This window comes from Pseudochaenichthys georgianus, chromosome 16, assembly GCF_902827115.2.
Source record: "Pseudochaenichthys georgianus chromosome 16, fPseGeo1.2, whole genome shotgun sequence".
Classification (NCBI taxonomy): domain Eukaryota; kingdom Metazoa; phylum Chordata; class Actinopteri; order Perciformes; family Channichthyidae; genus Pseudochaenichthys; species Pseudochaenichthys georgianus.
In genome coordinates, this window is record NC_047518.2 from 27,121,028 (window position 1) to 27,265,206 (window position 144,179).

A 144,179-nucleotide genomic window follows, 5' to 3' on the forward strand; every position below is an offset into this window, starting at 1 on the left:
CCCTGTCCCGCTTCGGCTCCGCCTCAGCACCGCCTCTTTGCCCTTATTTGGAGCAGGCGGGAGAAGGCGGGAGTTAGACTCTGACGTCACTGTCGAGCCGTTAGTGGCCGACTCCGCCTACGAAGGGCTTCACGGCAACTCTGCAGAATCCTATGGGTGACGTCACGGACCCTACGTCCATTTATATATACAGTCTATGGATAAATATCAATAATTTCGAACATCGCGGGGAAATTCCTTCGACTCATTTTGAAGTTTTGGGGGAACCCGGAAGTGACGTCAATGCGGGAACGCTTCACTGTGCGACGAGAGAGCCAAACACGGACAAAGTGTGTTGTCATGCGTATAAATGGTGAATTACTGAGTTTAGGCACGTTAATAACGTTGTAATGAAGTTGACTACAGTATATTCATATTGGAAAGGCAGGGTGGGGCTTCAACAACACTCTCGTTTGCCCTGGGGCGAACTGAGTGCATGAGGGATGTACAGACAGTGCATGAATATCGCTGACCCGCTTGGCGGATGCCAGGGCCAGTAACAGCACTGTCTTGAGTGACAGATGTTTCATGTCAGCTCCTTCCAGGGGTTCAAATGAGGTCATTCTGAGCCCATTTAAAACCACTGCCAGGTCCCATAAGGGCACCAGCGACCTGGAGACAGGGAGGAGCCTGCGAGCTCCCTTCATAAAACGGCAAACCAAAGGATGTTGGCTAGCCGTCTTACCCTCAAAGCCCACGTGGCATGCAGCAATAGCAGCCAGGTACACCTTGATCGTGGAGAAAGCTCTGTGTTTTTCGATCAAGTCCTGTAGGAATGATAAAATCACCCCGACAGGACATTGAAAAGAGATGTGCCCTTCTTGAAGGCACCACTCCTCAAACACCCTCCACTTACAGTCGTAAAGAGACCTGGTGGAGGAAGCTCTCGCACTCTGAATAGTATTTATCACCTTCTGAGGGAGTCCCACTGTATTCAGATTGTACCACTCACGGGTCAGGCCCATAGTGCCCCGTGCTCTGGGCGTGGGTGAAGGATCGCCCCCCCGGCCTGAGACAATCTGTCCCTGCGTGGTGGGGGCTGCCATGGCTGCCCGCACAACAGCTGATATATCTCCGCCAGCCCGTACGTTGAGGGCTAGGGTGGAAACATCAGAGTAAGTGTGTGGCGTTGCTCCTTCACTCTGGCCAGAGTTGGGGGTAACAGAGCTAGGGGTGGGAACGCGTACAGAGGACCCGGAGGTCAATCGTGTACGAGTGCGTCCCCGCCTAACAGTGTGTTTAAATCGTGCATTAAAGAGAACAGCTGTCATTGAGCATGTTTTCTTTATGCGAACAGATTTAACGCGGCTCCGCCGTAAAGCACCCACAGCGGACTCACGATCTTTGGATGTGGAGTCCAGTCTGCATAGAGTGGTGCACCTCTGGACAGTAGTTCTGTCCCGAGGTGCATCACTCCCGGTACCTGTGTCGCTCTCAGAGAGAGGAGACGTCTGCCGCTCCAAGGGATCAGTTTGTGTGCCAGTGTGTGTGACTGGAGACAACGCAACCTCCCTTGGCGGTTCATACACGATATCGTGTTGTCTGTCCTCAGGAGGACATGGTGTCCTCTGAGAGAAGGCAGGAAGCGTTTTAGGGTGGGGAACACCGCTAAAAGCTCCGGGTAATTTACGTGCGCCCGCTGGAGGTCTCTGCTCGAGAGACCTCTCACCGGGCGACCTTCGTAAATACCCTATCAGCCTGTCTGACATGCGTCCGTGGTGACCACCTTCCGTGAAAGGACAGCACCCGTAGGCGCGTCCCGCACTAGAAAAGTCGGGTGTAGTGCCACTACGCATTACATAATAACCAATACTCACGGCGTGCAGGGTTTAGTTTCATTATGAGACCCATGTTGAGCGGGTGCTTTACGAGGACATTTGTCTGCGTAATCTGACTCCGCTCGGCGGGCATTATAGATAAAAACCCTCAGATAAAGTGTAACTGTTTTGAGAAGCCCAGGCAGATGTCGTGAGTATCTCCTGCTGTATGCTCCTTAGAGCCAGCTGAGATGTCACACCGGCACAGCGCATGCGCGTGACGGTGGTGCCTTCACGACCCCAGCCGGCACTGCGCATGCGCGTGACGGTGGTGCCTTTAAAGCCCCAGCCGGCACTGCGCGTGGCGGTGGTGCCTTCACAGACCCGCCAATAATCCGCCTTTTGAGAGATGCCGTAGCTGCTCTCAGAAGGGGAACAATTGACAGGCTGTTTATTGGCTTCATTGATTTTCTTTTCATTTTTTTGAGCTGCGCCCTCGGCCTGAAGCCTGGATGCGTCAGCGGCAAATGTTTTATGACAGAGGAATCAATCAATGTGTGACATGTGTTTGTGCGGACTTGAGGATGGTGTTTAGGCATCTCTCGAGGTGGCGGGAACATATTCACGGAGGGGAGAAGGAGGGGCTGTCACGCCGCTCGCTTCTTCTTCCTCGACCGCTGGCCGAAATTCTGTGTTGGCTAAGCCTGAGCTGCAGCCGGAACCGGAGATTTTCTCGGCCAACTTGCCCTTGTCTCCAGCCTGGGCTGGGGACTCGGGGTGGGCTGCGACCTCTGCTTGTCCGGTGCTTTAAACCGAGCAGAGTTCGAGACAGCTTGGGTGAAGGACTGCTGCTGCGAAGGCAGCGGCTGGACCCTTCCAAATGTCCGTGACCGCTGCCATCTCGTCCAGAGTGGCTGCTCCCGGGCTACCCGATAGGTCCTCGCAGAGCTCCGCTTGGTAGGCGGTTAGCAGCAAGGACACGTTCAGGGCCCTGGCGGACAGCGCTGCCGCTTTGTAGGACTTTTCAGTCATTGTAGACTGAAAGCGGTCCGCCTTTGCTGGCAGCGTGGGGTTCCTGCTCGGTGAGGGGCTCGGCTTCAGTTGCTTGCTACTTTCTAACGGCGGTGAGAGTGGTGCAGTGACGCTATCTAGCTGTTTATTGGCTTCATTGATTTTCTTTTCATTTTTTTGAGCTGCGCCCTCGGCCTGAAGCCTGGATGCGTCAGCGGCAAATGTTTTATGACAGAGGAATCAATCAATGTGTGACATGTGTTTGTGCGGACTTGAGGATGGTGTTTAGGCATCTCTCGAGGTGGCGGGAACATATTCACGGAGGGGAGAAGGAGGGGCTGTCACGCCGCTCGCTTCTTCTTCCTCGACCGCTGGCCGAAATTCTGTGTTGGCTAAGCCTGAGCTGCAGCCGGAACCGGAGATTTTCTCGGCCAACTTGCCCTTGTCTCCAGCCTGGGCTGGGGACTCGGGGTGGGCTGCGACCTCTGCTTGTCCGGTGCTTTAAACCGAGCAGAGTTCGAGACAGCTTGGGTGAAGGACTGCTGCTGCGAAGGCAGCGGCTGGACCCTTCCAAATGTCCGTGACCGCTGCCATCTCGTCCAGAGTGGCTGCTCCCGGGCTACCCGATAGGTCCTCGCAGAGCTCCGCTTGGTAGGCGGTTAGCAGCAAGGACACGTTCAGGGCCCTGGCGGACAGCGCTGCCGCTTTGTAGGACTTTTCAGTCATTGTAGACTGAAAGCGGTCCGCCTTTGCTGGCAGCGTGGGGTTCCTGCTCGGTGAGGGGCAGGGACCGAAGGTGGGCCGCCACCAGCGGTTCCATGGGCGGTATGCGGAGCAGGCCGAGCTTCTCCATTCCATCGCAGTCCAGGGAGGAAGCACCCTGGATTGGGACCGTGTTGCTGAAGGGCCGGTCTCTCCACGAGACCGACACTTCATCCAACATTTCTGGAAAAACCGGGAGGAGTTGCCTGCTGTTTTGGGGAAGATGCTTCCCCTCGTAGCGGGACCTTGAGGTCTCCTTGGCCATTTCGGGCCACGGAACATTGAGTCTGACCGCAGCGCGTTTGCACACGGCCTGCAGGTCCATGCTCAGACCGGGCGAAGCTGGTGTGCTGTCGCCCGGGAGAGCAGCCCTCGCTCCAGGCTTTGCAGCCTGGGCCGATGACATGAAGGTGTCCTCTTCTTGTTCATCTGACTCGGACAGGAGGAACGCCAGGGCGTCCTCCTCATCGTCCTCCTCATAATCCAACTCGAGGACATCCTCCATGTGAGACCATGGTGAGGTCTAACCGGGAGCCCCAGCTTGGTAAAGCGTGTCTTGTCGTCACCGGGTCCCGGCCTGCCAGGGCGCGGGATTCCGGTTCTGAGGCCATCGCTGATAATGAGCCCCAGACCGACACGGAGAGGGGTTCGCTCTCTGTGGCGGGCGCCCCCGTGTCTTGATTGCCGGCCGGCGGGTCCATGGACATGGGGGGGGTCCTGTTCCGACAGGCTAGCTTGTCTCGCTAGCCGTCGGCGGAGGCTCTTGACTGTGAAGCGGACACAATGTCCGCATGAGCCGGGGTTGTCGATAGCGCCTCGGGCGTGTTCCAGCCCGAGGCAGGACGAACAGACCTGGTGTGTGTCTGTGCCTGAGATCTTCAACCCGCAGCCGCAGAGTCGAGCCACCGAGTCCCTGACTCCTCTGGTGCGAGGGAGAGGGGCGTCCATCTTTGTGCCTCGTGGCGTGGAGAGGGCCCGCTCTCGACAGGTGGGACGGGAAAAAAGGTATTACCACCTTGTCCTTAATCCGGAGAAAAAGGACGGTGTGGGTCTTTTATTCCCGGAGAATACTGACTGGTGTGGCAGTATGCTCCTTTTTTAATCCTTTTCCCCTCCGTGGGGAAGAGAAAAGAAAAACGTCCTCGCTACCGTGGTGTCGGTAGAGAGGGAGCGAGCTAGCAACAGGTGTGCTGCTAGCTTGAAAAAATCGGACCTACCTTACTTTCTCGTAGAGAAGGGCGAGGTCGATTTTTTTAAGTACTAACGGCTGACGTCAAGATCACCAGCCAATCAGGATTGGCGTAATGAGATTGATGCTTCTGTTTGCTCCGCGATGAGGCGCATCCCATAGTGAGACATCGAACGGAGTGTTATGAATGAGAACTGTAAGCAGCAATATATCTGAGTGCAAGCGTACAGTTTGAGCAGAAGCAGAGCAAATCTAAGTGCAAGCAGGCACTATTTGAGTGCGAGGACAGGGTTTGAGGGAAAGAAATCAATAAAGTATGCTCTCAAATTTAAAGACCACGCTCTTGAATAAAGATAGGGAATGACCCCCATACTCCGTCACGGTGGCGAATCTGCCCCACACTTCAACACACAAGTTACTTTAATGTTTGTGAATATATGCTTGAATGAAAATAGAACGGCCAAGTGTGCTGGTCGCGCTACTGAAACGGGTGGGACAAGAGTGATAATAGTGATGTTTGATTACAACTTAGCGAGAACACAGGGAGCAGGGAATGTGTTGTTGTTGTTGTTGTGTGTGTGTGTGCGCGTGCGTGCGTGTGCTGCCCGCAGTCAGTGATAGAGCCGCTCTGTCACAGTCTAGTACTGGACAAAGCCTATACAACTCAGGGGGAAACACTATATTGTATTTGTACTGACTTTTGTAGTCATGGTAGGCTCAGTAGCGTGGCATGGGAAAAAAATTAGGGGAAGCCAATAATACGTCCTTTCTTTTGGGTCGGGGGGGGGGGGTGGTCAATGTAATAACGTAACCAGATGAGTGATTACAGCACCCGGTATCATTTTACACACATTTGTATCATACAGATGCAGGACTTACACACGCCTGTTATCTAACAGACAGGTCCGCACGCACTCTCCAACCCAAACTCTAATAAGCATTCATTCACAAACTAAATCAGGAGACCTTTAACGTTTTATGTCCGATTCGCTCCTTTTTTCCTCGCTGTACACAGCTCCAGTTTGGGCATTGGCCTGTCATCAGATTGTATTTGTTGTTGCTGCTGTAGCGGAAGTTTAGTACAATTCTTTTTTGATTAAATACTCCAAATTTCCACCCTCCATAATTGCACTTGCTTCAGTTGCTTGCTACTTTCTAACGGCGGTGAGAGTGGTGCAGTGACGCTATCTATCTTCTATCGATTAGATTTAAGTAGACATGTGGATATTATCCGACTGAACCAAACGTGAATTTATCTAACAGGTTCGTTTTCCACTGACCTTATTTCGAGCTATTTTCCAAAATCCTATTGAGAAATCCCATTGCTTTTTTGTCGAGGGAAACCGAGCGCAGCTTACTTCCGGGTTTTACGACGCGTCACTGCAACACTAAGTTGATGCGATTTGATTGGATTGTGAGGCAAGGGAAGCCAGCCGCCTCTGGCTTCCCTTGGCATGGCCCTGACTAATCACAGGTTGGCAGGGGCATGACGTGAGCCTTGTCTGATTGGTCAATCCCTCCATTTTTTTTCACCAAGGGAAGCCAATTTCGGCTGGCCTCTTCTTGCAACAGAGAGTGCCATCTACTGTTTCACCATAACATGTAGAGGGGCGCTGTTTCACTCTTTGTAAAATACTCAATGAGAATGGGGGAGAGACGCGCCGGCAGCAACACACAACAAAGAATTTCCGAAACTAAACGAAGTGTTTTTATTTATTTATTAATATTATACAGGGGAAGCCTGGCTTCCCTTGGCCTCCAGGAGAAAACGCCACTGGGTAGGCTACTTACTGAAACATTTCAAACATTCTATGTATTACAGATTGATTAATGTCACAACCAGCCCATCTCCGAGTGATACTGTCAGACCATGCTGTCCAGAAACTGACATTACCATCTGGGATCCCTGGAACAGTTGAAGAACTTAATTCAGTTGTTCGAGATACATTTCAGATTTCTAGGGATTTCTGTTTGTATTACAAGGATGCTGATTTTGGTAATGAGTTTTTCTTGTTGCTTTCGACAAATGACATCTCAGATAAGGACACTATCAAGGTTGTGTATATCCAGGAACCCTCTACAGTAACTTTGACCTTAACAGACATAGACTCCATCTCGAGCATCGTTGATGGTTCTATTCAGCCTTCTGATGATGCTTGCTCATCTGTGTCCTCCCATCACACATTGCTTGTTTCTCCAGGACCTATGACGGAAAGCCTAGACCAGCGGTCAAAGGGTTGGCCCTCGGAGTTTGCAATCCCCCGTTTCTCTTCCAGTACAGAGATTCTGCTTCAGTCAGGCAACGAAAATGTCAGTTGTCCTGAGACTCCTTTTGGAACCAAAGATGTCATCTCAATACTTCCAGATATTCTTGGACAATTAGCTGAGGTAATTTATGAGTACACTGCTTATCCTTCAAGTGCACAGCTAAGTCAAGTAGCAGAGGGCCTGATAAAACAACATCCCTGCCTTAAAGAACCAGGATCTTACAATGGATTTTATGGATGGATCCAGCGGTTAAAATATAAAATGAACAACTTCATATCAAAACTTCGAGCTCTTGGCTGTCCAGAAGTTCTGGTGAACTCACTCAAGATGAAACCAGCAGAGGACCAGGCAGACTCCTGCTAAACATGTCAATAAGGCTAAAAAGGCTGAAGTTAATTACCTACTACCTCATCCTCAAGGTGAAACCAGTGGAAGTTTGGAGAAAAAGAGAGTGGACCGCAAAAAGGGATAATTGCCAGGTGGTTGCTGAGAAAAGGGCCAAGACATTCTCTCTTCGTAGGCAACACATAATTTTTGAAGCCCCTGCAATCAAGGACTTCATGGAGCGCTGGCCTGCATTATTTGATGCAACACAGGTAATAAATGTGTCTTACATTTTGTATTTAAAGCCATGATATTGATTGTTTGGTAGCCAATTGACTACAGATTTGATTTATTGATTTCTCTCTCTTCAGGCAGCTATTGGTTACACTTGCAGAACTTTATTAAAATAAGCTTGAAGTTAGTTAAACATGCTACAGATAGTTAATCCATTACAGTAAACATGTAGTCCCCTGTATCATGAAAGCCTGAAATCTGCTTGTAACAACTGTTAGTTTGCTTTAGCAGGGTTTTTAATTTCTAAGTGACCAATATGGAGAGTGACTTGGAATGGAAAACGAGTCAAAAAGAATGCGTAATTTCAGTGACATGCTTTTTTACCACTGTATGTCAGTTCATACTGATGTAGGAGTTGTTTCTCTTTAACTAATGTGTTGTAGTATAAATGAAGGCAGTATAGATAATTGTTTGCAATATTTAATTATTTTGTTTGTTTGGTCCACAGATAAATGAGGAATTCAAGAGAATTACCACCGTAAGCCTTGAATCCACTTTCATGGGCAAACTTGACCATTGCACCCCAAAACTGATGGACGTAGTTTCATCAAGGGGAGGAGCTATAGGAGTGAGAATCAGGTAGGATCATTATTTAGAGTTGTCATTGAAATACAAGTTGTTGGCATGTCACCCATTCAGAATATATTCATTTAAGTCATTTCTCTTTTTTCCCTTTTTCATAAATAGCACAATACAATTGAAGTGCGCAGAGAAGTAGCCATCCGCTGCCTTGTCGTGTACCTTGGAGAAAAGGAAAATGACCTTTTCAAGGAGTTTAGTGTAAGTAACGTGTTTTTTTCTATTTTAAGAGGGATCCATAAGGTAAGGCTACCGTGACAGTTTGATTCAGAAGGAGTTTAATGTATAAGATCCCTGATGTTGAGGTAACCAGAATGTTTATTTCCACAACATGTTGTAAGGGACCCACAATCTATCTTTATGCAAGGGATAATGTGCAGCCAGGCTATGGGGAAGAGAACACCTGCATCTAGATCCCTCTGCAGGTTGTACTTTAAGTATATTTTGATGCTAATACTTTTGTACTTTTACTTGTAACATTTTGAATGCAGGACTTTTTATTGTACAGGGTTCCTGCAGGTTTCGCCAACTCAAATTTAAGACTTTTTAACACCTTTTTAAGACCACTTTGAATAGAATTTAAGACCTCTTTCACGGCAATAAAGTATGAATAAAAATTGATATGAAAGAAGAAATACGTCCCATAATCAACATAAGAACAATGACTGAACATAACAGCATAACAGTACAGAACTGTGTTAGCGTGTTAGACAAAAAGTGTGTGTGTGTGTGTGTGTGTGTGTGTGTGTGTGTGTGTGTGTGTGTGTGTGTGTGTGTGTGTGTGTGTGTGTGTGTGTGTGTGTGTGTGTGTGTGTGTGTGTGTGTGTGTGTGTGTGTGTGTGTGTGTGTGTGTGTGTGTGTGTGTGTGTGTGTGTGTGTGTCCTAATCAGAATAATTTCAAGTCCAGATTCAATGTTGTTTGCATAAGTAGGCTACATTTTTCGTTTTGTTTATTTAATAAGTTAATTTCAGGACAACTTTGGGAATTTTGTTTGTTTGTTATGAGTTTTAAATAGATTTTGAAAGTAGAGATAGAGAGAGAGAAGCAGCGCTGTCTGCTTAGTTGCAATACTGTAGCTTATGCAATTTAGGCCTATCAATTGTTTATGTATGTGTTGAGCGCAGCGCCGTCTGCTTTTTGCAGTACAGTAACTAAAGTAGGACTAAGCATACCGGTAGTTTCTGTGGACCTGTCTGCCCGTTTTGTGAGTCCACTGCGCGCGGCATTGTTTGGGATGACCTAATTAAAATAGCGTCCCCCCAGTAAAAAAATCCCCACTACACTAGTGGAAAATTAAAAGAGCAGAGACAGATACTTTAATGTTAAGTAAATTGTAGGGGTCAAAATCACTGGATCAAACATTTCTTATAATGGAACTCAGTACACATCATTTCTTTAGAGATTCTTTAATGTTTCCTTAGTAGTGCTCAGACCATTGACAAACAGAACTTTTTTTTGTGAAGCTATCTTTTAACCTTGAGGCAACGATTGTGTGTTTATGTGTTTTGGTCCCTCTATCTGTGCCCGTCTCTCACACTTTTATTACTGCATCTTCCCCTTTACACTCTCCATCCTCACCTCCCCCCCAGTAATGTGTAATTAGAGCTGATAAGATCTGGTTGATAACATTGCTTTGGTTACACAGCCACTGTCACTCTACGGTTTACAGGCTACATAAAGATATTGACTCACTTAAACACAACTTATCGTACCTGGCTCTTGTTTACCCAGCATGCAACATGTTCTGGGCAGGAAAAGTCAAGGGACAGGGTGACCTTATCTTAATTTTGACTTTTCTTTTTCAATAAAGAATAGCATAATGAAACAGGATTTAAAACAATGCATTTCTTACTTGGAGTCCCCACAGGAAGGATTTGCCTTGCTTATAGTATCAACAGATGGCTGTAAGTGTATGTTTGGGTGGATATTTCTAGTAGGTAATATTAATGATTATATGTTATGAAGTATCTGCTACTGGAGCCGCAACAGTGTGCCTTTTTTAACCTCTACAAGTGTAATGGTCCTTTGTCAGAGGTTATTGATATATAGACAGCATGCTAGCTGACGCATATCTGATATAATGACCCTCAGCCTAGAACAGCTTGGTGTTGATCTTGAATGTCAGAATGTCACTGTGTTCTTGATTTTTTAAAAACATAAACCATTTAGGTCTTTGTGTTTTGTGGTTTTGTTGCGATTCAAAACAAAAGTAACACTAATCCAAAAGTCCCCATAAGAAAAACTCAGAAACTGACAAAGGGTACAAATGTGGGGACAGGAGTGCTTATTAAACAGTGACAGTCACTGTGTCACTCACAGGAGGCAAAAACAACAGTAGGAGACATGCTTGCTGACACCATTAGCTTGCCTCTGTGGTTGATGCTACCTGTTGTTTTTTCATTTCATTTCAAACCTTTATTTATTCAGATTGGTCCCATTGAGATCATAGATCTCTTTTTCAAGGGAGACCTGCAGCATATAGATTCCACATGAAACATAAAACAATAAAGGACATCATACATTATATTTACAGGATACATAGTTATAGAAAAGAGTTGTAGCTCTGCTGATGTGCAGGGATTGTGACTACTGGAGGCTATTTTCTCTGTGATGTCTTTTCCCTTTGAATGTAGCTATTTAGTGCAGCAGGACATGGGCAACTGTCTGGCCTGTGCAACAGGTTTCAGGCTGTGAATTGTGCATCCTGTTATAGTTTCACTTGTCTTTTTCTTTGGGTACAATCGACCACCAGGTCTTAGCTTTATGGCAGAAGAAAAGATGGCTAAGTTTCCCTGGACACGCAAAGCCAGCTATTTTCAGTTAATGCTTACCGTGTCCAGGCAATCAATCAAATGTCGACCCCCAGAATGACTCGTTGGCCAGTAGTGTGTGGTGCAGCATTTAGTTCTGGATGCAGTTTAATGTCACGGAGACTGGTAGGAACGACATTGGTCTGGTTTAACCTTCACTTTTCTTCTACTCCAATCAGTTTATCATGAAAAGAAACGTGCAGAAGATAAGAGATACCTGCGTAGCTTATGATATGAGTGTATTTGTGTGTATGTGTGTGTGACCTGCCTAGGGGTGACATTGTTGCTACCTGAAGTAGCATATTACGCAGGTAGTCGTATTAAAATGCGTGTTTAAACATACGTGTGTGTGTGTGTGTGTGTGTGTGTGTGTGTGTGTGTGTGTGTGTGTGTGTGTGTGTGTGTGTGTGTGTGTGTGTGTGTGTGTGTGTGTCCACAAGTGTTGTGCGCATGTGCTTATAAAAAAGGGAGTTGTTTTGTATAAAAGGCTTTTCCAGAAAAAACCTTTCCTGGTTATGACCATAGTGTATGCGTGTGTATGTGTGAGAGAGAGTGAGAGAAACGGGTGTGTGTTTGAGACTGGACCCTGACTGACAGTCAACATTTCGGGGGGCAAGAAAAAGGATCGAGTGCTCTGGACCTCCATTGATTTAGGAGAGCATTCCCATAACACACGTGCAACCATGAGTAAAAAGGTAGACAACCCTGTACATGAGTGTTCACTTTTTTTTCATTATTTGTTGGGATTTTGGGTAGACTTTAGTATTACTTTTTATTTTATATATCTCTGTTTTTATACACTACTTAATTCATGTTTAATATATAACATTTGAATTGTATAAGGTGTTTGTTTTTATACAGGTATACTTTCAATCATTTACTATAATAATGAAAGAGAATCACTCTTGCACTCCAGTCTGTCAATTGTGTAATTATGTAAACACTTTGCAAATCATTTTCTGCCATCAGGACACTTACGACATGTTCGAGATGGATGGAGATATGGAGAAGAAGAAGAAGAAAAAAAAAGTGAATAAGAAGGAGAAAATGGAGGGCATGAAGAAAGAAATTGATATAGTAAGTAAAGAGAGAAGCCTCAGGGCTGCGCACAGTCATGAGAATATGCAGGGTCGGCTGCATGGCTCAGGGGGAGAGATGCTTAACCCCTCATTCCTCTCGCTGGTATAAGATAAGAGACGATAAGATGGACCTTTATTTATCCCCGTGGGGAAATTCAGGAATTAAAACAGCAACAGAGTGAGAATGAAAAACAGGACAGTAGAGATTAGTAAAAAAAATTGATTTAAAAAAAAAAAAATGATATAACTGTTAAAACAAGATATCACAGCAAGGTCAACGTTGATCAGTTGAATGAACATAGATACATATTTGGGTTCTTCTGGTTAAATATATTTACATGTAAGTGTGCAGAAGCGAGTGCAGGTTACAGTCATTTGTACAAACAGTGCAGATTGTGTAAAGTATGGGTTACTTTTGGCCCTTGATTGTGCTGCACAAGGCCTGGCCAATGGTGCGTGAATGTGTGGTCTCCCTGAGCAGATGGCAGCCTCGATGTATGAATGTTTGTGAATTAGTGAATGTTGAGTTGTATATGTAAAATCACTTAAAGTAGTTGCAAAGACTGGAAAAGCGCTTTATAACTGCAGTCCATTTACCATTTACCTTAACATTTCTGCAATTATAACCTCCACATAACAACCAGCCAGCTATTAAACATCACATTGTTGCTCTGAATTAATGCAGCAATATGTCTCCTCCTGCAGGACGACCATGAGATTACAATTGATGAACTGGAAATTAGGTACAACACTAGCGTTACCAAGGTAAGACATTTCTTCTGAAATACTTTTTCTCTAATGTATGTCAGTTGCTATTTCATAAACTTTATCCTCCCTTATACACTTATTTTGTTTTATCTTTATATCCTACTCCATTATTTCCCCCTGTGTGGGTCCTTAGGTTCAAAGAGAATGATGTGTCCAAGCTCATTTGTTTTGTGTATTCCTAAACTAAGCATACTTGTTTTTTCTGTTTTCCATCCCCAGGGTCTGACCTCCACCTTCGCCGCTCAAGTCTTTGAGAGAGATGGTCCTAATGAATTGAAGCCTCCCAAAGGAACTCCAGAGTATGTGAAGTTTGCCAGGCAGCTGGCTGGAGGGCTGCAGTGTCTGATGTGGGTCGCAGCCTGCATCTGCTCTATCGCCTTTGGGATCGAATTTGCAAAAGGGAACGTCAACTGCTTTGACAATGTGAGTTATGTTTTTATTTTAGAGTTATTTTAGAAAAGTAATATATCTGTGGATTGCGTTGAACAGGAGGGGGACATAGAGAAAGAGACACAAAAAAGAGTACATTGATTTGAAACAGTACTAGGCACCTGTTTTTATGGTTACATCTTCTTTCTCACCCTAGCTGTACTTGGCCGTCGTCCTCATTGCTGTCGTTGTGGTGACTGGTTGCTTTGGTTACTACCAAGAATTCAAGAGTACTAACATCATTGCCAGCTTCAAGAATCTGGTGCCACAGGTTAGTTGCACTGTAATCAACGGAAAATAATATATATGTGTTTTTATCTTTATCCTTTACTTGTTTCCATCTCTCTCACCCTGTGTCTTTTCTTCATGTGTTCATGTGCCTTCATCTTTGCTGATTTTCTCCCAATCTGAAAAATAGCAAGCCGTTGTGATCCGTGATGGTCAGAAAAACGTGATCAACGCATACCAGTTGGTGGTGGGGGATATGGTGGAGATCAAAGGAGGAGACGGAATCCCTGCTGACATTCGCATCATCACTAGTCAGGCCTGCAAGGTAGATCTCACACACATATTCTGTATAACATACATATGGACTACTGTAATATGACATGAGGCAAGCTTAGGCCCAGACGTTGTTAAGTTTTTCATTATTGGATCCACTTAAAATCAGTTTTGTAAATTGTCTTGCTGTAATGACTATAGTATTTAACAGCATATGAGGCCAGCTGGAGTAACAATTTGAATACCCAGAATACAGACCAAATTACTTATTTTGAATTGTGCCATATTTGAGAAGTAGGTGTGGCCGAATCCATAATCAGACATCCTCCCTTACTACCCATTGTTTTCATGGACATGTAATGAGACTTTAATGAATTAACTCTCTGTGCCAGGTGGACAACTCATCCTTGACAGGAGAGTCTGAACCGCAAAGCAGGACTCCAGAGTGCACTCATGAGAATCCACTGGAGACCAAAAACATTGCTTTCTTCTCTACAACCTGTATGGAAGGTACAATACAAAGTGCATACTTAACATATGAAACCTTTGACTGGCATAATCTATTCAGTCATTTGTTTGTTTTTGTTTGTGATCATGAGCCACTTCTTTCTCCTCTGCTCTCTAGGTATAGCCACAGGTATGATCATTAGCACAGGTGACCGTACCATCATTGGTCGGATTGCCACCTTGGCGAGCGGCGTGGGTAACGAGAAGACACCCATTGCCATAGAAATTGAACATTTTGTTGACATCATCGCCGGACTCGCAATCTTTTTTGGGTTTACCTTCTTTGTGGTTGCCATGTTCATTGGATACGCCTTCCTGGAAGCTATGATCTTCTTCATGGCTATCGTGGTGGCTTATGTGCCAGAGGGGCTACTTGCTACAGTTACTGTGAGTCGCTGCAACTAATGTCCATTTCTATAGATCTATTGTGTTTAGCGTCCATTATTTCTCTATAATATCAGATCTCGACTGAATGAATGATCCTATTGGATGTTGATGGCAGCAAGAAAAACCTAGCTTTGTTTATTAGTCAATAGTATGCAAAAGTATGAATATTTGTTTCTTAGTGTCTGCTGTAGGCTTTTTCTCTAACAGCCTGAGTCTTTGTCAACAGGTATGTCTGTCTCTGACTGCGAAACGACTTGCCAGGAAGAACTGCGTTGTGAAGAACTTGGAGGCTGTGGAGACATTAGGTTAGTATGTTGTTCTGTTCAGGGTCATATATAAATGAAGGGAATGTGCTCTATATTAAGACAATCCAGCATGAATGTAGGTACATACTGTATGTAACCTTTTTTAAACTGTTTGTGTGTTTAGGCTCCACTTCAGTGATCTGTTCTGATAAGACGGGGACCCTGACTCAGAACAGGATGACTGTAGCTCACCTTTGGTTCGACAACCACGTCCACGCCGCTGACACCACTGAAGATCAGTCAGGTACACACATTCAATAAAACTTGTTATTGTTAAAAGCATTTCATTTCAAATCAACCAATGCTGTTTATTTGAGCAATTTATAATGTAGATGTCACATAGGCTATGGTTTGTTATTTCAACTACAACATGCATTTCAAATGTGGATAACCTCAGTGTGCCAAAAGGTTGTGTCAGTGAGGCTTAAAAGTTCATATTAATTAACACAATAGTCATATTTTAATAATGATGTGATTGTGTGGTTTCCAGGTAAGAGTTTTGACCAGTCTTCAGAAACATGGCGTTCACTGGCGAGAGTGGCCACCCTGTGTAACAGAGCCACATTCAGACCCGATCAGGAAGGCTTGCCTATTCCTAAGGTAAAAGTGTGAAGTTTATAATGTTGCTGTCCACATCGATGTGAGCTAAATAAACGTCAGTTAAGCTTTAGTACTCTATATTGCTGTTTGGCTTCTATTGTTTGTTTTTTGTTGAAACTTGTATGATCTCTCACAGAGGCTGGTGGTAGGAGATGCTTCGGAGACCGCTCTGCTGAAGTTTACCGAGCTCTCTGTAGGAAACGTTATGGACTACCGTGATCGCTTCAAGAAGGCAGTGGAAGTGCCCTTCAACTCCACCAACAAGTTCCAGGTGGGAGCAGGGCTTGGTGTCATATTTAATCAATTACTACATTGGGCAACAAGAAGATTAGCCAGGAGATCATTTATTCATTTTTTAATACTACCATCTAGGTTTGTCCTACTTTGATAATGTGATGATTTGTGGTGGATCTATATTTGTATTCAGCTTCTATCAACCCCCTTTCTATCCAGCTATCTATCCATGAACTGGATGATCCTCTGGACCTTCGCTACCTGTTGGTGATGAAGGGAGCACCTGAACGTATCTTAGAGCGCTGCTCCACCATTTTGATAAAAGGACAGGAGCTGCCACTGGATGAGCAGTGGAGCGAAGCCTTTCAGACCGCTTACATGGACCTGGGAGGACTGGGAGAGCGAGTCCTGGGTAAGAGAGTCCTTCATTTAACCCTAATGTAGCCTAATCATGTGGCTGGTGTTAGCAGAGTAAACGTATACATTTTGTCTCTCTGCAGCGGAAAGGTGACCATTCTCATAGTTCAACTTTAGCCATTCATCTCGGCGTTGTTTATTTGATGCACACAGGTCAAGAGACATGAGAACTGACAAAGAAGGGGCGTGACTCTAACTCTCTTATACTCCTGGTAGTCACAATCATGCGCACAGCGCTACCCAATGAACACAGTAGTAGTCGCAGCTACTTACATAAACAATATGATACACAGCAATACATGGAGTCATACAATTCACATATCTCTATATGTTATACCTTAACAGCTGGCCTGTGGAAAATGGTATGCCAAAACTGTCATCTACCTTTTGTTAAACATTGTATCGGGAAAAAGTAATCTCTATTTGAGGTTACACAATACACACGTAGGTTATATTTGTACCATTTATTTGAGTAGCAATACCAAATTCATTAGACTTCTTCTCCTTTGTGGAAACTGATATTAGTTAAACTCGTTTTTTGTTCTGCCGTTTCTTCTTTCCACTCCTGCTGTAGGTTTTTGTCATCTCTATCTGAGTGAGAAGGAAGTTCCTCGTGGCTATCAATTTGACGCAGATGAGATGAATTTCCCCACGTCAGGATTGTGCTTCGCTGGTCTCATCTCAATGATTGACCCGCCTCGAGCCACTGTGCCTGGTGCAGTGATGAAATGTCGTACCGCTGGCATCAGGGTATGTCCAAATCGCCCCGCATACTGTACACGTAAAAAACAGCTTGTTGGTTTAGATATTTCTTTTAAGTGAGACTGCTTTGTGACTTCAGGTTGTGATGGTGACTGGAGACCATCCAATCACAGCAAGGGCCATAGCAGCTAACGTTGGTATCATCACAGAAGGAAGTGAAACTGTGGAAGACATTGCCCAGAGGAAGTGCATACCTGTGGAACAAGTCAACAAGAGGTATTTGCAAACTACCTACTGCCTTTCTGTCTAATGCAGTGTAATGTTTATTTTTTATTGTGTGATAACTACACATGACTACAGTGTCTGGCATCATTGCCCTACAAAGAGTCACAAGAGATGCACTGGATTGTTTGAATGCATGCCTTTGTCTATATCATATGTAACTGTGCGTCACTGTGTTGTGTGTGTGCAGGGACGCCCGTGCCTGTGTGATCAGTGGGGGTCAGCTGAAGGACATGAGCAGTGAGGAACTGGATGAAGCTCTGCGAAACCATCCTGAGATGGTGTTTGCAAGAACATCCCCTCAGCAGAAACTGATTATTGTGGAGAGCTGTCAACGACTGGTAAATACACAGAAAAAGCACACACACACCTCACCGTACTACATATACCTCAATGCAATGTATTTCATAATTAAAAAAAGATCACCAAAGCCAGTTTCCTACATACTGTATGTATAGACACTATAAAGCCAACATCTGGTTTCAATATGGTCTCCTGGGAGGATTGTGTATGAGAAAGCTGCAGGGGAAGACATTGGTTTGCATGTATTCATATCCAGCGTGTATGATCAGATCACATTCTCAGATGTTTGTATCTTTTATCCCCCCAGGGCTCTATCGTCGCTGTGACAGGTGATGGTGTGAACGACTCTCCGGCTCTTAAGAAGGCTGATATTGGTGTCGCCATGGGGATCGCAGGGTCCGACGCTGCCAAGAACGCCGCAGACATGATCCTGTTGGACGACAACTTTGCCTCCATTGTCACTGGAGTGGAGCAGGGTGAGACTAAGAGGAGAAGAATCTGTGATTTCACCAAAATGGTGGTCAAACATGGGGGATATTATCACACCTGTCTCTGTTGACAGATGTCTCTTTTATTTCCAATGTATCTGACCTGAAAAATAGATTAAAAGTTAAAGTACTCGAAGAGATTGCCTTATAGGGCCAGCACCTAAAACTGTTGTGTACACATTTGAGTACCTTGTTGGTTACTATATACAGTAAGAGTACAAGTAAAAGTATGCTATATGCTGAATAATGAGCATTTCGTAAATTCAAAGATATTGAGGTGTGTTTGTGTGTGCAGGCCGTCTTATCTTTGACAACCTGAAGAAGTCCATTGCCTACACACTCACTAAGAACATTCCTGAGCTGACCCCATATCTGATCTACATCACCTGCAGCGTGCCTCTTCCTCTCGGCTGTATCACTATTCTCTTCATCGAACTCGCCACCGACATTGTGAGTAATTATGTAATTAGGACCAGTTCAGCAAGAACGCTCATTTCTTATTCATGGTTATTACTCTGGTTGTCATCTCACTGGCAATTGATTTGTATTCAAGATGATGTCTTTAGCTTGATTGCAAAGATGACCATGATTAAGTGACCTTTAAAGTAAATTAAAGCATCATAAGCTTCCTTACTCTTGTATCTGCTGTAGTGTGATATATTGATTATTTATGAACGTCCCTCCTGTAGTACCCCTCTGTCTCTCTGGCGTATGAGAAAGCAGAGAGCGACATCATGAACTTAAAGCCCAGGAACCCTCGTCGTGATCGTCTAGTAAACGAATCCCTGGCTGTGTACTCATACTTCCAGATTGGTGAGTGTGTGTGTGTGTGTGTGTGTGTGTGTGTGTGTGTGTGTGTGTGTGTTGCTCTTAATTTAGTCACTTTGAATTTAATATTTGACTTCAAACTGTCGAGGAACAGATTCCTTTTAAGTAGACATGCTATTTTGTACCCTTGAACAATAAAGAATATAATACGTTACCTGTTACAGAGTGCACTCACAATCCTTCCGGAGGAGGCTAAGTCACTACCCCTGCCAAGTGAGCATTATTGACCCATTCTTCCATGTATTCTTTGTCTTTTGATTTATAGGAGCCATACAGTCTTTTGCAGGTTTTACAGATTATTTCGCAGCCATGGCGCAGGAGGGCTGGTATCCACTTTTGTGTATCGGCCTGCGTGCAAACTGGGAGAACATTCACTTTCAAGACATGCAGGACAGCTACGGACAGGAATGGGTTAGTAAATACACGTATTAGTTATTCTACCTACGGTTGGGCACATTTAGTCCCATATGTTAATCCAACAGAAAGTGATTGGTTTAAGGGAATATCTGAGTAACCAAATAACTCCCTCCTTTATGACCTGTGCTTCCAGACCTTCAATCAGAGGTTGTACCAGCAGTTTACGTGCTACACTGTGTTTTTCGTGAGCATAGAGATCTGTCAGATCTCTGATGTGCTGATCAGAAAAACTCGACGTCTCTCTGTGTTCACGCAAGGTTTCTTCAGGTCAGTAAAGCCCCATTCCCATAATGTCAAACATTTGGCAAACATATAGCTTTAAATGTAGAGGGTTAATTCTCTGGCTGGATGGTGTTGACATAAACATCACCAAAGGTTATGCTGCATTCACACAGTTATCCTCAGAATGGAGAATAGAAGAACAACCTGACATTATTTCAACCACACAGCCTTCAGGAAATATTCAAAGATGTTCACACCTGTCACTAGTCTTGCAGTCATTTCATTAAAACAACTAGTCAGCAACCACGTACAAACAAACGGCGCAAATCTTAGATATTGATTTATAAGCAGTTTATAAATGTCAGTGTAATACATTTCAGTTCTTTTAAAATGGTATAATACGCTTTGTTTGGTGTTTGATGTGTATCGTCTTTATTTGTGCAGGAACAAAGTCCTTGTCTCTGCCATAGTCTTCCAGCTCCTTCTGGGTAATCTGCTATGTTACTGCCCTGGGATGCCCAACATCTTCAATTTCATGCCAATCAGGTAAAGGCAAACACCTCGATTCAAAGCTCAGACTGGATTTAAAGGAAACGTCTGTATGTTGGGAATTCTGAGCACATACATTTTAATTTAGACATCATTAATTCAGCTTCAGTCGGTTGTGAAGCTCACCCGTTATTAATCGTTTCTATATTTAATATAGAGCTCTAGCCTGTGGTCTAATGTTACATGTTGTGTTTTCTTACCCAGAGTCCAGTGGTGGTTTATTCCCGTTCCATATGGTATTTTAATCTTTGTCTATGATGAGATCAGGAAGTTAGGAGTCAGAAGACATCCAGGAAGTAAGCCAAGAATATCCTTCTTACTAAAAATCACCCATTTGTTATCAATCAATAACAACTTTGCCTTTATTGTATGTAATAATGTATTGTGTTGAATCCTTCAGGTTGGTGGGATCAGGAATTATACTACTGAAACCAGAGAGGCCCTTTAATTCATCCTGTGATCCATCCATTCACATGCATCAAATATCTATCCATCTATATTACTTTGTGGCATATGTATTTTTAAAAAGTCTTTATATAGACATCAAGTGAATATTTGTCTGCCTTAATTCCTTTACCAAAGTAAAAATGTAATAACTACCGATAATTTGTAAATGAATAACTCACAGGTGTGTTATGTTCCAGCTCTTTGACTGTGGCTGCATTGTGTTTTTACTAATAAAAGAATATTAATGATGTCCTCAAAAAAAGTCCCGTTTGTTTTAGTTAATGTTTTGTCAAAAGATTGCATCGTTAGTCAGACTTTTAGTTTGCATTTGATATTTGACTGAATTTAAACTGTAAATTAAAGCATGTGTCGATAGTTTAGCGGCAGCCAGAGAGATCACTTTCTAACTGGAACAAGAGGCTGCATCTGTATGGAGGAAAGTGAGCCACCTACAGAACTGAAGGCTCATACACAAACAGTACATGATAATACCTGGAATGTTATTTATTATATTATTGGTTAAGAAACATGAATAATAATCATTAAAGCATTTAAATATTCCTGCTTTTGACATGCAGACAAAATTAAGCTTTTAAAACATACTTATTCATAAAATTGACCTTTTTCACATTTCATTGAAGGTTTGTTTCAAAGAAGATGAAGATTTGCTCTTCATAGTCCAGTGTAAGAAACAACATCTTAATGACAACCACAAAATATATGTTTAACAGCTCTCTTCTGAATTCACACATTTTTGTATTTTAATTACCAGCGTGTAATGTAATTACCATTTAAATATGGCTATAAAATGATATTCCAGCTAAACTAAGAGAATCACTTTTCTCTGCACCTCTATTCATTTGTAATGATCTCTCTTCACCATTGTCTATACACTTGCTCTACGACACCCACAGGATGCTCTGGTCTGTAAGAGTCAACACTTTCTGGAATTCTAATATCTGGGTGGGCTGTAGGTACACACATTAACCTAATGTTGTGCAAGTGCTCACTCCTTACATGTGTTCCTCTTTCCTCTCCCACTCTCTCTGCTTTTACTCGACTTTCCAGATGGCTATCTTGCCGTCGCGTCGTGCGGAGCCGCTCAGGACGTAGCGGTCCTCAGCAGAGCAGAGCGTCTGGATGCTGTCTGAGTGGGCCTGCAGCTCCTTCGCCACAGTATGGCTCTCAGCGTCCATCACCAACACCTGACTTCTCAGTTGATCCTCACACTGACCCCCGATACCGCTCCAGGCACGACAGCCCACCCAGATCTGAGGGGAGGAGTGGACATAAAGAAGAGGGAGCAGGGAATAAATGATGGCAGAAAAAAGATTAAAAGAGAAGAATCCACACCTCAGATCCAGACAAAAAAGTGTCAGTTAACATTTACCCTAAAAAATGACGAGCACCACCTTTCCTGATAGAAGAATACTTTCCAATACGCATGTCTGTTATTCATTGACAGATATTTCACTTTAACGTATTTGCACCAAACAAATGAATCACATTTAAGGTGATTCAATTAAACTTCCTCTAAAAGTGGGTCTGCGTTCTGTTTCCATGAACCACAAAATAACAGGAAGTGTTCAACACACATTTTATATACAAACAAGTTAGGACTCTGTGAGGAAGCGCACACACTCCCTCACTAACATGTTGGTCTTAACTATTTGTTTGTTAAGAAAGGTAGTACATGTTTTTTTCTGAGTTGCCATTATTTCAGTTAAAGTTATAAAAACAGTTTACATAGACAAACTAATAAAATGCGTCTAAATTCGTTTGTCAGTCTGTAAAACACACAAGCACCAAGTAATCACCATTTCCTTTGTTCAGACCTGGAGGCCATCTTGTCCCAGTGCTCAAAGGGGAGCACGCCTCCAAAGTACTCCTTATGTGCCGTATGAGTAGGCGGAGTCTTGGACGCGATTGGTCAGGAAATGTGTGATTTTATGAGTTTCAATTATGTTAAAAACTATCCGTTTTAAGCAGACCTTGTTGTTCTTGAAGTATAATATTTATGGCGATGCAATAATGAATTTACTTAAGCCTTTAGGGTTTTATTAAAGGTAGACAACAGTGTTTAATTTTGTATTTAAGCCTTCACTCCGCTTTTAGAACCATGACCTGATTGGCCAGGTTGGAGTGGGAAGGCGGGCCGTCTCCTATAAATGTGGTTGGGAAGAGAGGGGAAGGGCATTCGTTTTTGTGTTTGTTCCTTGCTGGTGAATGCAGCACCAGGCATGCAGTTTGTGTTTCTGTGGAAGGCTAAGAATAAAACGCCTGTTTATTTTTTGCAAGAAAACCCTCTCTCCACGTATCGTTCTTTCACCTGCACCTCACATCGTAACAATTGGTGGCAGTGGTGGGATATTTAAACGCCTGTGAGGAGTCTTAGAGGACAGAGTGACTAAATGAGAGGTGGACGTGGAAGAGGTCGTCAGGCAAGGGCCACAGCCTTGCCAGACATGGAGGAAGAAAAAAGACGAGGGACAATGGAAGAAGAATCTCCACTTGAGGGAGCCGTGGCAGCTGAAAGTGAAGAAGATGAAGAAGAGCTGGTGGTTCGCCCCAAAGTGTTTACAGCCCATACTGGGGGTGAGGAACTCGCTACAGTAAGCTTCATGGAAGAAATTAGAGAGTTTGTGCACAGGTCTAAGCAGACTGAGGCAATACTTTTTGAACAGATGAAACCATTAAGAAGTGACATGGTTTCAAAGGCAGGACTCAGAAGTATACTATGACCCTGTTCAACAGCATCCCTATGCAATGCGTGCTGATAATCCAAGGCTACAAGCTGAAACCTCGACACACCTGCTAAAAGGTGAGCCACATGGAAAATTCAAGCCACTTCAAACTAGCAGGCCTGCCTCCTTATCCGATTGGCCTGTCCAGCCTCTGCAGAATATTGATCCACCAATCCGGACAGCAAGGCCCTATGTAAGTGAGCCAAGGATACCTGACTTCAAAGAAGGTGAAGACCCAGAACGTTTTTTTGAACGGATGGCCAGAACATGGGGGTGGCAGCCATTTGAATGGGCCGCCAGAGTAGTAACCTTGTTGACAGGAAGAGCTCTTGAGGCCTATGCTGGAATGGATGAGGAACAGTCAGAGTCATATGAAGCAGTTAAAGCAGCAGGGTTAATTAAGTTTAATGTGACTGAAGAGACTTACAGACAGCGGTTCCGGAGCACCATTTTGCCAGTGGGAGAGAGAAGAGAAACCTACAACCGTATTAAGGGGCTTTACAAAAGATGGTTGAGACTAGGGCTGTGCAATTAATCGTATTTTAATCGCGATTACGATTATGTCTTGCGACGATTATGAAAACAGCATAATTGACAAAATACGATTATTTTGCTGGGTGCGCTTTCGCCCCTCCCTAAAAGCCCACTCGGCCACGTGGGAGTGACATGTGTTGTGAGTGTTCAGCGCGAGCGAAGATGTCAGAACAAGAGCAGCAACTCGTTAAAAAGAAAGGTAAAACTATTTCCACTAAGTACTTTGTCATTACATTTCACATCGCTAAAGACATGTGCCCAGTTAGCACTTTTAGCAACCAGGGCTTCAAGCAACGTGTCAACACGTTGGACAAGCGTTAGCGATGCCGTCTCGGTATTATTTCAGCAGGTCTGCGCTGCCTGCACTATATGACAAATGCCGTGGGGATGTTGAGAGAGATGTGGCTTCAGCTGACTACTTTGCGACCACAACGGACCTATGGTCTAGCCCTGGGGTGCTCAACCAGTCGATCGCGAGATGTGTCTAAAAATAGAACAACAATATTCTGTTTTATCGTTAATGTCCTGTAACATAATCTTCCTGTGCCAGAATAATGCACTTGAACGCATCAAAGCTTTGTGATTGGCCGGCGTCACCCCATGTGTCGGGGCGTGGCTGAGGGTCTTCAGTACAGGTGGCTTGTCACCTGCCTGCGCTCATCTCTGAAACCAGACCATGTCAACAGGCTGGTGTTTCTTGAATCTTTAAGAGATGACATGAGCAGCCCTACCAGCATTTGCCATGGTGGCCGAAACATTTTTATTTGGTCTTAAATTGTAGTTCAACATTTATTTCCTGTTACTTCTGGACCGTGACGGTTGGCCAGCCTTCAACGTTTAACTGAGTGGAATATGTTGAATATGTTTTACCAACATGTTGGCTATATGTTAAGGAGTTTTCAGTAGGTTGTGACAGTGCACTGCATCATATTTGATTTAATTTATTTTAGTCTAATTTATTTTTATTTATCATATTAATAATATATGTTTTGGAAGTGCGCTCCAATATATTTGTTGTTCTTGTTTATTGGTAAAATAGTATTTGTTTTAAAATTCAATAAATGGTCAATGAATAATCGTCAAAATAATCGTGATATCAATTATTGACCCAAATAATCGTGATTATGATTTTTGCCATAATCGCACAGCCCTAGTTGAGACCGAACAGCAGTACTAAGGAGGAGATTGGAGAGACTATCGTTTTGGAGCAGTACCTCCGTGTGTTTCAACCAGACGTCCGCACCTGGGTCAAGGAGCACAATCCCCAGACTGGGGAAGAAGCGGCAGATCTGGCAGAACGGTATGCAGCGGCCCACAGGGAACCTTCAAAGAAAAGAGTGACTGTTGGGAAGCCAAGGTATGGGGAGAGCAAACCTCACACTTGGCCAACTGTAGAGAGCGTGGACACTGGGGTTGGTAAGAAACCTGCATATCCAAACTTAAAAACGAACTTTATATGTTACTACTGTCAGCAACCTGGTCACAAGGCTTCATTGTGTCCATTAAGAAAGTCTAAGTCGGTTGAGATGTGTTCGGTACCTCGTGCAGAAAGTGTTGACCATGCTAATGTTACTGATAGTGGAATTGTTCCACATAGACATGAAGTAGATGTCACTGTAAATGGTCAAGCAGTGAAAGCCCTAGCTGACACTGGTAGTTCACAAACCTTGGTGAAGTCCAGCTTACTTGGCAATGCAATACCTGATTTTGATAGCAGGGTAAATATCACATGTGTTCATGTGCCTGCAACCTTTCAAAGATTAATGGACATTGTTCTTAATGATTGTACCAGGTTTGCAGCAGCCTACCTAGATGATGTGGTAATCTACAGTGAATCCTGGGCAGAACATCTGCAGCATCTTAAAGCTGTGTTGGGCAAGATACAGGAAGCCGGGCTGACCCTGAATGCCAACAAATGTTCCTGGGCTCAAGAGGAGGTGAAATACCTTGGATACCTGGTTGGACGTGGGCAAGTACGACCACAAGTGGAGAAGGTAAAGGCCATACAGGTAATACCCAGACCCCAGACAAAGAAGCAAGTGAGGTCCTTTTTAGGCCTGGTGGGGTGGTACAGAAGGTTTGTTCCCCACTTTGCTACATTAGCTGCCCCACTTACTGATCTAACAAAAAAATCTCCCACTAAAGTGGTGTGGAATGATGAGTGTGAAAATGCCTTCCAGGCATTAAAGAGGCAGATCTGTCAAGCTCCTGTGTTGCAGAGCCCGGACTTCACAAAACAATTTCTTGTGCAAGTTGATGCCTCTGGTGTTGGACTAGGAGCAGTGCTAGCCCAAGGAGAGCCTGGCGAAGAGACACCTATACTGTTCCTGAGTAAGAAACTGTTTGACCGGGGGAAAAAAGTACTCTACGGTGGAAAAAGAGGGACTGGCTATAAAGTGGGCTATAGATTCATTGAAGTATTACCTTCTTGGAAGAGAGTTTGTGTTGCAGACAGACCACAGACCTTTGAAGTGGATGCAATCTAAGCAGCATCAGAATGCAAGGATTCTACGTTGGTGCCTAGCCCTCCAGCCATACCAGTTCACCATACAGTATTGTCCCGGTAAGAACAATCTTATAGCTGACTATCTTTCTCGTTTGCCTGACCTGTGCAAGCCAGAGGGGGAGGAGGTGTGAAATGTGAGGAAGCGCACACACTCCCTCACTAACATGTTGGTCTTAACTATTTGTTTGTTAAGAAAGGTAGTACATGTTTTTTCTGAGTTGCCTTTATTTCAGTTAAAGTTATAAAAACAGTTTACATAGACAAACTAATAAAATGCGTCTAAATTCGTTTGTCAGTCTGTAAAACACACAAGCACCAAGTAATCACCATTTCCTTTGTTCAGACCTGGAGGCCATCTTGTCCCAGTGCTCAAAGGGGGAGCACGCCTCATGTGCCGTATGAGTAGGCGGAGTCTTGGACGCGATTGGTCAGGAAATGTGTGATTTTATGAGTGTCAATTAGGTTAAAAACTATCCGTTTTAAGCAGACCTTGTTGTTCTTGAAGATATAATATTTATGGCGATGCAATAATGAATTTACTTAAGCCTTTAGGGTTTTATTAAAGGTAGACAACAGTGTTTAATTTTGTATTTAAGCCTTCACTCCGCTTTTAGAACCATGACCTGATTGGCCAGGTTGGAGTGGGAAGGCGGGCCGTCTCCTATAAATGTGGTTGGGAAGAGAGGGGAAGGAGCATTCATTTTTGTGTTTGTTCCTTGCTGGTGAATGCAGCACCAGGCATGCAGTTTGTGTTTCTGTGGAATAGTGTGGAAGGCTAAGAATAAAACGCCTGTTTATTTTTTGCAAGAAAACCCTCTCTCCACGTATCGTTCTTTCACGTGCACCTCACATCGTAACAGACTCATATGTAACAGATCTTTTTGCCACATGAAGTGTTGTAGCCCACCTGGTCCTTGACTTGAATCATACAGGTGACTCCTGAACAGCCTGGCAGGGAGATTCTCTTGAATGGACGTCTGTGGTTGTTAGTGTGCCAGAGAATCAGCTCGCCTGAGTCTGAACAGCCCGTCCACAACTGACCTCGCTGGAACACACACAGAGAAACTAGGGAGGTCACACTTTGACTTTTAGAAATGTCAAACGGGGACAAAAAACCTTTTATCTGTGGCCAGCAATATTCTATGCATACTAACATCAAGCAGCAAGATACATTATTATATGGTTTTATTTTCATATTCAAGTGGTAAAAGGTTGTGGGTAAAAACCTTAATATCTTAGTTTCAGCTGACCCAGCTACATTACAACACAATAGGGTCCAGTGCTTTATAAACTATGAACTGTTAAGTGCTGGCATGCATCATTGATTTGTTGTTGGCTGCTAATTTGCTTAACTGATGAACATTATTTCTGAGGACTGCCAAGTCACCTCTGGGACGAGGATGAAGCTGCTGAAGATACTGGGCATGCTCAGTAAGTCGTCAGGAAGTGCCATTCTTCTTTGTGGTGTCCCACTCTTTTTCAGTTCCACAATGCTGTCGTCACAACCTGTGAATACACGGACACACTTTCCACTTTTTTGCTTGAATGTCGCATTTCGAAAGCACAGGTATGCTCAGAGAGGGATGCAGGTGTTATAGTTGTCATGTAGTTTACCCAATAGAATGAGTGTCACGGTTATATTAAAGAGGAACATTAAAAGCCACAGAGCGCTAACAGGAATCATTCAGCCAATGTGGCTTTCAGTGGAGGCCGGGCAGTTAGTGTTCCTTGAGTTTGAGTTGAAAAAAGCAATAACAACTAATCAGAAAGAAAAAAGGGAAATGTGTGCACTCACAGCACCACAATGTGCCATCATAGATCTGTATGGAGGACAGACGGTCGCAGCTGACGTGTATCTGTCGCTTCACTTTGAGACTGGCTGAGTCCCACTGCAGGACCGTCCCATCACTGCTGCAGGAGTACATCTGAACATCTCTGTGGTCCACCGTCAGTCCAGTCACTTCATGTCTGTGCTCAGTCAGCTGTTTGTTGCAGGACATGCTGTGAGTGTCAATGATGTAGATCACAGAGTCCTGAGAGCCAATCCACACCTGCTCCTGGACCAAGCCCAACATGCAGTTCTACATAGGAGAGGAAAACCGGAATCATTTCCCTTAACACACTAACAGACAGTATATTTAATGGATTATGTACAACTGTTTTAAAGCCACTTTTAGCAGAAAGAAGAACTAACTTGGCAGCCCCTAGTAAAACAAAGAAAAGATTTGTGTTTACAGAACAATCCAATCGCATCCATGCGGGAAAGTTGTATACATTGGTCGAGTAATCTTTTGAACTTAATTTTTGTGACATTAAGTTCAAAAGATTACTCCACCAATGTATACAACTTTCCTACAAGTTGATATTCTACATAAAGTTGATGGAGTTTCTTTTAAAGAAATGTTGCTGCAATAGAGTACAGCTTGTGTGCTCTCACCAGCTGCGTCTCTCCGACCTGGATGCAGTCCTGCAGCATGGACCAGCTAGCTGCATCAAACACCACCACTCTGCCCCCACTGAGAGCCACCCACAGTTTGGGGTTCATCTCAGCCGCCGAGTCATTGCAAGTCAACTGACCTGGAGTAAGTGCCAAAGTGTGAAAGAGCATGGGACAAGTGAATAGTGGAAGCCGAGTGCATGCAGTAAAAACATTGCAAAGCAGGGTGGATAAATGAGAACCCCTGTTTGTTTTTTCTTCCGTTCATTTTTTCAGTTGCAATCGCAATACATAGATAGAAAGGATAACAAATAGTGTGTTGACACTAACTAATTAAATGTTCTTATTGACAGGGACTTTGAAAGAAACAAAAACAGATCAATACACACTCTATATCCCAGTGTGAGTCACACACGTCTAAGACTTCTTAACATCTTGTTTGTTATCCTCTATAATGATTTGAACTCAGTTGGGGCCCGTAGCCTCCAGTTGTTTTTGTTCTCTGTCACAGTGAGACAAATGAGCGACTACAAGGTCGCTATTATCCTGCCTACTAATACTCTCCACAACAAGACTAATCCGGTTATGCGGAGAGTTTTCACTGGAGCATCTGCTGCCTCACAAACATTTACACACATGTACAAGCACTGAACTCATTACCATTACACAGACACTTCTTTGTTGCTCTCAACTTTAAAGGACATTTAAGATCATCGACAAGATGAAAGGGGAGACAAACAACTTTGAAAGTAAGACGCATACAATTAAGTCCCAATCATACAATCTGTAAATAGCTCCACATAGTACCTGGTGTATAAAGCAGCACATGAACAGTCTGTGGTTCGGCCAGGTCCAGTGAGGGGTTGATCTTGTGTTTGAGGGTCTCTGAGGTCGTTTTAGGGACCATCATGGGCACTGGTCAGAGATAAACACAATTCATGAATGACAATGAAGGGTCGGTGGAAAGGATTATCGAAACATAATGTGAGAAAGAAACAAGATTTATAGCTAAAACTATTTGATGATTAATCAATCAAGTATAGCACCACAAATTATCTGGCAACTCTTTTAATATTCAATTATGTTTTAATAAGCAAAACTGCTAAACATGTTCTAGTACCAGATTCTAAATGGTGAGGACTTAATGCTCTACTTTGTATAAGATAGTAAGCAGAATATCTTTGAGCTTTGGTATGTGGCTTATAGGCAACGTTTTCCGCATTATCGTCTGCCATTTTAAAGACCATGTGTTTAATCAAATACATTATTTAGAGTTTAAACCCAAATCTCTATACAAATACAAGTTATATACTATTTATTTGTGTGTATAGAATCAAAATAAAACAGAAGCAGCAGCACAAGAGTGAGCCCAGACCTTCATATTTGATCTTATCAAAGTAGGCCAGCTTTGAGGCAGCAATAATGGACCTCGGTGTCTGCAGGCAGCCCATGACAGCGTCTATTAACAGGACATTGGTCAGAGCCTGAGTCATGTACTGAGGGTCCTGAAGAGAAAATAAAGAAATCATATGTTAAAATAATCTAGTAACAAGTAACTAAATCACTGCTGTAGTCGTCATATAATATATGTGACATGTATGGTTTTGCATTATTTGTCAACCACATTTCTTTCGTGCAGAGTATTTGACCTGTGAAACTGCACTGTTGGCTGATGCATACTTTTCTTGTTGGTTTTTAGAAGAATTCATTATGAAAGTGGTGTGCATCAACCTTTTTTGTACCTTGTGCTGGTCGGCCATCCTGCGTCCGGCCCACATCTCTTTCACCATGAGGTTCCAGTGTTCGGTCTCCGTCTTTAGATTGGCCTCAAACACCTCTAGCTTACCAGAGGTCTTAATACGGAGGGAAGGAATGCGAACAAGTAGAATACGGAGCTGAGGAAATCTTCACATCCTGCAAAAAGATAGTGGGAGTCATTTAATTAAATACAATTGCAGGAAATTGAAATGAAAGTTCAACAGACAACATGATTTCAGAAAAGGCGGTTTAAAGACCCTTGACCTCTATGTCTCTGAACTTTGCTATTTCCAGGAATCCTAGTCGTCCCACAGACAGCAAGAAGAGACGTTTCTGAGTCATGGCAATTTTACCGACGCCATGGGAGGTCTTGATACACGACGACAACTTGTAGACACACTCGCTATTGTCAAGATGGTCTATGACCTCAGAGGGCAAGTCAACGTCTTGTGCCTGGCCCTCCATCTCCTTCCAGAAGTTGTAAAAGACTTTGAACAGATCCGGCTCCACCCGCTTTGGCTCGCCTGGGACACAAACACATACAAGACAAAGACATGTTGACACATTGAGGGGGGGAAATGTGTGAAAATGCAAGCTGGAAATATGTACATTAAACAACATGCACAAACAAATGAATTTAGTTCCAGATTTACAGTCAGAAATCTAAGAATAGTGCGTATTATTGTTCTTCATGTGTTACTACTGATTATCTGAATTGAAAAGTGTTTGTTCTTCAGCCGTGTAACAGAAAGGTCTGCTTTTGTTGTCTATCTACTGTAGCCATGCATGATGAGTTCAAAGACTTTGTGTGAAGGAGCTAATTGGTCCGTGGAGTATAGTGGAGTATAGTATAAGGTTATAGGAGTGGTGAACTAAAGTAGTGGATTGTTTAACCAAAGCAATGGCCTCTTAAAAGCCTCTTAAAAGCCTCTTAAATGTCTCTAACGCTGAGGGCACCTACAGAGTCCGGTGGTAATTGTCCGTCACATTTTTTCAATTAATTTTAAGACATTTTTCATTTTCCTGACACTGATTACAACAAGAGTTTAAAGTCTGATTAATAGGTAAACATACATTGACTTTATTTTTCTACAAAACATATATAAAAATATTAATCTCCTTCACTTCAGTTGGACACTTGTTTTTGCGTTTATATGTGTGTGTGTGTGTGTGTGTGTGTGTGTGTGTGTGTGTGTGTGTGTGTGTGTGTGTGTGTGTGTCAGACACTGTGCAGCACACATTGTACTTCACGCTTACAAAGCATTACATGAGTGCAAAAGATCATCTAACATCTGCTTGATTGAAGAGCTGTAATCGATTTATCGTCATGTGATGCTGGTGTAGAAAATAAGAATTACTATATAATAACTTATGTGTCCACCATCAAAACAAACAAAATGCCTTCAAGGTTTACTGATTTTCCACTATGTATTTCGAATGACTTTGTTGCACTTCGCCTTAACTCACACTGCTTTGGGCGAAAGTCTGAGGTTTGATATTTGAAATAGCTATACAGTTTATGTCAATTATCAAAGGGGATGTCTTAACGCACATCATGCTGCCTGTCCTCACTTACCATCACTGAGTGCATCAAATAATCGGTGTATAGTTGCTACATCTTTAACAATCCCACACTCTTGAATGCAACGCACAAACTCCTCCAGATGCAGAGTTTGTAGGGGAAGCTTAAACTTCGTGACGTGTTCATCAGGCTGCACCAACAGCTTCTCGCTGTCTGTCTTCACCTGATAGATGAGAGACAAACGCATGTGCATCTTCAATACTTTATGACCACCAAAGGAAAAGTAGCAAACATATTGCCAAGCGATTTCACAAGATGGGAATAATGTGATCTAATGTAATGTGTTTGAAATTGACCTTAAGGATTAGTCTCTTGAGTTCAGGCCGCCTGTCAGCTTGCTGCCTCTCGTCTCGGTGCAGCGAGTCCACAAGCCATGTGACCAGCTGTGTGGGGAAGATGGCGGTGTCTGTCCTGTAGAGGTTCTGGAAATCACCCAGAGCCTCCAGCCGCCGCCCGTACAGCGTGTTAATGAAACCACGCAGGTAGTAGAATCTGCAGAGGGAGAAGTGATGGAATAAATCCTCAATTCTTTGGAGAAATACCAAACATTTTGTGGAAGAAGAACAAGAACTGAGAGTAAAATCAACAAGAAATGCAGATAGACAAACAGTGTAATATGGTAACACTTGATTGTACGAATTAAAATGGTGATGACAGTGTTGGAGCCTAAGGAATAATAAAATACCTTGCCAGCAGGGAAGAGTTCTCATTTTGTACAGAGAAGATGGCTTTGCCAAGCTGCTGGATCAGCTCACTGTAATAACCTTGGACAGAGTGGAAGGACAGAGAGGATGGGAAATCTGGGAGCTTAAACACCTTTGTTGGTTTAGGAGGAGTTCTCAGCACTATGACAAAGAGGGTGGGAAACAGAGAAGCGTTTAGTCTCAGGGTTTAGTGTTTTCCAGCCGCTCTGCTTTAATTGGAAAAGTTTGTGCGTCTGCTGCAGTCTCACCTGTGTCAGGGATGCTGATCCTGCTCAGTAGTGAGTTTCTTTGAAAGCTGAACGTTTGGTCGTCTCCCAGGTTAGGGAGGCTCATCCCCAGTCTCTTACTCAGCTGACTCCCTGCAATAGAACTTCTTCTACGGGCTTGAACCTCCTGCATGGTGGGTCTGCGTGGCGCCTCCACCATAGCTTTCACCCTAGAGCAGGATTAATAATGTTTAAGATTGTTGAAACGGTTTATAAGATGCGTTGATTTCTCATTTTTCCAAGGCTGTAGGTCATGGAGCACTGCACACAGATGAAGTGGGTTCAATGACTTACCGCTGCATCTCAGAACGAGTGATGAGTTCCATTCGAGCAAAGTTGTCAATTTTCCTGTTGAGACGATCCTTAAGGAAGAAATGGAAGATGTGTGTATCCAACACCTGCAACACAGACACATTGATTTAAAGCACCTGGCCCAACACAGCATTTTGCTAAGAGATGTCAGATGATTTGTCAACCATAAAGAATGTCACTTGTTTTACCAAGTTTGTGTTTACCGTTTTGTAAAACAGCTGTTCAGCTGGCTCTCTAGTTTTCAGGAACTCTTGACTGTTAAACACTCGATGTTCATAGTTCAGATGACCGCTAACATCCCTGTTATTTAGAAACATGTATTTATCAACAAAAAAGATATGTTTGGGTTAACCATCCTGTTAGATCTGAGTACACAAACACACAAAGAACCTGAATATGTTGACCATCAGTTCCAGTGCGATCCTCTGGATGTCGTGGTTGAGGTTGTGTTGCCACGCTCTCCTCCGAGCGCGCTGCTCACTGATGTCAGAACAGCTTGCATGGTTGCACTGATGCAGGTCAAAATGTATCTGCAGGGCCTGACACCTGCAAAAACAAACTCATACTATAAACCAATAGAAACACTTTCATATCACCTGTAGCATCATAATTCACTTTTTGTTTGTACTTGTGTATACTAAATGAGCAGTAGTTGAGCTACAAGTTTATCACTGGCCTTACAGTAGTACCTCTGTGTGAAGCAGTCTGCAGCGGCCGGGGGAATCTCCGGGAGGTCCAGAGTCTCAGAACAAGAAGTGGAGACACTGCCGTTGTCAATGTTGATTAGGATCAGATGATCCGTTTCCTTGATGGGGGAAGGAGAAGAATTAAGTCAATATTTTCCTCATTTTGTTTGTCCATCAATTAATAAACTTATAAGCAATATTTAAACATACGGTTTTTCTGCCATCTAGGAATATTTTGTCAACAACAGATAATAGTCAAACATAATGCAAAGCATTTACCTAAGCAGTGACTTGAACTGTATTAAACCTGCTGTAGATTAACTTCCTAATTGTACAACTATTTATATAAATAAGCTGTTTTGAGGCCAGAGGCAGAACCATTCCTATTATAATCTAATCTGAAGCAGAGATATATTTGCTCTTGGATATGTGCAGGCTATCAGCAGGTTTAATGTACATTCAGCACACGGCATTCCCCTTATTCTATTCATTTTCTACTGCCTTTGATGACACACATTGTCCTGTTTTGAAAGCTGTAGGTAATTTTGGGGTGTTGTGTACTCACAGCAGCAACCTCTTCGAAGTGGCTGAGGTGGCAGCCCATAAGGAAGGCAGTAGGAGCCATGAGGAAGTCCAGCATGCCTCTGGCCAGGACAGGAACATATGGCTGCTGCCACAACAGAGGCTGGAAGCAAGGCATCATAGATGGACACATTAATGAATCACAGGAATAAATGATGGAGTTCTAATTTCATTTCAAAGTGTTATTGTCATATGCACATAAACTACTGTTTAGAAATGGCAATGAAAATCTTATTGTACATTAAGATGAAATTAAATACGGTTAAGGATGACCTGCTTAATCAAATATTGACAGGAAGTCAATAATGTAAGGTTTCTAACTGCAGCCCTGACCTAGTACTCATTTAATCCACCAGCCACATATAACTGTGATGTTAAGACATGAGCCTTTAAGACATTTTGAATACATTATATATGATTCATGAGTTAAACTCAATAACAATCTAGATCATAAGTAATTTCACTGCGCCCTAGCAGATATGTAAACACAGATTTCCATCTGACCTGTAGGAAAAGCAAGAAGCTCTCTGCCACCAGCGTGAGTCTTGCCCAATCGGCAGAAAATAACACCACCCGCTGCTCCTGCAGGAGACAAGAGAGCACCTGCAGAGACAGGGCAGACACACCACACACAGAGCTAATGTGAGCTTCCTCTTGTTTCAGTAACATTAACACAACAGGTGTGTGTAGTTCTGTACCTGGAGCAGTTGCTGTGGCCTGAAGCAGAAGAAAGGCAGATGGAGGTCTAAATCTATAGCTGGGTGGTCTTTGTTTTCTCTGGATGGTAATACAATGGTCAAAGGACGCAAGGTAAACATCTGCAAAACATACACAGTGTTTTAGTTTGTGTTTTTCTGTCTGGCTGAATCAGCCATTCGCTGAAAACAAATAATGAACGTATGCTACAACGGACACTATAGTAATCGATTATATCAGAAATATGAACCTGTAAACTCCTGGATCATTATATTATGAAAGTAAACGTTTACAGGACCACAGTACTTAACTCAATATAACACACATACATATACACACCAAATGTAGTTGTCCAGGAGGGGGAATGGGCACCAGGGAAAGTTTGGCTGCAAACTCCTTCACTCTCTCCTCCATGTCAGATAAACGACAAGTTCTCAGCTGGATTAACAGACTAACATAAAGCAAAGGACAAACAGATATTAGCATACGTTTTGTATTGTAAAGCTAAACCCATTTAATTCACGCAACATCTGTGAATACTTTTTTTGTTTCTGTTTATTACGATCTTTATGTTCAATGTTACTTGCTAGGAAGTGCTTTACCTCATTGACAAATAAGCTAACTACATTGTTTTACTGACAGTTTACTAAGTAAAGAGTGCTTTAAATAAACCAAAGTTAATATTGAGGTAGAATTTGCCAAGCCGTATCTCACCATGACAGACAGTCTTTGATTGCAGTAAAGTAAGGATATTTGGATATGATACAGATGCCGTAGGCAGAGAAAAGTTTAGAAAACTTAGAGGACCCAGCTCCGTTCTGGAAGATAGACATCCCTTCCTGGAAAAACACGAGAAAGAGAAGGAACAGTCAATTGCTTTCAGTTCAGTTGAATATACCTGGGGGGTATACTGCGAAGCAGGATTTTCGCTTAGCCGGCTAAATTCAGGGGAAACTCCGGCTTTCCGGTCATCCGAAGCTGGTTCTCTTTTTAGCAGGCTAGATCTCCATGGTAATATATGCTAAGCAGCTAACCTGGTCGGGACCAGGGGGTATACTACGAAGCAGGATTTTCGCTTAGCCGGCTAAATTCAGGGAAAACTCCGGCTTTCCGGTCCTATGAAGCTGGTTCTCTTTTTAGCAGGCTAGATCTCCATGGTAACTTATGCTTAGCGGCTAACCTGGTCGGGACCAGGTTAGGTTGCAGGCTAAGAGCTCAACTCAGTGAAAGCACTGCCTGCTGACCAATCCGAGCTCAGTGTGCGGAGTTTAAAGCGATCAAGTCATATTACAGGAGAAAGGAAATACCGAAAAGCTGCCGTTGCAGGAAAGACGGCCGGCAAAAATCACCGACTGTGTGAACGTGAACATTAATAGAATATCACCTCCATCTTCAGAGCAATCTGACTATTATAACATTAGCGTTAAGAAAGCTTACTTAAATATCTGCCACGACATAAGTAACCGGATCAGAGTAACATTAAGTACAGTCCGCGGCATATCACTTCATAATGTATCATATATTTCCTTATCTGAGTCAGCTGAGCCGTATCTGGCCGTGCAACACTCACAGTGTCACATAGTGTATGCAGAAGTATTATTTTAAGCAACACATTAAGTTGACGAAACACTCTCGAGTCAAATGTAATTAAAGGGAAATGGAAACACTTTTCAAACTGCTTTCCATGCGACAATATTACCATTAGGAAATGTATTTATCTAGTCTATTTCCAATATAAACGATCGAGATACGCGAATTTACTTTTTGAAATATGTGCCTAATGACCATGGGCGCTTCCATTGCTCCGGGACTTTCCCAGTGACGTCACTGATTGGGTACGGCTTCCTGGGCCAAAGCTCAATAACAAACAACATGGCGTGCAATGCACCAGTAGTTTACATTACAAGAAAACGGTCGCCGTCAGGAGTTTATTGTATTGCCCCAGGCTGCACAAATGGATTTTATACAAAGAAGGAAGAAGTACATTTCCATAGGCTGCCACTAAAGGATGAGAAGCTGCTCAAAGTCCAGTCTGGATGCCTGGTTCAATACAAAACATTGGATTTGAAGCCAGGATCTGTTCCCACAATATTCGATTTCTCAACGTATGCAGTCGGGAACACCGACCGTCCCAGCACGTCGGCCGCGCAAGACAATGACAGTGTCAACAAACGTGAAGTTCGAGCCACCAAACGAGTTGCTTCAGCTGCCGAGAGAGAGGTACATATTGCAGCACTACCAGATTACTAGCTCACACATGTATTTACTGACACAGTGTGACCTTATTAATTAACGCAATCGCGTCCAAACTAAATGGTAGCTATTATGACGTACAATAGAGAATTGGGGGTGTTCTATAGCTCAACTAATTAAACTGGCATACACACGCTCATCTGTCGAAAACAGCCCTAAAAAGGCTAGTATTGCTATTGATGGATGGTATTGCAGGACCCAGAGCGCACGGAGCACAGAGCGGACAGCAGATAACGGAATTGCAGTTGTATTGCTTATAGATTATCAGAACATTTCAAAGGGGACACAGCCCCATTGGATATTAACCTATGGATTAACTACATCATCGTTTTTATCGTTGTAATGCCATTGAAGACCAGTTTAGACCAGACAATGAGGAAGGTAAGCCGTTAGCCTGGCGTATGTTAGTACCTAGTGCCACTTGTTTTGATGTACGTTTTTGTGGATAACCTCGCGAGTTTGTATTTTTCAATGTTGAGGTGGGCACCGTTAGATTCTGTGTCTCCTTGCGATCATAAACGATGTGTTGGATGTGCGGCTAGGATAAGTAATAAGGGAGCTAGGAGTGATTTTCGGTGCAGTAATAGGTTAGCATTTTCGCCCGGGGCTAATTCAGAGGCTCACTGTTAGCATTGTGTTTTTTTAATTTTTTTATTCCGGATCGTATGCCACTCTATTCGACCGAATCGGTTCATAAGCATAGGCCATGGGATGCCTGGTAACTGTAGATGCTTCCACATCAATGTCATCTCCCGACGAATAGTCAAATTCATCGTTCAAAACGTCGATCTCATTGCAAAATTCCTCCATCGCTGCCATATCTGCTACGTTGTGTTGACTTCAGGTGGAGCGAAAACACAGCCAGTGACGTCACCATTTGGGACTCCCCTAATGGCGGCGGCCTGGTCCCGGAATTCCCCACCCGGCCGGCGGATAATTAATTTTCTTTTGGCGAGTAATATCATAAACAATAAATATTACGATCAATATCCATTGTAAAATGAATAAACTACCGGAATATTATAACTGTAATTGGTGTTTCCTTTCCCCTTTAAAGTCAGATCGTGTCTTAGAGACGGGGCAGTGATATCATAAACCTGTTAATGTACGCATTCAAACACTTTTACCAGATGTATTCAGCTTGCAGGTGCAGCTATGTGGCTTTGATCCTGGATAAAGTGTTTAAGTCATGGATATTTAATTTAACTTCTTCATATGTCTAATATTAAAGTTCACTTTTCATTCAGGAAGTATGACGCTGCGCTGTCAGTGCGCTTCCCCATGTTTGTGATTGGCCGAATGCTCCAAATACCACCCCTTTCATGTGAACGCGCACCTAACTAGATAGGACACGGCTGGCTTGAGCGATCCACTTGATAACCAGCGTCGTAGAACAGTTTAGCGAGAGCGCGTATGTTTTGGATTAGGCCAACCGGCTAACTCAAACATATCCAGGTTAGGTTGAACCAGGTTCGTAGTATAGGCCCCTGCTCTATGTTGGCAAGCTGTTATGTGACACATGCTCATTGTTTACATTGCCAACGTTTACTGTAGGTTAACTGCTATGTGTGAAGTATTTCGGGGAGTATTCCATGTTGTACAGCGTACCAGTATTGGTCGGTAACAGTGCATTACTACTCCATGGGTCTTGTTGCCAAAGACATCAGTGAAAACCAGGAAGTGGAATTGTTCGTCTTTCTGCTCATTAGTTACTTGGAGCCCACCTGGAAACAGGAACAAAGTATATACTTGTTAATACACAGGCATGATATACTACACTTACAAATGATCCCTTTTGTGCTACTATCAACATGCATGCAAATTCAAATATCTCTTTTTTTAAACAAATGTGTGCGAGCGTGCGAATATGATATATTAAGACAATACCCGGGAAGCAGAGTTGGGGTAAAGCCATGAGGTCGATGTCTTTCGGGACACTGACATCCTCACTCTCTCCTATGCAACTTGCTAAAATAAAACAAAACAAAATTACACAAATCACCAATTATTACATGGATAAAGTGAAGCCAGGCAGACATCATCCAACCTAGTTCAAACACTAAGACCTGTTGAACAGTATGGCTAAGTGTGGATAGAAGTACCAGACCTTGGCTGGGGGTCGCTGCAGCTGAAGGATGTTCCCTCTTCTTCCTGAGAAAGGACCGCCGCCTCGTCCCTTGTGACCTCAACGCATCACTCTCATCTTGCGGTCTGCAAACAAAGGGAGGCGCCAGGACATGCAGAACCTCGGGCTCCAACAGGAGGAGGTCTGGGGCTTCATTATTGTCAACGGCCTGAGTGGGAGACAGAAAGGAAAGTATTTGGAGTATTTATAGCTTACTCCGACATATGTTACATTACCCATATTCTATGTATGTAGATATTTTAATAGAAGAAAGAAGGAAAACATTTAAAATGCTGATATCCTAAAGCTGATAAAGCTGATTTTTATTCTCCATATATATCAACAGTTTAGGTGAAAATGTAAATGAAGCTACTTTACATTTGTATGCGGATGATACCGTGCTGTACTGTGCAGGTCCCTCCATTCAGGAGGCTGGTGTTAAATTACAGGCTGTTTTTAACATTATTCAGACTCAGCTCTCTGAACTAAAGCTTCTTTTAAATGTTGAGAAAACCAAGGTAATGCTCTTTTCAAAAGCTAAAAAGACACCAGAGCCTGCTTTGGATATTGTAACTGCGCAAGGAATAATACTTGAAGTGGTTGCCTGTTACAAATACCTAGGTATCTGGCTTGATGATTGTCTCTCTTTTAAACTTCATGTCAATAACCTGCTTAAAAAGCTGAGGGTTAGACTAGATTTCTTTTTCAGGAACAAGTCCTGTTTCCCGCTTGAGGCCAGGAAAAGGCTAGTCACTGTGACCTTTTCACCTGTGCTGGACTATGGTGATTTGTTGTATATGAATGCACCTGCCTATTGCCTGAACAAGTTAGATGCCGCCTATCACAGCGCACTGAGATTTGTCACAAATTGTAAAGCACTTACTCATCACTGTACCCTGTATACCAAGGCAGGTTTGCCATCACTTACTGTAAAGAGGCTCAGTCATTGGTACACGTTTATTTATAAAGCTATGTTGGGTAAACTCCCGTATTACATCTGCTCTCTGATAACACAGAGAGTTGCAAGAAGCTATTGTCTGAGATCGCATGATGTAGTATTGTTAGATATGCCAAGAGCAAGGACTGTCTTAGGTAAGACAGCTTTTATGTGCGCAGCTCCACTTGCTTGGAACAATCTTCAGCAAGAATTGAAACTGAACAATTTTATAATCCTCTGAATGTTTTTAAAGCAAGGCTAAATGAAATGCTCATTGAAACTATGGGTATTTGTAAATGTTGATAAGTATGTAATTGTATGTAAATATGTTGTGTGATATCCTCTATTGTTTTATGTTGTTTTATGTTTCATGTGGAACCTAATTGCTGCAGGTCTCCCTTGAAAAAGAGATCTATGATCTCAAGGGACAATCTGGTTAAATAAAGGTTTGAAATGAAATGAATTGATAACATAATTGGAAAAGGTGGTATGGCTTTATAGCATTATTAGCATTAGGGCATTATTCATGCTCTTTTTTGTTCTCTGGACCAATGAGTAATGTTGCCTTGACAATTGTCTTTCTTGGTGAGCCTAAAATAACAAAGACAATTGTTATTCTGTATCCTCTAATAATAATTAGCTTATTACTTTTTTTCTTAGGCACATTTTGTCTTTATAGATGTGGACAGTCAAGATACAGACAGCACACTTGGAAACACCAGTTAAACATTCCTGTTGTTGTTGTTGTTGTTGATGTTGTTGTTGATGTTAATGTTGATGTTGCAGTCATTTTGTTTCATAAGAGTAAGGGTTATTAACCATTCTCAAAACAAAACAAAACCTTTTCATGTAAAAACTTCAAAAGAACAAATTAGAGTTCTCGTGACCAATTTCTTAGTTAACAGTCCATCGGTCCCACTTATGGCCGGTGTGTTTTAGAGGCAGATACCTGATAGAGCTCACTGAGTTTGTCACTAGAGGCTCCCAACACCACACAGGCCTCCAGCAGAGCAGGAGGAAGATGGTCGGCCATCACTGACACCAACCAAAACCAGATCAAGGTGCCAAATCAGACCTGAGGGATCACAACCACTGAACGTCTAAAGAAAGAAACAGAGGATCAGTCAAAGAAGCAGACAAAGAAAATACATTCAAGATGGCAGAAAAGATTGTGTGTTAAAAAGGCAGAGAGTTCTCGCAGCTCTCTCATCTTCATCGTTCTGCATGAAAACATTTACCAGATACATACAGTCACAACACATGACACATTAGTGCTTGTTCCAGCTCATTTTCACCGCAGATGTACTCAACAACAACAACAACAACACAGTGTGACATTTCAGGCAGGGCCACTTCAGTCAGAGAAAACTTTTATTTCCATAGTCAAGATATTTAACGGTTTGGCTCAGCAGCAAATAACCCGCAACGGGTACAGAACAGAGCGGGCGTCAATGACGACAGAAATGGTATTGACTAGTCAGACAGAGCATGGAGACAAGGATGTAGGGGAAAGAGGGGAACAAGTCGGTTGAAGAGGCAGAAATCAAGGTGGGATATAGGCAAGATAATATCTTTAAATGTCTGTTATTTTCAAGACAAAAATCTAAATATATTCACTTTAATGTGATATAACACACTTTAGTCTTGAAATACAAGATGATACTTTTCAGGAAGCTCTCAAACACCAGAACATGCTCCAGGGTGGCATTACACTTTTAGTACTCTTGCCATATTCTAAAAACCTGTGACAACCTGCAATTTGAATGTACTGTTTAAACTCTACAAATCAGGTCTTTAGAGCGGATCGCCTAACTCCTCCTTTGCCTTTCTTTCCGTCCATTTCTACCACACTCATGCTCACTTCTCATCAATCAATTGGTTTTGAAATGTGCAATATATAACAAAGAGAATAGCAGGAAACTCCATATTTAAAGAAAACAGAATGAAAAAGTGACCTTTATACAATTGTTGCCAGGATACTTTCAGCGGGACCCTTTTAGTTTGTGGCCCCAGCGGCCCTCATGAAGTTCCTCTTTATCCATATGACAAATCAGGAACATAAATAGAATGAGTTAGGCTGATGAAAGCTCTTTGGGGAAAACAGGAAACAGGATGTCACTCACAATTGAATTAGCTTTTTCACTGCAGATTCACATCATGTGATAAAGACGCATCATCCTATATCCCATGTATGGAGTATTTTTTTTCCAATTTTGGTATACTACTTTTTAGGGTTATTTTAAATCAATGTTCCCCGTTTGATAGTCTCGTCTGGAAATCTTGGAAAATGTGGCTCATCTGTGCAATGTGCACGTGATAACATGCACAAAAGAAGAAACATATAGGAAAAACCCATGCAAATTTGATGGAGGCAGACTTGTAGTGAGGTTAAAAAAAATAAAAAGGCACTTTTTGGGCTAAAACTGAACTGCGCAAAATAACCTCAAGTGCTCTCTTTAGGAAATACATTATTCCTAACTATGATTTGTTTACATGTATTGTTTTTATACTTATTTTACTTTTAAATCATCCTGAAAAATGGTTCACTGTTGAAACAGAAGTGTTTACTCATTCAAAATGAAAACTTCAGCAGCATGAATGTTCAGCATTACTGAACTAATAATCCATTAAATAAACCCGCAGATGCCTCAGTCCAAGGATCTGATGTGATCACCGATTATCATTATATGCAGCACATTATAATCATATGAGCCTTGACCGGCTGGACACATTCCACATCAAACCATAAAAACATTAGAAAAGTGTTACATATTCTGACATAATGACACACGTCTATATCCTCCATCCTTGAGGTGGTAAAGCTTGCAATGGGACTGATTTACTGCATAATCCAAATCACAAGTGCCCTTAAACACAGGAAACTAGTGTGAAGTATTTACACAAAGCAGATGAGATGAACAAGCTGGCAAACAGAGACATGAACTAAAAATATATATCCGACCTTCACAGTAAATTAGATGAAAATAACTGCAAAACAATTGCCTCTTACACATCACTATGATTTGCTTAAAATAAAGTTAATGGGACAGGGTACGTATCCAGTTGTAAAGTATAAAAAAGTCTACTTTTTAGCCAAATAATCTCGAATAAAGCAGCATGACATCCTTTCACTTTCTGTACTTCTTTCAAAAATCATTATGTACGTAAACACAGTCTATGGCCATACTACAGTCTGCAGCTAATGTGAGGAACACCTGTAGAGGAAACACCAACTGCCTGATACAATTGTTACAATAGGGCAGAGTTAAAAATAGATCACTGGCACACATCAAAACAAAAACATTATATTATACATGATTAACATGACAAAATGTACACTTTCAATCACATTTCTGCACATGCCTCCATACTAACATGTCTATACAGAATAACAGTGAAGCAAATTATGTTGAATCAAGCTAAGTTTTACTCATAAAGTTTAGCTATCGCTTTTTTTTTATTGCAGCTGTGACACGTGACCCTGAGTTACAAGCTGCACAGGTGAGAGGATGCTTTACGTTTTTCTCTGAGCTTTAAACACGGCTAAAGTAACGTGTTATAAATGTCAAGTTAGACTTTCTAGACACTCACCTCCTCAAAAGGAACCGTGCGCTTCCTCATTCATCTCTCTTCCCTTTCAGGACAGCAGTGCGGAGATAAACTCACTCCAGCTGCGCAGCCAACTCCTCGCGACTGAATGGCACGAGCTCATCCCGGCTCCCATGTTTTACCCTTTACCGCCTGTCACTCCGCTTCCTGTTTCTCTGTGACTACAAACATGCGCATTGATATGAGGAAGCAAAATGCAGTATCATATGAAGTATAAGTTACAAAACAGAAACATCCAGCCTCCAAGATATTCTGCATTTCAGATATAGTGTACCATAACTAGGTTCTAATTTGAAACCCTTTGGAAACTGAATTGACTTGAACATGATCATGATAATAGACATTAGCAGCTGTAATTCCATCATTTAAACACAACATGGCCTCGGACAAATAATACAATTGTATTTCTTTATGGATTGATCCTATTGTAATAACACACACTGCCCTGAAGATGGTGGTGGTTGCAGCTTGCGATACAGTCAGCCGGGAAGTACTGCATCTGCAAAGTATACAGTAGGCGACCTTGTTTAGTGACATTTAAAAAAAGAAGCCACAACAGGTAAAATACCATCCCCAATCATTTTACAAATATGTGAAACATATATGATTTTCACATTATGGATCAAATATTATTCATCAAATCACATTCAGAATCAGTTTGCAGAAAGGAATTATTTGTATTGTATTGAGGAATGGTTTTTATTAGATTAACCTCACTGATGAACTCTGTTGAAACACACTTTGTGAATTGTATCTTGAATTTGTGACAAATTAAGTTTTATTTTTAGCGGTTTTGAAGATTATACATTTTTGTGTCTGGTGAGCTGTAAGAACATTTAGCTGACTTAAGATAAGAGATCAAATATAAGAGTATTTTGTTTTCTGTCCAAAGGATACATTTTGTCCCTGGTCAAAATATTATCCTGAGACATTACCAAACCCTTCTAATACTAAGTCTCTCTGTCTGTTAAGGGTAAGAGAGGCACCATAACAGATGTTTAACTATTCCTTTAACTTGTAAATTGTATTATTGCGCCCTTATATCAATAATTATTTTTATTTGGTAATTGCATTGAAGGGAAGTTATTTTATCTCCATTATGACTTTTGCAAACATTAGTGAAACAATGAAAAGAAGAAATGAAGACTACATGCAGAAAAAGAGACACAAGTGAAGGTGTATTCATTCTTTTTTTTTACCAATACCAAAACAATTGGTACAAAAATGTCTTGTTTACAAAGTACAAAAGTTTGTGTAGCAGCAAAATTATTAAAAGATCCCTTTAAAATCACACAAGGGATTGACTTTCAAACCAAAACATAAAATAGTATTAGCATCCTAAACATCTTAACATTTGTATAAAACCAAAATGATTTCAATAAGTCAGGGGCCTGTTTCTAGAAACACTTAAAATTAAGTATTTTCCTAAAAAGCGTCTTGCTGAGATAGAAAGATCTTTGAAACATTTAGACCAGCTAAAGCAAAATGACATTGAATTAAGTAAGTGTTAAAGGAATAAAAGCTGAAGTGCACTTGTCTTTCTGGTTGTCCTCTAAAACGTTTCATTTGGTCACCACATCCCAGTCAGGGAAATTTCAAGTTTGCATAGATCAGTCGGTGGCCTTGCATAGAAGTCGTCAATATGCAGCGCATGTTTTAGAGTAGATGATATAGCTTAAAACCTCCCTAAATAAATAAATAAATATTGTTCTTATAAGTAGACTTAAGGCTGAGCAAGACATGTATACTAACTGGCAAAGTTTACTGAAGATGCTGAAACACTGTGTACATCAGGTCAGGTCAAATGATAGGTTTGGCACTCTAATGGATGTTACATACTGTATGTACCCTGATGATGGTGTTTCTCCTTTCAACTGTATATTACACGTTTTTTTTTTGATATAATTCAAGAAAAAGCAAAACAAATGCCACCTCTAAAACAAATCCCAGTGAAACCCAAAAGAAAGTTAGAATCCATGTTACACTATTGGTCAAAAATGCAATTCAAAATGTATTGTGATAGACTTTGCATTGCTTTTGTTGTTCATTGCACTCAACAGTAGAGCAAAACATACATTGACAGCTGCTGGCTTAATTCTTACTGCAAATTATGAAAAACAAAGTGTTGTGTTTCATGGCATAGTCGTATCGCATTAAGAAAGAAACGTCATAAAAGGTCACATAAATGAATACAAAAAGTCAATAGAAAAAAGGGTTTTGGGTCTTGAACAAATGTAAAAGGCTTTGAATGTTGTTTTGAAACTTTCTGGCAATTTCCTAAATAACAAAATAATAACCCTATCTTCCATCAAAGGTATTCCCTTAACAGACTGGAACATATATGAACATCTGTATTCAGTCTACATGTAATGCACACACACTTTCACAGCACTATGATTGTCCATTAAGGCTCTGTGAAATAAAATATCACAAATCCCGTCATTCTGCAGCATCAGTTTGACAATAGTGTTCTGAAGTGAGATAGAAAGTGCTTTGCGTGCTTCCCATTTGTGTTTTCGCAATAAAAGGCTTACATTTGTTTCACTAGTCTGAGCTAAGTTAGTTTGAACAGTCTCACCAATTCACTAATGGCTCACTTCTATCCATCTAGCCATCCAAACTTGTATTTGTTTTAAGGAGAAGGTAGCAATAAGAGAGGCATAGCAGCCCAACACTGAGATTGTTTCTTTTGGTCAGTCCTCTACTCAAAAAAAGATTCTCCATTCAAATCCACCCAGCCTACATTTCTGTAGATGGGAATACACGGTCTGCCATGTTTTCTCTCTTTTCAATATACTCCCTCCATCAGAAAGGCACAGACATTTGGTATAATCCTCACATAGTGGGGCCTGACATGTTAATGCTCAGGCAACTGTGTCCTTCTCAGTGTTTTTTCAAACTTGCTCCATCTGTGAGGCTCAGCAGAGCCAACCTCTGGTCACTGTTCCTTTTTCCATTTTCTTCTGGCTCTCCAGGTAAACCCACCAAGGCCTGGTTGGTCTCTGAGCTGCTCGGCTCTAAATCAGGATAAATGACCAGGAAACAGGCAGTGAGGAAGCCGAGGAAGGCGCCCCCGGAGGCAACTGCAGGAATGACACGCACACTCCCAACTGCATCTACCACAGCGCCGAGGGCCGATGCAACCAAGATCTGGCTGACATAGACCTAGAAAAGAAACAAGATAGAATGACACAACAGAAAAGTACACACTGTGAGGACATTCATACTTTCCATTGCTTCTTATCAACAGCAGAAAGACCTGAATATGAGGCAAAGTTAGAAAAGAAACATCCAGTTATTTAAGCTCACAGCCCTAAACATGACGTATCCGAATCAAAGTCCATTTATCACTAGGTCGTTGTTAGTTGATGCTTATTTCAATATCACAATCTAATTTGGCTGGACACGACTGGATCAGTTTAAGTTCAGAGCTGAAGGGGGAAAGAGTATAAATGCTCACCTGACAGGACAAGATAGCGCAGTCAATCCCAAAACCTCTTCTTGTGTTCGCTGGGCTGTGGTGAATGTACTAAGGAGAGGGACAAAGAAGAGAGTACCATAAACCATACTGTAGATTGTCAGCGTCTAGGTTTAAAAAGTACTATAATCAGGGTTCTTACACCTTTTCCAAAGTCAAATTCAAGCACTTTTCAAGCATTTTCAAGGTGCATTTTCAAGCTTTTCAAGCATCTTACAGCTGTTGTAAATTACATATTTATATACACATACTCAAATGATTATTTCCCTACCTCACATTAAATCAGATGTTCTTTATGCTATAAAAAACCAAATGTGCCTTCTACACGAGGATGAAAAATTAAAGAAAAGAAAACTAAGTTTAATATTTCAAAATTAGTGATCTGTACGTAGACTAGGCCTCCCATATAACCTGGCTGAGCCAATATAAAACAATCAGCCAAATAACTTTTTAATACATTATTGATTACTATTTTTGAGGTACTTTTAGGTTGGCAGAAAACATATGTCAGAGGTAAATGGTGTACTTTTGCTCCACTACATGTATTTAATACCTTCAGTTACTTTACAGATGTGGATGAATGATGTGAAATATAATCAAGTGTTAAATCAGACTTTAGTTCCACCTGGAGTAAATTCACAAGCTACCCTGCAAAGTCATTCAAACTAGCTGCACCTTTACCAGCTTTGAGAACACTTTCATGATCAATCATTATAAAACATATCATATATATTATTCTGAAATGGACCAATCTGCACAACGACTACTTTTACTGTCGCTACTTTCACTATATTTTGATGAGAATACTTTTCTACTTTTACTTGAGGAACATTTTGAATGCAGGACTTTTACTGTAACAGAGTATTCCTACACTCTGGTACTTCTACTTTTACTCAAGTATAAGATCTGAGTACTTGTACTTATGATTTCACTACAAGATCTGAGTACTTGTACTTTTACTCAAGTACAATATCTGAGTACTTATTCCACCTCTGGTAGTGTATTAGTCTGAATTGTAGCCACAAAATCACGCAGAGCTGCATAACAATAGACTCACAATGGTAACACTGGTTACTCTAGTTGCCAGGAAGCTATCCAAGCTTCGTTACAAAAATCACAATATAACAAAGGGTAAAAAATATATCTCGTACATCCCAAAGCGGGACATGGGAATTCTGGAGAATGAAATAACGCAAACTGACTGGTTTGATTTGACATATGGTGAAAATTGTGAGGGGGCCTGTGATCATTTGAAACATAAACATAACCGTAGCTAAATATACAAAAAAAATGCCTCAAAAGCGTATTGGCAAACAACTGTTACCATGGTTTAACACTGCTCTATGGGAATTAATGAAAAAAAGGGATGTAGCTCTAAAGAAATCTTTAAAATCAGGACTAGAAACAGATCGCTTAATATACAAAAGTCTTAGAAATAAAGTTACAGTTCAATTAAGAAAGGCAAGGGCAAATTACTTTTTAGATACTATTCGACAGGCAAAGGGGAATTCTCAAAAACCATTGACAAACTTATTGGAAAAGATCACTCAAAAAATTATAATACTGAGCTTATGATAAACGGAACCCTACAACAGGATAGCCTAGCCATGGCCAACCATTTTAATACTTTCTTTATTGAGTCCGTTTCAGAATTGGCCCACAGTTTCAATGTAACAGAACCGCTTCTTGCATTAGCTGACGATACAAAAGGGCTCAAACTCAACTGTACAAATGAGACTAAAGTGAATAAAATAATTTCCACCTTATCAAATTCTAAGGCTAAAGATCACTGGGGACTAGACACAGTATTTATAAAAAAACATAAAAAGGACTTAGCTAGCTCCATCACCTATATTACAAATCAATCAATAAAAGATAATACATTTCCATCAGCTCTTAAAACTGCTATTGTAACACCAATTTTTAAATGTGGCGACAAGAAAGAAGTAGGCAACTATAGACCCATCAGTATTCTACCTGTTGTGTCCAAAGTAGTTGAAAAAGTAGTCGCGGAGCAGCTGGTGTCACACCTAAGCTACAACAACCTACTCCATCCTATGCAGTTTGGTTTTAGGACCAATTATTCTACTGAGACTGCATGCTGCTATTTAGTGGAAGGAATCAAGGCTAAGTTAGACAAAGGAGGGATAGTTGGAGCAGTGTTCCTTGACCTGCGAAAAGCATTTGACACAGTAAACCATACCAAACTTTTATCAAAACTCAACAATTTCAACCTGTCAGTTAGCACAATACAATGGGTCAGGTCTTATTTAGCTGGTCGTTCTCAATGTGTGTCCGTATAAATGATAAACTGTCAGAAACTAAGCCATGCTCAATCGGAGTGCCACAAGGCTCAATTCTTGGACCGCTGTTGTTCAGCATATATATTAATGATCTCCCATCCGTTTGTGAGGATGTGGATATCCAGATGTATGCTGACACGGTGGTTTACACTCATGGGAAAGATGCTGAACAGGTTGCCTTGCCTCTAAGCTCTCGTCGACGCTGCACAAAGTTGCTCAATGGTTAAATGACTCGTGTCTTACTTTAAACACTAACAAAACAGTGACAATGTATTTCACGAATAAGAAAAAAACAACCACGCATCCACAGCTTCGTGTGAATGGTAAAATAATTGAAAACGTCAATGAGGTCAAATACTTGGGAGTGATCTTGGATGCCAATTTGACTTTTGAAAGCCATATTAGAAGCATGACTAGAAAGCTGAAATATAACATTTTCAAATTTAAACATATTAGGAACTCATTAACCATAGAAGCATCGAAAACCTTTTTGCATGCCATGATACTATCACATTTCACTACTGTATAACCTGCTGGTCCCAAGCAACTAAGACTGCTATGAGACCACTTGAGGTTCTTTATAAACAAGCCTTAAAAGTTATGGATAGAAAGTCATTAAAACACCATCATTGCAATATACTGTCCAAATACAAACTTTTCAGTTTTGATAGTCTTGTTCTACTTTCCCGAGTTCGATTGGTATTCAGAATCATTCACAATTCTACAACACCACCGTTGAGGGGCTTTTTTCAGTTTCGCCGTGAGCAGAGTTGCAGAAACTCCAGATCTGCATCAAATGCAGATCTAACCATCCCTCTGAGGCGCACTGCCTTTGGACGATCAGCATTTTCGTTTACGGCCATCAAGCACTGGAATACTCTTCCAGTTGAACTTAAAACCTGTACTGATTTTAACTCGTTTTCCTATGGTGCAAACAAAATGATATTAAGCAACCAGTCATGCCAACATTAATTACACTGTAATCTGAGTTGTTTTTTTTTATTTATTTTTTGTTTGAACTGTATTGTCATACTATATCTTAGATATTTTATTTAAGTGTATTTGAAGTGTACTAAGTATTATGTTCGTAACCTGAATTTAAATCAGGCTTTGTAATTATTTGAGTGACCGAGATCATGTAAGTGTATTTCAAGTGTACTATGTATTAATTTATTGAGCTGTACTTAAATCAGGTTTTAAAATTGTTTGACTGATAGAGATCATGCAATGTTATTATTTGTTTATTGATTGTTATGAACCTGCCTGAGGACCACAGATGGAAATGAGCTATTAGCTATAATCTGGCATATTGCATCTCTTCTCTTTGCTGAGATTAATGTTTTTGTATGCATGGTCCTTCTATAAATAAATACAAAAAAAACAAAAAACAAGTGGAAAATAATATTTACAAATGTGTACAATGATTTGTAGGTAATGCTACTCAAGACACCTGACTTATACATCTTCAAAGGAAGACTGTGTTCATTCTACAATTACATGGGATTAAAGCAAAATGTAGGTTTACTTGTATAATACTTCAATTTTATATAAAAGACAGTTTGTTTTCATCTGTTTTCAAATAAACAAAGTATTGGCTTTCAGAATATTAAACTTGTTTTGGCAAATTCAGATGATAAATACAACTTTGAAGCTTGTAACGGCATAATTACAAGCAGAAAACGGATTAATGTAACATCACAGCAAGCATAACAACAGCCGGTGTTTCTTGCAAGTGTTTCCCCGGTACACAAATGCAAAAATACACAAACACACTCGCGAGCTTCCCCCAGACCAGTAATACAAACGAAAATGTGTCTTCGGGTCAATGTGACTGATTTCGATAGATCAAGTCACATTTGGTTTAGGCACGAAACATACTACCAGTAGAAATACATTGCTTGTAAAATCGCTCTGTCGAATCAATAGATTATATTTCGTGACTATAACACGAAATGCTTCATCCTCTGAACACCACAGGATGGCGACTGTAACGCACATATTAACATAGGTACGCTCCTCTGAAATGATTGTCCCCTGCAATTATTATTATCCCTCAATCGAGTTCGCTATTCAGCTTGCCAACGTTAGCTTAAACAAACGTAACATGCAACGTTAACTACGGCGTACCTTTCACGTACGTTTACAGACAGGGCAAACACATGACATCTTTTTAACACACCTTAATCTAAAGTAATGAGATACAGAACAAAAACTACATCAACTGACGATGCTGTAGGATTCAAACACTTAGTGACTGAGCTAGCTTTAATGTTTACACATTTCAAAGCTTTGAAAACTGCAAATACTTTAGTGATGTTCAAAGGTTAAATTAAACAAATAAAAACATAAAATCTTAAATATTTTTGTTTGTAAGTGTGTTCAGTTCTCTCATGTATTCATTTGTATCTCCAGGTTCTGACAGCGTCGGTGGATATTTGAGTGTATTGTCGGTTTCTGTACGTACCTCTTTGATCTCATGGTACTGCCCGAGTAATGCGTAGGGACAGTAGGAGATACTCATAGAGATGATGCCCATGCTACTGATCATCACCATGGCAACATAAACATTAGGGAAGATCGCCATGACAGCCGTTCCTAAGTTCAGAAAGATGAAATCTGTTTAAATTACATTTCCTTTTATTCTGCATACCCATTAAGACAACTGGTCCATAACCAACTTCACAACATTATAGTCAGCTGTTTATTCTCTTGTGGAAATGTACCTATTGAGAATCCAAGAGTTCCAACAATGTAGATAATCTTAATGCTCAGATCAAAGTTATCCAGGTACTTCTGAAGGATTGCTGAGTGGAGAGATGACAAGAAAATATAAATGAATGAAGTCAGCGTGGGTAAGTTGGATAGAAAATGGAGGGGAAACGTTTATTCATATTTACTATTTGTAAATACAGCAATTATGAGATTGAAATGTAGGTTTAGGTTATACCAGAGCAGACAGCAGCAGTAGCAGCGTACACCACCAGCCCCCAGCAGCCCATCTGTACTCCTCTGTGATAGTTGAGTAGCTCTGTGGAATTGGATGGTGCCTGAAAAAAGTTGGATAATTTTAGCATCATAGACTGGGTAAGTTAACTGACATTGTAGTGTTTGATTTGCACACATGAATAGTGTGACATGCAATCGGTTAGCACAAGTGTCTTGAACAATACGATGTGAGTGTGTGTGTGTGTGTGTGTGTGTGTGTGTGTGTGTGTGTGTGTGTGTGTGTGTGTGTGTGTGTACCGTTGGGTCTCCATGGTAGATGACTTGCCCCATGAAATCAGTGTAAAACACAGCTTCAGCGATAATGGAGAACCATGTGAGGAGGTGACACACACACAATGTCCACAGCTGCCTCGGCATCTACGGAGAACAAAAAAGAAACAAGAACTCAAGACTAGCAGGGAAACATGAAGGATGAATTTCACAAAAATGTGTTTGAATAATTAATTTGCAACTGCAAACCTATTAAGGTTGTGAATGTGATGCAGTGCAATAGTAAAATAGGGGAAGGCAAAAATACATAAATATTAAGGACACTTCTTAATTACTTCACCTTGAACATGGATAACCAGAGCAGCCGAACAGTCGTGCCCTTGTCTGGTCCTCCCTCAGAGCTGGAACCCTCAGATGAGAGGCTGCTCGCTGACAGCTGCAGCTCCCGCCGGTCGGCACGCCGATGGAGCTCGCTCAGGTCATTCAGACTCTGGGAGGTGGTGATTGGCCGAGGGCTCAAGGGCGCTGCCTTTCGCAGTCGATATCGCTGTGATCCCACTCGTCCATAGTAGGAAAAAGTGAAAGAGGGCTAAAGAGAAAAAACACGAGCTTTTTCACATTTGCCAAAATACTATTAAAGAAAGTAGATGTGAAAATGGTTAATGCAATTGTACCTGTCTGTAGAAGGTGTGTGGGTGTGGGCGTGAGGAAACTGAGGTCTTGGTCAGCAGCTTAGTGGGGGCGTTGTCTTTCATTTCACTGAAATGGTCAGAAGAGGACAAGCTCGCATTGGCACCGTTGACAGCCTTGACCTGCTGGGACACAAGAGAGGAACAGATGTATTAAAAGGAACAAATTAAACTGAATACATGGGACAACATATCTGAAACACAGCACAAAAGTTCCATATAATGTCCAAGAGACAATATAGAAGATAATCGTGAGATGTTACCTGTTTTTTTAGGTTTGAGTTCTCTGAACCAGAATGTATCTGAAGGTGAGGAGGAGGGCTGTTTGTTGAACCCTTCGACTCAGTACAAGCTGGCTTTTTAGAGGCTACCATCCCATCAGTAAGGTCGGGGGGTCCACCAGAAGGAGAAAGGGTCCCAATAATGTGATATGATGGCTGAAAAGTATCTTGTAGCTCTGCCTGCGTCTCTGGTAGAAAGCGATGCACCTCTGTCAGGAAATGTTGTGAGTCTGGATCGAGATCAGAATCCATCTCGATTGTAGCGTCTGGCATGGCTAAGACTGAGTCGCTTTTACTCCGCACTCTTTCCACAGCCAGGAAGTCCATGTCATCTTCCTCCGAATCTGATTCGTTATCCTGCCGGGAAGACGCTCGAGCAGAAGCATCCTCCTCCGCCATCACATCAAGGACGGGTGCCGAGTGACTAACAGGTCTGAAAGACAACTGACCGGTGGACACCGCCCTTCCTGTGACTTTAAGCCGGTCGGACGGAGCGAAAGATTGCTCGGGGATACTGAACATGTGCAGAGTGACGGAGATAATAAAGATGATGCCTGCGAACAGGAAGAGAACCTGTTCCTGTTCTTTAAATGCTTGGCCCAGAGCTGTGCCAGTCCAGTCTAGACCTCCCAGCATGTAGCCCACTGCCCCGCCCAGTCCTGGAGAGACAGGAATGGACACATGTTAAAGTGTGCAAAGTCTAAGAAACAAGGACAAATATGAGCAGCTTATAAAAAGGTACTGCCTCTATGTGTAGAACATTTGTAAACTCATTATGTAGGTGATATCCCTTATACTGTAAATGCATGACGATGTATATGTATGCACTTCTTATGTGTTATTTAATAGTTGATCATTTTACTGATCTATGTGGACAGTATATGTGTGTTGGAGTCCCAACATGCATGCTGTCTTACCAGCAGAGAAGGCATGAATATTCAGGGCCATATCTTGCTCGTCAGTGTCAGCAACATCCAGAAGGTACGCTCTGATTGGTCCCTCGGAAGCATCCGCACTGAAGTCCAGCACCACCACACCTAATACAGTGAGGACGATGCCGATTGGCTGGCTGCTGGGAGTATCACCAAGGGAAAGGCCTAACAGAACACATCGAAATTAAACAAACATGGAGTGTAACCATTATTTGTTCTAAAATTCAGATGGCAATCTCATTGCAACCGTCTACTCACCTATTACTGATCCATTTAAGAAGAGTGCCACTCCCAGCAGCACGCCTACACACAGGGCTAGAATGAATGGTCTTCTCCGGCCGATTCGCAGAGTACACCGGTCACTGGCTGAGCCAATCACAGGCGTGAGGAGGAGACCCAGGATAGGACTGAGGAACCAGGTTAAGCTGTAATATTGCTCGGGGAGACCTAAAAAAAAACACACACAAACAAATGGTAGATTCAATATTAAGATAAAGTGAAAGTACGCTTATGTGTGACTATGTCAAACCAGATTGTTAAATGATATGACATAGCTTGTCTTTTGTGTTCATTTTGCACATTGAGATATGGCAACAACAAAAAATGTTCCTTTCCACTGATCTTTTAATATATGTTGTACTGTATGATACTAGTGTTGTCACGATACCAACATTTTGGTTTCGATACCGATACCAAGTCAAGAATTGCGATTCCGATTCTTTTTCGATACTTTTCTTAAAAAAAAGGAAACACGGAATATCGGCTTTAAAATTAGGAATAACAGATGATTTTAGCAGTCAGAACAACTAAAGCAGCAGTGTTACTAAGAACAGAAACACCAAAGAGTCACATCTAATATAAATATATATAAAAGCATTTATTTTAATTGTGTAGCAGTGAGTTTAACATTTTGGCAGCACTGTTGAGCATTTTGAAAATGTATTTTCCTGCCTCTGTGCAAGGCTTAGTCTTTCTATCTTTATAGCCACTGGTGTAAAGTAACTAAGTTCATAAACTCAAGTACTACTTGGGTACAATTTTGAGATACTTGTACTTTATTTAAGTATTTCAATGTTTCTTTTGCTACTTTGTACTTCTAATCCACTACAGTTCAGAGGTACATGGTGTACTTTTACTCCACTACATGTATTAATCCCTTTAGTTACTTCACAGATGTGGAGGAATGATGTGAAATATAATCAAGTGTTAAATCAGACTTTAGTTCCACCTGGAGTAAATCCACAAGATTCAAACTAGCTGCACCTTTACCAGCTTTGAGAACACTTTCATGATCAATCATTATAAAACACATCATATATATTATTCTGAAATGGACCAATCTGCACAATGACTACTTTTACTGTCGCTACTTTAATACTTTTACTTGAGGAACATTTTGAATGCAGTACTTTTACTGTAACAGAGTATTCCTACACTCTGGTGCTTCTAGTACAAGACCTGAGTACTTCTACTTTTACTGTCGCTACTTTAACTATATTTTGATGATAATACTTTTGTACTTTTATTTGAGGAACATTTTAATTGCAGGATTGTTCCTACATTCTGGTACTTCTACTTTAACTCAAGTACAAGACCCGGGTACTTCTACTTTTACTCAAGTACAAGATATATACTTATACCACCTCCGTTTATAGCCTATGAAAAAAACTAATAGAAAACGAAGGCTAAAGCTAACGTTAGCAGATAGTGATGCTAGTTAAGTTTGCTCAACGATAATATTGCGACAGAAACACTTTTCAGTGCACATCACGCTCTGCGCTCCGACAGGGAGCTCTGCTCTGAACACCTGAACGGCCCGTTCACAGACTTCTGGCGTCTTTTTTGTCAACAAGCCGAGGCCCAGCGGCAGTTGCACTCCCACTTGCAGCCATGCTTCTCGTTTTCTCACATGCTCTGGCAGCTAGCGCGTGGCCGCGTGCACGAGAGAGGGGAGGGACTTAGAACGTGCTTGAGAGGAGCGGGACTGCAGGCACCGCTGCAGGGAGTGGAAGCAGAGCGCTGAACACACAGCGCTGAACACACACGGCTCTTATTAAAACGGCGCTTTTTCACGGGAGTGCTTTTCCCCGTCATTCTTAAAGTACCGATACTAATGAAACGGAGGAATCGTACCGTTTTTAACGAAAGGGTATCGCGGTACCTTTCAAGTATCGGTACACCGTGCACCGATTTTCAATGAGATTAATCTGTATTTTTTAAACTGTAGTTAACTACTGCCGACTGAAAGACGGATATGAGCGCCAATGTTTCGTGTGATAAATTACACAGCTCTGTTTTTTCCTGTCATTTTTGTAGAATACTCATCAATAAGGTGTTTATACGTTTGTCATCTAGGGGCCTATAATAGATCAAACTGTGGAAGTCTCAGCAGAGAAGTGTGCATGTTTTCCTATGATCTACTCGATCTAATGTGACAGCTTTTACATACCAATGCATTCAAAACCACTAGTGCTCTTAAAGGGAAATGGAAACACTTTTCAAACTGCTTTCCATGCGACAATATTACCATTAGGAAATGTATTTATCTAGTCTATTTCCAATATAAACGATCGAGATACGCGAATTTACTTTTTGAAATATGTGCCTAATGACCATGGGCGCTTCCATTGCTCCGGGACTTTCCCAGTGACGTCACTGATTGGGTACGGCTTCCTGGGCCAAAGCTCAATAACAAACAACATGGCGTGCAATGCACCAGTAGTTTACATTACAAGAAAACGGTCGTCGTCAGGAGTTTATTGTATTGCCCCAGGCTGCACAAATGGATTTTATACAAAGAAGGAAGAAGTACATTTCCATAGGCTGCCACTAAAGGATGAGAAGCTGCTCAAAGTCCAGTCTGGATGCCTGGTTCAATACAAAACATTGGATTTGAAGCCAGGATCTGTTCCCACAATATTCGATTTCTCAACGTATGCAGTCGGGAACACCGACCGTCCCAGCACGTCGGCCGCGCAAGACAATGACAGTGTCAACAAACGTGAAGTTCGAGCCACCAAACGAGTTGCTTCAGCTGCCGAGAGAGAGGTAAATATTGCAGCACTACCAGATTACTAGCTCACACATGTATTTACTGACACAGTGTGACCTTATTAATTAACGCAATCGCGTCCAAACTAAATGGTAGCTATTATGACGTACAATAGAGAATTGGGGGTGTTCTATAGCTCAACTAATTAAACTGGCATACACACGCTCATCTGTCGAAAACAGCCCTAAAAAGGCTAGTATTGCTATTGATGGATGGTATTGCAGGACCCAGAGCGCACGGAGCACAGAGCGGACAGCAGATAACGGAATTGCAGTTGTATTGCTTATAGATTATCAGAACATTTCAAAGGGGACACAGCCCCATTGGATATTAACCTATGGATTAACTACATCATCGTTTTTATCGTTGTAATGCCATGAAGACCAGTTTAGACCAGACAATGAGGAAGGTAAGCCGTTAGCCTGGCGTATGTTAGTACCTAGCGCCACTTGTTTTGATGTACGTTTTTGTGGATAACCTCGCGAGTTTGTATCTTTCAGTGTTGAGGTGGGCACCGTTAGATTCTGTGTCTCCTTGCGATCATAAACGATGTGTTGGATGTGCGGCTAGGATAAGTAATAAGGGAGCTAGGAGTGATTTTCGGTGCAGTAATAGGTTAGCATTTTCGCTCGGGGCTAATTCAGAGGCTCACTGTTAGCATTGTGTTTTTTAAATTTTTTTATTCCGGATCGTATGCCACTCTATTCGACCGAATCGGTTCATAAGCATAGGCCATGGGATGCCTGGTAACTGTAGATGCTTCCACATCAATGTCATCTCCCGACGAATAGTCAAATTCATCGTTCAAAACGTCGATCTCATTGCAAAATTCCTCCATCGCTGCCATATCTGCTACGTTGTGTTGACTTCAGGTGGAGCGAAAACACAGCCAGTGACGTCACCATTTGGGACTCCCCTAATGGCGGCGGCCTGGTCCCGGAATTCCCCACCCGGCCGGCGGATAATTAATTTTCTTTTGGCGAGTAATATCATATACAATAAATATTACGATCAATATCCATTGTAAAATGAATAAACTACCGGAATATTATAACTGTAATTGGTGTTTCCTTTCCCCTTTAATACGCTTCCTTTACCAATGTGTCTACAGTGGCAAGAGCATTTCAGATAATGAGGTTGCCCGTTACAAAACAGAAATATGCACCAACCAGCCAGGAATGTGGTGAAATCACCCCCAGTTGTGAGACAGAACTAGGCTTTAGCATGCACTAAAAACAGGGAACAGTCATCCTTATCTTGCAGCTATTTCAATATCAATGTGGCTTGATCTTTTTCAGTGTACTAGTTTGAAATATATGGAAGATTTATTGCAGACAATGCCCAGCTCTCAGCTGGCAGTTATGATAACAAATGTCTCTGCTAAATGAATATATCCTGATTTTCCAATCCTTATAAAGACGTGGTTTCAATGTAAGAAACGGACATTCTTAAACTCAGGCAGCTCGCTGGGTGGTGTGACTGGTTCTCACGGGAACAACATGTTACACATGCTGCTTTACTCTGCTCCTGCTTTCCCTCTCTTAAGACAACAACACAGCTAGAATTATAGCAATACCTCTCTTGGGTACCATTAGGAGTTTTTGACCTGTAGTAGCCTAATGAATCAGACAGAAATGCATTCAAGACGTTTGTTAGACTTCAAGGGCAACACAGTGTGTTTTAGTGAGTAACACTGTGTGCCAACATGACTTTTATTTGTTTTAAGAACAACTCCACAGGGCACATTTAACCAGATATATGACTCACTCATTCAATAGGTTTGTGTAGCATGAAGGCTAGGAGGAACATCCTGCTTGAGTTCAATGTTATAAATGCTGCAGTACTACCTAAACAATGCTTTCAAACACATCCTCAATGGGATGTACATAACAGATTTTCAAATATAACCATTCTTACAATAATGAGAATAGGGAGAAATGTGGAGAGGCTAACATTTGCTTTGTTAGACATTCTTGTCATACCTAGCCAGGGGAAAATACCTTTGTTCAATTTCTGCTATGTTGGCAAACCTCATCTACATCTAACTGCATAGCCCATGTTGACTACTGTTGGGCAGACAAGTTACATGACACAGTGGTGCAGTCTGGGAAATCAATAGATCATGTCTGGCTGTGAAACAACAGTCAAATTCCACCGTGGTGGTGCTGTTACCTGAATACTGGTACAGCTGGAATGCAGACTGATGGGCATATCCTTTTGGATAGCTGTAGTAGGTGTAAACAACAAGCCAATTATAATTATATATTTATAAACAATTAACCCATAAAAGGACACTCAGCTGACTCCGGGCAAACAGTCAAAGTGGGTCTGCCACTTTCCTGACACTAACCAGGGGAGCACTGCCACAGATATATCACTAAGATACCTAACATGTTAACAAGAACCTGCTACACATATGAACACATCTAGTGTTAACCAGCTTAAAACAATATATGGCTTCACTGATACTCTACCACTGTGTAACTTGTGAGGGAGGGTTTAAATACCTCTGAATAAACTGAGGAATGTCTTTTTAGACCGGTATGTGTGCTTATCAGTGGCACTAAGCCATCTGTTTGCCGGTCTGCTAATGTCCCATACCGATCACAACAAGGTGCACAGAATGGGCCAATACAATTAAGAATGTGAAAATTCCAGTGCGGTAAGTTTCATTGAATTGGTATGTGTAGATATGTAAAACTGTTCTGTCTGCTGCCGTCTGGCAGGCGTTACCACAGCATGAGGTCTAAAACCACCAGACTCAGGGACAGTTTCATCCCACAGGCCAGAAGAATGTTAAACACCTGAACTTTTGAAAGAAAATACATAACATTCATCTGTTTGCAACTCACATATATCAATATTGCAATTACTATATATAGACTATTCTGCACAGTTTCTATCACATTCTGTTTCTATTATATTCTATTTTATTTTATTTACTTGTACTATTGTATCTGTCTATTGTGTTGCACTGTTGGAGGAGCCAATGATTTTCATTGTCATATCTACACCGTAGCTATGCACACATGACAATAAAAGCCTTGAAACTTGAATGTATGACAAAGTGGCATTACTAGAACATTCGTTGAAGCGAGTGAAGAGCAACAGTGTCTGTCTTTATATGACAGTAAGCATCTCCTTACCTATCTGCAGCAGCACTGGCGTAACCAGGGCGGTTTCCATGGCGTAGCAGAATTCCCGTCCGAACATCACTGCTCCGTGCATCACCCAGCGATGCAGAGGGATGTGCATAACTCTGCCCACTTCTTCTACATCCTTCTCGCTGTCACCCTCTTCTGCTTCTTCCCTGGGTTTCCTCCACTCTGGAAGGCCATATGCCCCCCTCTCCTCTGCTTTTCCTCCCATTAGTCTGGTAATGGGTTTACTTTGTCGAATGGCTGATATTAGTGGACAAATATATATTTCTACTATTTTCAATACTTGGAGCAGAACTGTTCAATGTTATTAAATATAAATACAACAAGTTGAAAGTTGACAATTGTCCACCCGTTTCATCTTGATCATTCACAGTGTCTGCAAAGATATCCAGACATAGTATTCATATTAAATAGCATGTCTGGTGGTCAGCACCTTCTGGGTTGAAAGCCAATGAATTGCAAATAATTGAAGAGCAGGCAGGAGTCATCAGTAAAATCAGAATGGGTCCAAAAGAAATATGTGATGAAAAAAACAAATGTCCATACATGTTATCCTATGGCCATCAAGCTGAGATGTGACCAGTTGCACGGCTCAGGAGCTCAGTGGGAGAGCGATAGAGGTCCTCAGTGTGGCTTGCATGATTCATAATTCTGCATTGCTCCAGAGGTATGTAGAGGGGAGGAGCACAGAAAAGCAGAAGAGGTAGCAGAAGGGGGGGGTGGCGATATGTGTGTTGTTTGTTCCAGTAGCTGTGTTGGTATCTCTAGCTTAGAAGGGTTAGCTTAGGTTTGTGTGTGTTTGCTGTAGCTGGTCAATGAGTGTTGGAGATTGTGTGCATGCAGTACTTGGACTGCGAGAGAGAGAGAGAGAGAGAGAGAGAGAGAGAGAGAGAGAGAGAGAGAGAGAGAGAGAGAGAGAGAGAGAGAGAGAGAGAGAGGCTCAGCAGAAGTCTGTCTGTGTGTGTGTGAAAGTAAAAGCACTTCCTGGCAGGTCAGGTCAAAGCATGTGGAAACGTCTTGGCAAAGACCTACTGAGTGACACAGCAACCTGCAGAAAAACAAACAGCGGTTAGATAGTAAGCTCTTAAATACTAAAACTCTATCATAATTTATTGGCTGAATTTATATGCATTCTATACAGTCAATGACAGATAAGACTAACAAAGATTATATTTTACTGTCTATTCTCTGAGTATGGGGTCAAGGTCCAAGTAATAGAGTGCTGTGTTAAAAGGAAACATTTTGCAACAATTTAACTATTTGAGATCACTATAAAGATGTGTTGAAGTCATTGAAATAACTTTGAACACTACAACAATATCAGGCTATAAAGATGTCAGAGGCATGAACAAATGCCACATTATGAAATAACCCATTGTTACAACACCATGACTGTGCTGCGAACCGTAATAGCATTAGATTTTGGGGATATAGTTTATCCACACTCTCCTCGTTTTAACACAACCAATTTCAGTCAATCATAGTTTACGTATAAATTAATGTTTAAACAAAAAATAAACTGAGCGTTAATCCGTCATCCCACAGATGAGAGAAAGTCTGGAGAAATGTTCTGCTGTGAGTAATTCACAGTGACTGAGTACCCTGCTCCGGTGTGCATTGACGAGTCTCCACAAGTCTCTTGCGTTTTAAATGCGTGTTTTTGTTCAAAGGGATGAATGATGGGGGTTGGTTGAACCAGTTAAAACATGTTTAGCTCGGGAAGCAGTTCTGCTAGCAGTAACGCTGACTTACCTGAGCCACAAACCGACCCTTCCATGTGTATTAACTGCGTACATCCCTACAGTCTACGCAGTTAACAACCAGGCATTATCAGTGACTTTAGCGTGACACATGGCGATAGATAAACACTTGACTCTGGACACAGTAGTGTTCACTTTACTACGCCTGAGGTTTGACTTGGGGCTAACGTTACCTTAGCAAGCTAACGTCAGGTTGGCTAATACATTAACGTATATCAGGCAGCTAACGTTAGCCGGTTAATACAGAGAGCCAGTATATTAAAGACAGAAACATGTTACATACCATAGATTATACTCCGCCAAGGTGAAGTCAAAGTAGTTCCGCGCCCGTCATGTTTTTATAACGTGACAGTCCAAATTGATTTAGGTTAGCGATCTGGCTAACCTTTTACAGCTAATTTGAGTGACTATCTGCTTCACTACACTCATCAATCTCATTGGTTTCCACAGTAACAAAGCGGGGCGTGGTTGTAATAGGACGCAAATCACATCACCAAGCTACTCACCTACAGTGGGCGGACACTAAACCGGCGAATTAAAAATAATAATGGTTTACTCTTATATCATGTTATAACTAATTTTTGAATTCAATCTCAATGTTATTGCAATAATATTTCAAAAAAGGGCAGGGTTTATTTTGATGTTCCTTCCAATCAACTTGACTGATACATTAAAGGAATAGTAATGACAATTGATCACATCTATGATTTGAAGAGTGATATAATAATAACACTTTCGACAATGGGAAATTTAACGTAGGCCTATTGGTTTTTGTCATTTTTTCTAACCACAATAGGCTACAAATAAAACTGGTTTTACATTTGCAGAACCAGACGTTTCACTTATTCCCCTAGAACTTAATCCCATCGAAGTGAGATACAGAAAATAACCTATTTTTGTCCAAAATGAGGAAAGCACCAGATCAATATAGAAAGGCAAAGTCTTTGAATCATCTGAACGCCCCTTTATTTACCCCAAATACTTTCTCCATTTGTGAATTGTTTTTGATCAATTGTTAACTTAATAGCACATCATAATACAGTTTGTAATACTACAAAATATTTACAACCCAAATATTCACGTTGGAGCTTGTTTCAGCCGCCCAAACAGTTCCCCCTTGAGTGGTTGGATTTTCCTTAGTCTTATAATGGTCTTTGAAAGAGAGAGCAATGTTGCCCTCTGCTACACAAAAGTGGTAATCATTCTGAAGTGCAACTATGTTATCTAGGCAAAAATGAACAAAAATCTATCCTTCCCCATGGTAAAGACATTCAGGTTTGATCTGCTAACATTGTACTCCAATTGTATATTGTGAAGTCCTCCACGTTGATCCAATTCTGTTTGTCAGTGTAGCTTCCACTCCCAGGCAAGTATCAGTTTCAAAATAGCCTATTCTATCGATAACATCAGCATTTCCTAATTTCATGACTTTTGGCAAGCAATGTTAGCCAATTAATCAAAGTATAGTATTGAAGATTACATAAAGTAAGTTGTGTCATGAATTAGATTTAGTATTATGTGGATTTTATATTCAAGGAATAATATAAATGTTTTGTTTTCAGGTCCAAAGTTGTGGGAAGGTTTCTTGACAAGATGATAATGTGAAGTTGCAGACTAAATGGTCTCTTGTCAATTGTAATTCATTTAAGAAGTAAAAAAAGGTTGGTATTATTATTATCATTATTATTATTCATATTATTATCAGCTGTTGTTCCTGAGCTCTTCTGAGTCCAGAAATATCAGCCACCTTTCCTGAGGCGAGTGTGACATGTCAGTAACTTTCGGTTGTCTTCACCCCCTGTGAAAGTGAATTAACAGTGCGTGGTTATTCCCCAGATTGTCTCTGCAGTGTAGGGGAGATCTTGGTCATCTTGATCATGTTATTAGTGATGGCGTTGGCCGTCACTCCAGATGCCTTGGAGCTGTGCTGCATGCTGATGATGTCGCCACTAGTCTGCTCTGGCTCAGCGCGGCGGAAAATATTTCTCATGGTAGCCTAAAGGAGGAGAGAGATGTAAATTATTCAGTGAATCGATGAATAAATAAGTGAATGTATGATGGATGGACAAATGATGGCCAGAGGGAAGGGTGGATGGAGATGGACAGGTGGCAGAGAGGAAGGATAATAGGATACATTGGATGAAGTGAGGTGAGGAGAGAAAGTACTCCAGGCTCACTTGGAAATTATTTGTGACAAAGCAGTAGACGACAGGATCCATGCAGCTATTCAAACTGCTGAGGGTGACAGTCAAATGGTAAGCTATCACGTGATGAGGCATTTCAGGGTGGAAGTACACCACCACCTGCAACACAAGAAGAGAACACAGTCTACACAGTTCAGATTACTAACAACATGTTAATACATTTGTATCTACTTGTCTTGATAAGAAAGCAGTTTTTGTTTGTGACTACTTAAAAAAGCTTCCACTTATAAGAGATAAGGGCCTGAGTATGGAAATGAGTTATGAGCTCTATATTTTTTTCTGTCTCCGATAGTCATTTTGAAGGATATTTTGGGAAAAGTCATCATCATCTTGTGACCCTTTTGTGTTTGGACTACTTGAGTGATAATGGGCTATAAAAACATGATGATAATACTTTTAAAAGAATGTGACACATCCTCTCTCACTCACCTGTCGGATGTGGAAAGGTGTGAAGCAGACAGTGAAGATGATCAACACTGTGCTCAGCAGCTGGACAGCCCTCCTTCTCATATCCCTGAGAAATTACAGTTAAAACCACCATTACACCATCAGCATCCCAATGATCCCATACACCATTTGCCAATGATGAAATGTCAGTCAATTTATCTCAGTTCTTTTACTTTTAAGGTATGATCTTATACGAAACTTGGACACTTAATACAACATGTTTAAACTGCATGATATGATGTACTTACTTGCTTTTGTGTGTTGGTAACATAATACTGATCATACCTGCTCTGCTGCATAAGGCGGCGGTCAGCTAGTGCCCACATAATCCGCACCGTGAAGACCATAATGATGATGAGCGGTAGAAAGAACTCAGTGATGGTTAAAAACAGGAGCTTTGAGAGGCAGCAGCCCGGGTTCTGGAAGGCAGTGGAAAGAAAGGAGTAGGTGACCACGATGGCAAACAGCCAGACTGACACACACACACATTTGGCCACACTGGAGTTCCTCCACCGACGGGAAGCTTCAACCTGCAAGGACAAAAAAAAATCTGTAGTTTCCTCCTGGATTTAAAGGTCCCCTATTATACTGTTTTTCATCAATATATTATAGGTCTCAGATATATACAAAACATGTCTCTGAACAGATCATGCATTGCAGCATCCCATAAACGCCTCTGTTTCAGCCCAGTTTCAAAAGTGATGATTCTGTGTCTGTTACTTTAGATGAAAATAAGGAGCTACTCTCAAAGCCCCTCTGAGAGATATTTGGTTAAAAAGAACACAATGGTGCTCTAGGAGGAGATTCAGGTGATAAGGTGGGGGGGGGGGGGGGTTACCTTGGTTGGTGATTGGCTAATGGTTACACAAGCCAAAAAATCGTTATGACATCACAAAGTGGCCAAAATCTGATCAGCTCATTTTATCAGGTTTTTATGTAAATGGTTCAGGACAAAAAATGAGCGAATCTTTTTCCTAAAACTTTCAGAATCTCTTTACACAGAGGGGACACATGTTTATGTATAAAAGACAAGAAAATTGGATTTTGCATAATAGGTGACATTTAAAGTCAGAAATATCAGCTTTTTAGGCTTGAGAGCAATTCTGTTACCATTCTACAGACAAAACCCACCTGAACGATGGCGAGGTACCGGTCCACACATATGCAGGTCAGAAACAAGATACTGCAGTACATGTTGACAAAGTAGCTGAAGATGTGCAGGTAGGAGCAGGTGAGACAAGCCCCCCCACTGTAGTAGAGCAGGATGCGAGTCGGCAGAGAGAGATTCACCAAGAGGTCCGTCACCGCCAAGTTGATGGTGTAGATCACTGAGGTGGTCTTTTGCTTGGTGCGGAAACAGAACACGTAACAGGGCGAGTATGTTGAGCACCAAACCAACCTGTGGGAGAGGAGAAAGGAATGGGATGTTGGTGCAGACGGCATGGTCACTATGAGTTGAAACTTATAAGGATGTATATCTATCTGTACTATGAGTGCTCCCAAAACATGCCTACCATGAAAATGAGAGAGTTTATGACCATCAGTGCGATCCAGAGGCCGTAAAAGTCATGGTAGAGCCCCTCGTCTAAATGAGCCAGTCTTTGAAGATATGCTTCCATGCCACTCCTGTTACTGGCACTACCGATTACAGGCATTGTGGGAAATGAAGTATTGATCAAAAGCCAGGACTCAGTGCTGTTGAAGTCCATTATAAAGGTAGTTATGATGTTGATGATGAGGATAATGTTGGTGGCGATGATGATGAAGCACGTAGTTAGGTGACGGTTAGGATGATGATATTGATCCAAGGTTGTTGCAGAAACTGTCGGACAAAAACACACATTGTTGTTGTACAATTAACATTTATTTGACATTTAGTTGCAACGTGCAGAAATGTGCTTAAAGTTGCTACAATGTAAATCTGATTGTTGATACAACAATTGATAGCTGTCATGGGCTGCTAGCTATCCTGGCATTCACTAGGCAATATGGAAACACATACACACTTAAACAAGACTGTGGGAAGAATGTTAACCTTATGCAAATGTAGGGCTCACATTAATAAACAAAAATTCAGTTAATGAGTTATTTTTTAAATAAATGTGACTGAAGGTCAATGCAAATGTTGCTGTATAATCTACGAAGAAAAAGTTTAACTGACATTTTTTTGTATCAGTTGCTTTGTTAGGGTCATGCTGGGGCCCCATGCGATATAGAGGGTTCCTTCATGATTAAGCAAGACTATTTCATACCAATACTTATAATATTTGCTTTATATAATTGAATATATAAAACACAGATGTTTATGTTGCCCCCTTTCCCCCCAGACCACCCTTGCTGCACTGTGGTTGTTCCTGTTGGCATGGTCACTTTAAACTAATATCTGATTTATTCAGATCATTTATTTATAATATAATTGTATTTATTTATGCCTGCAGCAATGTTTCTCCGAGGGGTTTATTTATTTAGAGCAGTTTGTGTCAATGTAGATTTGAACTCATAGTTGTATACATATACAGCACAAATACATCTACCCCTTTTCTGGCTAAGATGTGACCTTTTCATGGCTATCATTACAGAAGAAGAAATCCTGTGTGTGTTCATCTCATTTAATTAGCTCAGATGAAAACAGATGTGAACCACAAAGAGTAATTTGTTCTTTCCTAAATCATGATCCAAATGGCCAGTTTGTGTTTATTTACTTCGGAGGAAGAAGGTTAATTATTTTCCTAATTGCTGATAAACAGCGTGTATTTGAATAAACTGGATACATTTATCACAGAGTTGATACGTTTATATTCAATTATTTGGTGCAGCTCTGAGACTTTGACAACCTCAGAAAACACATTTATAAGAGAAAAAAGGCACTTTATGAAACTGCTATTGAGGATTGTTAAATAACTGCAAGGTGGAAGAAAAGCTACAGTAAAGAAAAATGTAGATGACATCAAATGTGAAACTGTAACAGATGTCAGTGTGACAACACTTGACATGTTTTTTTTTACATTTCACAGTATGTTGGTAATTTGAGTGCACAAGCAAAATCCTGCTTTCATGTGACTATAAAATTAGACATTCAGGTTAGCTACATCACCCTTTACATATGGTCTTTTAAGTTGTGAAGAGGGAAATATGCAAATATGAAGTAGTACCAGGAGTGACTGTTATAGACAGCAGAGGGCAGTCAGTGACTGTGCCGCATGAAGTGTATCCCAATGGGATATCATTTGAAAATTGATTTGGACACTATCACTCACTTTTACATAGTTATGAGTATGGGTTGACAACTATGACACAAATGCAGAAGCTTTTTGATCGAGCCAAACTCATGGGAAATCCATTCGCATTAAGAATATAAAAATTGCCAGGTCACATAAGGTTAAACCCCATATTTTCCATGAAGCATCACAATGAGTGTCATCCAAAAATTGTCTGGAAGCTGGAATGTTCCCCTCTCCCTCCATAACAAATGTGGTTTAATTGCTCATGTGACTAGAGTTTGTGTTGTGTACGCTCGTGGCTCACAAGTAATCTCTCGTAGCAAAACATTCATCAGGCTAATGAAAAATGCAGTCTATTCAAGCTAATGAGAATAACATGCTCAGCTGAGGGTGAGGCATGACTAATGTGATTAATCTGCATTAACAAGATCAGTCCAGCCAGAGAACATTAAGACCACTGAAGGAAATAAATGGGTGTTTTCACAGTGACATCCCCTGATGTTGTTCAACTTACTGGGAGCTAGTTCATCATCATTAACAGAGCTAACGAGTGTTATGAGCATTGCCTTAGGGAAATTGTGTTAAACTACTCACTTCATCTGTTCAGATAAAAAGGACAATCGCAAGTAATACATTCCTGTGTTGTTCAGTAATGTGTTGCTTAAACTGGTGTTTGGTGAGATAATTGTTTTGTCCCAACATATCCTGACCTAACAATCCAAATCTAAAGCATGTGTGGTCATAAAAGAGCTCTGTTACATCGAAAGGAGATGTCATGGTGTCCTAGAGTACACCTAAGTAGGAAATTGCATTGTAAACAAGTAAACTTAACTCTCAACAAAATGGAGTGTAGTCATGGACTCTGACCTGAGTTTTAACAGTCACATTAAAACAGTTACTAAATCAGCCTACTATCACCTAAAGAACATATCTAGGATTAAAAGACTAATGTCACAGCAGGATTTGGAAAAATGTGTCCATGCTTTTATCTTCAGTAGACTGGACTACTGCAATGGTGTCTTTGCAGGTCTCACTAAAAAATCTATTAGAAAGCTGCAGCTGATTCAGAACGCCGCTGCTCGAGTCCTCACTAACACTAAGAAAGTGGATCACATCACTCCTGTTCTGAAGTCTTTACACTGGCTTCCTGTGTGTCAAAGAATAGATTTCAAAATACTGCTGCTGGTTTATAAAGCACTGAATGGTTTAGGCCCAAAATACATTTCTGACCTCCTGCTAAATTATGAACCATCCAGAACTCTCAGGTCTTCAGGGACTGGTCAGCTTTCTGTCCCCAGAGTCAGAACTAAACATGGAGAAGCAGCGTTCAGTTATTATGCTCCAAATATCTGGAACAAACTCCCAGAAACCTGCAGGTCCGCTGCAACTCTGACTACTTTCAAATCCAGACTGAAGACTTTTCTTTTTGTCGCTGCTTTTAATTGAACTATTCATATCTTAGACTGCACTGTAACTTTTATCCATGTATTTTATTAGCTTTTCTTTTTAATGACTGATTTTAAATGCCATTTTCTTAATGTCTTTCATTTTTTGTAAAGCACTTTGAATTGCCTTGTGCTATATAAATAAACTTGCCTTGCCTTGCCTTGAGCAGACCCCCCTTCCCAATAATATTGGATAGAAATTTAGAGGAACTTATTGGATGGCACAGATGGACATAATAAATGGACATTATTCAGGACCAAAAACAGCGACAGATACCAAGGAAAGGACGATAGATTTAGTTGACCAAACTGAGACAAAGGATTAAGGAAACGTGACTTAAACGTAACATAAACACTTTATTTTTGTTTTTTGTAATATATTTGATTTGACGATGGTCGTTTGCATTTTTTCTGTGTGATTGATAAGTTGGTAAATGGTGAAAACTACAATAAAAACAAAAATGGAAAAAACTACAACTGTGATCTAAAATCTGTTAGCATTTAGCAAAAGTACAGCCTCGCAGAACTACTAGAATGGTTGTTGATTCTTGTTTAGATTTATTATATATCATATCTGCGCTTTCCTTGTTGTTTTTAGTTTGAATCTTTAAGGTTTTTGCACTTATTGTAAGTCGCTTTGAATGAAAGCGTCAGCCAAATGAAATGTCATGTTTATTCAAGGCTTCAGTAGCACAAAAAAAGGAAGTTAAAGAAAATGTTGAGCCAGCAGTGGATTACTGTTTCTGTGTTACTACATTTTGTGCATTGTATTGAAACGTGTTAAGTTTATTTGGCCAAAATAATTGCCAGAAAAATCAGCTTTTGGCTAAACAATAAAACCTGTATGCATATACCAAATACAATTCTGATGTGGCTCAAGTTTTTGACAGAGGCACTATTTTAAAAATAAGAATACTGGAGGTTTTCTCTGATTTGAGTCAGATCATACAATATCAATCTACTGCGTCACTGCAGCTATCCCATTGTTGCTCTTCCTCTTCCGACATCAAAGAAAGTGGTGATGCAATGAATGTAAAGTGATACTGAGGGGAGCGCAGAGGGCCCAGGGGCAGATCGCAAATAACACTGTCCAAATAAATTCCAGCACCGTGGGAGTCCCGGTTATGTGTGTGTCTGTATGAGATTTTTTGAAAGACAGAAATACATAGAAAGGGAGAAAGAAAGGATGGAATAGTGGAAGATGTATCTCATGCTGCCCTCAATCAAATTAATGCTTCACAGAAAGCCCCTCAAGATAAACTGAATTTTGGTTGCTGCTGTAACTGTCATTTTAAAGGGGACCTATAATGCAAAATGCACTTTTTGATGTCTTTCATACATAAATATGTGTCCCCGGTGTGTCAGGGAACTCACGCAAAAATAAAACCTTCTCTCTTTTCCTCCGTACCCAAATCTCTAAAAACGGGGGTACAACGGAGCTGATCCAGATTTGCGTCCGATATGATGTAATATCGGAAATGTGGACCCACGGCAGAAAGTTGCTATCAGAAACAATGCCAGACTGTTTTGGACGTAATATCGTCGGTGTTTACATTAGCATCGCTAACACTCAGAGCTAACCTGTACTGGATAGAGCATGTGTGTGAAGAAGCAGGAAATAAAAAGGAACTCACCTTGTGGTATAACCGGCAAGAGAGAAAGCCTTTGAGCTCCATACTGTTTCAGAAATAATCCTTGATAATCCATGATGGCGTTTCATCACGGCAGTATTTAGTTCAGACAGAAGCTGCTGGGTCCCACATGAGCTCAGCCCCCTCCTTTTTTTTTATCAATTCTTTGCTTTATACCCAAAATCAGCACTTTTGAAAAAGGAATTGAAATAGAGGGGTATGAGCAAGCCCCCAGGAAGTGCGCCGGACTCTGAGGAAAATATTCGTTGTGGCCAAACGGCGGTACTACACTTCCGTATCAGTCGCTGGGCCCGGAAAGACTTTTTCCCATTGACTTACATTGGGAAAGAGACGTCTGTAAATCGTTGGATAATTTTTTTTTAAACTAAATAAACTACCCAGTATGAACGTTTGTATAGCCCTTATTAAAAACATTCGGTCCTCAAGTTGTAAAATGTGCTAATAACGTTATTCTGAGTTATTATCCTCGTCATTTGAACGAGGATCTAACCCACAGGGCCCCGCCACCCGGCACGTTCATGTTACGTGTTCAGTACTACATTAGTTTTACCTTTACCCATGGATGCACAATAAGAACGGATTATATGATTATATGAATACTTTTGTGACGTTTCGTTCTCTCAAAAGTTGGGCCATTTTGTCTTCATGTGCCAATGAGCAACTCTCATAGGAATGAACGAGGCCCCGCCTCCCACGCTGTATCCAGTTCTTATTATACATCCATGGGTATGAGGCATGGCTAGAATGGGTGATCTGTTTGGTATTTTGTTCAACACACTTCATAGACATGTTTTTTTATATATTTTTATATATCTGAGACCTATGCTATTGCCTATAAATAGCATGATAGGTGACCTTTAAGAGACACTTTCACTTGCAATGAAAGTTCACTGGCTTCTTTCCATCTACTGTGATTGCATAATATGTTACAAACTCTGGGATGGAATATGATCATACTTTTTTTTTAACCCTGATAATAACTGTTTCAATTTCTGGTAAATCAGAATCAGAATGCCTTTATTCATCCCACAGAGGGGACATTTACATTTGTTACAGCAGAAAGGAGCCAAAGACAGCCTAATGTTTAACAAAGAAGAATGCATACAAAACTAAAAAAATATAAAAATATAATGAATGGATAGTGTTGCTTGCTCATCAAGTCTATATAACCCAACAGGTATTCACTGAATTTACTTGTGACAGGGACTTAGTATGACCCTGTTATAATGATTTTTGGTTTTGTAATTTAATTGTGCTATTTTCGGTGAGGATAGCTACGTCTCCCCTTTTCTCTTTGAAAAACAATATACTGTTTGAGGACAGTTTATCCAATGCTGAAAACCACTTACCTCTAAAGAAAGCGACTAACCAGTCAAACCACCAAACTAACCCAGGGACAGCTTAAATCTGTGTCAAATGAAGCTGATATTTCCTCATGTCCAAGTGTCCAACCAAGTTATTCCCGATCAAAAGAGGATGCTTTAACTCTCATTCACCTGTGCACCCCTGTATCATCTCTGAACATCCACTCACGTCAGTCGCTTTTTTTGGTCTGGAGCAGGTTCAGCCTTTCAGTAAGAATGTCCACCTCTCTTGTCTGTGGGTCAGGTTTGTCTCTTCTCTCAGATTCCCGAGTCATGCCGGTCTCCTGTAGTCATCAACACACTTCTTCAGATCTGTGCATCCCTTTCATTTCTGTCACTTTGTCAGCCTGTCTGATGTTACTCAGTGCGTCCATTACTAAAGCATCCTCAGATATTTATTCTACTGTTGTACGTCTCACTCCTTCCAATGTGTCTTTCTTCTTCTTCACCTTATTTTCCTTTCCTTGTGAGCATCATTCTCAGTCTCTCGCTCTCCTTTCAATTACTCTTTCCACTTCCCTCCCTCTCACTCTAAAAATCTTTCCTAAGTTTGGTATTCAGACAGGAAGTCTTAATATGTGTTTACATTCTGTCGGGACACGCACATGCATGCCCATGTACAGTATAACAAGACACCAATTGTGGAGCACACATGCACAAATCTACGCACACCAGATATCTTTGGGCACGCAATGCATAAAGCACAGCTCATACATTAATATGTTATATACAGTGAGGGTCCATGCATTTTCCAAACCATCAAACACTGTTATGTTTAAGGCTTATGTAAAACACAAGTGATGGAGGGTCTGCGTGTTAAATCAGTGAATGGAGCTGGTGTTATGGTATGTAATCATTGTGAAATCCTGCACAGCACATTACATTTCATGAGAAATTAGAATACATTAAATGAAATATTTATTCTGTGCCAAAAAATTCTATTAAGATAATATTTTCCTTTAATTTATGTGATGTTGTATTTGTATGTACAGCACATTGGTCTGGAGGTTTTAAAGTGCTTTATAAAAATAGTTGGATTTGATTGGATTCATTTCAATTTTAGGAAAAATCTATTGTTATATTGTTAAATTGTATATGTTGTCGATGCATATATAGATCTCTGTTTTTTTATTTTATAATACCATAAATGAGGTGTCTTCTATGAAGGAAATTGATCTAGTCGGCCCCAATCTGTAATTTATGATACATTTGAATTGAGATGAAAAGTGATTGAACTGGGTGACAAAGACAGAAAGCTCTCTTTTTTCTAATAGACAAACAAAAATGGATCAAAAATGTTTGCGATGACCAGTGCCTTGTCATGATTCACTGTGATATATTATAATAAATCGAAAATACAAGATCTTAAAGCAGTTATTTGAATCTCGTTTAGCTGAGTGATTTGCAACTGATTTGATTTACTTTTTATCCTGACTCTGACATTTGTGTATGCTATAGTGAACCTACTAGAAACCTCCTGATAACTTCTATCAAAATGATAAAAACCTCCACTGCCTGCACTGTGTTGAATGGTGGAAAAATCCCGGATTGAAACTGAACATAAAATCAGCAAACACTACGATTCGGTTTATGTAATATAGTTATTGTAGAGGTTATCTTAGGAGGGGGCATAGGACTGACCAAAGCAACACATAATTTAACCGGATGTCCCATTTCTTTCCTGCTGCCAGAAAATGTGTGTGTTTTTGTCAAATCTGAGGAATCAGTGAATAGGAAGAACATAATTATAAATGTCAGGGTTTGTACGAGGTGTACGTCCTTTAAACTGATATTTAGGACAAACTGTATAACTGTTTTGGTGAGCCTATCATCTAAATATATGAATCTAAATTAACAAATGCCTGACCAAAACTTATGTTGAAATGTAAGTCTCAGTGTCTTTATAGCATGTCTCTGGACCTACGCTCGATCAATCTCACAAATGAGACAGGTTTGCGTTTCCTGGTTTCCTGTCTAGAGGATCATCATCACTCACAGATTGTCAGCGTTCCTCGGGAAGATCCGGAATAACGGATGTCAGGAAAAGAGCCATGGATCAACTTGTTACTGAGGACAAGCACAAAGAGAAGGTGCAGGATAGGGACCGAAAGGAAAGAAGAGAGTGGGGAAAGGAGGTGTGAAAGAAAGAATAAATAAATAGGAAGACAGAGTGGGTACAGTATATCTGTATGCATAGTTGTTGAAATGACAGATTGATCATTATATGTTTGCATGTGCAGGTACAGGGAGAGTTGGAGAAATGTGTGACTGAGTCCAACCAGGGGAACTCGAAAGCTTGTTTATATCAGGACTTTGGAATATTGATGATAGACGAGAAATGGCGAGGATTCTGTACTTTTTATTCCACTCCCCCGCCGTCTCTCTCGTGGTTTATTTGTCGGGAATGAGACGGGGATAGATGAAGGATTATGGTTGTCCTGCAGCGAAAGCTTACGTGTTTGGCACTGGTGGCGGACCGACGTGAGGAATTGATTGCAAGTACAAATAATTGCACAAATCCTTCTTGTTGAGATGCGAGCAGAACATCTCACTGCTTATAAATCATCAGCCAGCACTTCAGAGTATTTATGTTCAACAGAGTGAGACTATAATGACCTCTAAAGAAATGACATAGTATGATGTTTACAATGTGATGCTGAACATGCTGGGTCTAGGTTTTTTGATAATAATACCACCTTACTTTTACACAGTAGGTCAGCATTTTCCAAACTTTGTCAATAGTCGTATGCTTGTTTACAGAAAGTCTTTAAATTAGCCTATACATCCAACACTAGCGCAGCATACTTCCCTACACAGTGGATCAAATAATTTTGCAGATTATATAAATCTTAATTCTAAGAATCAAAAAAGAAAAGGATTTATGCAGAACATAAGGTAGTATGTTCTAAGTGTGAGCTGATTTCATACATCCTGAAGCCCCAAAGCCACGTCTCCTGTCACATCTCCTCTCTAAACCTCACTGACAATTGTTTAACTTAATGTCACATGCTCAGAGAGCACGTAAACACGCCTACAGAAACTCTGTGATATACCTTAGACTTGCTGTTTAATTCACTGTCAGGCTGACATAACATAGGTTCACAGTCCGGTTCTCACATTTCAATGACAAATCTATATACACACACTGCGCCTGTACACGCGCGCACACAAACTATTGTGGCAGATTGGTAAAATAATGTTTTCCAGATAGATATACTAAGCTTGGTAGGTAGCCTAATCATGACGAATACCACTGACCTATGACTGTTTTAAGTAATTTAACATGTAGTTTGATAAATGTCTGACTGAAACTAATATGAGGGAATTTCAGAATTCAAGGCGACATAGCATATGGTTAATGTAAATGACCTTTAAGATGATGTCAGAACAATACATACATAGGTAGTGTTTTAAAATGAGACCGCCGTTTCCACTGGAGCACAAGGGTCCTTTAAAAAGCGGTGAGAAGATTCAATGAGAATAATTGCTGGCTGAAAATGTTAAGTGTTGAGGTAAGGTTTTCTTCCTTAAGTCCTTAAAAGGTTTTGAATTTGATAATGTAGTTCTAGGAATAGTACGTAAATACAGCAGTACAATACAGTAGATCATTGTTGAATCAGAGGCAGTTATCTTGCCTTCGTTTAAATGTTCTTAAAATATGATAATTACCTAATTATGATCTGAAATGTTTAATTTATATTGTGATGGAAAAAACAAAAAAAGGCACAAAACACATTCTTAAAAATAAGAGTCAAATGGAAATCTTTGTATGTTTATTTTCAGACACTCATTATATTTAGCTTCATAATTAGACATCATTATTTGGCAAAAGTCCATAAGCCAGTACCATGAAAAAAAAAACACACTCATTCACTGATATCACATTCAAACTAAAATCAATCAATATATGTCAAATGTTGATGTGATGTGTGTGTGCTATATTATAGAAATTGCACTTCAGGCATAAAAAAGGACAAACAGACATGCAGTTGGCTGGCCTTTTCATAACCAACAAAGTAAAGCATCATACAAAACATTTCAATTGTACATTATTAAAATCATACCATGAAACACAGATTTTTCCACCTCACAGTAAAACCCGAGATAAAGGCCCCTTTGCCCACAAAAAGGAAGTAGTGGGACATTAATCTCTTTCATAGTTTTTACAAAGGCACCTGAATTGTGTTGTCAACGTGACAATTGAGCCACATTACACAGTCCAAGCACACTGCTGAGGAGGAGCAAACCCTCTCTGGTAAAATAAAGGAAAGGTTCTCTGCAGTACCACATATACAACCGAAAATGGCCCAAATTGGCCTTCAGAGGTTTTAAAAGACACTAGGAACCTGAGTAAAAAGTTGCACCAGTCAATGCATGGAGACATGAAGCTTTTCCTACGCTACCTAGTTACGTAACAGTGCTGTTTTCAATTATTAATTTAACATTTCCCACTTTAAATACATATACAATCCAACTGTAAGCTTTTCTTAGATCCTGTCAGCTTGAAAAAAAATGTCAGGAAGAAAAAAAACACCAATTGCAGGAAGATACAAAGGTCAAGGTGTCTTATAAACACACTATGATCAGGATGTGATCATTTCCTGACCTTTGCTGTGTGTGTGTGTGTGTGTGTGTGTGTGTGTGTGTGTGTGTGTGTGTGTGTGTGTGTGTGTGTGTGTGTGTGTGTGTGTGTGTGTGTGAACATCAGTCAGCCTCCTGTCTGTAGTGAAGGACGTAAAAGTCGTGGACGTACATCAGGACGGCGAAAGGCTGACCAATGATAATTGACATCCACACTGCAGCGTTACCGTAGTTACCACGCAGGTAGCGACCAACACACCAGGCTAATGGAATCTGTTAAGCAAATTAAAGTTAAACATAGTGAGTGATTGGGGTTTTATGACTTATTACGGTCTCACATTCTCTCTGTATTTGTTCTTGTTGTCTATGACTCAGCACTCTCTAATGAATAATAAACTGTCAAAGTCAGCAAAGACCAAGAACCACTTATACTGGCAATTGTCCTGCTATATTCCCCATGATACATCAAATATGCCCTGTCATCCTAATGAGGTTATAAATTAAGTTAATGATACAGAAGCCAAGGCCAAACAATGAGAACACATTTTAAAATGTCCCACAGAAGTCAAAAGAACCATTATTGGCCTCCATCAATAAAGTATTTCATAGATGCGCAACTACTTTTAGCTAAACTACACTTGTTTCTTTCACCTTTTCAACCATTAAGAAGGAATTGATTACATTTAATCGTCCAGTAAAAAAATGTCAGACATCAGTGATATGTGTGTTGAGTCTCACCTGTGCCATCATGCCCGTGAAGGCCCAAAGTCTGAACATCCTGAGAGGAATGCTCACCAAATACTGACAGAGAAACAGAAATCATTAAAGCAAAGAAATGTGGTTCCCTTTCAAATATAATCAGAGAAATTGCACAAAAACATCTTCCTTAAAAGAGGATTTTTAAGGACCTTAAGGACCTAAGGTACAGTGTATTCAGATGTAATATAATAGAAAGTGTTCTTTGTCTCAGCTCTTACCTCATGGAAGAAAGCTGACAAGAAGAAGACAGCTGTTTGGCTGACCATTTTACTAAATCCTCTCCTGAGCAGGGGCTTGTAAAAGTGGCTGCAAGACAGACAAAAGAACAGCTGTTGAAGCGGATATATTGTATCTGTTTGTATAATACTGATGTTGAAATATCTTAACTCTTTTATGCGCTGTGCCTCCCTGACAGGAATTCAAAGTAAATAGGCTTTAAATAGCATTTCATTTGCTTTGTGTTATTCAATATAGCCTCGCTGCCTTCGCTCGTGCTGCTGTGTTAGTGACTGTGGAACTGGCTGCAGGCTGCCGTATTTATTACTAGCACTTACTCTCCAGCAGCCAGATGAATCCATTTCCAGAATACATCAGTGTGTCTTGTTAGGTCTGTCTCCCTGCATCAAACCCACTGCTGTTCCCTATATTCAATTCTATAAATGTAATTGCTCCCTCTCAGTGTGTGAGTGTGTGAATAACTCACCGTAGACACCACTTGTGAACAGGGATGTTCCAGTTCTGCCAGAAATATGTCACCGTCTCCGAGTTCCTGAAAGAGGAGTCAGCAAATAGAGTGTAGAGGGTTTAAACAGTTTTACAGGGTTTAAACAATGGATCTAGGCAATACGATCAATATTGAAGAAAATGAAAAGTGTGAAACCTTTATTGTCATACAGGAAATGAGGAAGTAGAAATGACTTTATAGCACATTTGAGTCATAAAATGGATTTAGTAATATAAAAAAAGTACATACATAAGGTGACTTCCTGGTCTATTCGTTTTGTAAAGTACTGACATAATTTACTTACATACACTTTACAATTTTTTACGAGTGAACTTGCAAATCCATTCTCATGCACACCCAAGCAAATAAATGGACTGCTGTATAAATGCACTGATATAAACACACACGCAGAAACTTACCACCAGTCATTATAGAACTGTCTGTCTCCAAAGCGCAGCAGCTCAGCGGAGAAGTTCATAGACGAGTGGAAGAACCCGTAGAAAAACATCAGCCACAACAAGTGGTTAGGAACCTGAAGAAGAAAAATAAAATTAGACATTTAAGAGGAACTGTCCAAACTAACATCAAGAAGAAGCCTGAGGCATAACTCAAGCATGTTTCCTGCCTATACTCTCATATATATTCTTGATAGATATTTTAAATATAAAACCGGTTGTCTTCTGATCGTGTGATTATTCATACTACTGTTGCACTTTGTAATGCTCTATCTATGTGTTATTCCATTTCATCCTTTGTGCTGGTCATAGACTCACACATACTATGACATGTTGTGTTCACGGATTTTGAGTATTTACTTACAGCTAATCTTAGAAGTCTCTCAGTCATCCTGGTCAGATCCATGTCCTACAGAGAAAGGAGAGACCGGGTGATTAAAAAAACATGACACCATGTTATTTTTCATCAATTGTCAGCTTCACTTTCACTCTATCCTCCTCACCTCTAGTGGCTTCATGGAACTTTCAATGATGGGAATCATCCACTGGTGCAAGAAAAAGAAACGCAGCAAAAATCAGTTTTTCAGATGCGCACCATAAACTGTAAATTGTACATATTGGCAACCTTTTTAAAAGATTACTCGTAATTTTGTCATGTTTCTTGTTCTGGCAATTACGGCAATGTAATCACAAACTACTGTGAATATATGTGATTACAAAATGTGAATGGACAGACTAAATATAGAATAACACATTAGTTCCATTATAAGACTGTACCTGTTGAGTGAGACCAACTAACATCTGCATGAAGAACAGCTGAGGACAAAGACACACATAATTAAAGTGAGAGACATGACAGAAAAAAAACAACAAAAATGTTCCACTTTCAGGAACTTTTTTAGTTTTGTGTCTTTACAAGTCAAAACTACAAACATGTAAAACATTGTTTTCCATGAAATAAGCAAATGACTTTAAAAGGAATTTCATTATGTTCTTCATCAAATTTCAAAGCTATAGGTCTTCTTGCTTTTAAGTACTTAGGGAGATGCTTTTAAAAATGGCTCAAGCTGACATGAGATATTTCCTCACCATTTCAAACAGTCTCCTGAGCAGGAAACTCATGCGGATATTAGGAGAGCGAGGGAAGTTGAGCTCGTAGCACAGAGTTGGAGCAAAGACAAAGTAGTACATGTCTACAGAGATGGAGAAGAGGTCAATGTGATAGTTAGTTAAATATGGGAGAAAAATGTAACGTGAATAAGAGGCGTGGCACATGATAGAAAAAATCATTGATGAAGTTTCATACAAAAACTAGATGTGTTTGAGTACCTCTGATGGTGAGGTTACCAGGGTAACACACCTTACGGTCGCCTCCATTTAAGTGCTGCGCTGAGGGACCTGCAGGCAGAATGAATACAAAAACATGCATGTCAAGTATGTGTCTGGTCATGGTATACACAAGTTTATACAAATACAGAGAAAATATGATGAGTGTGTGGATGATGACCGACAATCTTTTTTGTTACATAATCAAGATTTCCCCACAGTATTGGGACATTTCCTGTGTGCTTAACTGTAGATTTGTGAGAGATGTAGTATCAACTGTCTGCCATTAGATGTCACTGTAACAGCATGAGCCAGTAACAGGCAAAAAATACTAACTGATATTAAAATTAGCAAAGACAATCTCAATGGGTGTTATGTAAGAGAGTATGCAAACTACCTTTAACATGATTATTTTTGTACACATGTTTTTGTGACTTACAAGACAGCGACCTGGCCAGTTTCTTTGCCTTGACACTGCTCAGCTCTCTGCACCACTTGTTGACGTCTTTATAGGAGTAAAGCTTTAGGAAGAGGATGGTGTGAGTCCCAACAACGAACACACCGCCAACTGACAGAGAGAGAGAGAACAACAGATTGTATTTAACACTGTGATGTGGAGTAAGCTGTATTGTGATAAACTGATATACTGCCTAGACGTTTAGGTGGGAAGCAGAGATGAGGGAAAGCTAATAGATGGTAGGAAATAGTGAGGAAAAAGGGAGGAGGGGGTAAGGGGAAAGAGGAGGAGAAAGGGAGCAGGAAGTAAGAAAATAAAGATGAAAACAAATAGAGAGAAGGGATGATTTAACAAAGAGAAAATGATGAGAGAAAAAGGGTCATTATTTGATCTGGAACAAACGGCAAAACAAGCCCAGTAAAATAAATCATCTCAGCTTAAAGTATGAGTGCAGTCTAACTATGCCAAGGACATTATCATACAGTGTGTGTGTGTGTGTGTGTGTGTGTGTGTGTGTGTGTGTGTGTGTGTGTGTGTGTGTGTGTGTGTGGACCCCGAAAACTGTGCTTTTTACGAGTCAATATAAAAATATATTTGATGTTTTATAAATAAACACATTTTAGCGTGTGATTGTACACATCTACAGACACACACACAGGCCTAGCACAGCTTCATCAATAGTCACCATATGCATGATAGCAAAGGACCATGCTGAACAGAGAGGGGAACAAACACACATACAATAAGCATATACTCACACACTTGTACAGAGACACACAAATGAAAACTGCCTGTTGTGCCAGTAGGGTGATGTGGAGGTCATTACACCTGGCATCAAACCACAGCAGATCTTATCCATTAACCATCTGTCTCTCTGGCTCTCTGCAGCTTTTAGACAACTAGATTTTTGCTACAAAGAAAGCTACTGTTAATAATAATCATAGAAACAGTGAGAGGTGGAGCTTAAATGAAAAATAAAAACACACATTTCTTTCAAGGATGTGCAATATGGATAATAATTGAAGTTTGGATCTCAGATGGGAATTCGGGGTGAGCACCTGACTTAGTTATTCTGCTATGTAGAGGATTTCATTCATCACACTGAGAGCTGTTTGAGTACCTTCTTTCAAGAAAGCTGAAAAGGTATTTGTCTTCCATAAGAATCAATACGCATGTCCAAAGATAATTTGCTCATATTTACTCTTTTCTATCAGGAACATCAAAGAGCTTGAGGTTTTAATGATATAGACAGACATCTTCAATAGAATCAACTGTAGAGGTAATACTTACTGTATACCTATAAGCCCATTGGTTAATGCACAATGGTTGAATACTGGTTGCATAAGCAGAATGTGGTTTACACACAGTTCATTTGTGAATAGAATAAAACTCAGACAAACAGAGCTATTCTATTCTTCATCCTAAACAAAGACAATCCTTGCAGCCCACTTGTACACATGATTAAAGGACATCAAAAGCAGTGTAAATAATGAAATAATGACGGTGGATAATAGTTTCCCCTTATCGCTACAGTATTCTTGAAAAGGAATGTAATACTATTTGAAATGTAGCTTGAAATCCGATACTTGCACACCGCTTTATGTACAATGTCTGAATATGGGTTACATAAGCAGTGCCCAGTAGATGCAGACCTCCCCACACACACACACACACACACACACACACACACACACACACACACACACACACACACACACACACACACACACACACACACACACACACACACACACACACACACACACACACACACACACACACACACACACACACACACCCACCCACAAACCCACACACACACACACACACACACACACACACACACACACACACACACACACACACACACACACACACACACACACACACACACACACACACACACCTGCCCTCTGTCATTGCCCTTCCTGTGTGAACAGCAGCGCAGAGAAGAGAACAGACACACAGATGGACTGACTCCTTTACCTCCCAGAGAGAGAACAGATGAGAGGAGAGGAGAAGAGAGGAGAGAGGAGAGAGGAAAGAGGAGAGGAGAGAGGAAAGAGGAGAGGAGAAGATATACCCAATTGGGAGTACACTAATACTTTTTCTTTAACTTGATGATCATTTAAAATGTGTGCCAATTGCAAGAGGACATAAGACAGTAACTATGTGTCTCATGATGAAGGTAGAGTTTGAGTTGCCCTAACTAAAGTTTGAGGAAAAGAGGACTGAGACTTTGTATATTATGATAACGGTATGAAACACTGAGGAATGTTTTTGGTTAAGTGAGAAATGTGATCTTTGGATTAAGATTTGTATTTTATGTTCAGCAAGTTGGATAACTAGCCCTCAAACCAGAAATATGCTCTTTTTTCGTACACATATTAGTACTAAAAAAAAGAAGCACAGTCTTTGTTATATTGCATTTTCAACACTTGGTGACAGTCACATGTCCTGTTGAATGCAAATGAATGACACTGGCTTCCTCTTGAGTATTTACTTACTAAACACAAATGATCGTCCTTGTTTGTTTCACATAACCAAAGCAGCAATCAGACAACATCAATTAACAAAAACTGGATATATTGCTTTAAATGAATCACTCAAAGACATACAGTATAGTGTGCTGGTGAATCATGATCTGTAATACATTGTTAATTCTTTATAGGTGAGTTGTGCCGTTTTTGGAGGGCAGCCATGGTTTCTGTCAGGCAGCCTGATGAAGACAGAGGAAGGTGACCCTTGGTTGACCCGGTGCTGCAAACCACACCCCTACCTTGGCATCTCTCCTCTCCTCTGCACTCCTCCCTTCTCTTCCCCTAAGAGCCAGCTGGAAATAATCCAGTCATGACCAACTGGTCCATTACCACTAACCGACTCCAATTATGGCTCTGTATAAGATATGTCTTTTACTGCACTATCAAACTGGTCGACTGTTCTCTGAAGGGCAAGGATGGGAATGTCCTCCTAATCTTTATCACAGTTACATTATTTCCTGCTTTATACTCATGGTAACACTGTTAACTACCAATGACTTTATAATGCTTTGGCTGCATAATACATGATACTATTTTAGTCAACTACTTGTCTCTATTATGAACGGTAGGTAGAAGCAAGGCTGCAGAGATGGTATCTTAAGACAGTGAAAAAATATCTTACCTGGGGTCACGGAGGGGACCAATAGGACGACTGCAGCAGGGAATGTTAGCATGTTTACCATGTTAATGCAATGGACCTGAAATCCCACACGTTCAGTGAAGGAACCCTGGGAAGAAAGAGAGGAAGAGAGGGAGAGCAGGAGGTTTTACTATATAAACTAAAGACAGGAAGGTTTACCATTTGTAATCACAATCTTCCAACAAAATGTCTTTAATTTGTTTGCCGATGCTTGAACTTTAGTCTTTTGTTGTTGAGCTTATTATTTTAAGTAGAATACAGTGGCTAAACATGACAATTGAAAGTATTGCTTTGCTTTGACCCACATGTATGGTGATGGTGGCCGAATGAAGTTTTCAGGATGCTCCATATAAGTGACATATGCCCTAAATGCTGATGGTGAACATGTGCAGATGCGGTTAGGGAGGGTCAGCTAGTAAAAATCCCTCTTTGGAGTTATGAAAGTGCTCCAAATTCTACAGTTCAGTTAAAATCCACAGTGCTCTGATGTTTAAGTTTCTCCACTCACCTTTGATAGCTGCCTTTCTGTGTAGAGAGCCACCAGAATGAACAGGTTGGAGGCTATTAAAACACAACAAGAGAGAGAGATTCATATCAGTTTCTCTTAACAGTTCCTTTCACACCCATGAAAGTAGGAATTTGACTCTGTATTTATTAATTATTTCTATTAATTTGATAAGATTCAAGATGGGTGCACTGGTTTGTTTTCAGTATTTAAGTTAAGCTCTACACCTGCCTTTTTAGTAAAATCTTGCTGATTCCCTTAAACACTCACAACAACACACTTCGGCAATTTGTTTGCTTTATCTGCAGGGATATAGTCTCTTATTCTCAGAGCAGATACTGTACGGTAGATGCACTGAAAACACAAAATGCTCACACACACACACACACACACACACACACACACACACACACACACACACACACACACACACACACACACACACACACACACACACACACACACACACACACACACACACACACACACACACACACACACACACACACACACACACACACACACACACACACACACACACACACACACACACACACACACACACACACACACACACACACACACACACACACACACACACACACACACACACACACACACACACACACACACACACACACTCTTGGATGGTTAAACATCAACACCTGATGGAAGAAATGAGCCAGCACTAACAGAACATATGTGTTACACAGCACACGCCAACTGCTAGTTAGTTAGAGTGACAGGGCAAATAAATGGGTGTGCATGAACGTGCACACACATACAGTACACACGTCATTTAAATCTAATAGGAAGTAAATAATAGGGAACTTCCTTTGGATTTAACAATATCCTGATTTTAGAAAGTGTGCTCATTAGCCACTGAAAAAGATCCAGAAGTAAAGTACCACTTCCTTTCTTCAACATGACTGTTTCATACATTTTACCAAAAGAGAATTTTATCAGTTTTTTAATTTAATTCTTAGTTCTTCATCAAACACAAATACACTATCCCATCTGAATAGCAGAAGACCTCATGGCACACTCCTGCCAATGTTTCTTTTAAATCTATTTTGGATACAGGCCTGTTGAGCATCTTTGACTAACAGCAACTATTGAGCCTACTTGTGCATCAAACTGCAACAAACAGCGCCATTTAGCACCTGCACAGAGCAGCCTTTGGGAGTCTTTCAGGCACCAACAGACTTAAACGACAGTGAGATACCTTACATTAGAGTCAGTTTTATTTTTATTTAGGTCCCTCCCAGGGACAGTTGCCTAACTGTAAAACTTTATACACAGGTTTTCTAAACTTTCCCCTCTTTTCTGTTAGGCTACCATAAATTGTGGCCTTCTAATTAGCTTTTTGTCTTGGTGTTTGTGTGTGGGAGTGTGTGTGTGTGTGTGTGTGTGTGTGTGTGTGTGTGTGTGTGTGTGTGTGTGTGTGTGTGTGTGTGTGTGTGTGTGTGTGTGTGTGTGTGTGTGTGTGTGTGTGTGTGTGTGTGTGTGTGTGTGTGTGTGTGTGTGTGTGACTGTCTGCCTGCTGCAGTGACTCTCAAAGAACAGTATGCCCTCTGGGAATGAGTTGCTCTATTGTCCATGCTACTGTAAACAGACTCCCATTCCCACCTGTCTCTTTGCAATCGGGCATTAACCTTAACTCCATCCTTCTCTCCCTCCCTCCCTCCCTCTCCTCTTACCCTGTGCACCACTTCACATCGACCCTCTCTTTCTTCCTTCCCCACTCCTTTATTATCCCTTTTATCCAACTTACCTCTGTTTTTCAACCCTGCCGTTTTCCCTCTTACCAACCCTCTCTGTATAGACCATAAAGCACTTCATTTTCTCTTCCATTTTAATAACCCCCCACAGCTTTTCTCCTTACACCCCCACTCATCTCCCTTTCTCGTCTCTTGCTCTTCATTTCTCTCACCCCCTTCCTCTCTCTGCAGCACATGCAGGGTGCAGTATAGTATATAGGGCAGGTGATTGTCCCTCTAGAGACACTGTAAGCTGCACCACTGCAGACTTTCACTGCGATATACCATAAAAATAAATATGCAAAAAACGTTGAATATGGTATGTGCCTGTGTGCTTATCAGAAAAGGAAACAAGTGAGATCACACAACCAAAAACATGTCCACCATTTCAACACAGTTCAGTTAAACAATAAACATTAATTAAAGTTTAGCAACTTAAAGTTACTAAATGTAAATATGATTTTGCTCATGTTTTTGCGTTTTTGTACTTACCAATAACAAGGCATGCTGCTGGCCAGCTGTAGGGATCCTTCAGAAACAAGGAAATCACCTGAATAGGGTCCACCAGAATGCCGTACCTAACAAACAACAAGAAAGAAGAAAAAGACAAATCCAAATTAAAATATGAATGTAATCAAATGTATATTAACCGAATACAGAAGCTGATTTTCAAGACAATTTATGTTATCCATCTTCTTCAAAGTAAAACATATTAAAGAACTACACACAACACACTTTCTTTACCAGGGAAATCTTTGGTTTTCGTTTTATTAATTGAATTAATTTCACCTTTGCACTAGGAGAGATATCAAAATGTGTCTGATAAATTAGATTACACGATTAGTAAAATCGTGCAAAATAAAGATGATAATTTTTTGGAAAACCTTTTACTTGGCAAGTATAATTTTAGATTACACGTACTGTGAAATTGGAAAATTATATTTTTACAGAAAAAGGTTAACAAGATTATCATTAGAAAGGCCACACTGGATACAGGCATACTGTAGAAGAAAAAGATAGGGATGAAAAAAAACGTACAGTACTCACCTTAGCAGGTTTTCTAAGAAGAGGCGAGCATTACTCAAAACCTGCAACACAGAGCAAGAATGAATAATGTTCAGTGTCTCTTGCCTGCACATCCACAATAACCTTTGTAGTCTGTACGTTTCTTGATTTCTATGCTTCTAATTCAATAAATGGATATTTCCGCATTACCTCTCTTTCTGTTGCTCCCCTATATCTCATCTATTTTCTCCTTTACATATTTCCAATCCTCTTCATCCTCCTACCCACATTCTTTTATATCTCTCCTTCTCTCTCTTGGTCTTTCTAAATGGATTGTATATCTCATTACCCAGCACAAAAGCTCTATGACTGGGGATGGGACAAGTTCAGTGAGAATGGAGAAAATAAAACTCCTGCAATGAACAAAACAATCTGTGTTCAAAGCCTGGATTAACAGAAGGGCTTGCCTTGTCTTTTTCTCTCGCTTATTCCCGACACAGGAAGAGGAGGAAGATGTTGAGCTTGACATTAACTTGTTGTCAATGTTGAATTGTTCTTGCACGTAATTTAATATTTTAAGAAAATGAATTGTAACAAGAAAAAGGGTTATGATGGGAGCTAACTTCAATAGCTCAATAAATATTTGCGTTTTGATTATTTAATGAAACACAAAGTCTTTGTGTCAAACACAACCCCTTGATAAGACCATTTTTTTCTATACTTTTATATTGTATATCATTTGGACATATTTTAATGTATTAATCCATGCCAGTGTATTTTCTGCTTAGTTCTCCTTCTGTTTTGAGATTAGTGAAAACAAAACTGGATAATATCGGATTAGAACAAGGCTATTTACAGTATGTAAGGGCACAGTTGTTGTTTTACTGGTACTTCACTTATTATGAATAAAGTAACCTGAGAACTTCATTTAACTTGTAAAAATAAGCCAAACTGTGCTCAAACGAATTGTAATTATTGCATCCATATTGTCATTATCATTTAAAAATACATTTAAATGATCCTGGTGGGATTTTGTGCTGAATGGTACCAAACATAGTTATTTTCTTAAGAAGACCTCGGCATCACTGGATCAATTTATAGCATATTCAAAATGGCCTTCAACAAATATTGCAGCTCCTGTGATGTGGATAATTAACTAGTCCACATTACAATTCGCAAGAAATTCAAATAATTGTTCAGCCCTATCCTGGTGTGGACATGGCTTTGGTGAACATTTATATCCACCCTACATTTCTATGCACACTTTTTTCTTACCAGCATAACCACACACCAGTTTAGGATTCCTCTGTAGTTACTGAAACCACTGGATGAACTCAGCAGGGACTCCTGTGTTTTATGACAGCTAATGAAAGAAAACAGATTAATGGGTGAAGCAATGATCATAAATAGCTTAAGATACATTTATTTTAATTTCACTCACGAATCAACTATAAATCCAACAGTAAATACTAAATAACTGTTAAACCTACATGTCTAACCTCTAGATTTGCTGGCAGTAAATCAATCAATCAACATTTTTATTACAGACTCAGGTCCAGATAAAAGACAAGACATTACATGTAATAAAGTAAGAAAGGAAAGATTGGAAGATGAAAATACCAGCCTAAAACATTAGGCTTTATTAACACTAGGCTACGCCCAATAAATAAAAAGGTTTTTGCAGCTGCTCAGACAACTAATGGTGAAGTTTGTGGTTAAATGTTTGTCAAACTAATTTAATTATAGGACACCAAAATTATCGTACAACATAAATTCGTACTGATTTATTGCTCTTTAAATGACTGATCTGGTGCTTAGTCAATTCACAGGGTATTAATTACATTATAAAAAGCCTTTAGGCTAAACCTAAACCTTGGGGATTACGTTTACCCACAAGTCACCCTGTTCATGGGGGAACTATCGGGCACGCCCCTAATCAATGAAGCAACCTGTAGTAACGCTGGACATGCAGGGTGAGTTCTAAAGTGTGTTATTCTGCCAAGAACCACTACAAATGTGGTTAAAGTATGAATGAAAGACACTCAAAACAACAAGGCTGGTTCATAGCGACCTCAAACGACCCTGTCCAATATTTAACCCCTCACTGTCTGCTGCACTCAAACTAGTTCAAAAGTCATGCTGACTAAATAGGACGTTAATAAAAGTAGCTTCAAGTGAATGTAACGTCAGTCCTTTGAAGTCTAACTTTTATATTAAACTAAACTTTCCTCGGACTAAACAACAGTTTGTTTTGTAGCTTTAAAACTCACCTCATTCTCTCACTTATGTCGTTCCTGCGTTTATGTTTCTCACTCTTTGATTTTGCCCGGGCTGTTTCCACCATACGGTCTCGTTTTCCCAGGCCATTATCTCTTCCAAAGTCAGCGGTCACTGAGCTCTGAGACGCCGCTGCAGACTTCCCATTCATCGGCTGCATACTTCCACCTAACCCCGCTGCGAAAGTCGCCCTTCTTCTCAGAGTCGCGTCCGAGTCACCCATACTGACAGAGAAAAACAACAACTTTAAACTTACTAAAGTTCAACTTTACGGTTTACTTTTGATGGTAGCATGCCTGTTGCTCTGTGCGTAGTGTGGCATAGAAGTGGGAAGTGAACTGTTGCCAAACAATCCGCCCAAAGCTCAAATATCCGTACAGTAATTTGGAGGTAGGATAGTTTACGGATGACGCCACTTGGTGTTGCAGCAGTCAGGCCAACTTGTCAGACTTTACCACGCTGCCACTGACTGATGAGTTTCTACGAGTTATGAAGCAATACACTGACGTCAGTCTACTTGCCTTGGCTAATCCTGTAAAAGTCAAATTATGTGGTTAAACTTCTTGCCAACTCATGAGGCCCTATGCATTTGATGCTTGCTAAATGCCAGAAGAATATGATAGAATAGGTGAGGAAATAACAACAACTCAAAGTCCATCTCCATACCACAGAGAGAGACTATTACATTATTACATTGCATTTAGCTGTCGCGTTTATCCAAAGCGACTTACAATAAGTGCATTCGACCAGACATGCAGATAGGTCTTTAAATTGTATATAAAAACAATCCCCAAAGTAGGCCTGTACTCTGATTTATTATAGGGCGCATTAAATGTCCATCCATCCATCCATCTTCTCCCGCTTATCCGTGGTCGGGTCGCGGAGGTAGCAGTTCCAGCAGAGAGCCCCAAACTTTATTTTCCCTGGCGACATCAACCAGCTCTGACTGGGGGATCCCAAGGCGCTCCCAGGCCAGCGAAGAGATATAATCCCTCCACCTGGTCCTAGGTCTACCCCTTGGTCTCTTCCCAGCTGGACGTGCCTGGAACACCTCCCTAGGGAGGCGCCCAGGTGGCATCCTAACTAGGTGCCCGAACCACCTCACTGCATTAAATGTCAATGATGTTAAACAAATACATGTGCTTCTGCAACTTCTGTAAGCAAAGTGAAGTGGGTTTAAGTGGCCGGAGGAAGTGAGATGTCGAGCTACAACACGCTCCATGGTTTTACAATAAATGGAAGTGTATCTGCAGGTTAAAAACGGGTAGAACATCTTTCAAAATACTTGCCACTGCCTTTTTGGGGCACATGCCTAATGATTGCAATGCAAGTTGTAATTTAAGGCACTGCTAGTATTGTTGAACAAGTTCTGGCACAGCCTTTAATGATACTTGTATTCATTCAGTGTGTTTACACCGTTGGCCTTTTTTTTAGATTAGTAAGTGGATATCACAACACTGTTACTAAGTAGATATCAACAGCTGGTTCTTTAAATGGGGTCTTATGACTAACTAACATCTCAAAACACCAAAGAAACAACTGAACCTGATTAAAGTTGAGCTTTTTATCAGTTTTGAGCAGACAGATAAATCTGAGCTACTGTAGGTCTTAATATAGAACCTGACAAGCTAAGAATGGCCACAGTAATAATGAAACCCTTTATTACTAGGCAAACATGCATAGTGTTTCTCTTGTTACAGCCATAGACTCTATTTGTTCACCCTCCACACATGCCAAACTTTACATGCTTTATTCCACATTTACCCTGACTAAGAAAAGCACGTTTCTACTTTTCATCCATTGATAGTGTTTTGGTGCATAATGAGCATTACAGCCACGCTGGTCCACTACACTAGTGTGACAAATATAGACTGTAAAATATATACCTCTATCTATGGCTGAAGTATTTCAATGAACTAGGATTTCAAATTATTCCCAGAGTCTGGGCAAACATGACATCCTGTAGGTTACTTCTTGTGTATAGCAGCCTAAATGCTCTATGAAATCTTTCATTTAATGAGAATGCCCTTTCTGTCTATTCTACTTCTGTGTGCTTTTCCAATCTGTGGTGGAAACTGATCAGTGGCATTGATCCAGCGTTATCAGTCCTTACTGTCTATAAGGTTGTCTTTTAGAGTAATGAGCCTGTCGACTGTTGCTGGGATAAGAGACCTTGGAAGCGATCAATAGGAAACTTATGTCTATAATTGTTTTAACTCCTCCCTAAACTACAGTGTTTTCCCCAAACCATTTAACCATATTAAACTCAATATAAATTTGCCTTTTTGCTCTTTTGTTTGTCGTGACTGTAAATGATTTAAAGCTGGTTTGATCATTGAGTATTGCAGTTGGAACAAAAAAAAGCATTGTTCCTCCAGTTTCAGCATTTTCCTGGTGTATTTTCTAACAACTGGTTGTAATCTTTCTCAGGGAGGCAGTCTGATATTCGACTGAAGAGACGCCTCAGTGGTGACGATGCAACATTATCACTACATTTTTATCAGCCTGTGCTACAAGCCAGTAGAGGGAGTTGAAGACTTGAATCGTTTTTCAACCATTCAGTGAGTCATGCCATTATATTGTGTCTTATTTGAGGGTCCCAGTTGAACAACCTGAAGTATATGTATTGCCCTTGTGATAAATACAAATAATAACATATGTGTTTTGCTTATCAGATAATGCATTCATGAATACATTAGTAACAGTTAGTATCAAAGTGACTTGTTTTCATGTTTTGATGTGCAGTTTAAACAGTGGTACTGGACAAATTCAGAAAGTAAAAATGATGAATCAAAGTTGAACTTCTCTGTATTGTACTGCAGAAGCCACTCTGTTGCGTGCTAACCTGCTAATGCTCTATGAAGTTATTTTTGATAGCAGCTAGACATTTAACATTTAGAGAATAAGAGGTTTTACTTATGCATTATTCATGTTAACATTAGGGCCTCAAAATGGACGCTTTCTACGCAAGATCTCTGTCTGAGCTGCAAGAGGCCGGTAAGAACACAAACACATTTATTTTTTCACGTCTTTCATTCTGTATCCCGCTATAGAAACATAACCTTTACATGACCTTTCCACTCTTTAATACCTCTTTTACCTTGTGTGTATTACATTATCTGTCTGTCAGGATAAACTACCTAAACATTTCTCTGATATGTGATGCTTTGAACATGTTATTTAAAAAAAACCCAGTCATTAATTTGTGTCTATAAACTAAGTAACAGGCTGGCTCTTTGTAAACCAGTTAAGTTCTTCTTTAACATGAAAGTCTGAGAATGATCTCTATTTTTGATTCCGCCACCAAATACTTGGCCTGAGGTATTATTCTTGTGAACGCAATATCAGAGCAACAACTTGAAGGAATTTGTTAACTTTGGCATTAATTCTAGTTTTCTATTCTTACTGTTGTAAAGTTGGAAGCCATTTGTACTACATAATATCATTGTGTGCTATTGTATTAAGCTAAAGGCCATTCTTAAATCAAGAAAACATGCCCCAAACTAACAGTTTACCTGGCAGGGCTGTCCACATACTTTTGGCCACACCTGCCTGTGTATCCATCGACTCTGTTGCACTTTTCAGTCAGGTAAAATGTTTACATCACAGGCTGCCTAACCCGTGCTGGCACTTGCTCAAGGCCAGGTGGGAGAGGAAGAGAGAAAGACTGTGTGATTGAAAAAACAAGATATAAGGCAATAGATGTCGAAATGAAAGATTAAAAATAGAGACGAGTGAACAAGAGAGAGAGGGGGAGATCTCACCTTCTATCTACTGAATATCTCTCTCCCTCCATGTGGAGAGGCAGGGGGAGAGAGAGAGAGATAGTGTTTGCCCTTGCAGGTTGTAATGAAGCTGTGGAAGGATAGATGACTCACTTTAACACAGGCAGAAGAGAAATACACACTCCAACATCACTCAGCTGACCTGAGAGTGTGTGTATCAGTGCGTTTGTGTTGGTGATGGTTGGGGAGTGACAAGACTAATGCTGATTATATAGGAGACTGGATGGAGTGATAAAGGTGTCAGTAGATGGACAGGCGGCGATAGAGAGGTATGTGCTCTGCCATGCATACACACCCATGTAATTTGTGTTCGTGCATTTTCATGTGAGCACATACATCTGTGTGCAGATATGAGGCATGCAAGTTTGCACTTTTCTGTGTATATGTCGAGCCTTGCATTAGTAAGTGAGGCACCTATCTGTACATGCACCTGTGAGTGTGTGTGTATATGCGTGTGAGAAAGAGAGTGCATCATGGAGAGACAGATAGAGACGTCATCATGCTGTTAGAGGGCTTTGCACCACGTCAGCACTTCTACAGTTCAGCCAAGGACTCCTGCACAACTGTCCATCCATCTCCACGTGTCTGAGGGAGGGAAAGGGTGAGGGCTGGAGAGAGAGGGATGGACTTCCTGCTAGATGACTGGAATCAGGAGCAGGATGGGAAAATGGTAGATGAAGGAATAAATGATAAAAAACGTCCTCTTTTCAAGGATCCTGGAATAAATCTGCTGCATGTATCAAACTGAGCATTTACCCAAGCTGCACGCTGAGTTATGCCCTCCTGATCATGGTCCATGCTAGTCCTCTGGCTGTTGCGGCATGCCGTATTAATGCACTCATCCTTCCCTGCGGAAAAGTAGCCACTGAGCCATCACTTCTCCTAGCTTTCGAATAGAGGAATAATCTTCTCAGCATAAGAACTACAGGGTAACTTGCTGTTTTCTGATATATTTGAACCTTTTCCTTTAATGAACATTGCAGGTTCCCTTCATGCTTAATACCACTTGACTCTGGACATCTTTTTGATGGTGTGTAAAAAAACAGACCCTGTCTTTTAAACTCAGGTTTCTGTGCCTTTTTGAATGTTTGTATTTCTTTACTTGTGTGTTGTCCATTCAGGTTATTCAGTGCATCTTCCTCCTTTGAGTCACAGCCAGTCAATTTACGTTGTGCTCTCTAGTCAGCTTCAGCAGTGGCGTTTATTGAATTTGGATTAACAAACTACAAGAAACTTCTATTTACAGCACTTTCACAGGAAAAACTACTCATCATTATGATATACATTGATGGAATATACAGTTAACCCTGTATAGTATGTGTTAAACGTTGCTTTCTTTCATAGTGCCCTGAGAGGTTAAACACCTTTGTCTCATTGGCTGTCAACACAAGCTTCATGCTGACAAAGTTGTCAGTTTGAGTAAGAATCACAACCTGTCATGTTATCTCTAAACCCCCTCACTCACTGTCATTAAAAATTGTATTTTATGAACAAATATGGCAACATATTGAACTCAAAGAATATTATATCACATAAAGGTTACAATCAGAGTAGTTTACAGCTGTTGTGATATTCACTGGACACATGAAAGCAGCAGGCAGAGTTTAATGCCACCTTTAAATAGTTTGACTAGCTTTAGAATATTAAAGGGCACAAGTGGGAGTTAGACAGAGAGAGCTGAGAGGGACAAGACAGTTTGTTTTCATCCACATGTATTTTATCTCTGTGTGTGGCGTGTGTGAAGCGGACCATGTTTAACAGTTGGCCCCAGGAAATGTCATTTACCACTCGCTATGTGAGCGTGAGGTAAAATGGAAATTATTTTGTGTGAGACAAAACGGAGAAGCTTTTTATCTGTTTAATTTGGGGCCTCAGTGTTTTCCCTTCCGTGAAATAGGTGAGTTTGTACTCTCCGGCTAAAGACATTTCATCAGATCTGGTTTCAGTGGAGAGACCTTCAGAGCTGCATGCTGTGTGAACTTTTGATCCATGCAGGAAAAGGAATGAAACGGCTTGGGGAAGGATGCTTTTTGTCAACAGCCCAAAAGGAAAGATCTCGGATAGCTTCATCATGTCTGCCTCATGGGGTTGATTTTGACCATTTAACAGCAAAGTGACTATAACTGATTCAGATCAACCCTCACAAATACATTTACTGACACTACAAAGATCCATAGAGCTAAGGGGAACTCTGGAGTTTGTCAACTTTCACATACAAGTTGGTGTGATACATTTAAAAAAAAAACCATGATTGGTAATAGCTGCTTTATTGTGATTCATTTAAAAATGTTTCAAATGGGGAAATGTTTCACTCATTTTAAAGTCTGAATCATGAAGTACTTTGTTACAATAGCTGTTGGTTCACTATATATCCTCAGGCAGCAAACACTGAAACTGGTTTCACCTCTTTACAATACATGTGTGTGTCTTAATGGCAATATGTGGTCCTGGACACACCTAGCAGGTACAACCAGAGGTGGTTTGGAACACACCCTCACAACCCTACAAAATGCAGTCTGGAATTATGTTGTAAATGTATGAAAATATCACTCGTCGTCACCAGCTTGAGCTTCAATAACAGGATACATGTATTTATTATCCTTGCAAGAATGAAAGTAGTCATCACATACAGAGCATATGGGACAACTAGTTCCCCGAACAGTGTCCTGCACATGCAAGAGAGGGTGTTACACAGTCACAAGATGCAGGAATACCGGTTCAAAGCAGTACAGTATACTATGTTTTTTTAGATTAGCTAAGGCCCACATCAGAAATGATCATGCTTGTCATATACCTATCTCCAAAGAGGCTTAATCATCATGTTAATCGTTGTCACTTAGCTATCATATGCCTAAAACAGTGTGTTGTGATGCTCTTAATACACACACACACACACACGCACCCCCCCACACACACACACACACACACACACACACACACACACACACAACCCTGGGAATATGGCACTGAAGATCGTTATAGGTGACAATTCTTGCACTCATTATTTTATACTTTTTTCAATGTGGTGTCACATACAGTGGGGCAAAAAAGTATTTAGTCAGCCACCAATTGTGCAAGTTCTCCCACTTAAAAAGATGAGAGAGGCCTGTAATTTTCAGACAAAATGAGAAAAAAAAATCCAGAAAATCACAGTCAGATTTTTAAAGAATTTATTTGCAAATTATGGTGGAAAATAAGTATTTGGTCAATAACAAAGGTTCATCTCAATACTTTGTTATATACCCTTTGTTGGCAATGACAGAGGTCCAACGTTTTCTGTAAGTCTTCACAAGGTTTTCACACACTGTTGCTGGTATTTTGGCCCATTCCTCCATGCAGATCTCCTCAGAGCAGTGATGTTTTGGGGCTGTCGCTGGGCAACACGGACTTTCAACTCCCTCCAAAGATTTTCTATGGGGTTGAGATCTGGAGACTGGCTAGGCCACTCCAGGACCTTACGAAGCCACTCCTTCGTTGCCCGGGCGGTGTGTTTGGGATCATTGTCATGCTGAAAGACCCAGCCACGTTTCATCTTCAATGCCCTTGCTGATGGAAGGAGGTTGTCATTCAAAATCTCATGATACATGGCCCCATTCATTCTTTCCTTTACACGGATCAGTCATCCTGGTCCCTTTGCAGAAAGACAGCCCCAAAGCATGATGTTTCCAGCCCCATGTTTCACAGTAGGTATGGTGTTCTTTGGATGCAACTCAGCATTCTTTCTCCTCCAAACACGTCTAGTTGAGTTTTTATCAAAAACTTCTATTTTGGTTTCATCTGACCATATGATATTCTCCCAATCCTCTTCTGGATCATCTAAATGCTCTCTAGCAAACTTCAGACGGCCCTGGACATGTACTGGCTTAAGCAGGGGGACACGTCTGGCACTGCAGAATTTGAGTCCTTGGCGGCGTAGTGTGTTGCTGATGGTAGCCTTTGTTACTTTGGTCCCAGCTCTCTGCAGGTCATTGACTAGGTCCCCCCGTGTGGTTCTGGGATCATTTTGACCCCACGGGGTGAGATCTTGCGTGGAGCCCCAGATCGAGGGAGATTATCAGTGGTCTTGTATGTCTTCCATTTTCTAATAATTGCTCCCACAGTTGATTTCTTCACACCAAGCTACTTACCTATTGCAGATTCAGTCTTCCCAGTCTGGTGCAGGTCTACAATTTTGTTTCTGGTGTCCTTTGACAGCTCTTTGGTCTTGGCCATAGTGGAGTTTGGAGTGTGACTGTTTGAGGTTGTGGACAGGTGTCTTTTATACTGATAAGGAGTTCAAACAGGTAGATAGATTCAATTTATTGTCATTACGTAGTACAGGTACTATGTAACGAAACGGTTTCTCTGCATTTGACCCATCCTAGTGTTAGGAGCAGTGGGCTGCCATTATGTACGGCGCCCGGGGAGCAGTGTGGGGAACGGTGCCTTGCTCAGGGACACCTCGGTAGCACTTGGTCTTTCCGGGACTTGAACTGGTGACCTTCCAGTTGCCAAGCCAAGTCCCTATGGATTTCGCCACCACCGCCCGTGCCATTAATACAGTTAACAAGTGGAGGACAGAGGAGGCTCTTAAAGAAGAAGTTACAGGTCTGTGAGAGCCAGAAATCTTGTTTGTTTGTAGGTGACCAAATCCTACAATGTGATTTCCTGGATTCTTTCCCCACATTCTGTCTCTCATTGAAGTGTACCTAGGATGAAAATTACAGGCCTCATCTTTTTAAGTGGGAGAACTTGCACAATTGGTGGCTGACTAAATACTTTTTTGCCCCACTGTATGATGTCATATTGTCTTTCTTTTGCTTTTTTCACTGTCAACTGTGACACTTTTACCATGAATGCAGGAAAATGTTATTTTAATCTGTTGCTGGGTTTATTGAAAATCTCACACAATGAGTGTCCTTAAAGAAAAATTCAATATATTATGTACATACTGTATACATACAGCAAATTAATAATGTAAACAAATAGTTTTTACATTTCTGATTCTGCTATTATAAATAAAAGAAGGCCACCGGTATTGGCAAGGCAAGTTTATTTATATATAAAAGTTAGCGCTGAGCTTCAGTCTGCAATGTTCAAAACAACAGATAAAGCCAGAAATCTAGGTGTAGTCATGGACTCTGACCTGAGTTTCAACAGTCACATTAAAACAGTTACTAAATCAGCCTACTATCACCTAAAGAATATATCTAGGATTAAAAGACTAATGTCACAGCAGGATTTGGAAAAACTTGTCCATGCTTTTATCTTCAGTAGACTGGACTACTGTAATGGTGTCTTTGCAGGTCTCACTAAAAAATCTATTAGGAAGCTGCAGCTGATTCAGAACACTGCTGCTCGAGTCCTCACTAACACTAAGAAAGTGGATCACATCACTCCTGTTCTGAAGTCTTTACACTGGCTTCCTGTGTGTCAAAGAATAGATTTCAAAATACTGCTGCTGGTCTATAAAGCACTGAATGGTTTAGGCCCAAAATACATTTCTGACCTCCTGCTAAATTATGAACCGTCCAGATCTCTCAGGTCTTCAGGGACTGGTCAGCTTTCTGTCCCCAGAGTCAGAACTAAACACGGTAAAGCAGCGTTTAGTTATTGTGCTCTAAATATCTGGAACAAACTCCCAGAAACATGCAGGTCCGCTGCAACTCTGACTACTTTTAAATCCAGACTAAAGACTTTTCTTTTTGCCGCTGCTTTTAATTGAACTATTCACATCTTAAACTGCACTGTAACTTTAATCTTTTAATGTTTCTTTTATTATCTTTTCTTTTTAATGACTGATTTTAAATGCCATTTTCTTAATGTCTTTCGTTTTTTGTAAAGCACTTTGAATTGCCTTGTGTTGAAAGGTGCTACGTTCTGCCTTGGCTCCAAAAACCATTACCTCAGTTTTATCTTTGTTTAATTGGAGAAAGTTCTGACACATCCAGTCATTGATTTGTTCAATGCACTTACTCAGTGTTTGAATTGGAGCATAGTCTCCTGGTGAAATTGTTACGTAAATATGTGTGTCATCCGCATAGCTATGGTAACTTATTTTGTTGTTTTTCATTATCTGAGCCAGTGGTAGCATGTATATGTTAAAGAGAAGAGGCCCCACGATGGAGCCTTGAGGTACCCCACATGTCATATTTGTCAACTCAGATTTGTATTTACCTAATAGAAACCAAGTTTTAAGTAGGATTCAAACCAATTTAGAACTGTTTCCGAAAGTCCCACCCAGTTTTCTAGTCGGTCTAGTAATATGCTGTGGTCAACAGTGTCAAACGCAGCACTGAGATCTAATAATACTAACACTGAAGTTCTGCCACTGTCTGTGTTTAAGTGGATGTTATTGAAGACCTTTACCAGAGCAGTCTCAGTGATGTGGTTTGGACGAAAGCCTGACTGGAACACATCCAAACAGCTATTTAAATGCAAGAAATTACTCAACTGTTGAACAACAACTTTTTCAATGATTTTACCTAGAAATGGCAGGTTTGATATGGGCCTGTAATTGTTCATTACTGAAGCATCTAGATTATTCTTTTTTAAGAGCGGTTTAATGAATTTTCAGGGCCTCTGGAAAAATACCTGAGTGAAGAGATTTGTTTACTATATGAAGTAGATCTGAGGCCATGCAAGGCAAAACATCTTTGAAAAATCCTGTTGGAATAATATCAAGGCAGCAGGAGGAGGATTTCAGAAGTTGAATAATGTCCTCTAGGTTTTATCATAAATCTGATGGAATTGTGTCATGGTGTTTGGTGGACACATTTGCTGTACCTGATGCAGAGCCACTGACTGCTTGTCTGATTTTCTGAATTTTGTCAGTGAAGAAGGAGGCAAAATCATTGCATGCCCTGGTGGATAGAAATTCAGAGGCTACTGACACTGGGGGTTAGTCTGTCGACGGTAGCAAACAAGGCACGTGCATTGTTTTTGTTTTTTGTAATGATGTCAGAGAAGAAAGACTGTCGTGCGTTTTTCAATTCCAAATTATAAAGGCCAAGTCTCTCTTTATAGATTTCAAAGTGAACCTGGAGATTTGTTTTTCGCCACCTACGTTCAGCTTTTCGACACTCTCTTTTTTCTGCTCTCACGGTCATGGCCTTTCTCCATGGAGATATTTTCTTCCCAGTCACTTCCTTTACCTTAGTTGGAGCAATGGCATTTATACATTTTTTTATTTTTTAATTAAAATGATCTACTAGCTCATTTACTGAGATGTTAGCAGGGGCAAGTGTGGAAGAAAAATTCTGAGTAAACATTTCCCTAGTATTTTCAGTTAAATATCGCTTTGTGGTTACCTCTTTTTGAACATTCTTGTGAACAGAAATAGAGCTCTCAAAGAAAACACAGGAATGGTCAGACAGTGCAACATCAGTCACCACAACCTTAGAGATATTCAGACCCTTTGAGATAATTAAGTCCAGAGTGTGCCCCTTATTGTGCGTTGGCTCGGTCACATGCTGAGTCAGTCCATAGTTATCAAGAACACAAAACAGTTCTTTAGCCCCTCTGTCCTGGGGGTTGTCAACATGGATGTTAAAATCACCAACAATGACTAGACGGTCAAAGTCAATACACACTATAGACAGCAGTTCAGTAAAGTCATCAAAAAAGCTTGCACAGTATTTGGGTGGTCTATAGATATTTAGGAACAGAGTTCGAGAGGAGCATTTCAGCTGAAGGGCCACATATTCAAAAGAAGCAAAGTTCAATCAGGAGAGACGTGATGTATGGAATACATGTTTATTATCGGTCACATTATATAAATGAAACATAATGATGACAGTTTATAACAAGTGAATGAAATGTGTTTTGGCGACTAGGCCCAGGTTTTGTAGGACATCATTCGGGAAGGGAAAGAACTGTTTCCGATGAACCCCCCTGGGTCTAGACCTGGTGGTGGTGATAAGTGGTTAGGTCCGGTTGGAAGGGAGAAGGTTGAGCTTGGCCCTGAGTTGGAAGCAGGAGGCGAAGGGGTGGAGGAGGGTTGCGCGTTGACGCCTGGAAGACAGCTGATAGAAAAGGGGAGAGCATATATAGAGGGTTTAACAGGTGCGATAATTAGGCTTGTGAATGGAGGGAAGTGATATGTTGGCTAAGGAGTGGCGCTCCCTGTCATCCAGTGGAGGGAGCGAGTATTGCCATGACGAGCAATACGGAGTGTTAGGTCTTCCTGTCTGAACTTGCGCTCAGCTTCATTTCAATCAGGAGAGACGTGATGTATGGAATACATGTTTATTATCGGTCACATTATATAAATGAAACATAATGATGACAGTTTAGAACAAGTGAATGAAATGTGTTTTGGCGACTAGGCCCAGGTTTTGTAAGACATCATTCGGGAAGGGAAAGAACCGTTTCCGATGAACCCCCAAAAGAAGTGAAGTATGAAGTACTGAACGTGAAGACATCTTACCTTGTGGGATGCAGTGGAAATCTATGGATGAAAATGAGAGGTTAATACATGTGGGAATTTAGACGTACTGATGCCTCCCAGGCGTCCTTCCTGGCCGTACGGGGCATCCCGGCCGTACGGGCAATAATATTAAACATGAACACAGACCCGGAGGTCACAACCTGACGTGCGGGGTTAAACATGAACACGAACCCGGAGGTCACGACCTGATGTGCAGGGTTAAACATGAACACAGACCCGGAGGTCACAACCTGACGTGCAGGATTAAACATGAACACAGACCCGGAGGTCACGACCTGACGTGCAGGGTTAAACATGAACACAAACCCGGAGGTCACGACCTGACGTGCAGGGTTAAACATGAACACGGACCCGGAGGTCACAACCTGACGTGCAGGGTTAAACATGAACACAGTGACACGTATGCTGACGTGCTATGAAACCACCACCACCAGTATAGGCATAATTACCATTCTTTTAGTGTTTGAGAGACCTTGGATAGCCAGCACGCGCTGATATCCGGCGAATGTGGGATGTGAAGGCGGAGGAGGACCACCGCCCGAGTTGCAGGGATGAGGGAGAAATGCCTGATTGCAGCAGAGGTGGCTGATCTGATCTGATCTGATCTGAACGAAAGCCCTGATATGCTATTAAGACGCCACAACCAGTTATGCATTATTTACCATCGGTAAACTGAAGAGCTCTTAGATTGCAGCACGAGCCGATGTCCGGGCGAAGAGGGAGATGTAAATAAGTAAGCACGAGCTGTTAGCTGGAGTACAGTAATGCATGAATATCATAGCCTGGATTGATGCGAGCCAAGTGAGCAAACCCGAGAATATGAATGAAGTGCAGAATCCCGGCGGGGCATCCCGGCCGTACGGGCAATAATATTAAACATGAACACAGACCCGGAGGTCACAACCTGACGTGCGGGGTTAAACATGAACACGAACCCGGAGGTCACGACCTGATGTGCAGGGTTAAACATGAACACAGACCCGGAGGTCACAACCTGACGTGCAGGATTAAACATGAACACAGACCCGGAGGTCACGACCTGACGTGCAGGGTTAAACATGAACACAAACCCGGAGGTCACGACCTGACGTGCAGGGTTAAACATGAACACGGACCCGGAGGTCACAACCTGACGTGCAGGGTTAAACATGAACACAGTGACACGTATGCTGACGTGCTATGAAACCACCACCACCAGTATAGGCATAATTACCATTCTTTTAGTGTTTGAGAGACCTTGGATAGCCAGCACGCGCTGATATCCGGCGAATGTGGGATGTGAAGGCGGAGGAGGACCACCGCCCGAGTTGCAGGGATGAGGGAGAAATGCCTGATTGCAGCAGAGGTGGATGCATGCATAACTGGTTGTGGCATAACTGGTTGTGCAGAAAAGACGTACACTTAGTTAAATGCTGAGACATGACCCACGATATAGTATAGCTTAATAGCAGTTAAGTGCGCCAGGATGAGTCATAGATGCTGATAAACTGATTGAGTGATTAAGATTGTCTTCCATCATCTGAGTGAGGATGGTGGGAGGAAGGGGAGAGCAGATTTAAAGGGGTTAGCAGGTGCGATGATTGGCTAGCCGGGGCGTAATGCCCCTGATCACTTATTGAGATAACGTGACGCCTGATGATGTTGTCTTCCTGATTGAACTTACGCTGAGCTACATTTCAATCAGAAGAGACGTGATGTATGAGTACATGTTTATTACCGGGACACATGATATGCGGGAATAGTGATTGACGTATTACGATAAGTAACTGTAATGATGTTTTGGCGATTAGGCCCCGGGTTTGCAGGATGATCATTCAGGAGGGAAAGAACCGCTCTGATGAACCCCCAAAAGAAGTGAAGTATGAAGTACGGAGCTGTGAGCAATCCTTACCTTGCGGCTGGCTGCGGAGATCTATGGATGAAAAGAGAGATTAACATGGGGACATGATGAGCGCCGGAATTGCTTCCGGGCTGCGGGGTTAGACATGTGCGGGCCCACTGGCCGCAACCTGCACTGCAGGGTTAACATGACGCAGACCCACTGCCGCAACCTGCCCCCGCAGGGTTAAACCTAAGCGCGTACCTGTGTCCGCAACCTGCGCCCGCAGGGTTAAACCTAAGCGCGGACCTGTGTCCGCAACCTGCGCCCGCAGGGTTAAACCCAAGCGCGGACCTGTGTCCGCAACCTGCGCCCGCAGGGTTAAACCCAAGCGCGGACCTGTGTCCGCAACCTGCGCCCGCAGGGTTAAACCCAAGCGCGGACCTGTGTCCGCAACCTGCACCCGCAGGGTTAAACGTGACGTGGACCCACGTCCGCAACCTGCACTTGCAGGATTAGCATACGCAGATCCAGAGTCATAGCCTGACAGATACGGAACCGTAGACACGTATACATGCTGACGTGTTACCACACCAGTTATAGGTATATTTACCATCTTTTAGTGTTTGAGGGACCTTTGGATAGCCAGCACGGCACTGATGTCCGGGCGGATGTAGGATGTGAAGGCAGAGGAGGACCATCGTCCGAGTTGTTGCAGGGATGAGGATGAGACGCCTTGATTAGCAGCGGAGGTAGCTGCGCCTATCCTGAACGAATGCCCCGAGAATAATTGGGGTGATAAGCCGGATCTAATGAGAACTTGCTTTAAGTAATGATTGAACTGGCGTTGAGTTAAGGGAATATCCCCTGAAATAAGAAATAGTGGTGAGAGAGGATTAATGAAAGGTCTAAGATGCAGAATTTGATCATGGATTTATAAGGGCAGAACGGGGAATCGTTGCGATTCATACATGACATGTTGCCTATTATAGATGTCTCCGGTACCGATAAAATACCAATACGTTGGAGCTTAACGGCGCGTAAAACACACGTGATGACATCACCAATGAATCGACGACTGAATAAGTTGGCAACTAATTTGGTAATCAATTTTGATCGATTAAGACGATTAGTTGTTGCACCCCTACTGCCGAGGAGATGTTGTTGTAGCAGATTCAGCCGTTGGTGCACCGAGAAACGGAACATTATTATTATTTATTTATTTATTTTTATTTATTTACTTTTGGGGAAGAAAAGAGAAAAATACGATCATTTAGTCAATAATCATTAAATTAATATTGGGAGTGAATTCCTAATTTATTTAGTATCTGGTCGTGTCATAACCAGGATAATGTGCAGCGACTTGTCATTGAGGAGAAGAAGCCCTACGAAACACCATTCATTTCAGGTAATATTGTGTTGAAGCTTGAAACTGCGTTAGTTACTGAGCATTGTAATGGGTAGTAATTACCCGAACTGCATTAGTAATGCATTACGTTCTTCGTACGCAAGTAATACGTTACTGCAACTCCATACTCTAACACGTTGTAACGTTGTGTACTTTAGTTAAGGTGAGTTCCAGGCAGTGTTGGGTGTACCCAACACTGCCTGGAACTCACCTTAACTAAAGTAGAAATGTATAGTGTTGAATTTCCTGTCGGCTCCCAGACCGTAGTCGTGGAAACGTGGGGGAAATTGACTCTCTGCCATCTCCCAGCAGAAGCAACACGCTTCGGGTTCAATAACCCATTTTATCGGAAAGACTAGAGCGAGGCGAGCTCTTCTTGGGAGGTCGTTGCATTTATTTAGCTCTTCTGTTTCGTGAGATAGATTCGCAAGATCACAGACCTATCCTTTTTCTGCTGCCTTGTTTACTTCTAGAAAACATGTATCCCGCTCGCTCGCTCTACCATACCCACGCACACATGCACGCGCCACGCCCCTCTCTTAAAGGGGTAGCGATCTCGCTCTGCATGACCCTAATGTCATAACAATATAACGAAACATCTCGTGAATTTGTTGCAACTGCCTTTTGCCAGCGCTACCCTGACGCCTGTTTTAGAGGTGAGGCGCAGGAGGAAGTAACTTCAATGGGATGTAGCTTAACCCCTGCCTGCCTGCAGGGTTGTGGTTGAAGCCAGAATGGGTAAAGCTTCGCCTGCGATGAGGACCGTTCCGCGTGAAGCCGGAAGCGCCGCATTTGAGCCAGTGATGCCCTCTCGAGAGACTGAAGGCGTGCGTCAATTGTTTGCGTGAAGAAGCCCATTTCCATTAAGCCCGGAGGAACTTCCGTGGAGCCCGATTTCCTTGTTTTTTCCTCCCGCGTCCGGGTTTGCGGGGCGGCCGGCTGGACCCGCTAGCCGAACTGGGGAACGCCGTCTGTAGCTTAATCCGCAAGACTGCGGAGCTGATGAATAATGCCTGGAGCTGGGACGAAGCCCTGCTGCTGCTTGCGCGTTGACGCCTGGAAGACAGCTGATAGAAAAGGGGAGAGCATATATAGAGGGTTTAACAGGTGCGATAATTAGGCTTGTGAATGGAGGGAAGTGATATGTTGGCTAAGGAGTGGCGCTCCCTGTCATCCAGTGGAGGGAGCGAGTATTGCCATGACGAGCAATACGGAGTGTTAGGTCTACCTGTCTGAACTTGCGCTCAGCTTCATTTCCCATAAGATGTCTTCCTGCATTGAATGGAATCATTGAACAAAATAGCAACTCCACCTCCCTTCTTTTGCATTCTTTCCTGACTCATAAAACTAAAGTTGGGAGGGGTTGATTCGATAAGAACAGCTGCACTGTTATTTTGTTCAATCCAAGTTTCCGTTAAAAACATAAAATCAAGATTGTGCTCAGTGATAAAATCATTGATTAAAAATGTTTTTCCTGGCAAAGACCTGACATTTAATAAAGCTAGTTTAAGTTTGTTAGATACACTATCAGTAATCATTTTTTGTGACAAGCTGTGGCTGACATGGAATCACTGCTAAATTTGATAAACTCACACAAACGTTTGAGCACTTCCTGTTTCTAAGCTGATTCACCGCTCTTCATCTATTACCTATCAACATATCAGCAAAGCTACTGGCAGGCAGGGAAAGAGTTGAGTGCCATACCTCGGTAGCACTTGGTCTTGCCGGGACTTGAACTGGTGACCTTCCAGTTGCCAAGCCAAGACCCTATGACTTTCAATCAGAAAGAAACTGCCAAGTCATGAACTTGTTTGCAGAGACCGTACAGCTGTGACCAGTGTGTGGGAAGATGGCGCCTGTGTCGGCCCGCCGCTCCCTGAGTTTAGGACTAGCTATCCTGTTTATTTTCTATGTTTGTCAGAATGTGTCTGCTCTGCTCACCTACGATCGCCAAGCTCTCCTCCACCTCAGACCCTCATTGGAGTTGATACTGCTGCCCAAACTCACATCCGACTACCATACATCATCGTCGTCCCCTCTACTGTGGGATATTCCCTCATACCTTCGACGGCAGCCTCACCGAAAGCGCTTCAGACGCCGGGGAAAGCGCGCTGGTGCGCTGGTCCACCTAAGGACATACCTGAGGGATTCCTCGGCAGCTTCTTCACGCCTCGGATGCCACGGCCCTCCTGCACGACATCGTTGGATTCGGGGTATTCTTCCGGAGCTGCGGCCTCTGCTGGTTCCGCTGGCAGCCCCTCCAGCTCCTCCAGCCGGACTGACCGGCCCGCGCGGTGTCCAGCCCGCTAATCTTCGTCAGCTGAGACGCTCTACACCTTCTGCCAGACCGGAGCCGGAGCGTCAACTTAGCATGGCCTTGCTTAATGCTAGGTCAATAGCTAACAAGACGTTTCTGCTCAATGACTTCTTCACCTCTCGTCAACTGGACTTCATGTTTCTGACGGAGACCTGGGTCCATGCTGGCGAGTATACTCCGTTCTCTGAACTTGTTCCTCCTGACTGTACTTTCTTCAGCTCCCCCCGTACCACCGGCCATGGTGGGGGCATAGCATCAGTGTTTAGAGCTAGCCTCCAATGCAGATTGCTTCACCCTGTAACAAGCTACGCTAGCTTTGAGTTACAGCTGTTTGAACTGAATCCGGCCTCGCCTGTGCTCTGCGCTGTTGTATATCGTCCGCCAAAATGCAATAAGGACTTCATAAATGACTTTTCTGACTTTCTGTCCGGGATCATGGTGAAATATGATCGTGTTTTGATCTCCGGAGATTTTAATGTGCATGTGTGTTGCGAGTCAAAACCCCTGGTTAGGGACTTTTTAAATCTCCTCGATTCTTTTGGTCTAGTTCAGTCCGTGGCTGGCCCAACACACGAAAAAGGACACATTTTAGATTTAGTATTATCGTTCGGACTATCTGTATTTGTGGATGAAATCTGTGAAGCAACAGGTATCTCAGACCATTTACCTGTTGTGTTTACAACCTCGATCCCTAGCGCAGGGCTCGAGTCGCGAGCCCCTGCACGTCGTCTGCGTTTAATTAACCCATTGACGGCCTCACAGTTTTCTGATGTTTTTAATGCTTCTCTGATCTGTAAATTAGAGATGAACTGTGCTTTTAGTGCTGATGAGCTTATCTCTATGTTTGACTCGACATGTACACAAATACTTGACTCTGTTGCTCCGTTTACGCTTAGACGCACCAAAGTTCTCCCACAGCCGTGGCTCAGTGACTGTACTCGTGCTCTCAGACGCGCTTGCAGGCGTGCAGAGAGAAAGTGGAAGAAGGATGGACTCCATGTCTCCTTGGAAATCCTTCGTGCTTGCCTTTCTGACTACCAGACGGCAGTCAAAGCAGCCAAGACAGAGCACATTTCTCTGTTAATCTCTAAGAACAGCCACAAACCTCAGGTTCTTTTTAATGTCCTCAACTCGATCATTAATCCCTGTGATGTTTCTCCAATTGTACCATCGACTACTCTCTGTGATAAGTTCTGCTCTTAGGCTAGCCCACACTAGTGCTAACCCAGATTCTGCCCCTCTTCTGTGCGCTGCTGTCCTCGACCACTTTGAGCCTGTATCCCTCTCTTCTCTCTCAGATGTTGTCAAGCACCTGCGGCCGACAAACTGCACCTCAGACAGCATTCCCTCTCGCCTTCTCAGAGACGTTTTCGATTCAGTTGGAGCAAGTATTTTATTACTTATAAACACCTCTCTCAGCTCAGGATGTGTCCCAGCTGCCTTCAAACATGCTGTGGTCAAGCCACTGCTAAAAAAGAAAAATCTCGACCCCTCCATTCTTGCAAATTTTAGGCCCATCTCCCAGCTACCGTTTTTATCTAAAGCGCTGGAGCGAGTAGTCTACGCCCAGCTGCAGTCTTTTTTAACCACGCATGGCATCCATGAAAAGTTTCAGTCTGGTTTCAAACCAATGCACAGCACTGAAACAGCCCTTTTAAGAGTTTTTAATGATCTCCTCCTAGCCGCCGACTCAGGTAGCCCAGCTGTCCTGGTGCTGTTGGACCTGACAGCGGCCTTCGATACCGTGGACCACAGCATTCTGTTGTCGCGGCTCGAACAGTCCGCAGGCATCACAGGCTCTGCTCTGGCATGGTTCAGGTCCTACCTAACAGACCGTAGCCTTTCAGTGCAGCTAGGTGCCTTCTCCTCTGCAAAAGCCCCCCTTACCTGTGGGGTTCCCCAAGGTTCTATTCTGGGCCCCATCCTCTTTCTATTATATATACTGCCCCTAGGTGCAATTCTCTCCAAGCACAACATCCCCTTCCACTGCTACGCTGATGACGTTCAGATATATCTACCTCTCAATGCTAATGCCAACTCCTTACAGCAATTGATGGACTGCTTGGCTGAAATTAAATCCTGGCTGAGCCAAAACTTCCTCACCCTCAACGAGAGCAAGACCGAGGTAATTTTTTTTGGACCCCAACCTCCGGCCTCCCAGGTTGACATTCTTGGCTCCCTGAGTAAAAACATCCTCCCCGCTGTAACGAACCTTGGAGTAACCTTCAATAGCACTTTTAAATTCGATAAACAGGTCAGCAGCGTAGTCAAAACCTGCTTTTTTAAATTACGACTATTGGCTAAGACCAAGTCGTTTTTATCTTTTAAAGACTTAGAGAGGGTAATTAACGCTTTTGTGACATCGCGACTGGACTACTGCAACGCTTTGTATGTGGGCATGGATCAGGCATCCATAAAACGCCTGCAGCTAGTACAGAACGCAGCTGCACGTCTCCTGACTGGCCACAAAAGGCGTGACCACATTACCCCCATTCTGGCCTCACTTCACTGGCTTCCAGTTCGGTTCCGAATAGATTTTAAACTCCTTTTATTTGTTTTTAAGGCCCTAAACGGGCTGGCTCCGGCTTATATAGCTGACTTAATCCAGCGATACACCCCAGCCAGAGCTCTAAGGTCTGCCGACCAAATGCTGCTGGTAGTGCCGAAAACCAGGCTAAAAACTAGAGGGCACCGAGCCTTCGCAGCAGCTGGTCCCAGGCTCTGGAACACTCTGCCCTTACCTGTGAGGTCGGCCCAGACACTAGGGGCTTTTAAATCCTCTCTAAAAACACACTTTTTCTCTCTGGCCTTTTAAAAGTGAGCAGAGCATGACATTTTCATTTTGTATTTTAACTGTGTCTGCCTTTATATTTGTTGTTTTTAACTTAAATGCTACAAATTGCAATATGTTCCGTATATTTTTTATTCATGTACAGCACTTTGGCGCGACCGAAAGTTGTTTTAAAATGTGCTTTATAAATAAACTTGATTTGATTTGATACGCCCTTGAGCCTGGACCCAGCACATATCGGTAAGAGTTTGTTGCATTTTGTACACACACATCCTTATCAGGCTTCGGAGACTGCAGATGCTTTCTTGATGAAGACCGGGGAGATGGTGCGCGTCTCTGCGGTGATTTTGTTGGGCGTCGTTGAGGAGCCGGGGTAAAGGACATGCTGCCAGCCCTGCGTATCGCCTTAGTTTGGTTATTGAACTCCAGGAAGGAATCGGTGCCAACCCTCGGTATCTCCTTCATGTGTTCAACGATCTCCAGGAGGGTGGGCGAGGGTGAAAGGGTGAACGGAGTATCCTCAAAGGCGTTGACAGGGGGGGTGACGGGAAGTGGAGACTCCTCCATGTGTCTCATAGGTCTCCCATAATCAGAACATTCCTCAGGCGGGTGCAGTGATACTTCTTCAGGGTTTTCTGCGCGATGTGTTTTGTCTTTCTCCTGTTTTGATTCCTCTTGCTGCTTGTCCTTGGCAGAGGGAACAGATTGATGACGCAGGTAGTTGAATATGTTAGAGATAAACAATTTCACTCCTGACTTGTTCAGGCAAACTCCATTTGCCTTGAAAAGATGTCTGCGATCTCAGAAAAAGTTAAAATTGTCAATAAAATGGACAGAATGGTCAGTACAGGCAGTTGAAAGCCAGGTGTTCAGCGCAAACAATCTGCTGAATCTCTCCACTCCTCTTCTGACTGGCGGTAGAGGGCCACTGATGAACACCTCCGAATTTAGAGAGCTGACAGTTTCCAACAAACATTTAAAGTCTTTCAGCACTTCTGACTCTTGTTTCACAACATCATTTGTTCCAATGTGTAGTACCACATTCTTCACAGTCGGATGTTCTGCCCCAATATGCAGGATCTTCTCAGCCAAGTCAGAGACCACATCCTTGGGAAAACAGAGTACTTTGGTGTTGTTCTTACTACACAGACCTTTTACATCTCTTACAGCAGAGTCACCCACAATCAGAGTTTCAGGCCCAGTCGTTAGCTTTCCCTCTAGCCTTTTACTTTTGGAGTAGCTATTGGTCCTTACCCTGCTGTGTGAAGAGGACAGGTTATCCAGGTCATCAGAAAGAGATCTCCGGTTCTCGGTCAGCGGAGCGTATCTGTTCTGGATTGGCACACTTGGTGGTTTAGGAGGATTGTTTGTAATTCTCCCTTTAGCAGCTGTCCACGGCTGTTTCCTAGTATAAAGAGGGGTTGAAGAGGCGCTCTACCTGGGTGATAACAATGCAGGCCAGCCGGTCGCATCACAGATGTCAGAGCGCTTGGCTCTGCCTGTTATCCTACTCCGAAATCCCATGGAAATGATTTACTCTTAGGCTTTGCACCCAGAGAGTTCCAGGGAGGACTACCACTTGTAGATTTGTTACCCAGTACACAGCCCTCCTGTTCCTTGGAATCATTGTAGCTGCTAACTAGCTGTGAATTAGCATACCCTTCTCCATTATTTTGCAACACTGGTAAAGTGGTGTCATTCCCACGACATAGTCCATTCACTTCCACGTTAACTTCTAACCGTTGCATTTTCATTTCCAACACAGCCATCTTCTGTATAAGTTTGTGGAAGTCATCTGTAGAGAACGGAGGCATTTTGCTACCAACTAGCTTAAGCTAAATAGTATGCAGTAGCCTACCAGGCTTTAGCTGTTGCTAGGCCACGCTACTGTAAGACTGAGGTCGTCGTAAAAATGTTGAAATATGGCTGAAACCCTCCGTCTATTTATGAAGATGAACTGTCCCAGTGATAAGTTAATGTCCAGGAGCCGCTGCTCGAAGTTTTCAGAGAATAAGAATAGGAAAATCAGCATAAAAAGTAAGCAGAGGCAAGAGCAAGTCTGCACTGTAAGAAAGATAAGCGTCGATTAACCATATCTACTCTGGCTAGACTGTTTTTCCACAATGTGTCAAGTGTGTGGTGATGAAAATACTTTTGAGGTTTCAGGAAGTTCCAGAAAGCTTGTGGGGAGATGCAGCTTTACTTAATATCATGTGCCTATACTTACGCCCCCTTCTAACTCATTAACAAACTGCGGCATTATTATATTTCATGAACATTTTAAAGGTCAGTGTGAGCTGGCTTGCTGGTGTTGTTTCCTGGTTGATGCGTGGGGTCTGCTGGACGGAGGGACACGGCGAGGCCTGGCCCGAGCTCGGCCAGACCGTGTGCCCGGGCCGGGCCTTGCCGTGTCCCGCTGAGTTCAGGCTGAGAAATCCGCGGAGCTGCAGCTGAGAAGTGTGTGTGTGTGTGTGTGTGTGTGTGTGTGTGTGTGTGTGTGTGTGTGTGTGTGTGTGTGTGTGTGTGTGTGTGTGTGTGTGTGTGTGTGTGTGTGTGTGTGTGTGTGTGTGTGTGTGTGTGTGTGTGTGTGTGTGTGTGTGTGTGTGTGTGTGTGTGTGTGTGTGTGTGTGTGTGTGGCTAACACACAAGGGGAAGGGTAATAACCGGAAAAGCATGACATGGGACCTTTAACAAATAATGTTTCATATTTAATATAAGGCTAATATAAATGTTTACAACCTTGATAGTTTATTTAAAACTTTGAAGCAGTTTTTACCCAGAGTCGCTTATCAACTCTGAGGGAATAAACAACACTCCAATCAACTTGTCAACACCATATAATTGTCACTGAAAAATCAGAACCCATTAACACATTTTTAATTTGTGACACCCATATTAAAACTCGGATAATCTGATTTACTAAAATCTTGCTGTTTCCTTTTCTATTAAAGCTGGGTCTTGAAATGTGAGGCTTCAATGCTTTCAGTTCAACCTTTGTGCTACTGATAATATCTCCATCTTTATCTCCTAAACACTTGGGTTTGGGACTTCAAAAAATGGAAACGAGTACAACTGTTGTTTTTTTCCCCCTCAAAGGGTGCTCAAGGGTAAACTGTTTGAAATGGGAAAGGCGGAAAGGGATGGAGATTTGAAGGGTTACGAGAAGAGTCGAGATGTCCTTTAGTCACGGGGTTATGAAGCATTTTATCACAGATTTTCTCTGACTCTGCATCTCCTCTGACATTATCAACCTCACACTTTGTGAAAGCAAAACTCTGTGAAAGAACCGCAACACTGCAGTCCTCAAACATTCCATCCAGTTTGTAGCCAAATGTCGTTGTATGCTAATCAGGGATCAATTCAGTTTTTGATGAAAGAAAACGTATGAGTTCAGTGTGGCGGTCTGCTGTTGTTTACATTTTTTTTCTTGCTTTAGCAGCTTCATAATCAAAGGCTTCCCTTTCTCTGCACTGTGTTTTACCCTGAGTGGTAATGGAGGAATAAATTGAAGTGCTGAGATTTCAGTAAACAATTATGTTTTATCTTTTGCTCATTATTTTACGCACACACACACACACTGCAGAAATATTAACGCAGTGTGTTTTTCGCTGCTGTATGAGCCAGACGCACAGTTTTTAAAGCGTGTGCGTCTTGTCTCTAAAGGACTCTGGAGCATTTTGCTCAAACAATTCTCATGCAATTCACCTCAATTCAATGATTTCTCCACACTCAGGCCTTTTGTAATTACACACTTTTCACTGCAGACTCAAATTAATTAAACTAGATCTTCTGTTGTTGTCTGCCCTCTCGCCGGCTGATGATAAATCCCATCTCCATCCAGTGATGCAGTCGAGGTTGTGGATATATTGTGACTCTCCCATTATCCATACAGTGAGTTAGTGGTCATGAGGTTGATAAATGGTTATAGGACAGCTTTATCCTGCAATATTAGTCAGTAGTGTTGGAACAGCTTAAGTACTTGTGCTGTCAGCTAATACAGTATTGCTGTAGACGTGAAGGTTGCTATGAACTGTCCCCATATTTTCAATCATTTATTTATTGCAGGTCTCCCTTGAAAAAGAGATCTATGATCTCAAGGGACAATCTGGTTGAATACAAGTTTGAAATTAAATGAAATTGTAGTAACATGCCATACCTTTTAAATTACAATACAAATACACATTTGGTAAGGCTGCAGCTAACTATAATGTTTAAATATCAATAAATGTTGGAGCTCCTGCTATACTCATGATTCTTCTTTTTAAGATAATGACGATGAACAGTCATTTTTCCTGATAAACATGCCAACATTGTTAGTTTTTAATGAAAGTACTGCTGTTTTACAGACTAGCGTGAATATGGATTTATCATTTAAAATATTCAAAATCTATAATTGTTGCTATAGTAGGGTTAAGTAAACTTAATATCATTTGTATTTAAAAAACCGTTTGCCTTTATGATATATTGATTATATTCTAAAGATTCATATCCGCAAATGAAAGGCTGGCGTCTTTATTACGTCACTAGCCATATGGAGGTAGAGAATGCAAAAATATGGTAATTGTAAATATATGGGAATATAAACTCTACAAGGAATAATAAATACGTCATATTATCTTTAGTGTTAATTTTCTACCCTATCAACTGGATATAATATATTTATATCCAGTTGATATGGATATGTTAGTTATCCATGTCGGCATCAACACATACATCCAGTTGAAGCATGTGTTGATGCTGCTGTGTTTGCATTAATGAAGGCAGAAGATGGTGTTTATTTCGAGCTGCTTAATTAGCGGCAACAGTAATGAAGCCACATGGGACACCGCGTCGGTATCTGGACGGCCAGGATAGGAAGATTATTTAGACTTGATTTGTCCAAGAAGCCCAGCACAGACACTATACACACATAACACACACACACACACACACACACACACACACACACACACACACACACACACACACACACACACACACACACACACCACACACACACACACACACACACACACACACACACACACACACACACACACACACACACACACACACACACACACACACACACACACACACACACACACACACACACACACACACACACACTTTCTTCACTTGATCTGCTGCCAGAAGAGGTGTGTCCCTGAAAACTTATTTGTGTGTGTTTTATGCACATGTTTGTTTATCCCTTTGTATTCAAATGTGTGTGTGCGCGTGCACTTGTGCATGATAGCTATTTGAAGTGGAGCTACCAGGGGCATTGCAGGGATTATTTGTAGTCTCTTTTATGAAGGGTTAGTTGATTGTAGAGATGTTATTGCTAACGGCTTGAAAATCTGCAGGAATTTAATTTCTTCCTGACTTTCATTCATTTAAGTGTCCCATTAAATATGAACCAGCTGGGATGTACCTAACTCCTATTACAGTAAAATGTAAATGTTAAATAAATTGTAAGGAGTTATTGATATTTGCTGGTAACAACAAAAACACTTCAACAACATTAAACCCAGTAAAAGACATCAATCATTTAAATGGGTCCAGGGAGATGCAGGAAGTTAATTTATAAACCGCAGCATCACACTCCACGTCTTTGTGGGTGTTCAGAATAATGAGGATTGTTAAAGTAAACTTCTTTATTGCAGAAATAGAAAAACTTCTCTCTAAAATGTGCCATTAACAACAAGTAAGTGTGTGTATTTGTGCCAGGGAAAATGCCAATTTCAGTGTTTCAACTGATGCAGGCTGACAGTGAAGGAGCAGAAACTGACAACACACACTTTCTCCCTCTCTCTCTTACGCACACACACCTAGCCGCACAGACACACCTCACTTACCATGAGCTACTGTTCTTTCACATTCTCCTTTTAATTCTCTCACCCCTTTTTTCCGTTAATACTCCTTTGTGGGGGAAAATTCTGAAGCAATTGGAGTCAGGACCCAGAGAGAGGAGAGCTGGAGCTTTGATGGCAAACACTGACGGTTTATTTGGAGCTTCGGCCGGAGAATTCACAAGACATGTTAAAGGGCCACGGTCTGACCACACGGTTGAGATGCCACAATCAATTCTGAAGAACTCTCCTGTAGCTCCAGGTTTTAATAGTTCAGAGTGTAATAATCAACATTCTTCAACAATAGACTAAACAGCTGAGGACACTGAATCACATTTGTTGTCGCTTATGGCTCAGGGTCATCTACACCCAAAGAAGGATGTGTTCCAGGTGTCCCACAACAATAACTATCTCTGACCGAGAGTTGCCCGGTCACAAACTGGTAACCACAACAAAATGCTAGGGCAGCCCCTCCTTAAGGGAGATAGCAGCAATACCCAAGGCCGTAGAACTATGCCATGGGAAAAGAGTAAAGAGAGAAAACGATGAACTGGGTTGAAGGTTGAATACCTAAGCAAATGATTCCCTAACACTCTTCACTCCTTTATTTTCTTCTGCCACCTCCTCTTGCTCCTGTCCCTTCGCATTATTGCCTCTCCTTTCTCCCCTCTTTTGAATCCTTTCTTTGTCTCCTTATTTTCCTCCTCCTCCCCTGCCTTATCAATATTACTGAATCTCTTTCTCTAATACAGTAATAAGAAAAGCACCTAACAAGTGCTCTTAAACAAATACAAGGTGTTTATGATTTCCATTAAGGCTGTGTTTTCATAGTGAAAGTTAATGTAAGCAAACACCATGGCCGTGATTCTTGTTTAGAAGTAATTTAAGTTAGGATGACTTTTGGTATTTGTCTTGATTGATGTGGTAACCTGTCTGGACTTGTGGAATGTGATATAGCAGAAGAAACAAAACTGTAAACAGCCTTTTATCAGAGGACCGATCTAACCCTGAAAGTTACCAGTTAAGATAATGTTGAAGTTTAACAACAAGGCCACTTGTATTGCAACATGGAGAGCTAAGTTCATTAGCTAAGAGAATAGTGTTGCATCATTTTCCCTTGTTCTGATTTTATTTAGCATAAAGCTTGTTTATTGTTGTTGTGTTTTGTCTCAGTGTAATTACTTTCATTAATAATATGCCTGCACGGATAATTTATTGTCTCAGCACCAAGAAACTCCATTGAGACACGGATCATTTCACAGATGTTTAGCTGTTTTTCGAGGACCCTTTAATCTATCTATCAGTCGGACTGTGTCTCTCTCACAGCATTGTATTTCAGCTGTATTGAAATAAGAGATTGAATAAAAGGCTTTTAAGTCCCCTCAAAGTGTTCAGAGATTCATGAGAGCAACATCGCGATACTATACATCTCTGTCTGCATAGGAACCATGATTCTGTGCCAAGGTGTATGTGGATGATATCTTAAAATGATTTACAGCACTCTGTAGCGCTGCTGTAAAAATCCATGAATCATCAAGGTTTGATTTTATTACCGTCAAGCTGCGAGAGGAAAGTTCACTTCATCACCTGAGGGTGGAGGTATTGAGCTCTGAACCGGCTCTTTTCTCTGTGTGTGTGTGGCTCGCCAACCTGAGGAAACTGCGCTACAAGGTTAACATCTGTAGGAGTCAGGAAGAGGGGGAAGTAAGGACAGGGAACACAGCATGAGGATGGAACGAGGGAGAAATAATTGAGGAGATGAAAAAAGAGGGTAGAAAGACAGGGGGAGATTACATTTTATGATGGTTTGGGAAGATATTAAATAGAAATAAATAGAAAAAGGAATACAAAATCTTATTAAATAAAGGGGCACAAATGGTGTAAAAGAGATGGATGAACAGCAAGAAACGGAGAGGAAGAAAGAAAAGCTGCTGAAACAAGAGATCGATACTTTACTGTAGGGTGCTGTAATGATGGTGGCAACTGTCTCCCTGAGTTTCCTCCTTAGCTAGACGCACGCACGCACGCACACACACACACACACACACACACACACACGCACGCACACACACACACACACACACACACACACACACACACACACACACACACACACACACACACACACACACACACACACACACACACACACACACACACACACACACAGACCGCACACCGACCGCACACCCTTCCCCCAACAGACACATGCTGAAGCCAAGACACACACGCGCACACACACATGCTTGGGCAGGAGAGTGTCTAAAGCTGTTGAGATGACAGAATTAAAGGATGCCTGCTGAATAAATGTAACAGGTCCTGCCTGTTTCACCTTTAGTCAATCTGACTCAAACATCATTTGTATAACACATAGGCAGAAGAGCTTTACATACAGAGTTTATTTCATTTCGCCATAAAAAGAGTCGTATAGCATAAGGTACAAGTCACGTGAAAATGGAACCCTCTGTAGTGTTCCTAATACAACATGCTACTTGCAAGATAAATTATGAACCATAACGTTCAACAATATATGAAAGAACTGACCAGCCTTGAAAATATATCAAATATGCAAATAACATGTAGAAATAAGAGGAATACATCATTGTGTAGAACTGAGACAATTACATTTATGGCTTGGCCTTGTGTACACACTTTTCTGATTAGGATATCATTCACCATCCTCATCACTTCTCTCCTTCATCCCTCTCTCTCTCTACCATGAAGTGTGCTCATGTTGATCCCCTCGGCAAAAGTTTATTTGTGAAATATATTCAAAATGCACCTTTCTGTACATATTATCTCTTAATCTATGTTGGACAGAATCACCATGAAGTTGCGGTTGCAACAACAATCACTTCTGGGTAGACAACTGGTGGTTGATCTGAATTGTGGAGACACACGTGAAATCGGTAAATATGTTTATGCCTGATGTCATTTTCCACCCTAACTGTAACAAATATAGACATTTAGTTAAACACGGTGGTCCGATCTAAATGACACTTCATTGCTTATTCTATGTACTGTGTTGCTTTGCTAGCATCTTGAAAAAACCCAATCCACGTAACAGCGAAATCTCACTATGTCAGATTGTTTTGAGTTTCCTTAAATCGGTTTGCTAAAAATCCAATCCTTTGTCTTTACCTAGCACCACCAAACACAGCAAGATTTGACTCTTTTCTCTTCATTTGTTATATCGCTGTCGCCTTGTTTGCTCAACCATGTAAAATAACCTGACACAGGGTTTTATTTAATATAGACGTTTTTCAAACAAACATTTTGATTGGGCTTTCAAACTCACAAAACAGTATGTGTGGGCAACACTGCAATATGTATCTACGAGTGTCAATGTGTCAGCTGGTTGATAAGAGTTTTACTGATTAAAAAAAAAATGCTGATATTTATTGATTATTCATAAAAACCTAAGTTTGTTAAGGTGGTCTACTTCAATGAGAATTTCTCACCAAGGCAAAAACATATTCAATCTTAAACAGTAAGGCCACAAACCAACTTTAATAACTGATGCTTTGATCGTGAAGTCATTTTAAGCGTTAAAAGATATCAATGAGATTAAATAATTGCATTTGTACTCCTAAAATCTAAGCAAAAGTCAATCCTTGCCATTGATTAATGTACCATAGTCTTATACAGCTTACAGAAACGCACAGAGAAGAGCGTGCTGATGATATCAGATCCACAGCAGATCACCTCTCCAACATCTGCTGTCAGAGTGGAGACAGGCCATCCCTATTAGTCAGTCCGTTCTGTCAGCTCGTTGCATCACTTTACTGTAGCTAAGGTTGTAATATTGATCTAAAGCCAGTTTAGAGTTATCAGAGCACACTGCAGCCTGAGTTTACACGATCCCTCTCTCATTTATGCTTTGTAAAGGAATTGAAATAGAAACACCGGCCTCTCCTGTCAGAGTTCATGAGCTGGAAAGATGAAGGTCAAAAGCACATGCCACCCTCACTGGGCTGTTGTGTGAAGCCACCTGTGGAGAGAGCACTTTGGCAAGAGTGTCACAGACAATATATTTCATAGCAGTGTGGACACAAATTCTACAGCCATTCCTCTAAGTCAGCGGTGTACAAAGTCGTTGTGCTTCTTCCATCGCAAGAAAATGTTCTGAAGCTGCTCCAATGTGTTGCCAGGTGCCAGAAAAATCAAACAAAGACTTATCGAAGAGCCAGAATTGAGTGTGCAACTTATATAAAGGCTCTTCCATTTTATACAATATAACCCTGAAGTTAAGCTGGTGTTTTTGTCACAATTTGCATGCTAATACAAGACACACTATACAGCCTGGCATGTGTAAGAGGTGACAGGTAAAGGTACATTTTATAGCAAACAAATGTTATATTTTCCTACAAAATGAAACCGATGGATTCAAGAGTTTATAAAAGAGTGGCCTCAGTCGCTTTTACAGTAGAGCAGAAATAGATCATAAATGAGACACCCAGGTTTAATTTGATGAATTGAATACATTACTGTTGTAATATACGTGCAATTGAGCATTTTAGAGAGTACACCATTTCAGTATTAAGGCCTGGGGGGGGGAATAAGAATAATATTCTGAAGAGTAATTGATTTTCAATTGTTCACTTAAGCTCTCTTTAAAATAAATGTGTCGGATATAGTCCTGCAAACCCACACATTGTTATAGTTATGGCTGATTAAACCTCTGCTCAATTGGAAGGTGGGAGGACATATGCCAGGAATTACACAAGGTCAACACACTCCATGTACCAATAAGAATAGTAAAGGTGTAATTTGTCCCACATCAGCAGGTTAGAGAAAGCTAAGAGAGTGTACGCCCACACAGTCCAGAGGAGAGTCTAATTATCCAGAGGAAGGGAAATCACCTGTGGGGGTGGACCATGTCTTATTAGGGTTTGCCATCACTAAACTGCACTGTATTTATCTACATATATTTAACATATTATGACACATTCTACTATTATTATTAATGCATTATCTTTCACTCTGATTTATGATAACATGAGAGGACAATATGTGCATCCTGTCTCTTTCCAATGACCCACTGACATAAAAGCATCTCTTTACATGCGCCCTTCTGTCTTTTTGTCAATGTTCCACATACTGAATCACGAACGATTAACTTTTTGATGAAAGAACTCCTGCTTTTCAGACGGAAATATTTAGACATTACTCTTGCTGTCCTGTGTTTGTGTGTTTGTGCGTGTCTGTGTGCTGATTTGTCTCTTGACAGTGAGTCGTCAGTCCCTGCTGTGCCTTCTGGCTTGATGAGAACATCAAGAGGCCTTTCTGACTCATGTCTGTGTGTGAGTGTTAATGTGAATGTGTGTATGTTTTGGTCTGTCTGTTTCTGTGCCTGTCAGTTTCTTCTAAGTGGATGAAGCTTCATACAAATTCAACATGATATTATATGAATTGGTGATCTTGTTATTTGGGAAGAGCCACTTTGTATGAAAACTGTAGCTGCGTGTGACTGTAATTTCATAAACCAACAATTGACACGTATTGTTCATATACTTTAGGACCAGTGTATGATGGTACTGTACTGTATATGTTCTGTTTTTACAAACCAAGCACTGTTTTGTCCCAGTGTCGATACAGTACATGGGGGACTATGATGAGGAAATAACAAAGGTTAGTTTTCGTGCAGAAACACTGAAGAATAATGACGATATCAGTAATCCCTCAAAATACGGTACAAACTGCTTCTTCCTAATAAGGTCATATAGATTTTAGACCATGAAAAAGCCACTATAGTATTTACTATAGGCACACGCCCCCATCACCATCAATGGGACTACGGTGGAGAGAGTAAGCAACTTCAGGTTCCTTGGGGTCCACATCACTGAGGACCTGACATGGACTCTTCACACCATCACCAAGAAAGCTCGACAGCGACTCTTCTTCCTCCGCAGGCTGAGGAGGTTCAACATGGACTCCAGGATACTCTGCAACTTCTACAGGTGCACCATAGAGAGTATCCTGACTGGCTGCATCACGGCCTGGTACGGCAGCTGCACCGCCCTTAATCGTAAGGCTTTACAGAGGGTAAAACTGCACAGAACATCACCAGGACGGAGCTGCCATCCATGGAGGACCTTTACTCCCAGCGGCTCAGGAAGACATCCCTCAGGATTATAAAAGACCCCCATCACCCCAGCCACAAACTGTTCAGTCTGCTGCCATCTGGCAGGCGTTACCGCAGCATCAATAAGACTGTTAAACAACTGAACTGCTGAAACTATTTCATAACATTCATCTGCTACTTAGTAATTATTTATCTATTATCTAATATATCATTCCAATAACTTGTATATAGACTCGTATTGCACTATTCCACTTTTTTTTCTCTCACTTTTTAAAACTGTTTTTCTTTTTGTATTACTTTTAATATAGTATATTTTAATATTGTTTTAATATTGTCTGCTTATCTGTATTATTGTGTTGCATTGTTGGAGAAGCCTGTGATCTAAGATTTTCAACGACATAATTGCTCTGTAGATATGTTAGTTTACAATAAAGAACCTTGAACCTTGAAAAAGATAATATCTGGCCGACCTTAAAAGTCAGCCCACCTTAAGTGAGCCTCGACCAGATATGACGTATTGGTTGGAAACTGGAGATAAAGCATGCTCTATGGGCCCTATGGATATAGAATATGTTGGGAAGATCCTAATAATGCTGTACTCGATAGTCAGGCTATTTGGGCTTCATGCACCACTGAGCAACTTTCATCGGCATCAATGGGGTCTCACCTCCAACACTGTATCCAGTTAACTTTATACAACCATGGCCTAGCCCTTTATTTTAATTAACATCAACAACTCTCATATCTTGGCGCAACGGATTTTCCCAAGTCACCACCTCACCATTATAAACTTCTGTTATAAGAGGTATACTGCTTTGTGCTGATTTGAATCATTTCATTCAGTTTATCACTGTAGTTCCTTCACTTATATTTAATGTTATTATTATGTCTTGTGTTTGTCAGGCAAAGCAGGACAATGAGCTGAGCTGCAGAGAGGGCTGTTGATTCAGGGAGCATCCTATTCAATGCAAAACATATTGTTTAACACGGCTTTAATGATTTTGGATGCCGAAATAAGAGACTGCATTTCTCACTCAGGAGCTGAGCTGAACACGCTGTTGAGCGTCTGCATTAGTTAGTGAGAACAAGTGTTCCTCTTCTCTTCTTCCCTCCACATTTCTTTCATTTTCTCCATTATTTTCTCTTTAAACATAACAACCCTTGAGAAATGTGTGCTACTCACACCGAGACACAACATTTTCCTCTGCAACCTTATCAATTAAAAAAAAAAGGAAAAAATAATGTACACCACCTGCAGTTATTTGCTGTTCTGTAATTCCACGCCATTTATCAATACAAGCCGCTTGCAGGGTGAATTTCCATAAACCTGTAACAGCACTGCTTTATCATTTAATTGGTCCCCGGTGTGAGAGACACCTTAACATGCAAATAATACAGAAACTCCAAATTAAAAGCAGAATGCACAGACAGAAAAGCTATTGAACTCCCAAATGGTTGTCTGACAACAGTAGTGCTCAGACTTAAACCGTTTTCAATTTCCTCAGGTTAACAAAAAGCCAGAAGTCCAGTATGTGAGGAGATAAACACTTTTTAATATTTGTGTTGATGATTCTGAAGGTTTTATTTGTATATAACAGCAGCATGGGGCAATACACAACTCCCATAAGTCATCAACTAATAGAAACAGGGGTCGCAAGTAAAGCAAACAACAGGCAAAAGCTACAGATATTTGACATTGTATCATAATGCCAAAGAAAAACATATTTCACAAAGTCTTTTAGAACATTAAAGTCATTCTACAGAAGATACACATGACATTACTCCACTTAGTCCCCAAATATGATCAAAAAGACAACATTTAAAATGACATTATTGCTCCATGAACCCAGGTAAGAACACAGCCTCAGGTCATCACCTGGTGTGGCATTGTTGTATGTTTTTTATTGCAATGTGTCTAAATGTCAGATGAGTTTATTTCCGCTACCCGTAACCTGTACCACTATATCTGTGAAAGTGACAGTGACTGGTAGGGTTGAGGTTGGATGACTTTGTTGTTTACTCTCCAGGGAGAAGTCCATTTATCACACTGAGAGGACGAGGTGTGAGTCGAGTGTCTGATGCCATGGGCTGCTGCACCACAAATATCTGCTGTACTCTATGTGCAATAGGATGTTCAAAAGATATGTTTGAAAAGTAATATTCATAATGATTTAATTGAGACTGATGATGTTACAAAATGCTACACAGTCTTAAATGAATGAAGAGTAATATGCTACAATTTTAAAAGGCCACAATTATATGAGCACACCAGTCTTTTTAACTCTTTAGGTAAGACATGTTAACAGGACAATTTAAGATGCTTTTGTTTAATAGAAAAACATACTTGGATAATTTTTCGGTGCACAAACTAACGGCTTATGTCATAGTCTATTATTATGGAGGTCTACTTGTATTAGCCCCCCAAAAAAACGTTTTCATTTTCTGCCATTGGTGCCATCCTTTTTGTGATACATTTTGAGTCAGTGAGACTACTTTTTAAGTTGTTCCTTTTTTCTATTTGCAAATATTTTGTGTAAGATTGGAGTGACAAAATAATTATAATATTTTTCACTGTTAGGCTGTGGTAGACTTGTGGCTATAACTTTATAGTAATGGTTAGCACTAGCACAAGGAGTTTGACCTCCTACTGGCATCCAATCAAGCCAGTATAGAAACCTCTCCTGTATGCTTCCTACCTAGTCACTTAAACAGCGTTAAAAAAAATCACTTGTAAAGAGACAATGTAAGTTTAGGCTTAGTACATATTACTTTTTTTTTAAATGTTTTTTTTTTTGGGCAGTTCTCAATTTTTCTGAGTAATTCACTGTTTGCGACACGATTCAAGCTTTACACAAATGTTGATGTATAGCTCATGGCAAAAAGGGGTTATTCTTGGCTTTGTGATGTGATCATGTCATTTGAGATGGAAGATAGAGTTTACATGCAAGCATCATATGTGGTTGCAAACTGTGTGCATGGTCAAAGAGTACTGCAAACAATAGATCTGCATTATTTGATTATATATTTTGGCCATGAAAGGACAGCCCAACAAGCTCTCACTGACATATTAGAAATATTGATACTAGGGCAAAGTTGTTAGCAAGCAGGTACAGAGAAACATTAACATACTTTGCTTTGAGTTCTCTTTCACTCCCGTCCAACTACTTGGGATAAATATGTAGTATATTTGTACCTGCTAATAGTGCACAGTGGGTTTACTGTAGCTTTGTTGCTCAAACAACCTCCTCTTGGGGCTGGATCAGCGGTTAATGAACGCATTAGGAGTTAAACAAGACGGTAAAGCTGTGGGCCCGTAAAAGCAGATATAAGATAAGATAATTATCTGTGGGTTTATCACTACAAAGGTCCTCTGTAACATTACACATATTGTGGTCTGCTGTTTGTTTGAAAATACTGCTGAGTGCAGCTTTTGGTTTGCATTTTATCACCTTGAATTGCTGACTTTGTCATGAGGCATATGTTTTCTTCTCATAATGCACTTTCAATATATCATAGCTTTTACTCGAATCATGAATGTTGACATGAGGGGTATTAACACAATGGTATTTATGGTAACTTCCACATTAGAAGCAGCATTATCCCCCACGGTAGAGTAAGAGGGTTCACAGAGTACTAATAACTCAGCCCCCAGTTAGCTGCTACCATGTAAAAAGGGGCTAAACTGCCCCAAGGCAGCCTCTGCTGTTAAGTGCCTCAGCGCGGAAACCCCTGGTCTAAGAGCATTCAGTGGTGGCGGCTTAACGTTGTCTTTGATTACCTGTGTGGACAAGGACATGCTGACTTAGTTCTTCTGTGCTCTGACTGATTGGCCCCCACGGACAGATGGACTCACTGATTGGCCCTCGGCATACAGAGAGCAGTGAGCAGGAAGTCCTTACGAACAGAGAGGGATGTTCAATCTTCCTGATCCCCAGACAACCACAAGCTGAGCCTCATCTATTGCTTGGGTTGTTTCTTTCTGTTTCTGCCTCTTTTTGTTGTCGTTTGTCTCACTGTTTTAGCTTGCTCTTCTTTCCTTCACCGCCCCCCCGCTCCCTTCTTCCAATTGTGTTTGATCTCTTATTGTCTCTCTAAGTTACCCCCTTCCTCCTTAATACTCTCTCAGACCTCACACTCTCAAATTGTTCTTTTTTTTTTAAATGTCTCCAAACTTTCTGTCTACAGCACTGTCCTTTTCCCTTTCTCTTCTCTTTTCCCTACAGCAGCTTTCAGAAAATGGTCTTCTTTGTGAAACCAGACAGAGGAGATTGGCTAGCATGCATTATAATGAGAGTGAGACTCTGTAAGGAGGTTGTAAAAATGACTCCTCCATGGGGAAATTCCCACAGCTGTATTAAGATCTCCTCGTCTCCTTGTCTTTTAAACGCCTCCCATTCTCCGGCTAATTGTTTTGAAGCCAAGGCCTGTAAATCCCAAGTGAGATCTGGCGCTACTCAGCGAATTAGCCCGGAGTTACAGAAATATCTCTCTTTTATCAATCTTTGAGAGAAATGCATCTTTTCACCCTCCCCCATTTCTCCCTCAATCTCCAGTCATTCTGTGTTTTCTTTAAATGTTCTGCTTCATAAAAAACAGTTCTGGTTTATTCATTTTCACTGAGCAAGGAAAAGGACAAAGTGACAGATTGTGAGGCTTCAGATCATGTCACTGGACTTAATCTATTAAGCAATATGGATTCCTCCTAAAACTTGGGTTAAAATGTGCTTACTCAGAATCTATTATTTTGGAGGTAAACACCCCAAATGGCAGATAGCCTACTTGCCCTTCTGTCAGATAGTTTATCATCTCCACCTCCATATGAAACCAGTGTACAGGTCACAGTGAGGTCAGGTTTGGTAGGAGACTTTGATTGAAGTATAATCCCAAACCCTTTGGAACATAGGAACCTTTGGAAATGCGTCATCTGTGGCTGCCGATCTGAAGCGAGTGTGACACACTGCAGGTGGTAGATTTTGAAGTGTCAGCTGCAGTGATGCTGCATTATTTCACTTTTATTACAGGTACCAATGCTGAAAACTATTTGATAGACAGAATTGAACACACTATATTGTATTTTTCCCATTTACTTTTGATTATATTTAACATACATTATTTCTCATGTTTTTACTTTAGCTTAAAGGTGGGTAGGTAAGTTTGAAAAACCGGCTCGAGATTCACTTTTTGTTATATTCCATGGAATGCTCTTAACATCCCGATAGCAATGAATATCTTGAGTGCTTTGACAAAAAATCCATAAAAAAATGTAATCTGTGGAAGCTGTAGTACTGTAAAAAGCACGACCAATCATTTTAGCCGGCCCGGCTAAAATGACTGGATGGCCTACCTGCCTGTCAGCCTTCCATCTGTGCACAAACGTATCTCGTGCCCTCATTGGTCATGTGTGCGTTCGTGTGTGTTGGAGGAGGGGCTCTGTAAGGAAGTGGCAGATTTTTTCCGGCTGTATATTTTCAAATTCTAGCGCACTCGATCTGCTTTCTCCAAAATTACCTACCCCACCTTTAAATGTGGCCTGCAGGAAATATACCTATTGGCTTGAAAGTCTGTTATATATATTTGTTAAAACGTTTTTTTTAATTGCTCATCTTTCAGGACAAAATCAAATAATTTCAAATGAAATCCCAACACGAGAGGGTCCGCTTACATGATCGAGCAGATCCTTTGCTCTATGCCCACCTTTTTTTACATGTGAAATTGCAATGTTGACTAATAGCAAACCATATTGAAATTGTGTTTTCAAGTGGCAGGGATGAGAATTATCATAGCAAATTATCATGTTTGCACCATCCACTTTTTCACAACTGCTCCTCTAAACAAGGATGGTTTGCAGAGAAAATGGTAAAAATGCATCTTTTGAAAATATGTTGTTAATGAATGGTCCACTGCATCGATTTCGTTAGTTAGCAAGCCTGTTATTCTGATTGTCTACTCTAGAACTAGCATGTTTCTGGCTAGCGTGCTACAGTAGTATGCTAAGTAGCCCTGCAAGTAATTCCTATGTCAACATCACAAGGACGAGAGATGAACTTACAAGTACCCCTTTCTGTTGTAACCAGACCATAGCTTTCACTTATAGTCAAATGTTGGACAAAAAGTGTCAAATGGCACCTTTTACTATTATTTCTGTTAATTTAAACTGACCCTGAATTGTACTCATAACACGGTTGGCTTCCACCTTTATTCATTAAAATATTTATGTGAATCCTAACACTTCTAATATCATGTCCCAAATGAGTAGATTTTCATAAAACTTGAGCTCAAGGACAAAGGACTAATTTAATTCAACTTTACTATTAAATTAATTGGAGAGATGTTGCTGAAGAAACTTCTTAAAACAGCCTCAGAATGCTTAGCCAGCAACCTTGAGTAGTGGTTGTCTACCAAGGTGAAGAGACTACATCAGGAGATGGTGCCAAGAAAACAACAAAAATGAAATACATTGTTGCTTTCTGTACATGAGTCAAATTCAGCACTGAGCCAACAACCTTGACGAGTTGCTATATTTATACACACAAGTCAAAGTCAGTGTTTACAATGTGATTCTAAGCCAAGGGGACTTTGGAGTAAAGTGTTGCCATCCGTTTGTATGTAAGTCAAATTAAGCCAAGTTAGTTTGACTGATATGGATATTACTGGGCTGGATATTACCATAGAAGCAAGTTTTTCCATATTCATGCTGATTATTTTGGTCTCTTCACACAAAGCGGGATAGAATACTGCCTACTGAACAGTAAGAAACCAATCATCGGCTTTGATGTGAAGCCTTGGCAGACAGCACGGGTGAGAGAAGCGAGAGGGAGGGAAGAGAGGACGAGTATTTGTTGTAAAAAGCAGAGCAGAGAGAAAAAAGCAGCCCACAGATGAAGGGAACTTAAGAGAGAGAAAGCAGGAGAGAAGTCTGTGCTTACTTGAGAAGGACCCAGAGTGAGACGGAGAGTTTAAAGAGCGGCCGTTCTGGTCAAGATGAGATGGTTGATTGTGTGGATGGCATCCAGGAAGTTTCTTGAATTGGAGTGATTTGGAAGAGCTTGCCGTCCTTTGAGAGCATCTCTTTTAATCATGGCTGTTGGGGCTGTGGGAACCAGCCTCGCCACGGAGAGGACACTGTTAATTAGACGGCATGTTTCTGCACATCCCTGTAGAGTCAACACCCTGCACGGCTATGATTACACTCTGTTTCTGTCTTTCACACACAAACACACACATCTTACACTCATGCTTGCAAATATACAAATGCCTTACACACATAGACACAAATATTTTCATGTTTGGATACATGTAAATTGTGATCACCACCAATGTAACTGTTCCTTTTCGTCAGTAATGTTGGCATAATGTCGTCCTAATTTTGGGGCTTCTCCTCTTTTTACACAATTATCCGACTTGTGTGAATTATGCTTTAGCCGTTCAGACAGCAAGTATGTTTGCTTATGTTGCTGTTGAAAACGGGCACTGAAAAAACCTGACTTTCAAACGTCAGTTAAAGCTTTCACGTAGCGCTAATTGGTATTCAAATGAATGACACACTTGTGTACAGATGGCTTTGTAACTGAGATTCAGTTTGTTGCAGGTGCATCAAAAGAACTGTGGTAAACTCTCAAAAGCAACATAAATACACACAAGGAGCCTACAAAATATTTAAAGGAACAGCAGTCTTCACAAAAAGACTTAACTTGGACACCCAGGTATATTAATGGCTTCTACGTATATATTTGGCGACCATTCTTGGCATTTCTTAATCCGTGCAAGAGAATGAAACTGTCTGAGAACAATGAACTGGTTGCATCAGAATGCAGAGGGACAGCTGTGCTCTGTCCAGACTACACTCAGTGGGACATGTTGTTGCTGTTACTGCCATATTAATGTTCTGAATGCTTTATGTTGAACCGCCAACTATCATTATACGCTAGAGCATTTATAGATGGTGTCTCATTGGAAGTAATAAGCTCTGGTCATACATACATAATCAATGTAGATGGCTCTTTTGTGCCTCTCATAAATAGGATATGTATTGAAGGTCCCCTATTATACTGTTTTTCATCAATATATTATAGTTCTCAGATATATATATATAGATAGATCTATACAAAACATGTCTCTGAAGTGTTTGGCTCCAAATACCAAACAGATCATTGCAGCATCCCATAATCCCCTCTGTTTCAGCCCTGTTTCAAAAGTGCTGATTCTGCTCTAGGAGGAGATTCAGGTGATAAGGTGGGGGGGGGTTACCTTGGTTGGTTATTGGCTAATGGTTACACAAGCCAATAAAACATTATGACATCACAAAGTGACCAAAATCTGATCAGCTCATTGATCTTGACAGGTTTCTATATAAATGGATCAGGACAAAAAGAGAGAGAATCTTTTTTCCTGAAACCTTCTGAATCTCTTTACACAGAGGGGACATGTTTATGTATAAAAGACATGAAAAAGTGGACTTTGCATAATAGGTGCCTTTTAACATACTTATCTTTCACTAATTATTTTATTCAGTTCCCCCTTTACTGTCATCGTTATTCATATTTAGGTTCCTGTCGCTTGTAGAAGTTATATCATACTTAATGGAGTAAAAGTTAAACCTCATGTATCAGTTGTACTTCCATTAAGTTTGAAGTGCTTGAGGGTTATTTGGTATGCGTGTCATCCACTAATCACAGCGTTGGTGATTCGATCCCCAGCTTCTCCTGTCCACATGTGGAAGTGTCCTTAGGCTAGATACCGATTTCTGAATTGATCCTGATGGTAAGTCGCAGCTGGCTGCCAGCAGTGTGTGGGTGAATGAGAGGCAAAATGGTAAGTTGCTTTGAATAAAAAGCAATATATTATATGTGTAATAAATTGACCAAGCAGGTGCCCATTGTACCAAAACCAAGTCCTTACCACTGTGGCCCAGGTTGGGATCTGACCCACGGGCCTTTGCTGCCGTATTACAAGTTACAGTTTTAAAAAATGATCATATTTTTGGGTGAGCATCTTGCGTCTTCACCAATCGGTCTTTTTTTTCAGCAAGTTTCTCTATCCCTCACTGTGCATCTGTTTTTCTCTGTCACCTCCTTCTTGTGACACATACAGATCCTCTCTCTCTCTCTCTCTCTCTCTCTCACACACACACACACACACACACACACACACACACACACACACACACACACACACACACACACACACACACACACACACACACACACACACACACACACACACACACACACACACACACACACACACACACACACACACACACACACACACACACACACACACACACACACACACACACACACACACACACACACACACACACACACACACCCCTGCGTCCCTCAGCTGCTCTGATGAAGCCATCGCTATCTGTGTGCATCCTAAGTCAGTTGTCACTGCTCAGGCAAGACTTAGAGAATTACATTCATCGACTGTGGTAATTCACTGCCTCACTCTTTGTCTGTCTTCTCTGTCTGTCTTTCTATCTCTGCATCTCCCCATCTTTCTGTCTCTCTGTGTGTGTTCCCCTCTATTTCTCTGCCTCTAAACGACTTTTGCAGCAGAACGGTTTATTTATAGGGCCAATTAAATCTGGAGGAGACTATGTGGGCTTTGGTGCAAAATATATCTAAAAAAGCAGAACGGTTTTACATTTTCTATTCTTGAAGGGCCGCAATAGAGCTGTAAACTGCTTGTCATGTTGGGTATATTGATTATATTTGATCTTAGATAAACAGGAAAGGATGGAGGGGGAATAATAATACCAAATGTAGGAGTTTAGAAAGAGATGAAGAGGGCAACAGAGAAAGAAAGTGGCAATACTGTATGAGAGTGGGGGAGTTAATCTTTTCTTAATTTGTAGTCTTTTTTGGGAGTCCCCGGGGAGTGAACAGCAGGTAAATGACATTGGCTGTATGAGGAAAGACAGATGAGATGAAATACAACAAAGGAATTAAGCACATACTAACTGCACAATACAGCTGCTTTTACACTCTAATTTTAACTGCATATGACTCAGATCTTTAAAGTGGAGAACATGATGTTAATTACGGTAGTTAGTTAATCATTTTCTTCAGATTGTGATGAAGAAGCTTTTATCTGGCACTGATTTCTGAGAGTTTCACAGCTGTTTGCCACACATAGCATTGTTGCACGTCAAAGCAATGCATGTGTGTGATTCAACATTATGTTCAGAGATTTGTATTCTCTCAAAATATAATTTTAAACCAGACAATAAGACGAGGCTCAGCCTTTTCAGTGAGACATCACTGTCTGTGCCTGTATGACCCTAACACAGCTGCTCATGCTGTGCATTACCATACTGGACACATCAGCAGAAAACCATGTTTCTCCAGTTAATAAACTGAACCAACCACTTTAGTCACTATACACAGCAGTACTGCAAAAATAAAAAGGGCCATAATTGTTGTACAATGATCAAAACATTACCCACCTGTAATATCGTGGTGTATGAAACATCATGGAGTACACTTCTAAATCACTGCAACAAGTTGTGTAGTTAAACCACTAGAGGTCAACAAAAATGTAATTGAATTTAGGTCTAACTCTTTAATTGATGGTTCAGGTTTGTTTTTAATGTTCATGAGTGTTCATCATTACAAAAAAATGCATCACTATAATCTAGTATTTTACAGTATAGCCCTGTAGCCATACCATTCTTTGTCCTAATGCCACAACTCTTACCTTCAAGCTGAGTTATTAGTTATATGCCAGTTGTGAATCAACACCTTTTCACCTAACTTAACACATGACAAGCTCTGATAGACTAAAACACATTAACCTGTTTCATTTAAAAGGAAAGGGGCAATTTGTGGCTACAATCAACATAATACAAAATACTCAGTGTTAATTACACGTAAAATGCAGATTTACCTTTATTAATGTATACATGCTCAGTGTGCTTGGTAACGATGGCTGTTGCTACTGCATTTAACATTTCTTGAGAAAAAAAAAGATTATTTTTGTCATCTTTGTCAATTGTGTTTCATTATTCTATGTTTCAATATCTAATACATACTTAATGTAATTTAACTATGGAATATGCTATATTAATATTTAATATCACATGCAATTTGAAACAACAAACTGACATTACCAATAGTGTGCCCTTATCAAACAGGTGCAGAAGAAACATTATAATCGCAACATGCTGACACCATTGTTTCCGTCTTACTGTACTTAAGCAGTGAGGAGTTCCCACCTTCATAATACTGATAACAACAATTGTCCGAAATATACCAAAAATTCCCTGAGTATACTAGACAATGCAAAATGTGATTTACTCAGCTGTGGTTAAGTTGCTCTCAACGTTTCTTTAATTTGACAGAAAGGAATATTTAAAGGGAAACATGTAAGAAGAAATAACTACCTTCACAAGACGTTTTCATTTGAACTGCTTGGGATTGGTTTTCATTAAATAAATAGTCCATACTCATTAAAACAGTCCTCGGGTTTTGCTTGCACAGCCTAAAATTGTGCTCCAAAGCCAAAAAGGCCAACAACACTTAATGCTGTCAGTGCATTAAGGCTGTTTAGGGACGGGCTGTGGAGAAACTCGTGGCAGAACTCGCCCTCAAAGCCAACAGCAGCCCCAGAGCCAGACCTTGACAACATGACTGATGCTAGCTGGCAGCTGGCTACACACTCCTACTGTTAGAGAGGCAGAAAGATAGAGAGAGACAGCGGGGAGAGATGAATGATTCGGGCCAGTGTCAGAACAGGATTGATTTGGATCAGAACCAAAACCACTGATGGCTTATTGAGACAGAGAGATGGATGGAGCGACGGAGAAGGAATGACTAATAGATTTTAGATACAGGATGTCAAGCTGCCAGTTGGCTTCTGCTGGACGAAGGAGGTCATTGGAAGATGGGAGGGGGGTGTAAAGCATGATGGCTACACACGTCCTTAGCTAGACGCACGCACGCACGCACGCACACACACACACACACACACACACACACACACACACACACACACACACACACACACACACACACACACACACACACACACACACACACACACACACACACACAGACCCACACACACACACACACACACACACACACACACACACACACACACACACACACACACACACACACACACACACACACACACACACACACACACACACACACACACACACACAGAGGCAAATCTCACAACCTTGGCTGCCAGTCAGATTTGGACCTGATGCTTTTTAAGTGCTGCAATATACCACATCATTATTTGGTATTACTACATGCCAGGATTAGGATATTACATCTTATACACAATAGACAATGGCAGGAAGGTTTGGAAAATTTTTTTTTCTGATGTGCACTCAAATTTGTGGCGCTGTAAGTACATGGAAGGTGCTTCATCCCAGAGTATACGATCTATTGTCTGACTATTGTCTGTTCTGCATTGTCCTCTATAGCGGCCAAATGCCTCGAGCCACTGAACACAACACTGGACACAATGGACAGACACAGAGAGGAGCCGGGTCTTGGCAGAAAGCAGTTGCACACACACTCGGATAAAACAGAATAAACACACACATACGGTATGTAAAACGCACATATGGTAGCACACTTAGACATGCATATATTATACACAAACATGGGCATAAACACACAGCTGATCAAAGGCACAAAGCTGGCATAACAATGGCAGGCAGAGAGGGCCAGACTTGTATACAAGCCCCTTTGGGGTTGGAGGGGGTACACACACATTACATACACACACACACACACACACACACACACACACACACACACATCTCACTCACAAAAAAAAAACATCCCTCAGGCAGAGACTAGAGGAACAGAGAGGGACAGTCCGCAGTCAGAGGATCACAATATAAAAGACAGACACAAGAGAGGGGATGACAAAAATGATGTTGATGTGGGGGAAAAAGAGTGAGAGAATGATATCAGCTCCATTGAGAGAGCAGCGGTGTCTGAAGGGACAGTCTCTTCCTGTACGTTTCTATAGCTCAGACAGTGTCAGATAAAAAAAACACCCACTGGTGTCAAGTGAATTATATCAAGAAAGAAGGGAAAGTTGGTCTCTCATGGGACGTGTCTGGCCGTCCTGTCTGATAAGAAGTTAAGGATAAGGCAAGTTGAAAAAAGACATTTCTCGGTCCTACCAGTTTGTGTTGTTCTGGCAAAAAAGTACCTCTGTTTTGCTGCAAAATCTACAGTATAGTTGTGTTTCTGCTGCTGGAATGAGGTATTTCAGACCTGAAAGTTCAAATGCATTTTAAATTTCATGAAGAGAGGCACCCAACTGTTGACCGACATGGAAAAATGAGAAAGGTTAATGCATGTGTAATACTGGCTATCAGCCTCAGCTGGTCATCTCACTATGTACGAGTGCATTGTGTCACCACAGCTGGCATGCACACACCGTTCACACTGGTTGGGTTGTCTATTTTGGCATCATACAAGGTGACAGCAACCCCTTTTTAAATTATTATCAGGTAGACGGTGTGCAGACATGTATCAGGATAATGGCGTGTGCAGTGTTGCAATGTGGAATGTCCCAACACAAGCTTGTTATAGAGAATACAAGATAAAACACTTAGTTAGCTTGTCTTTTTTGGCAGTGCCTTTGGAACACCATCAGTGTCACACTACCCGCAACCAAACTGAGAAATGGTTATTAATCATTTAAAGTGAAACATTTAAGAGTGACCTGAACAGCGTGACTGATGCGATGTTGGCATCTGCAACAGAAAGCGTGAGCCTGGGTGTTTGTTTGTGTGACAGAAAGAGTATGCACATATGTACTCAGGTGTGTACTCATCACGCAGAATGGCAGTGCCAAAATACAAGCTCTCATAAGGGAAGCACTCAGACAGAGGCACCGGAGCATGCGTTGTAGAAATCACTAGATGTAAACACGTGTTGAATTTTCATCAGGCTGGATAACCACTGCTCATTAATGTCTCCATACGACATGAGAGCATTTAAGTAATTATTGTAAATGTATGATATGAGCGTATTCCACCTCTTTATGAAGCTGTAGAAATATGTATACATTTTTTTCCTGTGGAATATTTTCAAAAACAAACAGACTGGCAAAAAAGTGCTGGACGATTTCATTGTTAACCTGTGGCAACACTCTGCGGCCAACAACACAACATGCTTGTAATGGCTCACTGGAGGAAGGTTAATGTGAAGAAACTTCAGGAACTGTCAAATTGCATTTAAAGTAAATCAAACTTTATTCTCTGAAACTGAAAATAATGAAGCCCTGGAAGGGACATGGAGGCAGAATAAACAATTCAAGGATTAAAAAGATCTGAACTTTTGTGAGATTTCCAAAATGTTTTTATTTAGGTCAGTGAAACAAAGAAAAAGAAGAATCGGTCTGGTGTAGTCACTACGATAGCATGAGAAGAGCCACAACAATGGATGCCATACACCTGTATAAGTCTTTAGTCAAATCTAAAGACTAAACAAATGAGACGAGAATTAGCTAGCTAGCGCACCTCCCGTTCTCTCTACGTCACTCTCTGCTGCTAGGAAGCTACTTTGCCAGGAAACCACAACAAGACACATGTTTCTGTTTTAACCGTCCGACTCCATAATGAGTCAACAATTTATCTTGTTGCCATTACACAGTTTAGACCTAGTGATGCAGCTGGTCATCAGTGCCTGTCCTGAATCCGTCTCCAGAACTGCTGCCCACAGCAAAGTAGTCGGGTGTAACTTATTGTTGTCGCATTTGTGGTCTGATAAATAGAATATTTAACTTACTCAGTTCACCATATTGCTACTATTCAAACTGTTGTAGCTGTTCTTGTCCCTTCAAGCGATTTCGTAGTGACAGGTATTTTCTGAATCAGAAAATCTTTAAAGAAATATGATTTCTTCAAGGTTGCCTCCATCAATACACAGATACAACATGTCAGCACAGCTTGACTAAGGGCATGGACCTACGCAGGATCATAATAGACTCACTCAGTTAGTTTCACACAAATCAGTGGAGACTGAAAGATATCAGGCTGATTTGAATAATTTCCATAGAGCCATAAATAGTTTTTCTACGTATGAGAAATTGCAGGAAATTGAAGCCCCTTCTCACTTTGTTTCAAGTGGTATTCGCTGATATCAAAGTGAAGTGTGGCATTACATCCTATCCTTCCTCGGACCACCATTCTGCTGTGTGTGTGTGTGTGTGTGTGTGTTTCATGTTTTCAGTTCATCTACCGTACAGTATCTGCTCTGAGAATAAGAGACTATTTCCCTGCAGATAAAACAAACAAATTGCCAGACAACAAGCTTGAGGCCAGGGCTTCGAAAGATAGTGTCAGGCTATACTGTAGAATGTGTGTGTGAGTGTTCATGCTGCTATTGTTTATATACAGTATACCATCAGTCATCGCAGACACAGGAACACACAAAGACAGACTCTATCCATCACTTACAGGAAGCATTACAGACTTACTGTTAGCTACCACTATGGTATCCAGTAAGTGTGTGTGTGTGTGTGTGTGTGTGTGTGTGTGTGTGTGTGTGTGTGTGTGTGTGTGTGTGTGTGTGTGTGTGTGTGTGTGTGTGTGTGTGTGTGTGTGTGTGTGTGTGTGTGTGTGTGTGTACTGTATACTTTCTCCTCACAGTTGTATCTTTTAATGTGCACATTTCTTATCACTTCTGTAGTGGTGACCACTTCAAATGAAAATCTCCACTCAACAGATGTTGTACTAAAGAGTATTTTCCTCTCCACACATGCAACACAGACTTTCCCGCATTTGACTGCAGAGGTCAGAGTGAAGATCTGCAGGATCATCTTCTGTCTGCCTATTTTTCTACCGCTCTACATATCCTATAAGTGTCTTTCTGCCTGTGCATCTGTCCTTCCGTCTGTCTTTTCTCTCTGCCTGTTAGCGACAGCAGCTGTGCAGGGATAGCTCTAGCAGGAAATTCTCTGTCTTGACTTGCTGTCTTCTTGCCTGACAGCAGAGAAGCTAAGAGCTGAAGAATCAGGAAACAGCTTTTATCTTGTCTGTCTCCTGCCTTTTGCTCCCAACTCCCAACTCTGCTTCAGAGAGGAGACGCTGAGAGAGAGACAGAGAGGAAAGGAGGGGAGGAGAAAGAAGAAGGGGATAAAAGCAGGACAGAGTGGGGAAATTATATTGCACAGAGAGAAATGAAAGAAAGAGAAAGCAAGACAGGAAGCTGATGATTTCTCTCTAAGAAAACGCTATTGCTCTCTCCGTCTGTCTTTCTCTCACTCTCTGTTTCTCTGGCTGTTTTGATGTATTCAGACAAACCCACAGTGCTCCGATAGAGGAACAGGCGTGCAGACACAACAGATGAAGAGTGTCGGCTGGTGGTTAGAGAATCACACATGCTGCTTATCTCTCCTTTTCTCTTCCCCAACTGCACTCTCTTTCCGCTCAATCTTTTGTCTTGCTCTCTTCCCTCCTTTTCTCTCTCTTTCCCCCCCGGCTTAGCAGTTGGAGTGAACCTGAGATCAATCATCTCCCAAACATTTGATCGGCAACAGAAGATGGCCAGACGGGGTGTAAAGAGTGTGCAGCTGAAGCATTAGCACACAGCAACTCCTCTACTTATTGAGGCTGTAAGGAAACCCCGTCTCGAGTGGTTTTGTAACACTTGACTTATTATTTAATCATGCTGTAGTGCTATGCAGAAACCCATTAAATGGAGCTTCTGTTGTGTTGCAAATGATTGCATGAGGGTGTTCATCATACATAGTCACAGTTCATGGCGGGATATTACATATTCAACACAATTTCAGTGGGAGTGGTGCTTGGGAGGGCTCATAAGTGTTTTCTAAAACAACTAAAAAACAAGATAATTATAGTAATTATTATAATAAATCATACGTTTATTATAAATGTTGTGCTTTTTAAGAACATGACTGAAAATACCAAGCGCTTCTTAACTTTATTTGGAGTTAACGTTTCATTTCTTCCTAGAATCATAACTTAATAACACTCTGATACCAAGACAAAGGCTTTTAAGATGGGTTCTATAAAAGGCCTTGTAAAGCCAATGATGAGACTATGATGGATATATTTGAGTGTTTCTGTAGTTCTATTTCATTAAACACATGGATAAAGATGGACTTTTGAAGTGGCTCCCCTCTTGTGGGGAATTGTGGTCTTCTTGTGAAGGGGAGATAATCTGACACATGTTGCTTTTCATGCGTTTGTCAAGAAGTTTAGAACCTGTTAAGCCCCAAAGCCCCCCTCGGCGGGGGCTTTTTTTTTTTCTTCACGACACTGTGTCTCAGGTAGGGCTGCTCAATTAATCGTATTTTAATCACAATTACGATTACGGCTTGCAACGATTACGAAAACAACGTAATTACGTAAAACGTAAAAAAAACCCCGTAATTTTATTATTACTTTTTTCTTTCCTTTCTTTTTAATAATTTTTAATTTTTTTTTCAGTTGAATTATACTTAAAGTTCAGGGTAATCAACTGTTAAAAACATACTGTTCAAATGTTTTTGTCCAATAAATGGATGTTTTCAAAGTCAATGAATAATCACATTTAATAATCGCAATTACAATTATTGACCCAAATAATCGAGATTATGATTTTTGCCATAATCGAGCAGCCCTAGTCTCAGGCAGTGTTGGGCAAGTTACTTCCAAAATGTAATATATTACATATTACTTATTACTCTCTTTTGAAAGTAATAAGTTACATTACAAAATTACTGTCTCTGAAATGTAATGAGTTACACTACTTTAGTTACTTTTCTAGTTACTTTCACCAAAATAACCGCAAAAGAATGGCTTGGTATTTGAAATGCTAAAATGTAGTTTAGTGCAGCTCATTATACATCCAATGAAGGGCGATGTGGTATAGCAGCATAACAACTGTGTAGGCCCTTAAGGCTACTAACAACTTGTATTACACGGGTTAGTTGAATACTCGATTCTGATTGTAAATTCTTAACATGTGACACGTTGTTAATACAGTCGTACAGACCACTGTCAAGGACTATAATGAAGGTTGCTAAGGAGGATCAAGAAAGAGAAAGGAAAAGAGGTTAAAAGACGGAGCGCTGGACGTCAGATAAATCACCAGAAGAAGGCAGACAGGAAGTGAATAATAACAGGGCACGGAATGGGCTCTGTATTTTGTTTAGTATATGGCCGTGTACAGGCCCGGTTCCAGAACAAACTGACTCAGGATGAATCTGAGATCACAGGGGGCGCAGCAGTAGTAGGTTTACATGAGCAATGGTGGCCGGCAACAGCAATGAAAAATAGCATTGATGGTCCCCAATGAACAGATTATGGCATTTGTTATGTTTTGAAACCAAGCAAGTGAGAACATTTCAAGTGAGTTAAAAGTGCAATCCTGAAATATCTCATACAGTCCAAAGTGGACTGTGGCAAAGAAAAGCCCAACAGCTTCAAAGCTGTACTGATAAAACAAATGAGAACATATTGTAAATCAAGGCAAATATTATTTGAACCAGCTCATGGTTTGAAATGGCAAACATTGAAAAGCAAAAGTATTATTAAAACCATGTATTATTAAAACCATTATTAAAACCTACTAAACATCACCTTGGTCCCATCATATGCTCTGGGAAGAGAATATTTACTGTGCTTGAAAACAGGTATCACATCATCATGTGAGGTTGAATTTGTGACCTGGAGATAATTTCAGCTGCAACATTAGCTTGTTGATAAGCTTGGGATATGAGATCTTTTTGTAGCCATTTGTGGTGAAGGCATCTGTGCTATTGTGTGCATTATGTTTGACCCAACATTTCTACAGGCATGGCAGAATATGGCACTATTTTCACATATTCTAGCCCTTGTCTATTTGTATACCACGAGCTGCAAAATGACCACCTAACTAACCCCACTGTACAGGCGGGTACTTGGTTTAGATATACCTGGGCAGGCTCTGTTTTGCCGTGGTATCCTGGCTGGCACCTGCGGGCCGCAGAGGGGCGGCGGTGTTTCGGGCGATGAAGAGTGCTGCTCCGGGGTTGAGGGCGGCGAGTCAGGCTAGTGTCCACAACGGAGGGTAACGTGATGTCCCCATCTGACCTGTTGCTACGGTCTGCAGTAGATGCAGTGTTGCTGGCGTTTAGTGATGGTTGCTTTAACAATTTTCGTATAAATGATTATCCACAGATGTGTGTCACTGCTGTGGAAGCACTTTGGAAATGATGCACGCGCAGCGGAGCAGGACACGCGCACCTGACACAATTTGTTGTTAGTATTTTTCGCTCCGTTCTCTTTTTTGAATAGAGGGTGCATAACATTCAACTGCGCCGAAGATCCCGGCGCGAAGCCTGAAGAGTAAACACCAGGTTTACTAATCTACCCGCACAATTTGTCTGGTGTCGGAATGTCTCGCTATGTTAGTACATTGTTAAAAAACAAAACACCATTTAATTTCGGGTTAAAATGTGTTGTAACTGCGTTACTGAGCATTGTAACGGGTAATATATTACCCACATTTCATTAGTAATACGTTACATTACTTCGTTACAGCAAAAAGTAATATATTACTGTAACTCCGTTACTTTTGTAACGCGTTACACCCAACACTGGTCTCAGGGCATCTTAATATTTAAGAACCTATTAATGTGTTATACCAGATTAACGGGAAGAATCTCAGCTAACTGACGATACAAACTATTTTTACCAAAACAAAACACAAGTCTCATAAGAAGCATCTAAATGACCCCTGAGTGAAAAATGCTAACGCACTTTGGCACAGAACTCAAGATAAAAGATAACCTTATTACTTATCGTAGCTGCATATGCAAGATATCCGATTAAAGCTGAGGTTCCACAGATTATTTAGGTATAATATAATCACTGAGTGATCCGAACTCGCGACAGGGGTAGCCAACCCAGTCTCACAAAAAAACGTGTAATAACTACGTTGGTCCACAACTTAGGACGTAGTATTTCTACAAAAACGCCTCTGAAATTGTAAGATACCTACGTTTTTTTTCACCATTCATTCCAATGGCTGGCATCTATGTCACGTGATCTTCACATTTCTCTCTGCAGAAAAAAAAAAACATGGCCGAACTTCGTTTTATTCTCGGTGTAAAATGCCTATTTAAAGTTACTTTGGCGATTAAAATGCATTTTGATGTCATTTGATGCGAGAAATATGAGTTGTTATTTCAGATTATGTGTACAGTGGATGTACATGATCTTTAGTTTGCTAGTTATTATGAAGATTACTTCAGGAAATGGTGTCTATACAACGTTTTCATTGTTACCAAGGTGGTTGCTAGGGATGCTGCTATCGATATTATTTCTGTTATGTTGTGTAACTGTTTAATGGTGTTATCTTTATTGCTACCCCATTCCCCGTCAAAGTATAGTGTTGGTCCACAGCGCAAACGTATTAGTTTAACAAAATCCGCATCTAAAATGGTGCAGAAACGTTATTTTCCCCTGTGCAATTCCAGTCTCACATCTCACATCACATCGTCATAAACAAATACCGGAAACAGACCGAAAATACTTTATTCCAAGTGTGCTTGCTTTTCTCTTTGAAAGTCATCACATAACGGCATTGTAATACATGGTTTGGCTGCATTAAATATTACATATCTGCTGTAGTTCTGTATTTATAGAGCCCTGCTGAGAAGACTTCTAGACAAACATGAGGAACTGCCGCCAACACTGGAAACGTGACGTGGATCATAAATATATCAACAATTAAACAACATCTTACATTTCTTTTCACACAATACGTCTCCTTGCCGTATCAACACTAATTCGGCTCACTTTTATATTTGATCCAATTGGTAGATAGGCTGTATTTATACCATAAAGGTGCACACCTGATATAAAGGGACACCTAGTGGTTAAAGCATGTTATTGAATTTCATTATTTTTATTATTAGATATTAATAGAATCCCTATAAAGTATGTTCATTACTCGTTATTCTCTACTAATAGTTAATTAAAGACTGTATATAATGACTATTTTGCACATCCCTTTCAAGATTTCAAGATTTTCTAAGGTTTATTGACATATCATATTCACAAACGGTGTAGTTATGCAATGAATGTAAAACTTTGTGTATACCTCCAGCAATGTTAACTATGTTGAAGCACTTATTTTAACTGATATTATACATATGTATTATACTCTTATAAGATGTATGTAGATAGTATAAGAAATGTGCAGAATATGATAATTTAATGGTGGAGGTACACAAATATTGAAAGATGTCTTGTGATGCACTGTTGAGGAACC

At 41.1% G+C, this 144,179-nt stretch overlaps 5 protein-coding genes across 6 annotated transcripts; 1 reads left to right on the top strand and 4 right to left on the bottom strand.

Moving 5' to 3' along the window:
- Positions 1-11,717: 11,717 nt before the first annotated feature.
- Positions 11,718-20,716, top strand: LOC117460994 (potassium-transporting ATPase alpha chain 1). The gene is made up of 24 exons (XM_034102665.2): positions 11,718-11,729; positions 12,004-12,111; positions 12,819-12,878; positions 13,101-13,304; positions 13,468-13,581; positions 13,729-13,863; positions 14,204-14,321; positions 14,437-14,705; positions 14,932-15,010; positions 15,135-15,254; positions 15,501-15,610; positions 15,747-15,881; positions 16,064-16,256; positions 16,836-17,011; positions 17,103-17,239; positions 17,436-17,586; positions 17,856-18,024; positions 18,332-18,486; positions 18,726-18,849; positions 19,130-19,275; positions 19,415-19,548; positions 19,948-20,049; positions 20,257-20,348; positions 20,453-20,716. The coding sequence occupies exons 1-24, from the start codon at positions 11,718-11,720 to the stop codon at positions 20,479-20,481; spliced, it is 3,072 nt and encodes a 1,023-aa protein (XP_033958556.1). The 3' UTR covers positions 20,482-20,716.
- A 281-nt stretch (positions 20,717-20,997) lies between these two features.
- Positions 20,998-44,346, bottom strand: LOC117460324 (DENN domain-containing protein 3-like). Its single transcript, XM_034101675.2, is given in 28 exon segments — positions 20,998-21,770; positions 27,191-27,328; positions 27,671-27,789; positions 28,079-28,364; positions 28,721-28,860; positions 29,528-29,635; positions 30,096-30,225; positions 30,463-30,606; positions 30,608-30,634; positions 30,743-31,002; positions 32,055-32,223; positions 32,357-32,552; positions 32,746-32,905; positions 33,013-33,200; positions 33,325-33,428; positions 33,546-33,642; positions 33,733-33,888; positions 34,032-34,147; positions 34,594-34,713; positions 35,115-35,213; positions 35,309-35,428; positions 35,646-35,757; positions 36,021-36,145; positions 39,168-39,283; positions 39,447-39,527; positions 39,667-39,853; positions 41,571-41,721; positions 44,213-44,346. Coding segments are annotated over 27 exon segments (3,801 nt in total). The 5' UTR covers positions 41,655-41,721; positions 44,213-44,346; the 3' UTR covers positions 20,998-21,551.
- Positions 44,347-45,387: 1,041 nt separating this feature from the next.
- LOC117460990 (solute carrier family 45 member 4-like) lies at positions 45,388-63,525 on the bottom strand. Of its 2 annotated transcripts, none has more exons than XM_034102660.1 (13): positions 63,386-63,525; positions 61,328-62,390; positions 55,388-55,576; positions 55,115-55,294; positions 54,180-54,856; positions 53,902-54,039; positions 53,568-53,816; positions 53,255-53,374; positions 52,959-53,058; positions 52,735-52,815; positions 52,476-52,606; positions 47,691-47,759; positions 45,388-47,395 (listed from the first exon to the last, which is right to left on the bottom strand). In XM_034102660.1, the coding sequence occupies exons 2-13, from the start codon at positions 61,548-61,550 to the stop codon at positions 47,114-47,116; spliced, it is 2,439 nt and encodes an 812-aa protein (XP_033958551.1). In that variant the 5' UTR covers positions 61,551-62,390; positions 63,386-63,525; the 3' UTR covers positions 45,388-47,113. The 2 variants fall into 2 exon arrangements, with proteins under 2 accessions (XP_033958551.1, XP_033958550.1); XM_034102659.1 differs by having other exon boundaries at positions 53,902-54,042.
- Positions 63,526-64,859: 1,334 nt separating this feature from the next.
- Positions 64,860-73,751, bottom strand: LOC117461518 (G-protein coupled receptor 20-like). The gene is given in 8 exon segments (XM_034103423.2): positions 64,860-65,098; positions 65,280-65,405; positions 65,736-65,820; positions 66,039-66,283; positions 66,885-67,121; positions 67,123-67,152; positions 67,268-67,575; positions 73,605-73,751. Coding segments are annotated over 7 exon segments (1,089 nt in total). The 5' UTR covers positions 67,463-67,575; positions 73,605-73,751; the 3' UTR covers positions 64,860-64,927.
- Positions 73,752-77,193: 3,442 nt separating this feature from the next.
- dgat1b (diacylglycerol O-acyltransferase 1b) lies at positions 77,194-90,901 on the bottom strand. Its single transcript, XM_034103217.2, has 17 exons — positions 90,458-90,901; positions 89,463-89,550; positions 88,230-88,270; positions 87,675-87,760; positions 85,426-85,478; positions 84,900-85,005; positions 81,720-81,848; positions 81,284-81,352; positions 81,044-81,147; positions 80,732-80,770; positions 80,458-80,499; positions 80,319-80,363; positions 79,919-80,031; positions 79,479-79,544; positions 78,994-79,081; positions 78,755-78,817; positions 77,194-78,289 (listed from the first exon to the last, which is right to left on the bottom strand). Exons 1-17 carry the CDS (start codon positions 90,685-90,687, stop codon positions 78,140-78,142), a joined length of 1,512 nt encoding a protein of 503 aa, XP_033959108.1. The 5' UTR covers positions 90,688-90,901; the 3' UTR covers positions 77,194-78,139.
- Positions 90,902-144,179: the final 53,278 nt, after the last annotated feature.

Coding starts and splice junctions, on each gene's coding strand:
- LOC117460994 (XM_034102665.2), top strand. Junction 14,322..14,436: donor CTCTACAACCTGTATGGAAG/GTACAATACAAA, acceptor TCTGCTCTCTAG/GTATAGCCACAGGTATGATC. Junction 20,050..20,256: donor TTCAATTTCATGCCAATCAG/GTAAAGGCAAAC, acceptor TTTCTTACCCAG/AGTCCAGTGGTGGTTTATTC.
- LOC117460990 (XM_034102659.1), bottom strand. CDS start 61,550: ATGGGAGGAAAAGCAGAGGAGAGGGGGGCATATGGCCTTCCAGAGTGG. Junction 54,857..55,114: donor TATTCATGCCTTCTCTGCTG/GTAAGACAGCAT, acceptor CTGTCTCTCCAG/GACTGGGCGGGGCAGTGGGC. Junction 54,043..54,179: donor ACTCAAACCTAAAAAAACAG/GTAACATCTCAC, acceptor CTTGTGTCCCAG/CAGGTCAAGGCTGTCAACGG.
- dgat1b (XM_034103217.2), bottom strand. CDS start 90,687: ATGGGTGACTCGGACGCGACTCTGAGAAGAAGGGCGACTTTCGCAGCG. Junction 88,271..89,462: donor ACTGGTGTGTGGTTATGCTG/GTAAGAAAAAAG, acceptor TCTGTGTTGCAG/GTTTTGAGTAATGCTCGCCT. Junction 78,290..78,754: donor TCACGGGCATGATGGCACAG/GTGAGACTCAAC, acceptor TTTGCTTAACAG/ATTCCATTAGCCTGGTGTGT.